Below are 144,179 nucleotides of genomic sequence, written 5' to 3' on the forward strand. Positions count from 1 at the left end.
ATCGAAAGCAGAATATTTTTTAAGAGGTATGAATCTTGTAAATGTTAATGCTCAGAGTCTTAAGTGTACGCATACAAGGAACAAAAAAAGATAGTATGCAGGTACAACAAGCAATTAGGAAAGCACGTTGTCCTTTATTGCAAGGGGATTAGAGTTCAAGAGTAAAGAAGTCTTGCTACAGTTGTACAAGTCTTTGGTGAGACCACAACTGGAATAGTGTGTGCCATTTTGATCTCCATATTTAAGTAAGGATATCCTCGCATTGGAGTATTGCTGAAAAAAGAGACATGCTGTCGAAGCTTTTCATCTTGCATTCATCAGGACAGACACAAGAATGCTAAAATTCAAAGGGAACAACAATTTAAATTGCGTGAGTAAAGGAGTTCTGATTGGTTGGCAAGACAGGTCTGATTGGTCAATGAGTGCAAAACGATAAACTTCAACAGGGTGTCTCTTTTTTGAGCAATACTCAAATTCTGTACTACCAAGGAACGATTTGCATTGGAGGCAGTACAGTGAAGATTCATGAGGTTCGTCCCTGGGATGAGGGAGTTGTTTTATGATGAGAGGCTCAGTAAATTGAGTCCATAATCTCAAGTGTATGATATTGAGAGGTGATTTTTGATCTCTTGGGGACCTAAGGAATATGGGGAGTGGGTGAGAAAGTGGGGTCGAAGACCAAGATCAGCCAGTATCATATTGAATTGAATGGAGCAGGCTCAATGGCTGTATCATCCTCTCCTGCTGCTATTTTTATGTTATTTTAATCCCTCAGACATTGGTAGCCTCTCCATTGGTAGCTTATCTTCACGCCTGTTGCTCTTATGTGAGCCTTGACCAGGAATGTTGGGGGGGCTATCTGACTGTGGAGAACATCACATCCTAGCCCAATTCTATCCTCATCTAATATCCACACACCTCCACTATCAGGTAGAGTCATTAGATGGTGGTCAAGACCAAAAACTTCAGCTTGTTTTCCTTCCTCTTTCCCAGGAGCACTGTATCAGACTGGTAGGATGCTAAGCTATTCTGATTTGGATTAGAAAACTCCGCACAAACTGGAGTCTGAATATGAGATATTCTGATGTTGTATGGTTTAGAGGCAGTGACTTTACCATTTAAAAGGTACGAAATTAATTCTTGATAGCAATGATATTTTTGCAGAAACTGGAGAGAAGAGCCGCAATTGCCAGGAGATGGAAAGGTGTGGAATCTGAGAGCAACACCTTGGCAAGAGGTGTGTCCTCAGATAGTGGATCTGATGTATTTCTTGCTCTATAATGAAAGGCAATGTCATCCTTCACACTGGCAGGGAGGACATTCAAATTCCTTTAAATAGAATTACTTGGAACTCAAATAGTCAGCAAGTAAGAATCAGAAACTATAGCACAGAAGGAACAAAGAACAATACAGCACAGGAACAGGCCCTTCGGCCCTCCAAGCCCGCGCCGCTCCCTGGTCCAAACTAGACCATTCTTTTGTCTCCCTCCATTCCTACTCCGTTCATGTGGCTATCTAGATAAGTCTTAAACGTTCCCAGTGTGTCCGCCTCCACCACCTTGCCCGGCAGCGCATTCCAGGCCCCCACCACCCTCTGTGTAAAATACGTCCTTCTGATATCTGTGTTAAACCTTCCCCCCCCCCCCCCGCCTCACCTTGAACCTATGACCCCTTGTGAACGTCACCACCGACCTGGGAAAAAGCTTCCCACCGTTCACCCTATCTATGCCTTTCATAATTTTATACACCTCTATTAGGTCACCCCTCATCCTCTGTCTTTCCAGTGAGAACAACCCCAGTTTACCCAATCTCTCCTCATAACTAAGCCCTTCCATACCAGGCAACATCCTGGTAAACCTCCTCTGCACTCTCTCTAAAGCCTCCACGTCCTTCTGGTAGTGTGGCGACCAGAACTGGGCGGAGTATTCCAAATGCGGCCGAACCAACGTTCTATACAACTGCAACATCAGACCCCAACTTTTATACTCTATGCCCCGTCCTATAAAGGCAAGCATGCCATATGCCTTCTTCACTACCTTCTCCACCTGTGACGTCGCCTTCAAGGATCTGTGGACTTGCACACCCAGGTCCCTCTGCGTATCTACACCCTTTATGGTTCTGCCATTTATCGTATAGCTCCCCCCTACGTTAGTTCTACCAAAATGCATCACTTTGCATTTATCTGGATTGAACTCCATCTGCCATTTCTTTGCCCAAATTTCCAGCCTATCTATATCCTTCTGTAGCCTCTGACAATGACAAGGAGGTCATTGGGACATCACACCAGTACTGATTCTAGCTCTTCAACTGGAGATATTTGTAGTAATAGTAATTTTGGGGATAGTGTAAAATGGGTGATATCAAATTGGTTGCCAACTATTAGCTCTTCTTCCATTTCAATGGAAAGGAAAATCAGATTTGGTGTACCATTAATTCAATATCACTCGTTTTACATCATTTCTCCCGCAGTTAAAATCGCTCCTATCTAGTCATGTCTCACTCCTCTTTCTCGATCTATGATGCACTAAAAATGTTACCTCTGCATGCATTTTCTTTCTACAAAGTTTTACTTCTAATTGTTTATTTTTTATTAGTGTAGGCTTACATTAACACTGTAATGAAGTTAGTTGCCACACTCCGGCGCTTGTTCGGGTACACGGAGGGAGAATTTAGCTTGGCCAATGCGCCTAACCAGCATGTCTTTCAGACTGTGGGAGGAAACCGGAGCACCCGGAGGAAACCCATGTAGACACGGGGAGAACATGCAGACTCCGCACAGACAGGACCCAAGCTGAGAATTGAACCTGGATCCCTGGCTCTGTGAGGCAGCAGTGCTAACCACTGTGCCACCGTGTCACCAACAATGTCATGTTTTTGTTACATTTTATCATGTCAGTTTATTTAAAAATTATAAATTCTAATGTCCAAGGTCAGATTCCTGTTTTTATTTAGTCACCAAATAGTGAAAACAACTTTTCAATATTTACCTGGAGATTCACGTTAAACGTGAATTTTTGAGCAGCAGTCTACCCTTTCTGTTGTATGAGTGAGACATAAACAATAGAAAAGTGCCATATTGTTTGGTTATAAATTGTTTAGGAATAGTGAATGATAAAGGCATTGAAGTGTCCGATCAGCCATGATCATATTGAATGGCGGAGCAGGCTCGATGGGCTGAATGGCCTACTCCTGTTCCTATGTCCCCATGTTTCAGGCATAGTTGGCCACAATTTGAAATGTCAGTGATTTTCAAAGTATGCACATTGAACCACTTTATCATATCCATCAAATTCTGTCGGCTGCACCTTGAATATTAAAAAACATATTCAGCTCTTGTATTTATTTCTTTTCTACCTTTTAAGACTTATTTACCTCAGAAATAAGGAAAAGATTGATAACCTAAGCAACACTAGTGTTCTTGTGTTTCATAACACCAAGATGTTCATGTAGGAGTACAATAAAACTGCACCTGGATTCTAATGCATTTTCAATGAAAAGCCAACTGAGTTGGTGACTCCAAGTCTTCACACAAATTGTGTATGCCTACTTAATTTGCATTGCATCTTTCACAGATAACTTGTACATGTTGACTGTGCACAGTTCTTAACCTTGATAAATAGATCCTACAATCGTCTTTGATTGTGCTGCACTGAGTTGTGATGTTAAATAGGTAATACTAATGATACATGAATTGAAACCACATTCACAAAAAGAAAGTTGTCAATGCATCAATTGTTTACCTTTAGGCTCCCTAGTGGATAAGGCACTACATGGCCTAGTTACAAGTATACAATCCAGAAGGCCCCAATTTCAAATCTCGGGTCTATTTTCAATTAAGCCAGTCAGTTTGATGTTCTAAGATTTGCTTGATCTAGTTAAGGAAAATGCAGTCAGCCAGGGTTCCTGCTGTTGATCATTATCCAATGACTGACTCCTGGAAATCAGAATGTCTGATGAAGATAGAATCAGGTTTGCGTGTGATGCCCTGTGTGGTTGAATAGCAGGCCAACACTCATGACAATATTCATATTTACAGTGATGTGTTACCAGCTTCACCTTCTGTTCTACTCAAAAATATTCAAAAACTGCCTTTAATATAAGTGACAGACGTTTGTTCTTTAGAACTTATTGCTTCTTTCCACCTTCCAAGTTTTGTTTTACACTTTTAATAACTATTAGTGACATGTGGATTGTATGACCTACAAGATAGTAGTGAATTGGCAGGTGCACTACCTAATGTGGTGTTGAAATATTCAGAACAAGAAAATCCCAGATTTGATCCCTTGACTGTATCAATTTAATTAATTCTAGCTGGGATCCACACTATCCCCTTGACATTGAATAGGAAGAATCAGCCTGAGTTCCCATTGCTGCCCTGTGATTTCCTGCTTGAAGTACAGGTTGTGTTAGATAGTAATGGGCTGAGTCATGACTCATTGTCCTGGACAGCGGCAATTTGGATTTTGGAGCCAAACCCAGCAAGGACAGGATGAATTAGGGAGAAAACTGGAGGAAGAGTTTGGGGGCGGAGGGACAATTCCAAGAAAGGATCAGTAGGAAAATTCTATAGGAATATTCATATATCTTAATGTCGGAAGCATAATTTTTTTCATTGTTAAATAACAATTTAATGTAGGTTGCAGAGAAATATTCCTTTGGAAAATGTATTATACGTTTTACAATATAGTAAATTAACATACTTCAGGCAAGCAATGATCGTTGATCGTCTAGCCTGGGATAGAAGATAATATGCTGGCATTGATTAAGGGTTGGCTAACAAACAAGAAACAGTAGGAATAAATGTGTTAATCTTGCATTGATAGGCTGTGGCTAGTGGGGTACCACAAGGATCAGTATTTGGGGTCCCAGCTGTCCACTGTATATCAATGATTTGGATGTGGGGACCAAATGTAATATTTCCAAGTTTGTGGCTTCTCGGCCTTTTGGCTAAGATCAAGTGTAGTGTCGACATGCTGTACTTGGTTGAAGTCATTAGGTTACATTTTAGCTTCATTTGAAGCAACTTTTAAAAGTGGCATCTCGGCCTTTTGGCTAAGATGCAAATGAGATCAAGCCTTGGAGGAGGTGCAATGCTACTCCAATCAGCTTGGATCATCTAGATCAAGCCCATGACAGGAGGTGAGAGCCCTGTCTTGTCAGCTTGGATCAGGAATATCTCACTTGTTGAGACTCTGAATTGGACTTGATTTGATTGAATTGGATTTTTTTTTTAATTCTAAGTTTGTGACTGATACAAAGCTAGGCGGGAATGTGTGTTGTGAGGAAGATGTAAAGTGGCTAAGGAGGATTTGGACAGACTGAGTGAGTGGGCAAGAACATGGCAGATGGAATATAATGTGGAAAAATTTGAAGTGATCCATTTTGGTAGAAGGAACAGATATGCAGAGTATTTCCTAAATGATAAAAAACTGGAAGGTATGGATGTACAAAGGGTGTCCTTGCCCATCAGTCATTGAAGGCTAACATGTAGGTGCAACAAGCTGTTAGAAAGGCTAATGGAATGTTAACTTTTATCACAACAGGATTTGAGTACAGGAGTAGTGATAACTTGCTTCATGTATAGAAGCTTATTTACACCACACCTGGAGTAGTTTGTGCATTTTTGGTCCCCTTTCCGCAGAAAGGATATTATTGCCATTGAGGGAGTACAGCAAAGGTTAGCCAGACTTGTTCTGGGGATGGCAGGATTGATTATGAAGAGAAATTGAGCAACCTGAACCTGTATTCACCAGAGTTTCAAAGAATGAGAAGTGATCTCACTGAAACTACAAAATACTTAAAGGAATAGACATGAATCATAGAATCCCTACAGTGCAGGAGGAGACCATTTGGCTCATCAAGCCTGCACCGACAACAATCTCACCCAGGCCCTATCCCCATAACCTCACTCATTTACCCTGCTAATCCCCTGACACTAAGGGTCAATTTATCATCACCAATCAGCCTAACCCGCACATTTTTGCAGTGTGGGAGAAAACCAGAACCCCTCGGAGGAAACCCACGCAGACACAGGGAGAATGTGCAAACTCCACACAGTCACCCCGAATTGAACCCAGGTCCCTGGCACTGTAAAGCAGCAATGCTAACCACTGTGCCACTGTGTTGCCCATTGATGCAGGTAAAATGTTTACCTTGGCTGGGGAGTGTAGAAGCAAGGGACGCAATTTCAAAATAAGGGGAATGCCACTTAAGACTGAGATGAAGAGAAATTTCTTTACACACAGGATTGTGAACTTCTGGAATTCTCCATCCCTATGGAGCTCAGTTATTGAGTATGCTTATTAACAGTAAAGCAAAGGGTTATGGGGATTGTGTGTGTAAAAGGCCTCGAAGTGTCCAACCAGCCATAATCGATTGAATGGTAGAGCAGGCTCAAGGAGCTAAATGGCCTACTCCTGTTTCTATGTACCTATAACCGCTTTCTTTCCTGTGAGATTGCTCTGTATCATTTGTAAACATTTACTAACTATGAGTCTAATCAGAGACTAGGACCTTGACTGGTTCTTTATTGACTCTTTGTAAGTTTCCTGTTTGATCTTTTTAATTGGCAGGTTTTTCCTGATGTTGATCATCGTTTTTTTTTAAAAGCAATTCACCATCATTTTGCAAAAGCAACTCAACAGAAATTTCCAGAGTTGGTTCTCCTAATTGGCCATTATAACTTTAGTGGAAGATAGATGAAATCCTTGGGCAGAAGTTTCCAAAATCTGGTAGTATGTTAGGTTCAGGCAGAAAACCAGTGTGCACAGAAAATCTGGGGCATATTTTGCACCATCACTCTGGCAGGCCAGCCACACAGCTCCACAGAGATTGGGGCGCCATCTTTGAAGGGCACCCTGATCTGCACCAAAAATAAACTTCCTCCAGTAGTAATTCAAGCCAGTGTTGCATCACTCTAGCTGGGTGGGAAGCTATGGTGAGGGTGGAAGCAATGGTGTTGAGCATTATAATGGTATCCTAATTTATTATAAAAGAAGCTAATCAGGCTCACAGCCCTTCCTGGGCATGAACCCAATCGCGTTATCATAGGAGGCAGGGAAGACAGCAAACTGAGATCTCGCCAGCACAAATCCTATTTTTGCCCTCTTGCAAGATGTAGTGGCTATTAAAGGATTTGCACTTGTGGCTAGTGTGGCCATTCAATCGCAGCCCTTATTTTTGCATTCATATGGCATTTCTGGTAAAGTTATGAGGACTAATTAGGAGAACACCTCGAAGAAATTCACAGTGTTTGAATGGCATTGATTACACTTGTTTGAATCTATGCTCAATGGTTCTGAATCCCAGTATACATCAGATAAACTCTCTACACTGCTTCATAATTTTAAAATAGCCATCAGAAAATATCAGAGGACACCAGCAGCCCTTTGGTACAGAGCAATCAGGTATCAACCTTGCTGTCCTCCACTGATCTTTCTTCAATTGTATGATATCCTTTTTGATGTGGGGTAACCAAGACTGACATGTATATTGCAAAAAATCTCAAAGATTCAAGAATAACCATTTTGTCTTACTTAAACCTGATCTCCTTCAGTTCAGGGGGAGTTCATTTTTTTTAAGCTATCATAAAAAGGTTTACTTATGTGTTAGCAGTTTTTACATTGTACACCTACTGATGATTATGCTTTTAAGAGAATTGTGCCGTTGATTTCTGCCTAAATAAGATTTGCTGTCTTTCGTAGGTATTACAAGACCTCCGTTTTCATCATGTGTTTCTTCATGCCAACTTTTATCCCCTGGTACTTCTGGGGGGAGACTCTGTGGAATTCATACTTCCTGGCTTCTATCCTTCGATACACGGTATCCCTAAATGTCACATGGTTGGTGAACAGTGCTGCTCACATGTATGGAAACAGACCCTATGACAAGAACATCAGCCCTAGAGAAAATAGATTTGTTACTTTTGGAGCAATTGGTGAGTAGGAAGTTGGCTCAAGCTTTTTCATTATTCTGTGAACTTGCATGTTTTCTCAAACTTATGATATTTGACAGGAGGAAGGTACTGACTCGAACTTGGAGATGCAGCTAATTTTAGTTGATTCGAGTACAGGAATTCCTCGACTTTACAACGTTTGAGTTACAATGAATTACATTTACAACGTTTATAAATCGACACCCTGGACGGGATTTTCCGGCTGCGTTCACCCCGCAACCGGAAAATCCCACTTAAGGTCAACGGATCTTTGCCTGGTCTGCTCCCCACCTGCCATGATTCCCATGGCGGGCAGGTCGGGAAAACTCCCCCCACCCTCCCCTGTTTCAACTTTACAACTCAGGTTTTGACTTTATGACGCCACACCAATGAGCTGTTAGTTGTTACCGGTTGTTATGTAATTTTATGTTCTATTGTTCACAATCACAGGAAGGGCGGTTCTCTGATGCAGTATAGAAATGTTTTTGAAAGTGTAGGTACTATTATATCATGGGAAATACACTACTGTAAGGCAATTATACTGAAGGAAGATCTCAAAGAAGTTTCACTATTCTGTGAAAATGGGGTATTGCGCCTTGGTTCTCCCATTTATAACATTATTCCTATGGGAAAACCGGTTCTGACTTACGATGTTTGACATACAATATGGTTTCCCGGAACCAATTGTGTCTTAAGTCTGAGGACTGTATCTGGGATTTTGATGAAAAAATTGACTCTTTCCATCAAGCCTTCTGAAGAGAACAGCTTCTTTATCCTCAGGAATTCTATTTGTGTTGTTTTAAATGGCCTTTTCAACCTGAGATGCTACCTTTAATGCTTCATCAAGCTCTGTCTCCAATCCTTCTGCTGTTCCACTGCACTGAGCATACTTTCATTACTAACATTGAATTCCATATGCCACACTTTAGCTCATAATGTTCATAATTTATCAATATCCCTTTGCAGATTCCTTTGGTCTTTGAAGAATGTAACAATACCTCCCCTTTGGTGTCATTTATAAATTTTAACAACACTTGTTCTGGTCTGTATCCAAATCGCCTGGTGGAATTCCCTGACTCCCTTCCAAACACTGGCTTTAAGGTTTAACCCCATCACTATCCTCCTCCCAATACCATGCTCCTTAATCTTTTCTAATAAAAATTAGGAGTAGAAATAACGGTAATATCACTGGTCTTGCAATGCAGAGGCCCAAGCTAATGTTCTGGAGACAAAGGTTCAAATCCTACCACAGCAACTGGTGGAATTTAAATTATTAATAATCTGGAATTGAAAAGCTAGTCTCAATAATGGTACGACACTGTTGTCAATTGTCATTTAAAAAATCATCTGGTTCCTTTAGGAAAGGAAGCCTGCTGTCCTTATCTGGCCATGCCTATGTGTGACTCCAGACCCACAGCAACATGGTTGACTCTTAACTGCCTTCTGAAATGGTGTGGCAAGCCACTCAGTTCAAGTGAAATTAGGGATGGGCAACAAATGCTGGCCTTGCCAGTGATGACCACACCCCATGAAAGAATAACTAAAGAAAAGATCTCACATTTATGGCAGACTTTTAAGAGGCTATCAAGAAATACGAAATCATAAATCTTGTTGAAGGCATTCTTACAATCCATGCATATTAGATCCACTATGTTTCCTCTTTGAACCATCTCTGTTACCTCCGCAAAGTGCTTGTGCTTTATTAAATATAACCATTCCAAGATGCATGGTAATTTCATCCTTAATGCTCTCTTCCACAGATTTTAAACCACCTGATCTACAATTCTTCAATTAGTTCTGTCCCCCCTTTTTAAAAGAGGGTGCCAAACTGTCCTCATTTGTCAATTTTATTTCAACTATAATTATCCTCATCTTTCTAAAGTCTATCTTAATAGGAGCGTATGTCAGTAATGGTTTTCCAAAAAGTAGACCTGATGACCTCGTTGTATGGCACTTCATGCCATCCACATCATTTGAAAAAGTAGAAACACTGGTTCAATAGCTATATACTCTGACCCCATTGGAAGACTCGCAGCAACAACATAACCTTCTTGGCATGGGTCCATTAGTATCTGTTTACTGTTCTCCAGCTGCCACCTTCAGTTCAGTTTAGGCATAATGAGAGACTGAAAGGGCATAGGCAATATACAGTGATTATATTAGTGCCACCTAGAATTGTGTCATGATTGATGTGCCACACAAATAAATAGAAGAGCACAGTTATCTTTACATCACTCCCTGTGTTTTCTAAGAGTTTGCCATAATCTTTGCTTTTGTATTTTAAACTTTCATGTATAAAGCTAATTAACTCAAAAAAAGGGGTTGTGGAGTGAGTTTTTTTGGGGGGGGAGGGTTTGCACGGCAAGGGAGAGAAAGTATGGGCTCTGGTGCTTCTCCTGTTTACGAGCCACTTATTCTGCCCCAACCCCACCACATTTTAACCCTCCCTCTCTTTTAGATTCACTATTCAATTCACCAAACACAGAAAGGTCCCAGTAAAATGATAACCTCCATTGTTGACATCTGATTACAAATATCATCCAATATATTTGCAACAAGGGTCATTTAATATTAAGGGCAGCAATGATATAGTTTGTACGTGCCCTATAGGTGATCCACCATGACAATTAAAAAATCAGAAAGTACAGATTTTACTTCAACTGCATCATGCAATGTTGTTAATTTCACAGAAAAGCTATCCTATTATTTATAAGATTGTGCAGACAATAACACTGATTTTGTTGACTGCCTTAGCCCTCATTAATACGTTCTGCACATTGCATCATATGGTAACAGTAAATTCATATTTGAGGTCAAGATTCAGTAATTGCAACCCAGATAAACTGCACAAGATCTTTCTCCATTCTTGCTTAAATGTGCTGTGCTGGAAGAAACAAGCCCCGGAGCTGCAAACAGAATTGCAGACGTCACTGAATGGATCAGGAGTCTCCTCATCCCAAATTCCAGGAAAACTGGGGAAAGCCACACCCCACTGCCCACCTGCTGTGGGGCTCAGGAACTTGAGTGGACGCTTCTAACTGGCACTATGTTGCCTGCAAATGATGACATATCTTGCATGACCATCTTGCATTAACAACAGATTGTTTATTTTATGATATTAAATGTACAATTAAAAAATGTCCTTATGTTCACATTACAACTTTATCAGAATTAACTAATTGATATATAATCAAATAAATCTGGGTGTTATGCATGAATTTCAGAAAATTAGAATGGAGGAAATAAGGAAGGTAAATGGAATCTTGGCATTTATTGCGAAAGGAATAGAATATAGAGTATTGAAATGTAATAAAGCATTAGTGAGACTGCACTTAGAATATTGTGTACAATTTTGGTCCCTTTACTTGCAAAGGGATGTAGTGGCATTGGAGGTGGTTCAGAGGAAGTTCACTAGATTGATTCCAGAGCTGAGGCATTTGACTTACGAACAGAGATTGAACAGTTTTGACCTATACTCCCTGGAGTTCAGGAGAATGAGGAATCAAATTGAGGTGTACAAAATGATCAGGGGGATTTACAAAGTAGACGTGGAGAAGATGTTTCCTCTTGTAGGGCAATCTAGAACAAGATGTCATTATTTTAGGATAGTTTTAAAACGGAGATGTGGAGAAATTACTTCTCTCGAAGGGTCGTGAGTCTGTGGAATTCACTATCTCCAAGTGTGGTGGATGCCAGGAATTTGCGTAAACTTAAGGAAGAAGTGGACAAATTTTTAATTAGTACGTGTTTAAAGGGTTATGGTGAACAGAGAGCTAAGTGGAGTTGAGATCAGCCATGATCGTATTAAATCACAGAGCAGCTCGAGGGGCTGGATTGCCTATTCCTGCTTCTAGTTCTTATGATTTTTATGATACATAATTGAATTGGCACAATGAATAGCTTGCCAATTGTACATTTTGAGAACATAAGAAAAAAGGACCCAGAGTAAGCCATTTGGTCATCCAAGTCTGGTCTGCCATTCAATAAGATCATGAGAGGTCACACAGGATGCCACAGTGGTTAGCGCCCACAGCGCCAGGGACCTGGATTCGATTCCTGACTTGGGTCATTCTGTGTGGAGTCTGCAAGTCCTCCCCATGTTTGCGTGGGTTTCCTCTGGGTGCTCCGGTTTCCTCCCACAGTGCGAAAGATGTGCTAAATTCTTTCTGTGTACCCGAACAAACGCCGGAGTATGGCAACTAGGGAATGTTACACAGTAACTTCATTGCAGTGTTAATATAAGCATACTTGTGTTACTAATAAATAAACTTTTAAAGACACCAGGTTATAGTCCACAGGTTTATTTGAAATCACAAGCTTTTGGAACGCTGCTCCTTCGTCAGGTGAAGGAGCAGCGCTTCACCTGACTGAGGAGCAGTGCTCCGAAAGCCTGTGATTTCAAATAAACCTGTTGGACTGTAACTTGGTGTTGTGTGACCCCTCATCTTGTCCACCCCAGTCCAACACCGGCATCTCCACATCACGGTAAGATTATGGCTGATCTTTTGACTTAACTTTCTGCACTATCCCATATCCCTTAATTCCCTTTGTACCCAAAGATCTTAAATATACTCAATGACTGACAATTCACAGCTCTCAATAGGAGAGGATTCCAAAGATTAACCATTAATCCATTGAGTGAAGAAATTTATTTTCATATCAGTCCAAATGGCTGACCCCTTTTTCTGAGACCGTGGTTCCCCGTTTCTGGTGACCCACATCTACCCTGTCAAATCATTTAAGAATTTTATATTTCAATTTATTCACCCATCTCATTCCAAATTTTAGTGGGTAAAGGCCTAATTTACTCAATTCTTCTTGCAGAGTAATTCTTTCAGACCAGAAATCATCTAGTGAACCTTTGTTGTGTATTCTCTTGAAAGCGAATGCATCTTTCCTTTGTTAAAGAGACCAAAACTATATACAGTACTGCAAGTGTGGTCTTGCCTTATATAATGGTAGTAAGACATCTTTACTCGTATACTCTGTTTCCCTTTATAACAAAAGCAAACTCACCATTTGCCGTCCTAATTACTCACTGCAACAGTGTGTTAACTTTCTGTGATTTGTCTGAAAAGGAAAGAAGATATTTTAAAGAGATTTAGCAAAAAAAAACCCTGAGGATAATAACCTGAGCTAATAATTACAGAAACTGAAATTCTGTTCAACTCTAATCGAATGACTGCTGAAGAGGTTTGAGGGAATCATCTGATAGACAATGGTATCCAAGTCGAACAACATGCTGGTCCTCGTGAGAGCCCCAAATACTGTTACAAGAAATATATTAGATTAATTTTAAATTGCTGTATTTCTTTCAGGGGAAGGATTCCACAACTATCACCACACATTTCCATTCGACTACTCGACAAGTGAGTTTGGCCTCCAGCTGAACCCAACAACATGCTTTATTGATTTCATGTGTTGGCTTGGCCTGGCAAGTGACCGAAAGCGAGCCTCTAAGCAGATGATTCAAGCACGCAAATTGAGGACTGGGGACGGGAGCACTTAAAAGAAACACAAAGAAAATCTCAAAGTCCTTATGAAGATTTCAATCATTTAAATTTGCTGTTATTTTAACTTGGAAATATAGTCATTGCATTTCAAGCTTGTGACAATGACAATGCATCTAGCTTTATCGCCGTTTAATTTTTTTCCCTACTTAACACTTTCTAGTCCATGCAAGTCAAAAGCATCCTTGAGTGCATTCACTATATTTTACAGACTGCAGAAAGGTATACTTAGTCTGCCTGCCATGGTCTGATGTAATAAGTGACAGCAGATGTGCCATACTGTCCTACAGTACCTAATGGTGAAACTGTATATCAATCAAGTTTCCTTTGCCTTCAGGAGACTTTAGATTCAGTTAAGACATCAATATAATGGATTAATGAAACAGGTTTTTGAAATGATTCCTACTCTAGAAAGCCGAATCAGTAGTCTTGCAACATAAATTCAGAATCATGGGCTTGAAAGGGTTAAACTACATGAATTTATTTTAATGTTAATGCCAGTGATGTTGATAATTTCCTACTTTTTCAGTTTATTTGAACCCATGTCAACTTTGTACAAGAAAGTAGTTACTGAGGGGAAAGTGAAGGGTCTTGAAACTTTGATGTCTACATGTATAAATGATTATTAAGAATCTTTGTATAATTTAAAACAAAACAGTTTTATTTATTCTGGTGTGGCGATGGAGTGGAAGATTGCTGTTCTTCTTTAGATGCCTCTGGTGTGAAGAAGAATTGTTGGAGAGGAAAAAAGGAATCTTTTTACAAGGTTTATCAGCTGTGGCACATATTGTGTTTAGGAAATATACTGATGGCTATTCACTTTCTTTTTGAGACCAAATCATTTAAACCTAATTTACAGAAGTGGACCTCATGTACGTATGAACATATGAATCAAGGCCAGCTGAAAACTACTTTTCTTACTGGGAAGGAGTAAACACAGGGTACAAACCACAGGATATTTGGGAAACGCTCAGAAAAACTTTAATATTCAGTTCTTAGACTGTTTCCTGATTCAGTTAACCTTCTGGCTGCTCTATCCCTTGCTGCTTGTTGAAATGATTTTTTTATTTGGTTATGGTTAGGGGCAATTATGTATTAGACATCAAAAAATTTAAAATCAAAATTGTTAACTAACTTTTAAGGGGCATTAGCAGTCTAGATATGCTGGATATTAATTTCAGTAACACATTGAGAATTTTCTCGGCAGGTGATATTGCCCATAGTACATTTATGCCACAGTTGACAGTGAGCTCCAGGCAGTGTTTCATTGGTGCAAATGACTATCATAACTCAGCTTGTGCCTCTACTGTTCAAACTCTGTAAAGGAAGTTGCTCCTGTTTTGTTACCAATGAGATGGCTGCTATACATACTGTGTGTGTGTGTGTACTTGTGTTTGTGGGAGAGGGAGGAGGGAAATGAGCACAAGCATGTGATAATGTGCAATAAATAAGTCATGCAGCAACACTTTAGGATATCACAGCAACACTTTATGATATTATAGCAACTCAATGTCTGTCTGTCCCCATCTCTCTGGTGATCTCACAAACATTGAACTATTTAATTAAGTGTAAAATAATAAATGTAAGATGAGTCTACGTCCTTTCCCGTTGATAGAATCAGTGTGCCATTTCAAAATACCAAGACTGTGTTAATTCTGTTAAACCTTATATAATCCATTTGTCCTATATTTTGTGACAGTATTTCTCAGTAATCAGTTAAATGCCTAATTTGTGGGTTAGATGGTGTATCTATTCTTTTCTATTGTATTCTTTATCAATGATAAAACAGGAGATTACCTGAAATATTTTCTGTTAATATGAATAAACCAAAGTTTGACCTTGCAATTACTTATGGATTTGACCACAGTTCAATAAATTTTAAAAAATACAGTACTGACGAGTAGAGAAAAAGATCAACTCAGATATAAATAATTTTTTTAATGAAATTAATCACATGATTTGTATGAGTCTATATCTGTAACCATCACATGACTAAATTGCCTGACTACCAAGTAGAGACCAAATGTCTTTCCCAGGAGAATATTGGGAAGAGTGTTTACTGGACCATTCTTGTGCATCACCTAGTTGCCTATAAAAGAAAGGTACATTGACTGAGGTATCAACAATCCTGCTTTCCCTTTCATCCACAATTGGTGCCTGATCTGGGAACCTAGTAAAGGGGAAAGGGAGTAGAAAATAATTTGAATGAATAGTGAGTTTATTCAGTGAATAGGTGAACCATTTGGACCAGATGGGTCCCAAGGTTGTAGCCTGTACTAAATTAGCTGATCTCAACCAAAGTGCGTGTAGTGGGAGGATTCCAATGAATTCAGTTGCTGGAATTTTACCACCTGAGGCTCGTAAGATCCCACCTGAGGCCAACAGAGAATGCCGTTCTGTGAGCCGGTAAAATTCCAGCAATTGTCTCCGCAATAGGAAGGAGAAAATTTGACCTTATTTCTGCTCCCAGTTGCTCTCCTATGTCCACCCCTCTACTCTCCCCCACCTGTATTGAAACTGCAATAAGTGCAAATCAGGTAAAAGCAAAATACTGCGGATGCTGGAATCTGAAACAAAAACAGAAAATGCTGGAAAATCTCAGCAGGTCTGACAGTATTTGTGGAAAGAATACAGCCAACGTTTTGAGTCTGGATGACCCTTTGTCAGAGCTAAGAGCAAAGAAATCAGGTGTTGGCTCCACTGTGATGTTTCCCTGGCCAATGCACTGCGGCGGCACTGGTCAGAATCCGGAAGAAAACGATGGGGTTGATGGGTCTTGTTTTGGCCCAGAATCCTCATGAGATGCTGAGAATTTTGTACTCTATAATTCTTACTGTCCTGAATTCATCCCTCAGGATGCAGCCCATAGTAAATACACTGAGCAAACCATCAATGAATGGTTTACCTTGGTAAAATTGGAGCATGGTGTTCAAAAACTAGAAGAAAAAAATCATATGTGGGCCGATAGAAGAAGTCATTTCACAGGCAGGGAATGAATTTTCTCCAGCATGTAAAATGGCCAAGTGGAAACCTTGGGCACCGTTAATAGAGGAAGCCTCTCACAATCAATGGAAATGGCCACTTTAAACTTTATGCAAATTACATCATTTTATTTGGCAAACCATGTTAACTATTCTGTCAATTCTAACCTGTATAGGTATTATTAAAATGAATCTCTTAAAAACAATCCACATGGTGAGGCTAGCACATGGATATATATTTTCAGCAGGAAATTCTCTGTAAATTATTCAAATTGTCAGTCAGCCAATTCAATTCACCTGTAAGACACCAACATTTCCTTTATTTAAAGTCTGACATGCTTTGTCTCATTGAACATTGATATGAACTTCTTTTGCATGTTCTCCATGTCTGGCCACCATCAGCATATTGAACAGTTTAAGTTGACATAGGATGCCAACAAAATATTAGAAAATTAGAAAATACTTAGTCGTTGAAGCACCACATGTTTTTGTTTGCTGGTTTTGCCATTAAGTATGGTTGGTTTCCTTTACTTAACTCCCCAACAAAGTTCTTGGAGTTGAATGCTATTAAACACACTTCAAGTGAATTTGTTAAGAATGCCAAAAGTTGACTTGAATCCAGCCGTCACCTTCCCGTTAGTATATCGATCCTAACACCAACTTGCTGTCGTGCTGGGTAGTCCTATACATGGTGACCAGTGATGGCAGTCATGGAGTAGTATGTATTATTACCTGCTATTGATAGTTAGAAGTACATTTATTCTAGCTGGAGGTAACATAAGAAGTTGAGAAATGACACCAATTACAAAGCACTCTATACCCTAGACCTGGAGATGGTAGGTGTGATGATGTGAGAATGAATTGTGGAAAGGAAGATGTTTTTAAGTGCAAACTTTCTTTCATATGTATTTCTGCAAATCTAACTTCGGCTGATTTATACTGTACAGTCTGATAAATGCCAATTCTATAGCACATTCTTCATTTGCAGTATTTACTAAATGAACTGTAAACATAATTGAATTTTGTGTTGGTTTCATTTTGCTTATAAATGAGGGTACTGTCCTCATGAGAAATGTGCCACATGCATTTGGAAAAGAAGTCTTGTACAAATTCATTCTATGGACTTGTATCCAACTTTAGTTTACAGGAGCCAATAGATAATTAAACATAAATCTGTATATAATTGTGCTTTGCATAATTAATTCAGTAAGGAGACCTACCTATATTAACCTTGGTCAGTGCTTCTAATGTTAGATCTTGGCTATAAACCCATACTTGGGAAGGCTTGGGGTATAAATATATTGATGCATTTCCCACTAAACACCATTTGCCAAAATAACTAAGAGAAGGCAAAGATTGTGGTCGGTGCAGACTCGATGGGCCGAATGGCCTCTTTCTGTACTGTAGGGTTTCTATGATTTCTATGATGAATGGAAACACCCGAGCAAGGTGTGGAACAACTCCAAATGCACCACTGTACTCAACCTCATGGAACATAAATGCACAAGCAATTTTGCAACCCCAAGTAAATATCAGGTTCGATTCACTTAGTTTGGATGAGTTACTATTACTTTATCAGCAATTAAATATCATCTTTTCTGAGGCCCTTGTGGTAGTAAAAAGCCATTAACCTGCCAAATAACAGAATGTTCTGTGAAATAAAACAGAGTTCTTGCAAAATAAGGAAACATCTTGAAAACTATTTCCATTTATTCATTACAGCATTTTGCTTAAAAAATGCTACAGCCTTCACCACCTGCCTTCCCCTCACCTACACCCCAGTACCTGTATTGTTGGGAATGCCAATATACCTGGCTCTCCTGAACTGAATCCTGCGGTGTTGTCATACTGGTGAAATTACCTGTCCAAGCTCCTAGTAAAAACAGAAGTAGCCTTGTCACATGACTGCATAGAATATCAGATCCTGCATTTTTGTATTTATTCATCATTACCATCACTGCATTATGCTCACAAAGCTCATGGAAGGCACACCTGCACTTTTAAAGCAATTTTAAAAAAGAGATTTGGAATTTGGTCTATGAAAATAGAAATTAAATGGGAACAAAGGCCATAAAATAACCTGTCTACCCGGTTGACCAATTTGTTGCAGCAAATATTGTTTGCATACTGCAAAGTTTAATACTCTCTCATTTACTTAAAATGTAGAGTTTGAAAAAGGTTTAAAATAAATACTGCTGAGTTTGCCTTGTCTCTGGTGTTTGTGTTACTTGTAATGGTCAACCTTCTGACCATTGTAACAAAGAGGTTTGCTTCACTCAAAAATTCTCTCCGAGAGTCTGGGAACTGCAGTCTGTTGCTGGAGTTTAGCACTACAGACTACAACAGCCCTCACTTCCTCATCTAAGCAGCTGTCCTATACATGGGCCTGAGCAATATATATTGACAAGAGGTCATTTGGTGATGAAGGACATCAAAGCCAAGTTGATACCCACATGCTTGCTCTGTTCAGTGAAGACCTCAGGATATTGGTGTGAATCTTGGCTGATTCCCCCCCCCCTGCCCCCGGGCCAAGCTCAGGGTAGCAGCCAAACGTAGCAACCCTTCTGCTGCTCCAGCAGAAACAGCCAACTCTCTGTGGGCTGGGAAATAAGCTTGGGCCCTTCCCAGTCTCTACACTTCTGGACGATGGCCTAGTGGTATTGATCCAGAATCTCAGTTAATGTTCTGAGGACCTGGGTTTGAATCCCATCTTGGCAGGTGGTGGAAATTAAATTTAATTTAAAAAATATGGAATTAAGAATTTACTGATGACCATGAAACCATTGTCAATTGTCAGAAAAACTCACCTGGTTCACTGATGTCCTTTAGGGAAGGAAATCTGATCTCCTTACCTGAAGTGGCCTACATGTGACTCTAGAGTCATAGCAATGTGGTTGACTCTTGGGCAACTAGGGATGGGCAATTAATGCTGGCCAGCCAGCAATGCCCATGTCTCTCAAATGAATTTTAAAAATGTACATTATTTGCCTAATTAACAACTAAAGCAGCAGCTACTCTTCTTTCTTTTGCAGGAATAACTCAAGGGAAATGAAAGACAGTAATTTTAAAATCTCTATTTAAAAAAAAGTAAGGAGTCTCACAACACCAGGTTAAAGTCTAACAGCTTTATTTGGTATCATGAGCTTTTGGAGCACTGCTCCTTCATCAGGTGAGTGCCACTAAGCCGCCCAGGTACCTGATGTACCTATGCCTGGTGTGATGCCAGGTGCATAGGCAGCATGTCTGAACAATTGGCTGAATCAGACAGCATGTTCTTTCAGTAGTTTGTAATAGGCTCAAACTGTACTCAACCAGCCTGCACTTGCAAAACCCAAAACAAAATGTCTACAGTTAGATATAGTTTATTTATTAGTATCACAAGTAGGTTTATATTAACACTGCAATGAAGTTACTGTGAAAATTCCCTAGTCACCACACTCCGGCGCTTGTCTGAGGAAGAATTCAGCATGGCCAATGCACTTAACCAGCACATCTTTCGGAGGAAACCGGAGCACCCGGAGGAAACCCATGCAGACACATGAAGAACATGCAGACTCTGCACAGACAGTGACCCAAGTCAGGAATTGAACCTGGGTCCCTGGCACTATGAGGCAGCAGTGCTGCCCTATGATTCTGCAATTGGCAGCACTTGTTGAACAATCCTGAGTGCATTAGTAGCTACACTAACAATCAATTTAAGATGTAATCAGCTGAGCTTATAACATTCATTCATACTAGAAGCAACATCAATGGAAATACTTTGGCCAATCATTGTTGATTTGCCAACCAATCAGCACCTTTTTTCCCTTGTAGTATAAATTGTTGTGATTGTTTTAGAATCATAGAGTCATAGACATTTACAGCATGGTCCAACTTGTTCATGCCGCCCTTTCTTTCAAACCCCTAAGCTAGTCCCAATTGCCCACATTTAGCCCATATCCCTCTTTACCCATCTTACCCATGTAATTGTCCAAACACTTTTTAAAAGACAAAACTGTACCTGCCTCTACTACTACCTCTGGCAGCTTGTTCCACACACTCACCACCCTCTGTGTGAAAAAATTGTCCCTCTGGACCCTTTTGTATCTCTCCCCTCTCACCTTAAACCTAAGCCCTCTAGTTTTAGACTTCTCTACCTTTGGTTTTGAATTTGGTATTCTTGCTTTTGTTCTGATGAAGACAAAAACATGACTCTTTTCAGCAATATTCAGAAATCACATTAATTGCCCGTTAGTCATCAGATACTATTCTCTTGTATTATGAACTTGTATATAGAAAAAACAAAGCCTCTGCTATCTCTTTCCAACTTATTTTAATTTGAATTAATGCAATTAATCTGCACCAAGGATTTGATCCTCTCTAAGTTTAATTAATTTATCCATTATCTCTTCTGTTTCTATGTTAAATGTCATTAGATATTTTTGGATCTCTTCAAATGTCACGTCCATCATGACTTCCTGTTAATAAATTCTGTCATTGCCTGTTAGATTATCATGTGTATCCCTGCACTCCGTGGCCCTAAACCTATTCCTGTTATTTTTAATTAATTGTGATGTTTGTGTATACAGTATACTTTACTGTTTGTTTTTGTATTCCTTGATAATTTAATTTGTAGTTTCTCTTTGACTTCCTAATTATTTTTAACCTTACCTTTTATCCTCATTATCTTCTCCTTTGTTGGCCTCTTTTTAGGTCAAACCAAATAAACAAACTCAGATTAAGTCAGGACAAAGTAAAAGGGGCAGCTCCCCAAAAGGAGGGGGAACAGCCCAAACAGAAATCAAAGTACAAAGGAAACTTAAAAGCATCAAATTAAAATGTGATTGTCAGGGTCAATAACGCCTTTTTTCTTCAGTTTCAATTTGTCCTTATTTTTTTATTCATTTATATTGTGTCAATAACCAAAAGAGAAAATGCTGGAAAATCTCAGCAGATCTGGCAGCAGGAGAGAAAAGAGCTGACGTTTCGAGTCTAGACGATCCCTTTGTGTCAATACTGGCTGGTTTGGCTAGCCAATCGTGCTACGTAGAATCATGAATGGTGGTGGACAAAATAGCAGAAGGACTCCATGAGCATTTCTATGAGCCCGGTATATAAATGCAAAAAAAAGTGGACTGCTTCCAATCATTTTTAGCCAGAAGTGTTGAATGGATGATCCATCTCTGCTTCATCCTGAGATCCCCACCATCACTGGTGCCAATCTTCAGCCAATTCGATTCTACCAGATATCAAAGAAACAGCTTGAGTGCACCGGTTACAAAAAATGATATGATAAAGGCAAAATACTGCGATGCTGGAATCTGAAACAAAAAGAGAAAATGCTGGAGAAACTCAGCAGGTCTGACAGCATTGTGGAAAGAAAATAGTGCCAACGTTTCGAATCTGGATGACCTTTTGTCAGAGTTATGCTGTGATCCTGGCAAACCTCCCTAGCAAGCTCATATCCCGTGAATGAATGAAAGGAAAGATAAATGACACAACTTTGTGATTTCTCATTCACATCATAGCCAATTCTGCTCTTCCTCCCAATACACGGGCAGCTATACAGTATTTTAACTAGGCCAACACACTGCTCTTTCTCCCATTACACTGCCTGCTATACAGAGAGCCTATTTTAACTAGACCTACACTGCCTGCTATACAGAGAGCCTATCTTAACTAAACGAATACACTGCTCTTTCTCCCATTACACTGCCTGCTATACAGAGCCTATTTTAACTAGACGAATACACTGCTCTTTCTCCCATTACACTGCCTGCTATACAGAGAGCCTATTTTAACCAGACCATTACACTGCCTGCTATACAGAGAGCCTATTTTAACTAGACCAATACACTGCCTGCTATACAGAGAGCCTATTTTAACTAGACCATTACACAGCCTGCTGTCCAGACTGGACACTGCAGCGTGCAGGGACTGACTGAGAGCTTCAATGAAGACCCGCCCCGCCCCCAGCGCAGACACTCCAATGGGCTGAGAGTTCTCTGCTGCCAGGCCCCGCCTCCGATTGTTCTGTGATCTGTCAGTCAGGACCGGGCTACCTCCAGGGTTGGCTGCGATTGGCCTGCGGCTCGGCGGGGGCGGGAACTGTTAGTCACCGGTTGCCGGGTGAGGGAGCGGCGCGCGCTCCGGGTGGCACCGCCGGCAGCTGCAGGTAGTGTCTCTGTAGGGCACTGTGGTGTGGAGCAGCATCCTCCTGCCCTCGGAACAGTGACCACCACTAACTGACAGACCCACACTCAAACACTGCCGCTGTTTTCAGTTTGTCAGGACACCGATTAGCTTTATCCGCACAGGTGACTTTATAGTGCGCCTCCGCATTTGAAATTGGTCTGCAACAATAAGTAGAGAGAGTTTGTGTACATTGTGATGTGAGGGCAGGACTTTTTTTTGGTATATGTGAGGAATAGCAGACTAAAGGGGGGGAAGCCTGATTGCAGTAAATAACTTGAGTGGTGTGCCTCACTAATTGGAGTAGTACAGAAACGAACCATTAGCTGTGGTTTATTTAAGTATTATTACTGTTTATCCCTGAGGTTTGTTCCGTTTGGATCCCTGGTCCTCATCAACAGTCAGGCAAGTTTGAAAGTAGAACTTCTGATGACAAAGCCATTGTTTCAAGCTGTGTGTTATTGTCGATAAAAGCAGCCCTGATGAAGGATCACCCTGACTGGAAACGTTGGTCCTATTCTCCCTCCATAGATGCTGTCAGCCCTGCTGAGCTTTTCCAACATTTTCTGTTTTTGTTTAAGGTTGGTGAGTTAATCTGGTTTATGACTGTAAATCATTGTGAGTGAGGATGTTATGAGGCTGGGGAGTTCGGTGATGAATTGATCTGGTTGACTGAGTTGATTTGATTTATTATTGTCACATGCATTAGCATACAGTGAAAAGTATTGTTTCTTGTGCGCCATATAGACAAAGCATACCGTTCAGAGAGAAGGAAAGGAGAGAGTGCAGAATGTAGTGTTACAGCCATAGCTAGAGTGTAGAGAAAGATCAACTTAATGAAAGGTAGCTCCATTCAAAGGTCTGATGGCAGCAGGGAAGAAGCTGTTCTTGAGTCGGTTGGTATGTGACCTCAGACTTTTGTATCTTTTTCTCGACGGAAGAAGGTGGAAGAGAGTATGTCTGGGGTGCATGGGATCGTAATTATGCTGGCTGCTTTTCTGAGGCAGCAGGAAGTGTAGACAAAGTCAATGGATTAGGGGCTGGTTTGCGTGATAGCCTGGGCTTTGTTCATGACCCTTTGTGGGTTTTTTTGCGGTCTTGGTCAGAGCAGGAGCCATACCAAGCTGAACATACAACCAGAATTATCTGGATTTTAACCAGAGAAGAAGAACAAATCCTAAGGCTTTCCCCCTCCCCCACTCCCTATTTTCTACTCCGACAAGCTTAATGAGTTCACTACGGGGAATTTGTTTTACAAGTTTAGAGCCTTGTCTGTCACATCCTATACATTTTCAGTGGTGCCAGTAAACCCTAACTGGTCGGTGTGTCCTCCATTTCGGAGTGTTCCTGAAGTACCTAATCTCTAACTGTACAATAGTACAACTGAAGGGTGTAACAAAAGTATTCTCCTGAAGTCTGAACTGAATATTCATTTTTTTCCATCATGTATTTGTTTGACCTTTGCAAGCAGGTTGAGTAGTACTTTGTGAAACAAAGTCAGATGAGAGCCATTATATTACTTTACTTCCACAGCACATGAACTAGTGACTAGCAAAATTTGAGCTATGTAACAATTCAGTTCGTATAATTTATTGTTGAGTAATAATACAAAATAAAGAAGGCACCACCCTTCCCTACATCAGTGTGCCCTCTGACTTGTTTTAAGTAAAATGGCATCTAACGTCTCCCAACAGTTTGAGCCTCTTGTTCTTGGAAGTTCAGATTATCTTGGACCTATCTGTTTCAAAAATCTGACTGTTTCAGTCTCAGTCTTATGTCTTGTTATCCTACTGAACAAATAGATGTGAGGACTTTTTTAAATTACTGTGCCACTATGAAGAAGTATTCAGTTGTGTTTATGAAGCAGATGTGAATGTTCTTGTTTACTTCTCGATATTTCTCAAAGGGTTAAATATTCCCTCTCTTTTTTAAAATTCATTCATGGGACATGGGCGTTGCTGGCTAAGCCAGCATTTATTGCCCATCCCTGGTTGCCCTGAGAAGGTGGTGGTGAGTTGCTTCTTGAATCACTGCAGTCCAAGTGCTGTGGGTTGACTCACAATGCCATTAGGGAGGGAATTCCAGGATTTTGACCCAGCGACTGTGAAGGAACGGCAATATATTTCCAAGTCAGGATGGTGAGTTGCTTGGAGGGGAACTTGCAGGTGGTGGTGTTCCCATGTATCTGCTGCCCTTGTCCTTCTAGATGGAAGTGGTTATGGGTTTGGAAGGCGCTGTCTAAGGATCTTTGGTGAATTGCTGCAGTGCATTTTGTAGATAGTACACACTGCTGCTACTGAGCGTCAGTGATATTCAAAGTCTAACTCCAGGTTGTATTTCACCAATTTCTCCTTTGAAAGTGTTGTTATTTCTTTCCATTATGATTTTTAAGATTTCTTTAATATGGTAACTCATTAAGCTTATAGTTCTAAAATGACTGCACTCCATTTCTTTAGGTTTTTTTAATAACTTGGGATGTATTATTTGCTATATATTTGATCACAAATTTTTGTTATCACTTCTATTCTTTCTCCAAGGGTATTTAGATGTTCTGTTATTACTTCATTGACAAATATCTAGAAGTGAACAAGAATATTTACATATATTTTTTCATAGCATTCAATTTTGTTATCACCAAAAACTAATAGATATGCTGATGAAATGTGACGTCAAAAGTAAAGATGCAAGATTTATCCAGAGCCTATATTCAGACCAAATAGCAAGCATCAGACTAGAAGAAGGTGAATAGGATATGTTTAAAATGAAGAGAGGAGTGCAACAAGGCTGTGTGCCATCACCAAAATTATTCAATCCGTAGACAGAACAAATATTTGGAGCCAAAAGAGAAAATGCTGGAAAATCTCAGCTTGAGCTTTGACAAAGGGTAATCTGGACTTGAAACGTCAGCTCTTTTCTCTCCAGTATTTTCTATTTTGGTTTCAGATTTTAGCATCCGCTACAAAATATTGTAGACCTACAAAATATTGTAGACCAAGTCAAATCTAGATTGCTTATGAACACCTGAAGCGATAAAAAGAATGGGAATTAGAAGGAATACATTAGAAGAAACTAGAGTGAAGATTAAAGTGAATGGTGTCACACTGCAACAAGTAGATACATCTGTCTATTTAGGACAAATAATATCAGAAGATGATGCATTCGATGCAGAGGTTAGAAGGATAGAAATAGCCAAAAGTGATTTTGTGATGTTAAAGGATGTGTGAACAAGAAAACTCAAACTTGTGACAAGGAACAAATTGACAATCTACATTCTCTCTACTTCCCCGTATGCGTCAGAAACCAGGACAAGAACTAAAAACCTGTGGAAAAAATAAACATCTTTGAAATGTTGGTACTAAGACTTATTCCAAAAATTCCATATATGGACAATAAGGCCAAGTGAAGAGATGCTTGAAATTGCAAGAGCAAACAGAACTCTTTAAGAAGAGACATCCAGAAAAGAAAATGTCAGTGTTTTGGCCAGTTGATCAGAGCTGAGAAGTTGCAAAGACCTCTTCTAGAGAGCAAAGTGGAGGGCAGCAGAAAGAGGGGTCAACCTAGGAGGTTGGATGATGGATGTCACATGCAACTGCAAATGAGCGACAGTGAAAGTGTGAGGATGGCACGAGACAAACAAGGCTGACCCAAAATAATGATGGATCTGCTGGCAGAAGTAGCTACAGCACAGCAGCTGCTAACAAATTGCATATACAATATGGAAAAAGAACATCACAGCTCATTAGCATCTTAATTCTGTATTGTACTCAAAGCCCTATTTTTTCTGGCATGAATTCATGATTTTGTAAAACCACATTTTAAAGTAACATTATCAAAATATCTTTAAATGTGACAATAGAGTTTGCTACATATAGGAAAATTATAAGTCAATTATTTGTACTTGTCTTTACGCTAATACTCTAATCAGCATTAGTTGAGGTTGATAGTGTACATTAAATTGTGGAAAGTTTTGTCCTCTGACTTGCATCCAGTGAGAAATGGTTTCACACCATTAACCTCCCTTGGGACGTATGCAGTCTGTAGTGAAGAAACTTTCATCTCTTGTTCTGGATTTGAAGCTGGCTGTTCAAGATAAAAGGATTATGTGCCTCAATCATAGAAACCCTACAGTACAGAAAGAGGCCATTCGGCCCATCGAGTCTGCACCGATCACAATCCCACCCAGGCCCTACCCCCATATCCCTACATATTTACTCACTAATCCCTCTAACCTACGCAACTCAGGACACTAAGGGCAATTTTTAGCATGGCCAATCAACCTAACCTACACATCTTTGGACTGTGGGAGGAAACCGGAGCACCCGGAGGAAACCCATGCAGACATGAGGAGAATGTGCAAACTCCACACAGACAGTGACCCAAGCCGGAAATCGAACCCAGGTCCCTGGAGCTGTGAAGCAGCAGTGCTAACCACTGTGCTACCATGCCGCCCAGTGTACCATTTGTACCAATCAGTGTACCATTTAATGTCCCATTTTTCTGTAGTTCTAAAACCTGACTGTTATGCTATTATTAATATCACACTTTTTCACTTTGCCTATCTGGTGCACGCATTATATGTTCCTGTTTCATGTATAGCAGCCCACACCTTTCTCTATTCTACTCCAACAATGCCAACTTGTGTTCATATACTATCTTTAATGAAAAAAAAAAGATGGTGCACTCAGCTGAGGGGCAAGATATAAAGGGATTGACAATGTAGTAGGTGCCCTTCAGCGAAAGGAAGTTCAGAAGGCATAATTGAAAGGTTTTTGAAAATGGGGTTTTAAGAAGATTTTTAAAGTGAGAGAAACAGGTGGAGGTATTTAGTGCATGAATTCCAGAGATTAGGGCTGTCACCAGTAATTTTTGCAAAGAATTACACAGGATACATAGCCCAAAAATAGGCCATTCGGCTCAACCAGTGTTTAGGCTCTACCCAGCCTCCTCCCATCTTTCCTCCTTTAAATGCACCATCTAATCCCTTCTCCCTCATTTTCTTGCTTAGCTTCCCCTTAAAAACATTGGGTGGAATTTTCCCATCCCGCCTGCCACGGGAATCGTAGCGGGTGGGACACAGACCGTGCAAAGGTGCGTGGACCTTGGGCGGGATTTTCCAGCCTTGGAGTGAGCACAGCCAGAAAACCCCTCCCAGCTATACAATTCATTTCAGCTGCTCTCTGTGCCAGTGAGTTCCACATTCTCACTACTTTTGGGAAAATAAGTTTCTTCTAAATTCCCTATTAGATTCATTGCTGACCATCTTGTATAGATGGCATCTAGTTGTGCTCTTTCCCACAAAAGAAATCATTCTGCAACTAATCTGTAAATTTCCTGATATGTATATTTACACGGTTTACAAAGATGATACCAGAAACATCTCTTCATCCTCTCTAGTGCCTCTATATCTTTTTTATAATGTAACACCCAGAACTCCATGCAGTACCATGTGTCTTGTCAGGAAATAGAGGTAGCTTTAAGTAATTTATATTTGTTAGCTTTATGTAAGTTTAATTTTGTGTTTCTGTATCTGTGTGTTAAGAAAGGGTTAAGAACTTCAGTTTAATCACTTTAAAAGATGCCTGCATTGTGATGATGGTTTGATGATGAAACAAATAGGGTTTAAAGTAAAAGTCGGCTGTTGCTTAACAACCAGGGGCCACACTGAGACAGCAAAGGCACTTGAGTCAGATGGAACCAGATAACCCAGAAGAATGCAGCTCCCACAGTAACTAGGCTAGAACAAGGAAGACATGAAGAGGAAACTGCAGGTCCCAAGCTAAAGAACAAAAAGTTCTTAAAAAACCCAGGACTGAGACAGGAAGACTGGGGTCAAAGGAACAAAGAACAGGAATCTGAACAATATCCTCTTCAGTGAAGGTAATGAGCAGAAAAGGATTCCCAGTTAAGGACAGGGTTGCAAGGTGCAGATCTGGGGATGTTGGCTTGTGAGAGGCCAGACATCCAAGGTAATTAGAAGGTTGGTGACTCCTTTTGTGAGTTTATGAAACAGTAGTGTTCTGTTGGTGTGGCCGGATATCTGAGAGATTGCATGAAAGCTTGCATGGAATACCAAAAGTAAAGATTAAAATCCTGGAGGTGGATCCAATCTTTTTGGCAAAGCAAGTAAACTATCTTAAATTAACGAGGGGATAAATTAAAATGGGCAGCTCCCAAAAAGGAGGGGAACCGCCTGAAACAAAAGACAAAGTGGAAAGGAAACTTAAACCATCAAATCAAAATGTGATTAAAGGGGTCAATAATGCATCCCAGTCCCTGCAGTGCCCAGCAGGCACAGAAGGCGTTAACGGTACCCTCGGTCACCGCATGCTCCTTTTCCAGGGACACCCGGCCATGAATATAGCCGTGGGGCAGACAGTTGGATCGGACGATCCCCTCGGCCACCGGCTGCCTAGACCTGTAGATGGCACGCTTTGCCAGGCCTAGGAGCAGATTCATGAGAAGGTCCCCCGCCTTCCCCATCCCCGTCCATACTGGGTGTCCATAGATCAGGAGCGTGGGACTGAAGTGCAAACAAAGCATCAGCAAAAGGTTTTTGAGGAAACTAAAGAAGGAGTGCACTCTATAACATTCAACTTAGGCATAGTTCACAGACTCCACAAGGTTGCAAAAAGGGCAGGTCACTTGGGAGGCTGTGAACCAATTTAACTTTTTGTTGTACAGAACTGCTGAATGCACCACCCTCCACCCCAGGTCCCCAAGATAGTGGGGGAGGATCCCTCCATAGAGGGACCTCCACTGGGGTCCTCTGCTATCCGGCGGTGACAGGGCTCATCTGGAGGTGGATCCTTGATGATGGAATCCAAAAGAAAATATTGTTTGGGCCAAGATTCCAAAGTGTGTTCTTCAAGAGGAGAGGTTGGGAGCCCTCCTTTGGAAGACAGAGTTCCAATGAGACCAGTTGGCTCACAGTGTGATAAGCATCTAGGGGGCAATTGAGGAGAGATGTCAGCAAATGTTGTATTGGGCAGCATCTATCACTTGGTTTCAATCTGACCACATTTCACCTATTGATTTACATAGTCCGTGTGCTACTGAGAACATTAGAGTGTGAGATAGAATTTGTAATTTGTATTATCCTTACATATCAGTAAAGGTATAGTTGAGGTGAAGGTCTTTTCTTGTTTAATAACTGTTTTAATCTTTTCGTGCAAGTTCATGTATATATCTGTAAAGGAAGAGCTGGGGTGAATGAGTCGTGTATTGTATTTAATCTTGCTTAAGAACACGTTATTGTACTTAAGTACAAGTTTATTGACAGTCCTCTGACCCGTTGATGACTCTGTTCATCCATGTATCTAAACAAAAAAAACAAGCGTTAGGATTTATCAAGCAAGGTTATATCCTGGGATTTGACTTGTCCAGTAGTAACATCAGCTGGGATCTTGACAGTCTTCTAATTAAGGTTCGATATGCATTTGACTTAACTTCCCTACTTTCCAATTCTGTCCCTCCAGAAACAAAGCCACAGCTACTCCAGCTCCCAGTCCTGATTTTGCTGCAGTCATACCTCAGTAATCCCTTCTGTGTCTATTTCTTCCCAACATATGACCTCCAGTTCCCCTGTTTCATTACGGGCAGTGGATGCATTATTGTACAGGCAAGTTAGCTAATTTTTAATAGGATTTCCTCTCACTTTATGATGAACCACTTGAGTAGAGAATTAAATGTTGCACAATAGATCAAGAGTTGGAAGGGCATGGGCTGTAATAGGTTGCAAAGATTGGTTGTGATGAGGCAAATGATGGAATCTGAGATGAAGATTTTAGTTTTAAAATATTGAGAGAATGGGAGCCACTAACACAATGAGGATAAGAAGGAGGATGAAATGCAGGATGGCATACTGGCAGCTGAGTTTTAGAGAATTGGAGTTTATGATTAGGGTGGACATGGAAGATTTTGAAAAAAAATCTTTGATTTGATTTATTATTGTCACGTGTATTAGTAAATAGTATAAAGTATTGTTTCTTGCGCACTATACAAACAAAACTTACCATTCATAGAGAAGGAAAGGAGACGGTGCAGAATGTAGTGTTACAGTCATAGCCAGGGTGTAGAGAAAGGTCAACTAAATATAAGGTAGGTCCACTCTCAAGTCTGATGACAGCAGGAAAGAAGCTGTTCTTGAGTCGGTTGGTACGTGACCTCAGACCTTTGTATCTTTTTCCCGATGGAAGAAAATGGAAGAGAGCATGTCCGGGGTGCGTGGGGTCCTTAATTATGCTGGCTGCTTTTCCGAAGCAGCAGGAAGTGTAGACAGAGTCAATGGATGGGAGGCTGGCTTGCGTGATGGACTGGGCTTTGTTCATGACCTTTTGTAGTTTTTTCTTGCTGATACTTTCAATGTCACTGGTTTAGTAAGTTTCTAAATGATTTTCCTTCCATTGTTACTTTTTCCCTTCACGGTAATAATTTTATCTGGCATCCTTACAACTTTCTCATCCATTCTGAGATGGATTTAAACCAATGTTCTCTGAGCTAAAAGAGTGTCCTAAAACTTTTGCACCATCCAATATTGAAAGTTTTATCCGTTGTGGATAATGTGACTTGTCTGCAGTTAAATATGGTGAGATGAATAGATTTTTTTAAAATTACCTTTTTAATAATATTATCATCTTTGTTTCAGAAGGAAGGAAAAACATAAGCTAAGAATGTCTAAGTTTCGTCGCTGGATGTTTATACCCATTCTAGTTAGTGTTTTTACATCAATTGGACTCTGGATTGTGTAAGTTCACTATATCAACATTTTTTGGAAAAATAGGTACTGATTACAATTGAAATTGATTTGACTTTTCTGACCTTTCATCTTCTTTCTACTGTCTTAATTTTGCTTCAATATTTGACCGATCAACAAGTATTTTGCTGGCACTGAATAGCCACTTAAACCTTCAACATAACAATCAGGAAACATGCATTCAATGCAAGACACAAGTACTCTGGTGTAGGGAACAAAATTGACATCGAAGGCTCACCTCAACCTGCATTTGTCCCTTTCAAGTAAGGGGTCTAACACGTGTCTGAGCTCACCTACAAGATTAACTTCCCTGAGGCAGTCAATATTGACACTAGCTGCCCTCAGCGCAACCAAATCTGGATGAGATCTAATTGATTCTTGAGGGGGCTGCTGCATGCTCAATAATGTGAAGTCTAGAGTGCACCTGACCCCACCTATAAACAAGTGGGTTGCTGCTGGCCACAGCTTCCCCAGCTTGCTTTAAGTACCCTTCCCACCCACCCTCCCCATTGCCCTCGCGACTCTCTTCTCCACCTTCCCACAGCTGCAGCTTCACCCCACCCCCGACCAGATTGCCTTGATGCCTCTCTCCAAGGTACAGAGCTTGTAGCACATATTTATAGCTCTTATCTGCCTCCTTTTCATTATGATGTTTCTCATTAATTTCTTAACTTATCACACTATTCTATAAGCAGATGTTCCCAGTATCTCAGCGCTCAGCCTTGGGTAAGGCCTTCACTTCTCCTTTTCTCCTCCTTATCCTGTTCAACAATCAATGTCTGTGAGAGCTGTTATTATTATAACTGCTCGGCTAGCTGCCCCTGGAAGTATCCTTGGTCATGGATCCCATCATGCCTGTAGTATTGGCTAAATTTCCCATCATGCTGAGAAAGGGGTCTCATAACCACTCTTGTCCACTTTTAAAAGTTGTTAATGCTCATAACTACATTTGTCCACTTCAAAGATGTTAATACTCATCTTAATATCAATTTTAATATTGAATTATTATTTCAATTATCTCATTTTGACATGAACCTGACATGAGACTGAACTTTTCCAGTTTGCAACCAGACATCGCCTAGTGGTGTCCCATCAAAAGCTGCATAATTTTTCCCATTAATTCTGATGACTTATTTGGCAGTGGCAAATAAAAGTGGGTGGGCTAGGAAAGGTAGATGGTCTTTGCCCACTTAAGTTGCCTGCATTGAATGAAAGGTTTGGGAATCACTGCTTTACTGTAGTAAAATGTCTCAAGGCACTTCTTATGAGCTTTATAAAACAAAATGTGACCCAGCCACAAAAATAAATATTTGGACAATTAGTCATAAAGATAAGTTTTAAGGATTGTCTTAAAGGATGAAAGAGAGATGGGAGAGTTTAGTGAGGGAAGTTCAGAGTTTGGTCTAGGCAGATGAAAGCATGGCTACTAATCTTGGAGTAGTTAAAATTAGGGATGCTGAAGAGGCCAGAATAGATAAACATGGGAAGATTGTGAGGCTGATAGGGAAACTGAACTGGACTCGTTATATAAATACTGTGACTATAAGAGCAGATCAAAGGTTGGGAGTTTTTCTGTGAGTAATTCATATCCTGGCTCCCCAAGGCCTGTCTACCATCTACAAGGCATAACTCAGGAGTATGATGGAATACTTTTGCCTGGATGAGTGCAGGTCCAACAATGAAGAAGCTTGATACCATCTAGGAGAGAGCAGCTTACTTGATTGACACCCCATTAACCACGCTAACCATTCAATTCCTTCACCACCGATGCACAGTGGCAGCAGTGTGAACCATCTACTACATGCACTGCAGTAACTCCCCAAGGCTCCTTTGACAGCACCTTCCAAACCTGCAGCCTCCGCCCTCTGAAAGGACAAAGACAGTAAATGCATGGGAACACCAGCACCTGCAAGCCCCTCCCCAAGACACACACACTGTACTGATTTGGAACTAAATCACCATTCCTTCATTGTCACTGGGTCAAAATTCTGGAACTCCCTAACAGCACTGGGTGTACTTGCACCATATGGACTGCAGTGGTTCAAGAAGGCGGCTTGCCACTACCTTCACTGGAGAATACCGATAGGCAGGAGTTGCTGGCTTAGCTAGCAATGCCCACATACTGTGAAAGAAATTTTTGAAAAGGCATATAGCCAATTTCTAACAGCTGACTACTTTTATTTTACCGTGGAATATGAACATAAAGAATACCATTTGTAATTTATGGCTATAAATGGACTTACTCCGATTTTTCGGCACAGCAGGGGTCAGGATTTGTGATCTGCCCAGGTTGGTTCCATCGATGGGCAGCATATAAATTTAGTACTACTACTTTTCGTTACCAATATTGTGGCGTGGGCCTGAGACTCTGTCCCCCTGCTGGCGTCCATTGTATCCCGTAGGGGCTGGGAAGCATTGTGTTAATAGTGCATGGTCTAGCCATCCTGTTCCTTTGAAAGGGAAGCTATAATGAACAATATTTCTGCAATTTAAAACATGGAAAATTGAACACCTGGACAGAGGGAGGGTTTCATGCTGACGGATGCAGCACTGGCGGTATTACTGGTGGAGGTAGGCAGGAGGAGGAGGAATGCATCTTCAGATGACATTGCCTACCCACCACACCACCAACCTCTGTCATTGCTCAATTCACCATACCCGCATCATTTACCTCACAGCGTTAAATGGCATTCTAGGCTTGCACCTAACATTCAGATACACCACCTTTCCCACATTTACTGATACCCTCAGCCTCTCGCCTACCTCTCACTGCCTCCACATTCCTCCAGCTAATCAGTCATATCACCCAAACACAATTAGTCCATTTTGCCCTCTCTCTCTCTTGCAAAACAGGGTGGCACAGTGGTTAGCACCATTGCTTCACAGCGCCAGAGACCCAGGTTCAGTTCTGGCTTGGGTCACTGTCTGTGTGGAGTTAGCACATTCTCTCTGTGTCTGTGTAGGTTTCCTCCGGGTGCTCCGGTTTCCTCCCACAGTCCAAAGATGTGTGGGTTAGGTTGATTGGCCATGCTAAATTGACCCTAGTGTCAGGGAGATTAACAGGGTAAATGTATGGGGTTATGGGAATAGGGCCTTGGTGGGATTGTGGTCGTTACAGACTCAATGGGCCGAATGGCCCTCTTTTGTACTGTCGGAACTCTATGATTCCATGAACAAGATGCACAATAGACTGGGAGCAAAACAGAAATAGTGGAGCAGTATGGTTCCTTATTCTCTGGGAGTTGGTTCTTTTCACTATGGGACTGACTGTGACAGAGCCTGTATCGTCCAGCATTGCTGAGAACATTGAGGACAATGGACTGTATGTTGCTGCCTTGTGCTCCATCTCATGGTGTGACCATGAATGTCTTGTTTCCCCACGGCAACCCTGCCTCCCTCACACAAACCTTCTTCTGATTGTTCTGCTTTCAGGCACCCAAGAACTGTGCCTACTCTGTCACAGCAGTCCCGGGGCAAAGAGACAGAACAACAGCACAGCACTGAAGAAATCCTGTCACTTGGCCTGGCACTTACCAGCTTCAATACTGACACTGGCTTCCCTGGGGATGGGATCAGCAAATGGTGAATCTCTGGACATGAATGGGCTGCAGCCAGACCAGGGATTAAGAATAGGTCATTTGCCAGCTCTCAGGATTGCAAAATTGCGGGTAAAGTTTGCTGCAGAATTCACAAAAGAGGGCCTTAATGGGGCAGCATGCAGATGAATGCTGATGGGCATGCACACCGAGCTTCTGGTTGCACTGGCTAACTTGTCAGACAGCTTCTAGTCCCTGTCAAGGAGGATAAGAATTTCCCAGCAATCAATGGAAGTAATCATATGACAAGATTTCAGACTTTAAGACTTTTACTGAAACAAACAAACTAAAATTAACATTGATTAAACATTACTTAGTAGGCAACTAATGCACTAAAATACAGAAAAGTAACGTCCCCCATTAACTAATTAGCACAACTGAAAACCCCAAGCCGCATTTATTCTTGCCGCATAGGGACAGCACAGTGGATAGCACTGCTGCTTCTCAGTAGCAGGGATCCGGGTTTGATTCCTGGCTTGGGTCGCTGTCTGTGTGGAGTTTGCACGTTCTCCCCGTGTCTGCGTGAGTTTCCTCCGGGTGCTCCGGTTTCCTCCCACAGTCCAAAAGATGTGCTGGTTAGGTGCATCAGCTATGCTAAATTCTCCCTAAGTGTACCCGAACAGGCGCTGGAGTGTGGCGACTAGGGGATTTTCACAATAACCTCATTGCAGTGTTAATGCAAGCCTACTTGTGATACCAATAAATCAATATTAAATTTGATGCCACATTTTCAGAAGGTATATAGCTTTGTAGATAAAGTCACAAACTCCTCCTAGCTTTCCAACAGGATTCCTTCTTGGTGTCACACCAGGGCAAGTCTCCCAGTGCCCCATCAAAAGTCCCTTCACTCAATCTCCTGAGTGCCATCAATTAGTCTTCCAGTGGCAAGGCATCCTCTGGCAGCTCTTTGGTCTTTAAATCTCTACAGCAGCAGCCTTTTTTTTTTGTCTTTCTGGCAGGTCTTTCTGAGTCTGAGATTCTATATCCGGTAAGACCAGCTGCCCCTCTTTTGTGTTAAGGTGTGAAAACTGGTACTTGAGTTTTGAGTTTCTATCCTCATGACAGCCAAATCACATGGGCCTGTCTCCAGACAGAATTCAATATGATCACCATTCCCTTTCTAGGACATTCTGTTTTAGCACAAAAGTGACTATTTAAAACATAACAGCCTTAAAGTAGTGCATTCATACCATGTGCTTCCTAACAGTGACGCTCACTACCAGGAGTGCTAATCACAGAATTACTCCACTGGAATACAGTAATCTAAACTCTGCACAAACATCAAAAGAGCACTTCAATTGCATTGAATTACATTTTCTTTTTAAAGACAGCAATCCTTTGACTTATAATTAAAATTGCTTATTAGTGCTGTGATGAAATTATTTTAAAACCTATATTTTGTCTTTTGATGAGACTGTCCCTATCCCTAACTGAAACAGAAAACCACATGTCCAGGTTTATGGGAATGGGAACAGTTTATTGAATTTCCTGGCTATGACATCAGACTTCTGAGAAATGAACCTCTTCCTTTAGCTGCTAAGGAAACAGGAGCTAATTGGGAAGATTGGAAAGGCTGGAAGATCAGGTTTATATCTGAGATCAGAATAGGCAGGCTCTAAAAGTTCAGTTCTTTTATAGTAGAAAGGGAACAGGAGTGTAGCTGGGAGGCAGTGTGTGAGAGCCAGCAAGGACTGAAACCTAAAAAAAACTGTGAGCTGTCCAGGCATGCTGAGGAGCTGGGTTATTTTTACCAGAGTCAACCATGTACAGGGTTATTGAATGGTTGAATGAAGGTGTCTCTAGGAAAGCTACACAATCAGGTCTGTTGTGACCAAGAGCTAGAGGTTCCACAGATTTAATTTGATTTGATTTGTTATTGTCACATGTATTAGTATACAGTGAAAAGTATTGTTTCTTGCGTGGTATACAAAGCATACCATACATAGAGCAGGAAAGGAGTGCAGGAAGTTGTGTTACAGTCATAGCTAAGGTGTAGAGAAAGATCAACTTAATGCGAGGTAGGTCCATTCAAAAGTCTGATGGCAGCAAGGAAGAAGCTCCTCTTCTATTGGTTGGCATGTGTCCTTAGACCTTTGTATTTTTTTCCCAACAGAAGAAGGTGGAAGAGAGTATGTCTGGAGTGCATGGGGTCCTTAATTATGCTGGCTGCTTTTCCGAGGCAGCGGGAAGTGTAGACAGAGTCAATGGGTAGGAGGCTGGTTTGCGTGATGGTTTGGGCTTTGTTCACAACCCTTTGTAGTTTCTTGTGGTCTTGGACACAGCAGGAGTCATACAAAGCTGTGATATAACCAGAAAAATGCTTTCTATGGTGCATCTGTGCACTTTGTTGGTGATAATCGTACCCATGGAACTCCAGTGGAATAAAGTGGTTGTCAATGGCTACTTGTGGATCAGATCCTGGGTAATGAAGAGCGGTTGAACTCTACTGGAGAAAGATAGATATGTGAGAGACATTGAGACTCACCATGGTGCCACATTTGTGCTCTGAGTGCTGCCTAAGAAATTGTTTACGGTTTCTATTGATTACACATTGCATGTTTAATTAATCTTGTTACTGATTTCATTATTACAGTAAAAGTGAAATCTTGTCCATCAGTTTCTTCCTTTGTGGTTGTTTTGGATATTATTGATATTGATCTCCATGGGGATCGTAATGGCGTTTAATTAGGGGAAATTTTGTGTTGATGGCCTCAGTTGAGTTGAACTGAGACTGCTCAAACTTAGTTCATGAAGAAGCTTTGTAATTGTCAGGGAGACTTCCATCCCACCAATCAGAGCTGGCTTCAAACCCACATCACAAATTCAATGACTAATTTTTAACTCGTTGCACCACCCAGTCCCTAAAACTGTAAGCTATTTATTGGGGAGCTATTATCTTTGTGTTTTGAAATGTTATATTTGGGTTTTTTTGGATGTCTGCTAAATAATTGTTTTATTTTAAACAGGTACATTCTTGCACTTCAGCACAAAAGGATTTGTTGGCTTAGTCTCCCAGAAGGGTCAGAAACTTTATTTTGATTTCATAATTTAATATTTATGCCTGAACATGGACTTGAAATGGTACTTGTCCCTTGAGTAAGGCAAATTGCACTGTTCGTGCACAGGCATAGAACAGGTATAAACATTTGAGAGGGCTACCAGCATTCCCATGTTATTTTGAAGTTATGGATCCCCCGTTTATCTATTGTATTCTGACCTGACCTTTGCATAGTTTTGAAATGGATGACAGTGAATGCTAGCTTCACTGCATCTTATTGTAGAGAATTAATTTAAAAGAGATGAACTTCTGAACTTGTTTGATACTGTGCAGGTAACAACAGTATAGAAAGACAGCTCCACTCCCAACATATACATTTCATTAGTGATTTGCAGCCACTAATGAAATGTGCAATTATTTTCAAAAGTTATCACTTAATATTGACTCACTTAATGTTGTTTGATTTTAAACGGATGTGTAACTACTACTTCAATATCAGTGTTAAAGTTGCCAGTTTCATTTTAAGGTCATTTGCCACAAATGTCATTTTCTGTGGCCTGCCTATGCACAAAACCTTTCCTGTAGCTCTTCTGCTGTCGCCTTCAGTCCCCCTTCCTCTGCGCTGCCACACTTGCCTTGTGATCTTACTCTCCAGTCTGTATTCACTGCCACCAGCACCTGCAACTCCCCCACCCCCAACGGTCCTTGCTGGTGGTAGATGGTGGACAGGTTTTTGGGAGTCAGGACATGAGTTATTACCTCTAGCATTAACTCCCTCCACCACTGATGCACAGTGACAGCAATGTGTACCCTCTACAAGATGCACTGCGGCAACTCACCAAGGCTCCTTCAATAGCACCATCTAAACCTGCGATCTCTACTAAAGGATAAGGGCAGTAAAAGCATGAAAACAACACCACCTGCAAATTCCCCTCCAAGCCACACACCATCCTAACATGGAAATGTATCACCTTTCGGTCCTTCGCTGTTGCTCGTTTAAAATCTTGCAAGAAAAGCTTTGGTGAGTCAGGAGGCAAATTACTCACTGCAGGATTCCATGCTCTGATCTGCTCTAGAAGTCACAGTATTTATATGGCTAGTTCAGATCAGTTTCTGGTCAATGGAAACCCCCAAGATGTTTATTGTGGGAGATTTGACAATATCACTGAATGTCAAGGGGAGATGGTTAGTTTATCTCTTGTTAGAAATGGTCATTGCCTGGCACTTGTGTGGTGCAAATGTTACTTGTCACTTATCAGCCCAAGCCTGAATGTTGCCCAGATCTTGCTGCATATGGACATGGACCGCTTCAGTATCTGAAAAGTTGTAAATGGTGCTGAAGATTGAAGGAGCTGAAGATGCTTGGGCCTCAGACATCACTCTGAGGAACTCCTGCAGAGATGTCCTGCAACTGAGATGATTGTCCTCCATCTTCCTTTGTGCTAAATATGACTCCAACCAGTGGAGAGTTCCCCCAAGAAAACTATCCTGAACACACTTCAGAAACTCTTTCTCCCTCTCTGCTTTTTGCATTATTCCTATCCCAGTCTACATTAGGATCATTAAAACCCCCCATTATAACTGTTTTCAGTCATTTGATTGTGCAGAACTTGAATATTGCTGGAAATAGAGACATGTTGCTGAAGCTTTTCATCTTGTGCTCCTTAGGACAAATTCAAGAATGCCAAATTTCAAACAATCTCAATGATTTATACCACAGGTGAAATGGGGTGCTGATTGGTTGGCAAGTCAATTCTCATTGTCCAAGGCATTGCCATCCAGAAAGCAGAGAAAGCAACAGGGAACCGTAGACTGCCCATGCGCGAGTAATTCAAAAAAGGCACAAGGCTTGAACATATTCTATTTGTTGGCATTTCAGTGTCAGTACAATGCCAGGTACGTAGCCTGTATGTCCCACCAAGGTTGATTGAATCAAATAGCATGTCATAGGCAGAGGACTCCCCATATTCAATTAGTCTGCCCTTGCAAAACCTGAAACCAACTGTCTATTAGATGTAATTCCATGATGGAGCAGCACTTGCTGAGCAATCCTGAGTGTGCTAATAGCTACACTAACAACTAATTTAAGATAATCAGTCAAGCTCAGTGTGGCTAATTTACATTTGCCAGAAGTGACATACATTCATTTGCTGGGGACCCATTCTCTGCAATCTTTTCCACGAAAAGATGGAATATGGAATGTGCGCCCAGTAGTGTAATGGTACCTCTATTGTTTCTTAACTCTACCCAAAATAGATTTGGTCCCTCTAGGTCGTCTTTTTTCCTCAGAACTGTAACATTCTCCTAAATTAATACAGCCATCTGACCTCCTTTCTTTCCTTCCTTATGTTTCCTGAATACCTTGTGTTCAGGAATATTTGGTACCCAGTCTTGTGCTTTCTGAACTCTGTTATCATCACAATATTATTACTGCTGCAAAACTTCCTTTGCCGAGCACCAATACTTAAACTTGGTCAAAATCTTTTTCACATATCTCATCCTCATCTCATATCTCACCATGCCATTTTTTTTTTGTAGTTTCTGGGGCTTTAATTTTTTTTGGAGTTACACACAGTAACCTCCAAAGAAACAACTGTGGGCAGCCTGCCAGGGAACTTTCTGAACATTGCCTGCTACTAACTCCCACTAGCCAATCACCCATGTCTTCTGTGACCATATTCTTCCATGAGCTTGCAGCATTCTATCTGTGCAATCTCTTCAAGCCCGACATTTTGAATATGCCAAAATTCCTCTGCCTATGACAGTGAGTGGACCATGCTATTTGATTCAATCAACCTTTGGTGGGACATACAGGCTACATACCTGGCATTGTACTGACACTGAAATGCCAACAAATAGAATATGTTCAAGCCTTGTGCCTTTTTTGAATTACTCAGCACACAGGGAGACTACGGTTCCCTGTTGCTTTCTCTGCTTTTTGGATGGCAATGCCTTGGACAATGAGAATTGACTCGCCAACCAATCAGCACCCCATTTCATCTGTGCTATAAATCATTGAGCTTGTTTTAAATTTGGCATTTATTTTGAAATGTCCTGTTACACTGACTCCAGCCTTTTGAGTAGTTTTTAAACACCCCTCTCCTTCAGGCCCCCTTTTACTCCAAGCAAGCGTTCAGCCACCCACACTTTAGAGCTTCTACCCTAAATCTCTCTGCCTCTTTCTCCATCTTTAAAATTCTATTAAGAACCCACTCTTTAATCAAGTTTTCAGCTACACCACCTAATCATTCTCTCCATAACTCTGTTACTAGCTTGCTTCACACCAATTTCTGCAACAGTAAAAAGCATTGCTGAACAATGTGGAGGTACAGGCAGGAATTTTCCGGCTTGTTCACACTGGCGGGATCTTCTAGTTCTGCCGACGACAGCCCCCTACCACTGTTTTCCCAGCAGCATGGGGTGCAGTCAATGGGAAATCCTGTGAGGAACACACCATGGGGAGATCAGAAACACACCCCCGCCCCCCAATCTCAATTTCACTCGGTCTACCCTTCATTAGTTGAAAAAAACAGAACCTATCTTTTCTCTTTACATATGCTGACTGCATTGATAGGCATTGCCAACATTTTCTCCCATTTCAGATTTCCATTTGTTGGATCAGATTCATGCCTGAGAACTAAAATTAATCCATTTTAAGTGCTTGTGATTATTAAATCTCATTCCACACATCCCTATTTCCACAAGTGTTTGGAAGGTGTAGTAGAATATCAAAAGTACAGAAGTATAAAGGCAAGGTAAAGTCACCATAGTCCCAGATGACCATAGGCTGCTCTCCCCTTTGAGAGGGAGAGCTGGCAGGTGGTGATATTAACCTGAGGATCACCACACCTTGGGCGAGGGACAAGGTTGAGAAGGTAAACAGCGATGATACAAAAACTCCAGTCTAGCATCTGACTCCCACTCTGGATGTTACAAGCTCAGGAATGGGATAACCTGGCATATGATGTCACTTACCTTGGAGCCAAGTTGGATGTTGTGGACATAGGACATAAATGGCACAGAAGTGGGCAATTCGGCCCATCCAGTCCCTGTCATTGTTTATTCTCCACTAGAACCTCTGTACTTTTTTCATCTAAATTTATCATCCTATCCATATATTACCTTCTCTCGCTTATGCTTGTCTAGACAAGGTAAAGTCACCATAGTCCCAGGTCACCATACGCTGCTGTCCCTTTTGAAGGGGAGACCTGACTGGTGGTGATTTTAACTTGAGGATCACCACACCTCGGGTGAGAAGGCATGGCCTTCATGAATAACCTCAGCCAGTATGGGAATTGAAGTTGCGATTTGTGCACTGGTGGTTCAGTAGTAGAATTCTCGCTGCCATGCGGGAGGCCAGGGTTCGATTCTCGGCCAGTGCAAAGCTGCTGCTTTTGGGGAGGTGATGGCATAGTGGTTATGTCACTGGACTAGTAATCCAGATACCCACAGTAATGCTCTGGGGAACCAGATTCGAATCCCACCATGGCAGATAGTGGAATTTGAATTCAATAAAAATCTGGAGTTAAAAGTCTAATGATGGCCATGAAACCATCATCAATTGTCATAAAAATCCATTTGGTTCACTAATGCCCTTTAGAGAAGGAAATCTGCCACCCCCTTACCTGGTCTGACCTACATGTGACTCCAGACCCACAACAATGTGGTTGACTCTTAACTGCCCTCTGAAATGGCCAAGCAAACCACTCAGTCTTAGGGCATTTGGGGATGGGCAATAAATGCTGGCTCAGCCAGTGACCCACATCCCCTGAATGAATAAAAAAAATGTTGGGATCACTCTGCATTACAAACCAGCTGTCCAGCCAACGGAGCTAACCGACCCTTGTATGCTTGTCTAGCTCCCCCTTAAATGCTCCTATACTGTTCACCACCAAGCCCCTATGGTAGAATGTTGCACATTCTTACCACTCGCCACATTACAGGAAGACATAATTGCTCTGGAGAAAGTACAGAGGAGATATACAAGAATGTTACCAAGGCCTTAAAATTATAGTTGTGAGGAAAGATTGGATAGGCTGGGGTTGTTTTTCTTAAAACAGAGATGGCTGAGTGGTGACACATTTGAGGTGTAAAACGTTATAAGAGGCCTCGATAGAGTAAATAGGAATTCCCTGTTTTCCCTAGCCAAGAGGTTATTTATTTACCAGGGGGCACAGATTTAAGGTGATTGGTTGAAAGAGGGAGCATGAAGAAAATCTTCTTTGACTAAAGGGTGTTGGGTGACACACTACCTGTAACCTCCACGACTTGTCTGGGCTTGCAAAATCTCACTAACTGTCCTGGCTTGAGACAATTCACACCTCTTTAACCTGTATTTAAACCTCTCTCCACTTGCACTGTCTGCACCTGTAAAGACTTGATTACCTGTTAAGACTCACATTCCAACCATTATCTTGTAAATTGAGTCTGTCTATATATGCCCTGTTTGTGAACCCAATCCTCCACTCACCTGATGAAGGAGCAGCGCTCCGAAAGCTCGTGCCACCAAATAAACCTGTTGGACATCCAAAGATGTGCGGGTTAGGTTGATTGGCCATGCTAAAATTGCCCCTTAGTGTCCTGAGATGTGTAGGTTAGAGGGATTAGCGGGTAAATATGTAGGGATATGGGCATAGGGCCTGGGTGGGATTGTGGTCGGTGCAGACTCGATGGGCCGAATGGCCTCCTTCTGCACTGTAGGGTTTCTATGATTTCTATGACTTTAACCTGGTGTTGTGAGACTTCTTACTGTGCCTACCCCAGTCCAATGTTGGCATTGCCATATCATGGCTACCACTGACACCGTAAAATGCCGGCTCAAAGTGGAAAGGATCTCCAAGAAGATCGTGCATATCGACACAGACATCAATTTTCTACAAAGATGCAAAAAAACAGACAAGAAACCAAAAGGACTACAGATCACGAACCCACTCAGTTCAGCTTATAACACAGACTACGCTGAGAGACTTTGCTATTGCACTTCTCTCACACTCCTCAACCACCTCATACACCAGCTCTACAGCAGACGCCGCAACCTGGAAATCAAGATGGAGTCCATATTCTCAGCTTGCACTCAGGACGCAGACCAGCTCCAAAACACTGCCAAGCAGACGAGACAACGGAACTACACCAAGAACAGGAAAGTTGAGAAACTTGGGGGCCAATTTTACCAAATCGGGACTAAGTGCCGGGTCCAGTCGTCAAACGGATCTGCACCCGGCAGCCGCGCTCCAGCGCGCCCATACGCCTTTTTTTGGCGCCGGTCTATTGGGCGGGGCTTAGCGCTGTTGGAGCGGCTGGAGCTGTTGGAACAGACCGCAGGCAGCGCGCCCGGGCGCGAAAGGCAAAGCAGCACAGACAGCAGAGAGGATGAAAGGAATTCCGTTTGGAGGATAATGTCCAAATCACAGGAACTAAAAACCTGACAGTCCAAAATCTGGGATTATATTACAGGACAGGGATGGGGGGATATACATTTTGAAATATTATCCCAGATTTGTTGGAGTTCCTGTGATTGTTTGGACATTATCCCCCAAAGGGAATTAATTCCTTTCATCCTCTCTGCTGTCTGTGCTGCTTTGCCTTTCCGGGGGGGGGGGGGGGGGGGGGGGGGGAATGGAGAAGGGGAGTGACGTGTCTGCCCCTGGAGGCGGGATCCCTCCTTCGATCCCTCCTCCAGTGGGGAGGAGGGATCTGCCGCAGACTAGCAGCGCCCTCCCCACCCCCAGGGGCAGACACGTCACTCCCCTTCTCCATCCCCCCCATATCTCCATCTGCCATGAATCCGGTGCAGATCGCGTTTTAGGCCCAACGCCCGAAAACGGGCGTGAAATTTTGGTAAAATCGGGCCCTTGGTATCACCACCAGCAGGAACCAAGCCTCCCCCAGTACACAGTGGAAAACAGTACCGCTGCAGGGAAGTCCATTGTCAACTTGTCGGACTACACATTTCAACCAGACGAAATCGAAGTTCTCAGCCGAGGGCTCAATTTCTGCCCTACCACCAAAATGGACCGTATCAGTCTTGCAGCGGACACAGAGGAATTCATCAGGTGAATGAGGCTTCGGGAATTCTTCCACAAACCCCAAGAGGCCAACAGCAAACCCAATGAGACAGCCAATGAACCAGAACAGCCGACAAAAAGATCCGTGGTGCAGCAACCGAAGAGGAAAGAGTCGAATTGGACTCCTCCGGAAGGCCGCTGCCCTCGACTCAACATGTATGGCCAAGCCGTCAGGAGGTGCGTCAATGCTAGATTCATCAGCTGCACTCACGAGACAGCCCCGAACGTCACCCAAGCACAACGCAATGCCATCCGCGCTCTTAAGACCAACTGCAACATTGTCATTAAACCAGCAGACAAAGGAGGGGGCATTGTCATACTGAACAGAACGGATTACTGCAAAGAAGTGTACCGACAACTGAACAATGAGGAACACTACAGACAGTTACCTGCAGATCCGACCAAAGAACACACTCATCAACTCAACAGACTGATCAAGCCTTTGATCCGGACCTTCAGAGCACCCTCCGTGCCCTCATCCCATGTACTCACCGCATTGGAGATCTCTACTGCCTCCTGAAGATACACAAAGCTAACACACCCGGCCATTCCATCGTATCAGGCAATGGGACCCTGTGTGAGAACCTCTCCGGCTACGTCGAGGGCATCCTGAAACCCATCATACAAGGAACCCCCAGCTTCTGTCGTGATACTATGGACTTCTTACAGAAACTCAGCACCCATGGAGCAGTTGAACCAGGAACACTCCTCGTCACAATGGGGGTCTCTGCACTCTACACCAGCATCCCCCACGACAACAGCATTGTTGCAACTGCCTCAGTACTCAATGCCGACAACTACTAATCTCCAGACTCAATTCTACAACTCATCCTCTTCTTCTTGGACCACAGCGTCTTCACCTTCAACAACCAGTTCTTCATCAAGACACATGGAGCAGCCATGTGGACCAAATTCGCACCTCAATATGCCAGCACCTTCAGGCACAGGTTAGAACAAGATGCCTTCACTGCACAGGACCTTCAACCGACACTATACACTAGATATATCGATGGCATTTTCTTCCTTTGGACTTCAGCGAACAATCACTGAAACAACTATATGATGATATCAACAAGTTCCATCCCACCATCAGACTCATCATGGACTGCTCTCCGGAATCGGTTGCATTCTTGGACACACGCATCTACATCAAGGACGGTCACCTCAGCACTTCACTGTACCACAAGCCCACGGATAACCTCACAATGCTCCACTTCTCCAGCTTCCACCCTAAACATGTTAAAGAAGCCATCCCCTACGGACAAGCCCTCCGTATACACAGGATCTGCTCAGATGAGGAGGATTGCAACAGATACCTACAGACGCTGAAAGATGCCCTTGTAAGAACAGGATATGGCGTTTGACTCATCGATCGACAGTTCCGACACGCCACAGCGAAAAACCGCACCGACCTCCTCAGAAGACAAACATAGGACACGGCGGACAAAGTACCCTTCATCATCCAGTACTTCCCCAGAGCGGAGAAGCACAACATCTACTCTGGAGCCTTCAGCATATCATCAATGAAGACGAACATCTCGCCAAGGCCATCCCCACACCCCCACTACTTGCCTTCAAATAACCGCGCAACCTCAAACAGACCATTGTCTGCAGTAAAATACACAGCCTTCAGGAGAACAGTGAGCATGACACCACACAACTCTGCCACAGCAACCTCTGTGAGATGTGTCGTATCATCGACATGGATGCCATCATCTCACGTGAGAACACCATCCACCAGGTACACGGTACATACTCTTGCGACTTGACCAATGTTGTCTGCCTGATACGCTGCAGGAAAGGATGTCCCGAGGCATGGTGCATTGGCGAGACCATGCAGACGCTATGACAACGGATGAATGGACACTGCTCAACAATCACCAGGCAGGAGTGTTCCCTTCCTGTCGGGGAACACTTCAGCAGTCAAGGGCATTCAGCCTCTGATCTTCGGGTAAGCATTCTCCAAGGCAACCTTCAAGACACACGACAACGCAGAATCACTGAGCAGAGACTGATAGCCAAGTTCTGCACACATGAGGACGGCCTCAACTGGGATCTTGGGTTCATGTCACAATATCTGTAACCCCCACGACTTGCCTGGGCTTGCATAATCTCACTAACTGTCCTGGCTTGAGACAATTTACACCTCTTTAACCTGTACTTAACCCTCTCTCCACTCACATTGTCTGTACCTTTAAGATTTGATTACCTGTAAAGACTTGCATTCCAACCATTATCTTGTAAATTGAGTCTGTGTTTCTTTATGCCCTGTTTGTGAACCTAATCCTTCACTCACCTGATGAAGGGGCAGCGCTCCAGAAGCTCGTGCTAGCAAATAAACCTGTTGGACTTTAACCTGATGTTGTGAGACTTCTTACTGTGCCTACCCCAGTCCAACGCCGGCATCTCCACATCATAAGACCATAAGACATATGAGCAGAATTAGGCCACTCGGCCCATCGAGTCTGCTCCGGCATTCAATCATGGCTGATATTTTTTTCATCCCTATTCTCCTGCCTTTTCCCCATAACCCCTGATCCTCTTATTAATCAAGAACCTATCTATCTCTGTCTTAAAGACACTCAATGACCTGGCCTCCACAGCCTTCTGTGGCAAAGAGTTCCACAGATTCACCACTCTCTGGCTGAATAAATTCCTCCTCATCTCTGTTTTAAAGGATCGTCCCTTTAGCCTGAGGTTGTGCCCTCTGGTTCAAGTTTTTCCTACTAGTGGAAACATCCTCTCCACATTCACTCTATCCAGGCCTCGCAGTATCCTGTAAGTTTCAATAAGATCCCCCCTCATCCTTCTAAACGGCAATGAGTACAGACCCAGAGTCCTCAACCGTTCCTCATATGACAAGCTCTTCATTCCAGGGATCATTCTTGTGAACCTCCTCTGGGCCCTTTTCAAGGCCAGCACATTCTTCCTTAGATACAGGGCCCAGAACTGCTCACAATACTCCAAATGGGATCTGGCCAGAGCCTTATACAGCTTCAGAAGTATATCCCTGTTCTTGTATTCTAGCCCTCTCGACATAGAATTTTTATAGAAACCCTACAGTGTAGGAGGAGGCCATTCGGCCCATCGAGTCTGCACCAACCACAATCCCACCCAGGCCCTACCCCCACATATTTACCCGCTAATCCCTTTAACCTACGCATCTTAGGATTCTAAGGGGCAATTTTTAACCTGGCCAATCAACCTAACCTGCACATCTTTGGACTGTGGGAGGAAACCGGAGCAACCGGAGGAAACCCACGCAGACATGAGGAGAATGTGCAAACTCCACACAGACAGTGACTCGAGCCGGGAATCGAACTCGGGACCCTGGAGCTGTGAAGCAGCAGTGCTAACCACTGCGCTACCGTGCCGCCGTCATGAATGCTAACATTGCATTTGCCTTCCTAATTGCTGACTGAACGTGCACGTTAACCTTAGTCCTGAACAAGGACTCCGTAGTCCCTTTGTGTTTCTGATTTCCTAAGCATTACCCCATTTAGAAAATAGTCTATGCCTCCATTCCTCCTTCCAAAGTGCATAACCTCTCACTTTTCCACATTGTATTCCATCTGCCACTTCTTTGCCCACTCTCTATCCTGTCCAAGTCCTTCTGAACCGCGCCCCCCCCCCCCCCCCCCCCGCTTCCTTAATACTACCTGTCCCTCTACATATCTTTGTATCATCGGCAAACTTAGCAACAGTGCCTTCAATTCCTTCTTCCAAATTGTTAATGTATATTGTGAAAAGTTGTGGTCCCAGCATCGACCTCTGAAGCACACCACTAGTCACCGGCTGCCATCCTGAAAAAGACCCTTTTATCCCCACTCTCTGCCTTCTGTCTGTCAGCCAACCCTCTATCCATGCCAGGATCTTACCCTTAACACCATGGGCTCTTAACTTATTTAACAGTCTCCTATGCGGCACCTTGTCAAAGGCCTTCTGGAAATCTAAATAAATCACGTCCACTGGTTCTCCATTATCTATCTTCCTTGTTACCTCCTCAAAGAACTCTAACAGATTTGTCAGACATGACCTCCCCTTGACGAAGCCGTGCTGACTCCGTTCTATTTTATCATGCACTTCCAAGTACTCTGCGATCTCATCTTTAATAATGGATTCTATCTAATATCTTGCCAATGACCGAAATCAGGCTAACCGGCCTATAATTTCCCGTCTGCTGCCTCCCTCCTTTCTTAAGCAGCGGTGTTACATTAGCTACTTTCCAGTCCACTGGGACCCTCCCTGCCTCCAGTGATTCCTGAAAGATCACCACCAATGCTTCCACAATTTCCTCAGCTATCTCTTTTAGAACTCTGGGGTGTAGTCCATCCGGTCCAGGTGATTTATCCACCTTCAGACCTTTCAGTTTCCCCAGAACCTTCTGTGCCCCCTGATTCTCCTGGCGCTCTGGCATCCCACTGGTGTCTTACACCATGAAGACTGATGCAAAGTAACTATTCAGTTCCTCTGCCATTTCTTTGTTTCCTATTATTTCTCCAGCCGCATTTTCCAGTGATCCAATGTCTATTTTTGCCTCTCTCTTACCTTTTATATACTGAAAAAAACTCTTCCTATCTTCTTTTATATTACTAGCTAGCTTACACTCACTTTTCATCTTTTCCCCCCTTAGTTGTCCTCTGCTCGCTTTTAAAGGTTTCCCAATCCTCTGGCTTCCCACTAATCCTCGCCACTTTGTATGTTTTTTCTTTTGCTTATATGCTGTCCTTGACTTCCTTCTTCAGCCATGGATGCCTCATCCTCCCCTTAGCATGTTTCCTCCAATTTCTGTTGTGCCTCCTGAATAACACGCAAAGCTCCTGCCATTGCTGTTCCACTGTCTTCCCTGCTAGGCTCCCTTGCCAATCAACTCTGGCCAGCTCCTCCCTTATGTCTTTGTAGTTACCTTTATTTAATTGTAATACTGTTACATCTGATTCCAGCTTCTCCCTCTCAAACTGCAGGGTAAATTCTATCATATTGTGATCACCACTCCCTAAGGGTTTCTTCACCTTAATTTCCCTAATCAAGTCTGCTTCATTACACATCACCAAATCCAGAACGGCCTGTTCCCTGGTAGGTTCTGTCACAAGCTGCTTCAAAAAAACATCTCTCAGACATTCCACAAATTCCTTTTCTTGGGATCCACTACCTCCCTGATTTTCCCAGTCCACCTGCATATTGAAGTCCCCCATGATTATTGTAATACTGTCTTCTTTAGATGCCTTTTCTATCTCCTGATTTATTTTCTGCCCCACATTCTGACTATTGCTAGGGGACCTGTACATAATCCCATCAGGGTCTTTTTACCTTAGCGATTCCTCAACTATACCCACAGAGATTCTATACCTTCTGATCCTATATCGCTTCTTGCTATCGATTTAATTTCATTCCTTACTAACAATGCAACACTGCCCCCTTTGCCCATCTGTCTATCCTTTCGATAGACAAACATCCTTGGATATTTAGATCCCAGCCCTGATGCCCTTGCAGCCATGTATCTGTGATGCCTACAACATCGTACCGGCCAATTTCAATGTGCACAATGTTCCGTATACTGCGCGCATTTAGATACAACAGCCTCAGTCCTATATTGACCACCTCCCTTCTCATGCTTGTCACCCTTTTTGCTCTGCCTGAGGTTAGATTCCTGCCACCTTCTATACTCTGTTTTATTACGTGGACTGGAAACTTTACTAACCTCTCATGAGCCCTCGGCTCCTTTAATTACTTGAAAGTCTTCATCATTAACCTACACTTCTACCCTCTCCTTTAACTTTGGTTTTCTAATTCTCCATACAATTGAACCCTCCCCCCCTACTATTTAGTTTAAAGCCCTATCTATGGCACTAGTTATATGATTTACCAGGACTCTGGTCCCAGCACGATTCGGATGAAGACCGTCCCATCGGGACAGGTCCCCTCTTCCCCAGTACTGTTGCCAATGTCCCATGAATTCAACCCATTCCTCCCACACCAATCTTTGAGCCACGCATTTACCTCCTTAATCTTATTGACCCTGTGCCAATTAGCTCATGGCTCAGGCAGTAATCCAGAGATTATTACCTTTTTGGTTCTGCTTTTTAATTTGGCTCCTAGCTGTTCATACTCCCTTAGCAGAACCTTTGTTCCTGTTCTACCTATGTCATTGGTATCTACGTGGACCATGACAACGGAATCTTTACCCTCCCACTCAAAGTTCCTCTGCAGTCCAGATGAGATATCCTGAACCCGAGCACCAGGCAGGCAACACAACCTTTGGGATTTTCGATCCTGGTCACGGAGAACAGTGCCAATGCCCCTAACTATACTATCCCCAATTACGACTACATTTCTTTTTCTCCCCCCCCCAACTTGAACGGCTGCCTGTACCACGGTGCCGTGTTTGCTCATTCTCCTTGCAGTACTCATTCCCATCCACACAGGGAGCAAGAATCTCGAACCTGTTGGACAAGTTCAGGGACTGAGGCTCCTGCAACCCTACCTCCTGGATCCCTCTACCTGCCTCATACATTGTTAAGCCACATGTGTCTGGAATTCGCTGCCTGGTTTGGTGTTGGAGGTAGAAATCCTCAAGATCTGCACCTAAAATGCTGTAACCTGCAAGGCTACAGGCCAGGTGCTGGAAGGTGGGATTAGATTGGACAGCTAGTCTTTTTATTCTTCATTTTTGGCTGGTGCAGACATGATGGGCTGAATTATTCAGGCCTCTTTGTGTGCTGTAACTTTTCTAAGGTTCTATAGTTCTTTGAATAAGGAAGTGACTTCTGAATTCCCTATTTGATTGCTTGTTGACTATCTTGTATTGATGGCCTTTAATTAAGCTGCGCTGACACCAATAGTAGAAAATGATGTAAAACGTAAATTTATAACACAAAAAATGTAAATAATTACTTTAAAATCTTCTTTCTCTCTGGTTTGTGTTGAATCTAGGCAAAAGACCTGTAAGTTACATCCTCCTTTCATAAGGTATAGTAGATCTTCCTCTATTCAATGCACCCCTGCTTTTCCCATTAGCCTATACACATTTATGTACACTATTTGCTGCTGGGATGAAAATTCACTGACATTTTTCTTTTAAAGTAATGCAGCTGACAAGCCACCAGCAAGCTGTGTTTTTGGCCTAGTCATGAATGTGACAGCGTCTCTAGGTAGGAATGAAACCTTATGATATGTTTGGCATTCGTTCTGCTGTGCAACTCCCATTTGTATCAGTCTCCTTTTATTTTAATAATTGTACCCTCTTTAAAATTTCTAACATTTTTCTTCAGAAGGAAAGAAGTGACAGAAAGTTGGCTTTGGTTAAGTTTATTGTAAAGTGGCCTAACAATGTATGAGGTCTGTTCTGTGCTATATCGCTCATTTCAAAAGCTGTATTTATAAATAGGCAACAGCATGACCTTTTAAGTAACTTCAGAGGCAATAGTTACAAAATAGACTGAGACCACCTATATGTTGGCAGAGAGTTATTTGGTGCATTTCCTGTGCAAGATGTGGAGATGCCGGCGTTGGACTGGGGTGGGCACAGTAAGAAGTCTCACAACACCAGGTTAAAGTCCAACAGGTTTATTTGGAATCATGAGCTTTCGGAGCTCTGCTCCTTCATTAGGTCAGTGGAGAGATAGGTTCACAAACACGGCATATATAGGCAAAGACACAATTGCAAGATAGTTCCAGATCGAACTGGGCAAATTCCGAGATTGAAAGCCAAAATTCATGTTGATCCATAAAGTCAGACCTATGGCTTATTGCATGAGAAGGTGGAGACCGAACTAAGACAATTAGAAGATTTGGGCATCATAAAGCCTGTGTAATTTGTGGAGTGGGCAGCTCCCATTGTGCCAGTATTCAAACCAGATAAGGTCAGATGAATATGCAGAGTAAACAGTAAACTGGGCAGCGAAATTAATTAGGTACCCAATACCTGAAATAGAGGACTTGTATGCAAGTTTGGCTGGGGGTCTAACATACACCAAGCTTAAAATGAGTCATGAATAGCAGCAGTTGGAAATGGATGATTCTTCCAGGGAATTCATCATTATTAACACACATACGGGCCTGTACCAGTACACCAGATTGCCACTTGGAGTCTTGTCTGCTTGTGTAATTTTTCAACGCACAATGGAGAGCCTATTGCAAGATTTGCCTAAAGTGGTTGTTTACTTGGATGATATGCTAATCACAGGAACCATTCTGATTTGATTTGATTTATTATTGTCACATTTATTAGCATACAGTGAAAAGTATTGTTTCTTGTGCACTATACAGACAAAGCATACCGTACATAGAGAAGGAAAGGAGTGCAGAACGTAGTGTTACAGTCATAACTAGGGTGTAGAGAAAGATCAACTTAATGTGAGGTAGGTCCATTCAAAAGTCTAATGGCAGAAGCTGTTCTTGAGTCAGTTGGCACATGTCCTCAGACTTTTGTATCTTTTTCCTGATGGAAGAAGGTGAAAAATAGTATGTCCAGGGTGCGTGGGGTCCTTAATTATGCTGGCTGCTTTTTGGAGGCAGCGGGAAGTGTGGACGGAGTCAATAGATGGGAGGCTGTTTTGAGTGATGGACTGGGCTTCATCCATGATCCTTTGTAGTATCTTGCATTCTTGGACGGAGCAGGTGCCATACCAAGCTGTGATTCAACCAGAAAGGATGCTTTCTATGGTGCATCTATAAAAGCTGGTGAGAATTGTAGCAGACATGCCAAATTGCTTTAGTCATCTGAGAAAGTAGAGGCGTTGGTGGGCTTTCTTAATTATAGTGTTGGCATAGAGGGACCAGGACACCTAAATTGTTGGTGATCTGGGCACCTAAAAACCTGAAGCTCCTCAACCATTTCTACTTTGTCCCCATTGATATAGATAGGGAATGTCTTCCGCTACACTTCATGAAGTCGATGACTATCTCCTTTGTTTTGTCGACATTGAGGGAGAAATTATTGTCGTCGCATCAGTTCACCAAACTCTCTGTCTCTTTCCTGTACTCCGTCTCATCATTGTTTGAGATCCGACCCATTCCGGTGGTGTCATCAGCAAACTTGAAAATCAAGTTGGAGGGAGATTTGGCCTCACAGTCATAGCTGTATAAGGAGTATACTAGGGGGCTGAAGCCTTGTGAGACACCAGTGTTGAGGATGATCGTGGAGGAGGTGTTGCTGCCTACCCTTACTGACTGCGGTCTGTGGGTTAGGAAGTTCAGGATCGAGTCGCAGAGGGAGGAGCCGAGCCCCAGGCCATGGAGTTTGAAGATGAGTTTCGTAGGAATAATGGTATTGAAGGCTGAGCTGTAGTCAATAAATAGGAGTCTAGCATAGGTGTCTGTTATCTAGGTGTTCCAGGGTTGAGTGCAGGGTTAGGGATATGGTGTCTGCTGTGGACCTGTTGTGGCGGTAGGCAAGCTGTAGTAGATACAGGCAATCTGGGAGGCTGGAATTGATGCATGCCATGACTAACCTTTCAAAGCACTTCATAATGATGGATGTCAGAGCCACCGAAAGATAGTTATTAAGGCACGCTGCCTGGCTTTCCTTTGGTACTGGGATGATGGCTGTCTTCTTGAAGCAGATAGGGACCTCAAATTATTGTAATGAGAGGTTGAAAATGTCTGCGAATACCCCCGCCAGCTGGTCTGCGCAGGGTCTGAGTGTTCATCTGGGTACCCCATCTGGGCCAGTTGCTTTCCTTGGGTGAGGAGTACATAACCAACCTGAAAGAGGTTTCAAAAAGGTTCTAAAAAGCTGGAGTAAGGCTCAAGGGAGAGAAGTGTACTTTTCAGGTGAGTGAGATGAATTATGTGGGCGTTAGAATGGATGCGCAAGGATTGAATCCAACGGTAGATAAAATTAGGACCATGAAAGAAGCACCAGCCCCAAAGAATACATCCAAGCTAATATCCTTCCTTGGAATGGTAAATTATCATTGGAGATTCCTTCCAAACTTGTCTACAATTTTGACACCTCTACATGCATTATTAAAAACACCAAAGATTCAGTTGGAGCCAGGGAGGAGAGAGTAGACCTGTACATACATTATGTCGGACTTTAATCTTGTATATGTTGCATTAGTTTGATAAATTTTTGTTGTTGGAGCTAGATTAAGTTGCCTCTAAATTACTACACTGGCAACGAGGAAAAAGTACACTTGTTAGGAGATCGCAGTGCGCAGTTAAAGGGGGAGGAAAGTGATAATCAAAGGAATAGACGCCTTTAAGATGATAGCATGTTATTGTGGAGGGCTTGTGTTATAGTGCCATCCCAGGGGTGGTGGCTTTTACTACAGGATGCGTATCTTGCACAAAGTAGGATCAAGCCATTAGCCCAAAGCTATGTCTGGTGCCCTGGTATCGACAGAGCTTGAAAGAATGGACAGCCGGTGCCCAAGTTGTCAAACCCAGCATTCATTGCCGCCACGAGCAAATATGCATCCGTGGGACTGGCCACACCGGCCAGTCACGTTTTGCACATAGACTTTGCTGGACTGTTCATAGGACATATGTTCCTCGTCTTGGTTCTTGCACATTCAGAATGGGTAGATATTCAGCTAATGAAGTCTACAATGGCCACAGCCGTTATCGACAGCTTGCAGCAGATTTTTGCCATTCATGGCATCCCTGAGGTCTTAATGTCTGACAATGACACAGTATTTACAGCTGAGGAGTTCTGCCCATTTGTCAAGCCAAATGGGATACACCTCCTTCGTTCAGCCCCTTACTAACCAGCCTCGAAAGGCTTAGCAGAGCAAGCCATACAAACATTTAAAGCTTCCATGAAAAAGCAAGCTGAGAGACCCTGACTTTACGTTTGACTGGTTTCTTGTAATCGTATAATACCAGGCCAAACACTACTACTGGGGTTACGCCAGCTGAATTATTAAGGGGATGATGCCTGTGATCCCACTTTGTTGGGGAGGGTGGAGGCTAGGCAAGCCTTGCAGAAAGAACACCACAATTCAAAATAAAAGGGACAGAACGTCTGAGGTCGATGACTGGGTCGATGACCTAGTCATGGCGAGAAGCTTTGGCAGTGGTCCAGCCTGAGTGTCAGGAAGAATTGTAGAGAGAACGGGACCAGTTTCATACATGTTGCAGTACAAGGTCACTGTATGCAAAAACATGTGGATCATTTGAGGAAGAGAACTGGATCTGATCTAGAGAACCAACTGGTGTGCCCTGCTGTGGAACCAGGTATACCTGTGTCCATTGTGGAACCAAGGCAGCCTCAGGCTTCTGCAGCCGAGGAGGAAGAAACCACCATTGAAAGCATCAACTCTGAGCTGATGAGTTTGCCTTTTTCTACTGCCGGACTGAATTATTGTTTGCTGAGGGACCTTGTATTGAATTGTGGCCTCCAAGAAGAGTCCGGAAGTCTCCAGACCAATGGACTTTGTGAATGGACTTTGCTTTGGTGTCCCTAATGTGATATTGTGTCTGTGGGACTATGTATAATGTTTCTCTTTTGTCTTTGCTCATAGATGGATTCAAGAGATGGGAGGGGGGGGGGGGGGGGGGGGGCGGTGGAGAGGTGTGTGGTAACATGGCCAATTTAAGGGGTGATCCTATGCAGACACATGATCGGGCCAGACCCTATGGAACAGCCACTATTGCACCTATTGGGAGCGAAGGCGCACGTCCTGGGATGTGGAGAACCTTCAGTTGGAGCCAGGGAGGAAAAGAGAGTCGACCTGGGTATATGTTCTGTCAGACCTTTTATCTTGTATAAATTCGTTTAATAAATTCTTTGTTGCTGGAGCCACATCAAATCGCCTCCAAGTTACTAAAGTACTGGAAGCAGCAAAAAGAAGCCTTTGGACATGTGAAACCATCCCTATAGTCAACTTGTCTTAGTCCACTTCAAGCCTACTGCAGAAATCATACTCACTCGTGATGTATCTCCTTATGGAATTGGAGCTGTGCTGTCACATAAAATGAATGACGGGTCAGAAAGGCCCATTGGTTATGCTTCATGGACCCTAACTGATGTGGAGAAGGCATACTCATAGATCAAGAAATGGGGTTTGGCCATCATCTTCTGGATAAAAAATTCCACCAATATGTTCATGGGTGACATTTTACTGTAATCACTGATCATAAACATTTATTAGGGCCGTTTAGAAAAGATAAGGCAAGGTACAGTATACTGGGAGATCGGTGCATGCGCGCTGGCCCCCTCAACACTCTGATGCCGGCCTTTCAGGTGGGATTAGGCTGCGCCGCGCTCCCCCCCACCAGTGTAAAATCCCCTGATGGCTTCTTTGGGGCACAGAGTGCTGTAACCCCCATATTCCAGCCCATTGGGCACTTAGTTGTTTGGGGCGAAAATCACACCTCACATGTTTTGGTGCCTGGCTTCTCGGGTTGCACTAAACTTTGAAGGAGATTAAACATTTTCCTGCCCCATCACTCTGGAAAGTGGGCACCCTAGTTCTTCAGCTAATTTGCCTGTGCAAAATAGTTAAAACATTCAGTATAGGAACTCCATTGCTCCACATTTTCATCAAAGGTCCCACGACGCTGAAAACTCCTGCCATTGTCTTTACTAATGGAGGTTCCCCATATGTGCACTTTGCAACGTGTTTCCACCAGCTACCTGACTTTTTTTTAAAATAAGGCAACCACCTGAGCTTCAGACTTTTTAAACTCACTGAGCTCTATAACTGCTCAATGGAGAGTTGTTACTCACGACCAGCTCGCCCATTGGGTTTCAGGAGTATGTGCAAAAGGTTCATTTTCTACTTTTCCTTCCTGGACCTTTCTTGGCAAATTCTTTTGTCCCGGGTGGTTGGCAAATGCCATTCGATGCCCTTGTCGCCAGTTTTTATGTTGTATATTGGAGATATGCTGTACTCGGGACACAGAGAGTTAAAATAACAGAGCTCTATTCACAGAGATGTGTTCACTTACATGGCTGCTTCTTCTCTGACAGTTTCCTACACTAGTGACCTATGATGTCACTTCTGATGGATACATAAATACATGAATACAACAAATGCTCAGTGTAGAATCAATACAAATACATAGCAAAGAATTTTAGTCATTGCTTTCAAACTGCTCTTTTGTATACAATAACACTATATGCAGCTCTGTTTAAAAATACATACAGCAATAATTTAATGTGACAATTAGTGGTCACTTTCTAGTGTAGTAATGAACAGTTTTCTAATTTGTACGCATGATTATTCAATTATATTTTATTCAAAAAGTTTACAGAGTTCAGAATAACTTGCTGTCTCTTTGCTAACAGGTAGCACAGAAATGAGCAGATGTTTGTTCTTATCACTGAAACCATTTTATCACACTTCTGTTTGTCACTCTTTCCTCCCGGCAACAGTGCTTTTTATTGCTATCCTCCGTTATTCGCAGCTTAAGCCACTACTGAAAAAACCATGGCTGAATATTCTGGGGGTGGTAGCACAAAGCTTCGCATCTCTTGGAATGACTCTAGTGGCCAATTTTCAGGTATAATGTCAAATTTGATTATCATTAATATACTGTCTTTCACTGAATAACGCCTGTTGCAGTAAAGCGTTTCACAGTACAAACCATATATGTGTGTGCGTGTGTGTGCGCGTGTGTGCGTGTGTGCGTGTGTGTGCGTGTGCGTGTGCGTGTAAGGCACATCTCGGACTTGGTGATTACCCCATATGGAGGAGTTCTAGAAATTTACTATGTCATTCAAGGAAATGTAGTTTGAACAGGGTGGCACGGTGGCACTGCGGTTAGCATTGCTGCCTCACAGCGCCACGGACCAATTTTGATTCTAGCCTTGACTATCTGTGGAGTTTGTACGTTCTCCTCGTGTCTACGTGGATTTCCTCTGGGTGCTCTGGTTTCTTCTCACAGTTCAGAGATGTGCAGGTTGGGTGGATTAGTCATGGTATAAACACGGGGTCACAGGGATAGGGCAGGGGGAGAGTGGGCCTGGGTAAGATGCTCCGTTCAAAGAGTCGGTGCAAACTTGATGGGCCGAATGGCTTCCTTCTGCACTGTAGGAATTCTATGGATCTATGCTCAGCAACTTAAGTGAACTACATGAGACCATGCACTTATGTCACCTAGTAGACAGATACATGTGTTGCCCATATTGTTGGAGGGTGACCCTCCACATGTTGTGGCAAATGGGCTCAAAGGTTATGGGGAGAAAGAGGATTAGGCTATTGAGTTGGATGATCAGCCATGATTGTGATGAATGGTGGAGCAGGCTCGACCGGCCGATTGGCCTCCTCCTTCTCCTATCTTCTATGTTTCTAAGGGAGTTATTAAAATCAAAAAAAAAGGAAGAAAAATTAATTAGAAAAGGGGGTAAAGTGTCATATTTGAAATTTCACTCCTTCAGTGGTCTGTTGTACATTTGCTGGGAGATTGGGAGAAAGCCTGGAGCAAGAGTGGGAAAGGCTATTCCTGTAGGATTTCCACTGATCTTCCTCCAAAGTAATCTCAACTGATCAGGGAGGCCCAGCATCCTGCTGTCATTAGCTTATCAAACTAATCGGCAGAAAACGTATGTCTGCAATTTTCAAGAGTCCCGTGAAATCCAGGTTCTTTGTCTTTGGCACCTCAAACAGACAGTTTTTTTCATTTCTATTTCTTTGACTCCTATAAATCAATGGAGATGAAGCTGGCCATTCTTCTCATTATAGCTACTCCTTCTAAAAAGAAGTGAATCCAGATACTTTTGGGGGCCCCTCGTTCTCCCTCTTTGTGAGCCTCTCCCCCCACCCCCCCAAGCATGATGCCATGTCCCGCCCACCAGTGAGGGCCTGGGCCTCGCCCTCATCTGCCCAGCCCTCCTCAGCCCTTGTCTTGCAATCGAGTCACCCCTGCTGCAGCTGCTCCCTTTGACAACCGAAGCGTGCTGGTGGCTCACTGGCTGCTGGCTATCTGGCCTGGCCTCTGCTGATGTGGAGATGCCGGCGTTGGACTGGGGTAAACACAGTAAGAAGTTTAACAACACCAGGTTAAAGTCCAACAGGTTTATTTGGTAGCAAATGCCTCTGCTCTCAGTCCTGACCTCTGATCAAGTCACTCCCGCTGCTGCCTGAAAAAACTGCCTGCCTGGCCCTCATACCTCCCGATTGCTCAGTGTTCAACTCTCGCTCAGGTGGTCAGGCCTCGGGCCTCGACGACCGTGTGTGCTCCTGGATAGCTGCCTGGCTGCTGTTGCTGGCTTTACCTGGCCTGTTCTGGCCTCTGCCCTCAAGCCCGGGCGGCAGCCTTGCCCTCACCAATCCGGGTACAGCCCAGCCCAACCCTCTCACTCTCAGCCCTGGCCTCTGGTCAAGTTACCCACTACTCCCCACCGGTGCCTTCCAGGCTCTGATTGGTGTCCCCACAGCCACCTCTTAGTATGGCCTCCCCCCACTGGACGGGACCTCCTGCTGTAACGCTGTGTGTTTCATTGTAAGCCTACCTCTGAGTGAACCTCAGATGAGTATCATCCAAATAAATCTTAAATGACTCCTTGGTTTCTTTTTGCTTCTTCTACCTTATTTGGGCATCTTTTTAAATATTGATAAAAGCAAATTACTGTGGATGCTGGAATCTGAAACAAAAACCAAAAATGCTGGAAAATCTCAGGAGGTCTGACAGCATCTGTGGAATACCTGACTCGAAACGTTGGCTCTATTCTCTCTGCACAGATGCTGTCAGAATTGCAGAGATTTTCCAGCATTTTCTGTATTTAAATTCTGACGATAAAATGTTTTGAAGATTTCCACACTGGCAGCAAGTAGGTTTGTTTGCAAAGAGTAAGAACAGTGTTAGCAAACTCTGACTGTAGTCGATCAGGAAGCATTATTTTCAGGCACAGTTCTGTCCAGTAAGTAGCTGTGACTTAATAGCTTTTAAGCTTAAACATCTGTAACAATTGAGCATCTAACATGAGGATCTTGAACAAAAATAAATCTGAATGCTCTCAAGGTTAGTCCCAATTTACTTGGTGGTGCATTTCACTCAGAAGTAAGGAAGTTTATATGACCATTTTCATTAAATAATGGCCGGAATTTTACCGGAACGCCAGCCCCGATTCCGAGGGCGGGCAAGGCTTGTAGAACGGCATTCTCCATTGGCCTTGGATGGGATTGTACGAACCTTGGCCGGACGTGCCGGTAAAATTCCACCCAATATCTTTAATCTTACCATAGACTTTACTAGTCTCTGCATTGATGACATTGTACTTGCAGCAATTGAAGTGTGTTTTGCGTTTAAATAATAACTTGATTTTTGATGTTCCCAGCTCTCTAATGACGCAATTACACATAATACTGGCACAGTTTTGATCCTTGGTTTTGGAGCTTTAGTCTGCTGGGTCCAGGTTATTCTGACTTTCCAGACAAATATAAACAATGAAGGACTTAAAGCTGGACTATTCCGTGGATTGCTCGCAACTGCAGTATCTCTAATCATCATCCTGTGTATCTTTTGGCCCATGTGAATGTTGAGTAGAAATTGGAATAATGAATCAGAGCAATCAAACTGTTTATTGTTGAAGGTTCCCTGGCCGCCTGACACTCTGAATCATAGAACTTTTCTGGGTGAGTTTGATTAGATGCCAGATAGCTGGTTCAATAGGTAAATGCTCTGCATGCTGTGGCCATTTATAATCGTCCAGAACAGGGTGATCCAAGTTTTGGTCTGATGAGTATGCAGAGTTAGTTAGTGATACCTGAGAGGAGAATATGAGTTTTACAGCTGTCTTCAATATCCTTTCTTTGCACGTGCTGCCTGATCAGATATTCATTTCCAGCATTTGTTTTAAATGTAAAGATCTTTCAATTTTTCTTTCACACTCTTTCCAGTTCAGTTGTATTTTGTACCCTTGTACAGGGCCACTGCCAACTTTGTCTGCATACAATTTGTAATGAATACAGACTTTTAAATTTGTATGTGGTTAGATTTGAACCTGATTATTAGGGATGATAGTCCATAATTTTAGAAACATGGAAATTCAGCCTCTCAAGCCTCCTCCACCATTCAACATGATATTAGCTGATCCTGTATCTCAACACCGAGGGTTCCTGCCCTCGCCCCATACCCCTTGATGCCTATACTATCTATTCCTTTCTTAGATATAATCAGTGACTTTGTCTCGACAGCCTCCTGTGGTAGAGAATTCCACAGGTTTACCACCCTCTTGAGTGAAGAAATTTCCCCTCCTCTCAGGCTTACTCTGTATCCGGAAACTGTGACACCTTGTTCTAGTCCTCCCAGCCAGAGGAAACAATAAGGTAAAAGCAAAATACTGCAGATGCTGGAATCTGAAACAAATGCTGAAAAATCTCAGCAGATCTAACAGCATCTGTGGAGAGAGGATAGAACTCTATTCTGTCAGAGATGCTGTCAGACCTGCTGAGATTTTCCAGCATTTTCTGATTTTGTTTCAGAGGAAGTAAGATCCCTGCATCGAGTCTGTCCAGCCCTGTCAGAATTTAATATGTTTCAATGAGATCCCCTCTCGTTCTTTTAAATTCCAGTGAATGCAGGCTTATTAGACTCAAATTCCCTCATACGACAACCCTGCCACCCCAGGAATCAGTTTGGTGAACCTTCACTGCACTTCCTCTATGGCAAATATATCCTTTCTTGGGTAAGGAGACCAAAACTGCACACAATGGGCCCGATTTTACCAAAGCTTCGCGCCCGAATCGCGGTAAAGTCGAGCGTCGGGCCTAAAACGCGATCCGCACCAGAGTTTTTGCAAATCGCGCCTTTACCGACAGCCGATTTTGGTGCGGTTCCGATGTGCGCCCGAATCGACCAGCGCGACGATTTAAATGTATTTGCATGCATTTAAATCGACTTAATGAAGCTCCCGCCAAACTCTACCGCCGATTTCCACTCTACCACCGTGCGGCCCAATTCGCATCCGTGCATTAAGCGACCTGTTGTATAAAAGTCCGATTTGGACTTTTATTCAGCAGGGGAATCGCCGAGGCTCACCCTTCGCGGATCCCCCCCCCCCCCCCCGCTAATCACCCCGGCAGACTCCCCCCCCCCCCCCCCCCCCCCCCCCGACCCCGGGATCGGACCCCTTTGGGAGGCAGGCGCCCCCGGCAGAGCACACCCCTAACTATATCGGTCGTGGTCTCCCTCCACCATCCTTCCCGCTCACCTTCAGTCCTTTGACAGCCTGCAGCACGTTGCTCGAAACTGACCGAGCTGAAGGGACCGGGCTTCACACAGGTCCGCTGGTGTCTGCCAGAGGGGGGGGTGGGAGATGAGGAGAGGGGCAGGCCCAGTTGGAACTCTGGTGGGGGGGATGAGGAGGGGGGGATGAGGAGGGGGGAGATGAGGAGAGGGGCGGGCCCACATCGCCCTCTTGGGGGGTGGGAGTAGGGGAGGGGGTGCGACTTATCATCCCCTGAAGGCGGGGGGGAGAGGGAGTGTGATGTATCATCCCATGTTGGGGGGAGAGGGGGTGTGATGTATCATCCCCTGGGGGGGGAGAGGGGGTGTGATGTATCATCCCCTGGCGGGGGGGGGGAGAGGGGGTGTGATGTATCTTCCCATGGGGGGGGGGGGCAGAGAGGGGGTGTGATTCTCATCTTGTGGTCGGGGGGGTTCCGCTGTGTCTGCGGCCAGAGGATGAGAGTCACACCCCTTCTCCCCCCGCCCCCATGGGATGATACATCACACCCCCTCCCCTCCACCCCTCCCCGCCCACCCCCCCCTCCCGACCAGAGGATGAACGACAGAGAGGCTCTCTCCGCTCTCTGCTTTTTTTTTCGCGCCCGGGCGTGTTCTGTCAGATTGTTTCCGAGCTGCGCATGCGCAGTTTGGAGCTCCTATCGTTCCGGCGGCGCTAAGCCCCGCCCACTGGACCGGCACTGGAAAAAAGCATACGGGCGCGCTGGAGCGCGGCCTCCAGGCTCTGATCTATTTGGCGCCCGCACCTGGCACTTAGTCTCGAACTGGTAAAATCGGGCCCCATGGGTGTGAGGTCACGCTGGTCAAAATCCGGAGACTTGGAAAGCGCGATTTGTGCTGGTGAGTTTCCGAGTTCCGATCTTCCAGCCCCCTCGCCAGCTGAGTCGCGTGAAACATGCCACGTCCTCTTCTGGATAGCACTTGACATTTATTTATTAGTGTCACAAGTAGGCTTGCATTAACACGGCAATGAAGTTACTGTGAAAATCCCCTAGTGGCCACACTCCGGCACCTGTTTGGGTACACTGAGGGAGAACTTAGCATGACCAATGCACCTAACCAGCACATCTTTCAGACTATGGGAGGAAAGCGGAGCACCCGAAGGAAACTCGTGCAGACTCTGCACAGACAGTGACACAAGCCGGGAATCGAACCTGAGTTCGTGGTACTGTGAGGCAGCAGTACTAATCACTGTGCCACCATGCCACCCACTTGCACTGACCAGGGCTGCCAGGGATGGCGACCCTGCTGGAAGGCCATCTCCTGGAGCACGGTAGAGTGTGTCCCATCACTACTCCACTCATCCAGCATTCTGATGAGGGCCCCCTCTGAGAAGCGAGGTGCAGACTTATTGGCTGCCATCCCCTGCAGCTGTTGTGTAACAAGTGCTGGGGAGCCATTTATATTGAGCTCTCCAGTGCTTGGAGCAGTTAAGTTGTAAGTTGTTGAGGGATGGGCGAATCAGATGGAACACGCCGCAAGTGCGACATAATATAACTAATGAGGTATAAGATTCGGCCTGCAAATGCGCCGTAGGTGGGGAAAACTCTGTTTTTCATGCCGGAACCAACTCTGCCATTTTTTGGTAAGCTTTCACCCAATACTCCAACTGTGGTCTCATCCACGACCCTGTACAACTGCAGTAAGATATTCCTGCTCCTGTACTCAAATCCTCTTATTTTTGTGATGTTGCATGTTCACAAATTAACGCTATTGGTCTGTTTTTGTTTCTCATTTTAAAATTAATAATTTATGCCAAACGCAATGCTTTAAAATTATTTGCTGAATTCCTTAACTATATTGTAAATAGATTTTTTTCAGGTGGCTCATCATGAAGTTTTTCAAGGAGCAAGAAGCCAATGGCTGTTGGCCATGGTTTTAAACCTCTTCATAGCAACATTTTCCATTGAATTTCGACTTTCTGAATTTACGATCCGCTGTGGTGATGGCCGAAATCCAATTTCCTCGACCATCATCGCTGAGCACCACTCTGATTACTTCCAATGAAAAGTAATAATGACACTCATTTCAACAGTCCAGAATATTAATGGATATATTCTTAACTTTTACTTTGAACATTAAATTGAATATTTTAAAACTTGTGCAATATTTCTACAAGATTATTTCTTTCGACATTTAAACTGCGTTCTAGGGTGAGACTCTCCTTTGGTACGTTTTTAATCACTGATAAACTTTCTCAGCAGGTAGGTGAAAGTGACTTGCTGCCACCTTCTCAAAGATAATTGGAGATGGGCAACAAATACTGACCTAGTCTGAGGTGCCATCATCCTGTGAAGGAGTGAAAAAAGAAGTTTCAGCTGATAGAACAGGGAAGGTAGTGCATGAGCTGGTTGGCAGTGTTGGGCAAAGACTAGGGCGCAATAACCCACGGCCAGAGGCATGATGTGGGCTGTGGGGAACTAGCCTTAATTTAAACATGGACAATGGGCCTGCAGAGGTGACGTGAGAATGATTGTCTTTGACATCAAGGCTGCATTTGACCAGATATTGATTTTATTTGATTTGATTTATTATTCTCACATGTATTGGGATACATGTGAGAATAATATTGTTTCTTGCGCGCTATACAGACAAAACATACCGTTCATAGAGTACATAGGGAAGAAGGAAAGGAGAGGGTGCAGAATATAGTGTTACAGTCATAGCCAGGTGTAGAGAATGAAAAGCTTAATATAAGGTAGGTCCATTCAAAAGTCTGATGGCAGCAGGAAAGAAACTGTTCTTGAATCAGTTGGTATGTGATCTCAGACTTTTTCTATAGTGCATCTGTAAAAATTGATGAGTCGTAGTGGACATGCCAAACTTCTATTTCCAAGCTGGACCTCAATGGGCGTTCCCCCAATGGGCCGCATGGTTAGGGTCCTCCTGCATCATTCTGGGGACTGCAGAGATGGGTCCGCTGATGGTCAAAGGCTGTTGCTCCCACCGAGAGTTCGGGCATTATTTTCCAAGGCATGGAAGTGCGCAAAATATTCTTTTATTTCTGGCGGCCCATAGCTTTCCACCACCAATCAGAAGTTACAGGCCATTATTTATATAGCTAGTCTAGTTCAGTTTCTTGTCAATGGCAACCCCTCAGGATGTTGATGGTGGGGAAATTCAGTGATAGTAATGTCATTGTATGTCAAAGGGCAATGGTTAGATCCTCTCTTGTTGGAGATGGTCATTGCCTGACACTTTGTGTGGTGCGAATGTTACTTGCCACTTGTCAACCCAAGCCTGCATCTTGGCCAGGTCCTGCTACATTTGGACATGGACTGCTTCAGTACGTGAGGAGTCCTGAATTGTGTTGAACATTGTACAATCATCAGCGAACATCCCCACTTATGATGGAAGGAAGGTCATCGAATGAAGCAGCTGAAGATGGTTGGACCTAGGACACTATTTTGAGGAACTCTGGGGAACTCCTCCAGTGATATCCTGGAGCTGAGATGATTGACTTCTAACCACCACAACCATCTTCCTTTTGTGCCAGCAGAGGGGTTTCTGCCAAGATTCCCACTGACTCCAGTTTTTCTAGGGCTCCTTCTCTCCCTCAATGTCAGTAAAATTAAGGAGATAGTCATCAACTTCAGGAAGGTAGTGGAGGACATGCCCTTGTCTACATCAATGGTGATGAAGTGGAAATTTCTAGATATCCAGATCACAAACAACCTGGTCCCTCCATGCCAATGCTATAATTAAGAAAGCCCGCCACTTCTACTTTCTCGGAAGTCTAAGGAAATTTGGCATGTCCGCTACAACTCACCAATTTTTACAGATGCACCATAGAAAGCATCCTTTCCGGAAGTATCACAGCTTGGTATGGCTCCTGCTCTGACCACGACTGCAAGAAACTACAGAGGGTTGAGAACGTAGCCCAGTCCATCACGCAAACTAACCTCCCATCCATTGACTCCATCTGCACTTTTCGCTGCCTTGGAAAAGCAGCCAGCATAATCAAGAATTCCACGCATCCTGGACATACTCCCTTTCACCTTCTTCTGTCGGGAAAAAGATACAAAAGTCTGAGAACACGTACCAACTCAGAACAGCATTCACCCTGCTGCTATCAGACATTTGAATGGACCTACCATATATTGAGTTGATCTTTCTCTCTGCCCTATCTGTAACTGCAACATTACATTCTGCACTCTCCCCTCTTCTTCTCCCCTATGCACTTTATGAATGGTATGTTTTGTCTATATAGCATGCAAGAAACAATACTTTTCACTATATTCCAATATATGTGACAATAATAAATCAAATCAAATGTATTCCATGTTTTGGGAGCATTGTAGGTGCAGAGTTTTGATTGTGTTCGAGAGTCAGTCAGTTAGTTCGAGTTTTATGTTCAAGAGTCAGTCAGGACCAGCAATTAGGGTGCCAATATTTTCTACTGTATCCAGAGGGACAAGACACACGAACAATGCACAGGATAACCTAATTAAGAAATGGGGAAGGCCTTGGTGATATGGTCTGATGGTCCCATACTCCAGAGATACGATACCAAGTCTCTACATTGCAATTACTGTACAGGAACACAATTATCAGCCCACAACCTCAAGCCTTCCTACAGAAAATCATAGGCATAAAGCAAGGCTCCACAAACAGCAATAGGAACATAGTAACAGGAATAGGCATTTCAACCCATCGAGGTTGCTCCATCATTCAATACGATTATGGTTGATCAGACACTTCAATGCCTTTTACACACACCATCCCCATATCCCTTTACATTATTATTAATCAGTGATCTCTCGATCTCTGCTTTTAACATACTCAATGACTGAGCTTCCACAGCCTTCTGGGGTAGAGAATTTCGAAGATTCACAACACCTGTATGAAGAAATTACTCATCTCAGTCCCAAGTGGCATTCTCCTTGTTTTGAAATTGTGTCCCCTGGTTCTAGACTCCCCAAGCAAGAGAAACATCTAACCTGCATCTATATAAAGGAATATGTCTATTCCTTTAAGTATTTTGTAGGTTTCAATGAGATCATCTCTCATTCTTCAAATGTCTCTTCATAACACTGTCCTGCCATCTTTGCAACAAGTCTGGTGAACCTTCGTTGCACTCCCCTTATTGCACTACTATCCTTTCTGAGGTAAGGGGACCAAAATTGCACATACTAATCCAGATCTGGTCTAGCTAAGTTTCTATGCAATTGAAGCAAGACGTCACTGCTCCTGTACTCAAATCCTCTTGTGATAAATGCTGAGAGAAACCTGTTTTAGTGAGGAGCTGAAGGAAATCAGCATTAGTAGAGAAATGGTTTTGAGGAAATTAATGGGATTGAAGGTGGATAAATCTCCAGGTCCTGATAATCTTCATCCCAGAGTACTTAAGGAAGTGGCCCTGGAAATAGTAGATCCATTGGTGGTTATTTTCCAAAATTCTTTGAACTCTGGAATAGTTCCTACAGACTGGAGGGTAGCTAATGTTAAGTCGGCTATTCAAATAGCGGGCTTAGAAGTAGAGAGAAAACAGGGAACTATAGACTAGTGAGCCTAATGTCAGTACGGGGGAAGTTGCTAGAGTGTATTATCAAAGATTTCATAACTTGTCATTTGGAAGGCAGTGGTATAATCAGACAAAGTTCAGCATGGATTTACAAAAGGGAAATCATGCTTGACAAATCTATTGGAATTCTTTGAGGATGTAACTAGTAGAGTTGACCGAGGAGAACCAGTGGATGTGGTTTATTTAGACTTTCAGAAGGCTTTCGACAACATCTCACATAACAGACTGCTATGTAAAGTTAAAGCACATGAGATTGCAGATAATGTCTTGAGATGGATAGACAGCTGGTTAGCAGATAGGAAGCAAAGAGTTGGCATAAATGGGTCTTTTTCTGATTGGCAGTCAGTGACTAGTGGGGTTCCACAGGGATCTGTGCTAGGACTCTAACTGTTCACGTTATATATTAATGATTTGGAAGAGGGAATTGAATGTATTATCTCCAAATTTGCGAATGATACAAAGTTGGGTCGGAGGGTGAGCTATGAGGAGAATGCAGAGATGCTTCAGTGTGATTTGGACAGGCTGAGCGTGTGGGCATGTGCATAGCAGATGCAGTATAATGTGGACAAATGTGAGGTTATCCATTTTGGTCGCAATAATAGGGAGACATTGTTACTTGAATGGGTGTAAATTGAGAGAGGTGGATACTCAACAAGACCTTGGAGTCCTTGTGCATTAGTCACTGAAAATAAGCGCGCAGATACAGCTAGCAGCAAAGAAGGCAAATGGTATTTTGGCCTTCATAGCAAGAGGATTTGAGTATCGGGATAGGGATGTTTTGCTGCAACTGTATAGGACATTGGTGAGGCCACATCTGGAGAGGGGGTACAGCGAAGGTTTACCAGACTGATTCCTGGGATGGCAGGTCTAAGTCAGTTAGGATTTTATTCACTGGGGTTTAGAAGAGTGAGAGGGGATCTCTTGGCAACTTATAAAATTCTAACAGGGTTAGATAGGGTAGATTCAGAAAGAATGTTCCTAATGGTGGAGCAGTCCAGAACTAGGGGTCATAGTTTGAGGATAAGGGGTAAACCATTTTGAAGTGAGGTGAGGAGAAATTTCTTCACCCAGAGGGTGGGAAATGTGTGAAATTCACTACTACAGAAAGTAGTTGAGGCCAAAACGTTGTCTGATTTCAAGAATAAATTAGATAAGAGCTCTAGGGGCTAAAGAGATCAAGGAAAATTGAATTTGATGATCAGCCATAGGTTCGAAGGGCCAATGGCCTACTCCTACTTCTAGTTTCTATAAAGGTTAACATTCCATTAGCCTTCCTAATAGTTTGTTGCACCTGAATGTTAGCCTTCAGTGACTTATGGACAAGGATACCCAGGGTCCCTTCGTACATCTACACTTTCTAATTTCTTACTATTTAGAAAATACTCTGCACATCTGTTCCTACTACTAAAGTGGATTACCTCAAGTACTGATCCTTGTGGTACCCCACTAGCCACATCCTCCCAACGCGAGAATGACCCGTTTATTCCTACTCATTGTTTTCTGCCTGTTAGCCAATCCTTAATCCATGAAACAAATAACCAGGTAGTGTACTTTTAGTGATATAATGGTTGATGGATAAATATTCTCCTGGATAGAACTCTCATGCTCTACTTTAATGTAGAAACATGGAATCTTTTACCTCCTCCTGAGAAGGCATGTTTAATACTTTTATGGAAAAAGAGGCAGTGCAAACAGTGCACACGCTCATTCCTGACTAAAGTGTCAGCCTAGTATGTGCTCAAGTCATGGAAGTGGTGTTTAAACCCACAACCTCCTAATTTTGAGATGAGTGTGTTACCACAGGCTGAAACTAATAAACTAAGTAAGATTATCCTGGCTTGCACTACAAAGATGTCCTATGTTATTCAATATAAAAAGGTGAATTCAGGGAAGAGAATGTTGGGAAAAGGATTTTAGTTAAAAAAGAAAAGCTGAAATAAGCCCTACATTATTAAAATTGGTTAAATGAGCTTTGTTAAAGAGTTTAATGAAACATACTTTTCTTTCTTTTTCTGTTGTTGTTGGGATTGCTTGGTGTATTTTTACTAAAATACTACAGGGACAAGTGTCATACTCATAATTCAGTATTTAAACCCATGATGCAAAGACTCGTACCAGTAAAACTTATCTGAACTGGTCTTCTTTACCTGAAAATGGAACTCTAATAATACTGTATATTGACTATTTTGAACTGGTATGTACTGATTTGAATGTAGGAATAGGGATTGTGTTACTGCAATTGTATAGGGCATTGGTGAAGCCACATCTGGAGTATTGTGTGCAGTTTTGGTGTCCTTATCTGAGGAAGGATGTCCTTGCTATAAAGGGGGTACAGCGAAGCTTTACCAGGCTGATTCCTGGGATGGCAGGTCTGTCATATGAGGAGAGACTAAGGCCGGAATTTTATTGCCTCACCCACCCCGATTCTGGGGGGGAGGGGAGAGGCTCGCAGGACAGAAATTTCCTGAGTGAGGTCGTAAAATTCTGCCCTAAGTCATTTAGGATCATATTCACTGGAGTTCAGAAGAGTGAGAGGGGATCTCATGGCAACTTATAAAATTCTAACAGGGTTAGACAGGGTAGATTCAGAAAGAATGTTCCCGATGGTGAGGGAGTCCAGAACTAGGGGTCATAGTTTGAGGATAAGGGGTAAACATTTCAGAACTGCGGTGAGGAGAGATTTTTTCACTTAGAGAATGTGTGGAATTCACTACCACAGAAAGTAGTTGAGGCCAAACCGTTGTCTGATTTCAAGAAGAAATTAGATATAGCTCTTGGGGCTAAAGGGATCAAGGGATATGGGGGAAGGAGGAGATCAGGATATTGAATTTGATGATCGGCCATGATCATAATGAATAGGCTTGAAGGGCAGAATGGCCTACTCCTGCTCTAGTTTCTATGATTATTCCTCCTAGGTACCAATTCCATTAAAATCATGACTAATAACTGCTGCAGGTTCACTATTATACAGCTCAAAATGCTTTCTCCAGCCACATCAATGCAAAAGTACATCAAACTGTACAACTATGGATTTTTCACATTTCAGGTGGATATACGAATTTCACACTCCCACATTGCCATTTAACACAAATCCTTGAACTGCACCATGTTTGGCCAGAAGAGTTGCTGATCCAGTTCCATATCACACAAACCACAACCCAGCCTCAAAAAAGCTGTGTGCTAGAAGCCTGGAATGACTTCTCATTTGAATGTTCTTGTTCACCTCATGAGATAATGACTTCTCCTTGTGGTCAATACCTTTCCACAGCAGCAGTATTGAGATTGTGAACTCAACATACAAAGGGAAAGTTAATTACAAATCCACGTCTCACTGCTCCTTGTAAAACGTGTGTAACACAACTTGCTGTGAATGCCTGCTCATGATCAGAACATATTTATTGAAAATGCTTGCAGAGAAATTATTTTAGCAAATCCCGCTGCAGAAGAAGGGTTTTGAAATGCAGTTTTCATTGACCAGATAATGCCAGTTCAGCGAAGGTGGTGATAATAGAACGAGACATTTCTTCCTCTGTCAGCTCTGCATTTCCAGGCCTCACCACAAGAGTCACTTGTACTCCTGCTTGTTCTGCAGCCCTTGCCTCTGATAAAATGAAAATAAAATAAATAGAATTAAAATGTTATACATTTGTAAATGATTGCACATAATTTCAACGAGCCACAGGGCACAAAATGAAGCAATGAGATGAGAATGAGGTAAAAGTTACACAATTAGCATTTTCTTTGCAACTCTAAGAGAAGTGACAGTTTTCGATGAAATTAATATCCTTTAATCTCTAAGTGTGCTAATTCCCTAATGAATAATTTACCGTGAGGCTCTGACAAGTCCAAGAAAATAGTGAAATTAAATCATAATGATCATCATCACTCACTAAATACGACTGTATTTAAGATAATGAGTGGTCTGTTAATGTATACTTAGGGACAAATGGGGCCCTATTTTACCATTTTGATTCTAAGTGCTGGGCGGACTTGAAACTGGGAGTGTTTCAGATGCGACTTTTAGACCCATTCTGAGGGGCCCCCATATACACTCTGCCTGCAAAAATATCAGCCAGTTCGAATCACGCTGCACAAGCCTGCGGCGAGGCTAAACACGCCCAAAACCCTGCAGCTCCAATCGGCGCCTCCAACTGCGCATGCGCAGAAAAAAAGTGATAGAATGCTGCTCCCCTGCCACATCCCTCCCGGGCCAGATAGTGCCTTCCCCTGGCCCCCATAGACATTGTCCCACCCCCACAACATTACTGTCCCGATGCTAAAAACGGGCCCATGATCTTTCTTGCAAGTGAAAAGAAAGGCTTGTACTTATCGCCTCATCACATCTCTCAAAATCATCCTGGCTACATCACACTCAAGGACTCAGAAGTGCAGTAAACTGTGAAGTAAGCAACCACGTTGCACACAAATATTGCATTAACAGCAATAAAATAAATGATTGGTTAATCTGTTTTTAGTGGTAATCGATGAGGGAGAAATGTTGGTCAAGAAACTGGGAGAATTCCTTGTACTTCTTCAAATACTGCCAATGAGATAGTTCACCAGACATTTGGCCACCTCTTTATTAAAGTCACTACCACAATCTATCGTTACAAAATAATAGGTACTCTTGTAAGTTTTAGGGCAAATCCTCCATGGGATAAGGAAAATGGCCGACTGGTTGTCAGGAACCTTCACAGCCACATGAATATGCAAGAGGCTGGGAATAACGAGAAGGTCGAGACAGGGATAATCTAATCAACCGGAAACAAAGGAGTAAATAGTCCAGCAGCAAGACAATGAGAACAGAGATCATTCCATCCACAGACAACATCAATGACTCAGCTCGCTGATGGGATTCCAATCAGGATGACTCAGAGAACATTTAAAAGACATTAAAATGTCAATTAAGGGCGGTCCCGACAGTTCCGGCCTTTTGTCCCAGTCAATCGAAACTATCAATGATCAGAAACTGTTTTGTGTGAGAGAATCACTGCTTCAGGTTTTAAAAAGGGACAAGCAAGCTCTGGTCTCTCTCTTTTCTCTTCGGACCAGCATAGCAGCTCTCTCCGCTCTCTTCTCCTGTTCCTGCCTTTCGTTCGTCTCCAGCACGCAGCCCGAAGCCCACTGAGCAATTTAAACTAGGATTGTGAGTATCCCCTGGTAATTCGCGAAGTTCCCGAGATCATCATAGTGGATGAGGCTTTGGGGAAAGGGGGGGGCTTTTGCATGCACCTTTCATAGTTTAAGACACTGGTAAACTTGTGTAAAATAAGCATTCCGTTGTGTCCGTTTTAGTATTCCTTCCATAGCTATAGTCTTATAGAGCATAAGGCATGGTGTGTTGTTTTCCTGGTGTTTGGTGATTGACCTTGATGTTTTAACAAATATATATATATATATCTTTGACTTCCATTGGAGTCCGTTTTGATCTTTTCAATTTCTCACCAACGATCTCTGACCAAGTCACAATATTAAATATCCCTTACCATAATTCCGGAGTCTAGAACTGAGGGTACCCTGGGCGCTTCGAAACCGCCCATTCAGGAAAGGCTGCCAGGTAGTGGATAGGCAGCAGTTTCCTTTTCTCTCTCTTGGGAGCGCTACTCTAGTGAAGTAGACGCAAGGTGGCCGTTGTTCCATTGGCGAGAGAGAGAATCACTCGAGCATTGGTGGGGTTTGGGTAACGGAGAACCAAACCTAAAATAAGCCCAGTAGAGTTAAAAAGGGGATCCCGCTACACTCTTGACTGCGTACAAGGTGACCATTAAGCACTGTTAACATTCGAGATCTATCAGCATGGGTTTCCTCCAGGTGTTCCGGCTTCCTCCCACAGTCCAAAGATTAGGTGCAGGTTAGGTGGATTGGCCATGCTAACTTGTCCTTTAGTGTCCCAAGATGTGTAAATTAAAATGGATCAGTGGAGTAAATGTGTGGGGTTACAGGGATAGGGTAGGGGAGAGGGTCTGGGTAAGATGCTCTGTCAGAGAGTCAGTGCAAACTTAATGGGCTGAATGGCATCTTCTGCACTGTAGGAATTCTATATGCTTTGGCAGTCCCTTGCCAAGATCCTTACACTCTCCTCACTCCAATGCATTTCTTATCCACTTGTTTCTTTTCCTCCCACAGAAATACTGTGGAACCCACAAGTTGTAAAAACATTCAATAAATCTTTAAATAAATGTGTACCTTTAATTACATCTGTTAGAAAAAGTATGTTGTCTGTGGAGCAACCAATGTCTTGAGCAATCCTTCTGTAGCTTTCCATTTCTACTTTGGATCCAATCTTGGTGTCAAAATGGCCATCAAAAAGCTGAGAGGATGAAACAAGTGACTATATGATACAGATTTCATCTTCAGATATGGCACAGAACACGCACTTAGTCAAAACTTCAAATCCATCACCACTTTACGTCATTTAGTGAGGCAGCTGGTTGTATTGCCAAGCTATATATATTGCAGTTGTGTTGATTTACATTTAACTTATGAACCTACTCCCACTATCCAGCATTATTGATTTTATTTCACTCCTTTGCAGACGCTGATCCAGTCCTCAGTTGTCAGATAGAAAATTTCCAGTAGAAGGTGATGGTTAATGTTCAGGAATAAAAACCCTGGACAATTTTCTCCTTCCTAAACCCAACACGCCAGACATGGGGCAGCACAGTGGTTACCACTGCTGCCTCAGTGACCCGGGTTCAATTCCCGGCTTGGGTCACTGTCTGTGTGGGGTCTGCACATTCTCCCCATGTCTGCTTGGGTTTCCTCCGGGTGCTCTGGTTTCCTTTCACAGTCTGAAAGGCGTGCTGGTTAGGTGCATTGGCCATGCTAAATTCTCCCTCAGTGTACTCGAACAGGCGCCGGAGTGTGATGACTAGGGAATTTTCACAGTAACTTCATGGCAGTGTTAATGTAAGCCTACTTGTGACACTAATAAATGATCTTTATGAAGATTGTCTATAGAAACCTCAATATCAGTTATGGGCTGGCAAAACAAACAATGGCTTCCTACCTTCAACAGGTCTCCTTCAACCGAATATCCAAACAGAAGTTTCTGAGCCTCCACGCTGCCTGAGGAATAGATGTACACCTTCTTGCCGGCTTTCTTCCATTCCTTAATAGCTGGAACAACATCTTCATACACTCTGACTCACATTAAAACAAAAGGTTATTCACCGCAATTATCATTTGGTTGCCACTTGTGTAAAAAATAGTCATTGCTTCACCCTGATTCTTTTCCTATTCAATTTTCTTACACCCAAAGATACTGACCCTCTCAAGGGTTCGGTTTCATGGGTGCTTGCAGCCCTCTGGTATCTTACCCAAATGGCCACTTCAATATCCTCAAGACAGCAAGAGCTGCAAGGTTATCACAGCCAAGTATGATCCAATACTCAGCAGATACATAGGGGAGGCAATGGCCTAGTTGTATTATCACTAGACTATTAATCCAGAAACTCAGCTAATGTTCTGGGGGCCGGGGTTCGAATCCCAATATGGCAGATGTTGGAATTTGAATTCAATAAAATAAAATCTGGAATTAAGAATCTACTGAAACCATTGTCGATTGTTGGAAAAACCCATCTGCTTCACTAATGTCCTTTAGGAAAGGAAATCTGCTGTCCTTACCTGGTCTGGCAGACATGTGAGTCCAGACCCACAACAATGGGGTTGACTCTCAACTGCCCTGTCAAGGGCAACTAGGGATGGGCAATAAATGCTGGCCAGCCAGCGATGTCAGCCATGAATTAATTTAAAAAAACATACATGCACACACCATTATCCTTCTGGAATCACTAGACAGCAAAGGTCCTAGTCATGCTTCCCTTCCTTTGCCCAAATTACTAGTTGTAATACCATTGCCTGAGCTGAAATTAGCCCAAGTGGAACCTGGGACTTCCTTATTCCATGTCACTTTCCTTCATAGCAGAAGAACTCAAGACATTCTGAATCTACTACAATTGCTGGATCAAATGCATTTTGCTCTGTAATATATGCACATTTAAAATCACTTACTCTCCTTTCACTTCTCCGCGTACATAGGCTTCTTTCCACATGTGACCCTGTAGCTGCTTCAAAGCTGTTGTCTTCCTGTCCTGGGACATCTGCCACAAGATGTTGTTTATCACAGTTTTGATAGCTTGTTCCTTGTCAGCATTCTCCCCTGAGCACAATTCTGGAATTAGCACTGCTCCGTCTAATTGCTTGTCATCTTTAGCCTTAATGAAGGAATGGATCAGATTAAAAACTCTCCTAATTTCACAAGTGATCAATGATCAAATGCAATCCACTTCATCGAATATGTTTTATTTCATTATTTTTAGTCATTTGTGAAGAATATTATTGCTTGGAAGTGGAATGGTTGTCATCTCCCCTCCTGTAAATTCAAAATGTGCAGACTTGAATGGATATAACTGATAACTGGTTTAGCTCTGCCCCACTAGAACTGGCTGGATAACATAAAGCAGTCTTAGGTCCTTCTCTCAACATGTTTAGGATAACCCTGGAACGCAAAGATAACCCCTGGGAATTTTTTTTTCCATAAGGCCGGTAAAATCCGGTTGCCAGACATACTGAATATTTCCACCACCTTCTGTTTCGATGACTGGAGAAGCTGGCGTTGTTTTACTTACAGCAGAGAATGCTAAGGGATTTGATGGAGATGCTAAAAATCATGAATAGCATCAATGAATAAATAAGAAAGAACTATTTCCAGTAGCAGAAACATCAGTCATCAGAGGACACAGATTTAAAGTAAATGGCAAAAAAAAGTGAGGAAAGAAAAGTGCAGTGAGTTTTTAATGATCTAGAAAGATGCTGGAAGCAGGTTCAATAGCAACTTTGAAATGTGGATTGGTTCAAAACTTGAAGGAGAAAACTATGCAGGGAAATAGGGAAAGAGGCGTGTGGGACTAATTAAATAGCTATGAAACCAGCAGAGATCTTCTGTATTGTATCATTTTCTGATTCTAGTACGCAGCATTAAAAACTGGATAAGTGGAGGTTGTTTCTAGATAGTCTCACAAAATGTCCAAACTTCATAAACATAGGGCAGAATCTTGCCAGATTTTATCCAAGTGTCAGACTCTGTTTGAAAACTGGCATGTAGCCCTCCAGCTGCACAAACCAGTTTTCACTCCAGATCTTGAGTCTCTTGGAATGAAAAAAAAAATGAGTGGACAAGGTTCACGCCATCAGGCGGGGCCGGATCAGGGCATCACTTTTAAAGACACAACTCCTCCCCCCACCCCCCCAGAGGAAATAGGAGTCCCCCGTACACAAACTTTGGGGGCTCTCTCTACCCCACCACTGGAAAAGTATCACTGCTGTCCACTCCCCTGTGCCTGCAAGCTCCCCCCTCACTACCCACTCCCCTCCCCCACCACACATAATTGCTAACCCCCTCCCCCGGCACAGCCCCCTCACATGGGCTGATACTATCAGATTGGCACAGTGCAGGGGATTGTGCCAGGGCACTGCCCTGACATGCCCCCCCCCCCTCCCCCTGGCGAGCTATACTTAGCTTTGTGCCTCCAGGGGGATCTCCTCAACTGAATCTAATTTTCAAAAAGCTGTTGTAAACCTCGCCGACGTGATGTGATGTTGGTAAGGTTTGAATATTCAGTGAGGGGGGATGATCTGGCAGGGTGGCTGGATAATAATATTAAAATGTATTTAAATCTATTGAAATCAGGTTCTTGTCCTTTGTATGAGTGAACCTCGTAACATCACCAGCGAGCGGCAGGGAAAATTGAGAAACATAATCGCTCCGGAGAGAATCACGTTTTCTGATTCTCTCTGGATTTTCCACCCTCATTGCCGTTCTCTCTGACGGCTAAGGTGGGCTGAATGTCTCCCAGTAATCCATTGTAACATCTAATCCCCGAGTGGAGATTACTACTTTGTAATCACTGCAATATCTATTTGTTCATTACACAAACAGATTATTGAATTCACAAGGTCTGTTAGTTCATACTGTTCCCACTGGAATGACAGAGGTTGACCTGAAAGAAGTCATAGAATCATAGAAACCCTACAGTGCAGAAAGAGGCCATCTGGCCCATCGAGTCTGCACTGACCACAATCCCACCCAGACCCTACCCCCATATCCCTACATATTTACCCACTGATCCCTCTAACCTACGCATCTCAGAACACTAAGGGGCAATTTTAGCATGGCCAATCAACCTAACCCGCACATCTTTAGACATCTACAAAATTAGAAGTCTACAAAATTAGAAAGTTAAATTAAAAATTTAAAGTTAATTAAAAATTAGAAATTAGAAGTCTACAAAATTATGAGGGGCATGAACAGAGTGGATAGTCAGAAGCTTTTTCCCAGGGTGGAAGATTTAATTACGAGGGGGCACAGGTTTAAGGCGATGGAGAAGGTTTAAAGGAGATGTTCAAGGCAAGTTCTTTTTTACACAGAGGGTGCCTGGAACTCGCTTCCAGGGGAGGTAGTGGAAGCAGATACGATAGTGACTTTTAAGGGGCATCTGAACAAATACGTGAATAGGATGGGAATAGAAGGATATGGTCCCCTTAAGGGTAGGGGTTTTTAGTTCACATGGGCAGCATGGTCGATGCAGGCTTGGAGGGCCGAAGGGCCTTTTCCTGTGCTGTAATTTTCTTTGTTCTTTGATATAGTGCTGAAAATTTCAAGCAGTCATTTCAGTTAGTGCATAGATCAAGCATTATTTTAAATGTTAAAAATAGGCATTCTTGTAAATACCTCCACCAGGTGCTCAGCACATTTCCCCACTGTCACATTCAGTTCAACAAAACCTTTTCTAAAGGCAACAAGTGTGTAGGAGTAATGTTCTGACTGGTCAGATTTACCTGTTTTCTCAAAAGCTCTACATCTTCCTGACATTCCTTCTCATGCCAGTGTGCATGGAGGTATCCTTTCACATGTTCTTTGACGTAAGAAAACAAAACATCCTAATTTAAAAATACATACAATGCATATTAGTTTAGACAGCATAAGCAACAGCAATTTACAGAGAAATACATTTCTGAGTCATTTGATGCCTCACAAAGTAATTTTGTTACAAATTGCTGAACATAACTGAAATTCGGGCCTTTAAAAGTTTTTATGGGCGGCACAGTGGTTAGCGCTGCTGCCTCACAGCACCAGGGACCCGGGTAAAATTCCAACCTCGTTTGACTGTCAGTGTGGAGTTTGTGTGGTTTTCATCCGGGTGCTCCAGTTTCATCCCACAGTCCAAAGATGTGCGGGTTAGATTAATTGGACATGCTAAACTGCCCCTTAGTGTCAGGGTTATGGATACAGGCCTGGGTGGGATTGTTGTTGGTGTAGGCTTGATGGGCTGAATGACCTCCTTCAGCACTGTAGGGATTCTGTGATTTAAATAATTTGATGTGCAATTCCCACATTCTTTAATCTTCAGTGGTGCTTCCTACTCCAGATGTGGTTTAGCACCGACCCAAATGGAAAAATCTCTGTCATTAAGCGATTTTGACATTTGAGAACAGAGTCAAGTGCCTTCAGGACATGTGAGCATGCTGCATGTCCTGAACGTCACAAGAGAGACAACATCAACCTAGACTGTAATTTTTTTTACATACTGAACACCCATTCATTGAATCAATGGGAAAATCCATCATCCCTTTATCCATTTCCAGATCATTGTTTGCTTCCATCCTTAATTCCCCCTATTTTGCCCTATGTTTTTTGCCACTTACTAACCACTAAAAACTTCAAATAGTTTCAGAACTTTGTCATTAATGGTTACCAATTACTGTGCCCCAGCAAACTGACTGGAATAGCCTTGTCTCCTTTATCAACCCTCTATATAGCCTTGCACTCTGTCATATATACAAGTGATGTGGAGATGCCGGCGTTGGACTGGGGTAAACACAGTAAGAAGTTTAACAACACCAGGTTAAAGTCAAACAGGTTTATTTGGTAGCAAAAGCCACACAAGCTTTCGGAGCTGCAAGCCCCTTCTTCAGGTGAGTGGGAATTCTGTTCACAAACAGAGCATATATATCTCGCCAAGGCCATCCCCACACCCCCACTTCTTGCCTTCAAACAACCGCACAACCTCAAACAGACCATTGTCCGCAGCAAACTACCCAGCCTTCAGGAGAACAGTGACCATGACACCACACAACCCTGCCACAGCAACCTCTGCAAGACGTGCCGGATCATCGACACAGATGCCATCATCTCACGTGAAAACACAATCTACCAGGTACACGGTACATACTCTTGCAATTCGGCCAACGTTGTCTACCTGATACGCTGCAAGAAAGGATGTCCCGAGGCATAGTACATTGGGGAAACTATGCAGACGCTGCGACAACGGATGAATGAACACCGCTCGACAATCACCAGGCAAGACTGTTCTCTTCCTGTTGGGGAGCACTTCAGCGGTCACGGGCATTCGGCCTCTGATATTCGGGTAAGCGTTCTCCAAGGCGGCCTTCGCGACACACGACGGCGCAGAGTCGCTGAGCAGAAACTGATAGCCAAGTTCCGCACACACGAGGACGGCCTCAACCGGGATATTGGGTTCATGGCACACTATTTGTAACCCCCACAGAGTTTCACTGGCTGTCTTGTCTGCAGACAATACACATCTTTTTAGCCTGTCTTGATGCTCTCTCCACTCACATTGTTTTGTTTCTTAAAGACTTGATTAGTTGTAAGTATTCGCATTCCAACCATTATTCATGTAAATTGAGTTTGTGGCTTTATATGCTCTGTTTGTGAACAGAATTCCCACTCACCTGAAGAAGGGGCTTGCAGCTCCGAAAGCTTGTGTGGCTTTTGCTACCAAATAAACCTGTTGGACTTTAACCTGGTGTTGTTAAACTTCTTACTATATATACAAGTCTCAGCTCAAACCCTTCAATCCAATCCCCTAACTCCAGGCTACTGTTAGCTCCAGGCTACTGGGGTGGCACAGTGGTTAGCACTGCTGCCTCACAGCGCCAGGGACCCAGGTTCGATTCCCGACCTCTGGTCACTGTGCGGAGTCTGCACGTTCCCCCCGTGGGTTTCCTCCGGGTGCTCCGGTTTCCTTCTTTTTGATCTACAAGGCAGTCAAAACTTAGCGGTGAAAGACTGCGAAGTAGAGTTGAGACCACAATCAGATCAACCATGATCTGACTGAATGGGGGAGCAGGCTCGAGGGGCTGAATGTTCTACTGCTCCTGTTTCTTATGTTCTTATCCCTAGTCTCTTCATCACAAAAGTAGATGATCTGGTCACTACCACATTTCTGCCTCTGGGAGCTTGCTGTGAATAAACTGGCTGCATGTTTACTACATTACACTTCAAAAGTAAAATACTGGTTATGATGTCTTCATAGAAATCATAGAAACCCTACAGTACGGAAAGAGGCCATTCGGCCCATCGAGTCTGCACTGATCACAATCCCACCCAGGCCCTACCCCCATATCCCTACATATTTTACGCACTAATCCCTCTAATCTACACATCCCAGGACACTAAGGGGCAATTTTAGCATGGCCAATCAACCTAACCCGCACATCTTTGGACTGTGGGAGGAAACCGGAGCACCCGGAGGAAACCCACGCAGACACGAGGAGAATGTGCAAACTCCACACAGACAGTGACCCAAGCCGGGAATCGAACCCAGGTTCCTGGAGCTGTGAAGCAGCAGTGCTAACCACTGTGCTACCGTGCCACCCTGTCTTCTGGCAGTGAAAGGCACTACATAATTGCAAGGATTTCTTTCCTTGTTCTTTTGAGACTCATAAAAACCCTCTCTTTGACCGAGTTTCTGACCACTTGCCTTAATACCTCTGCATGTGGATCGGTGTCAAATTATGCTCTATGAATTCAACTCCTGTTAATTATTTTGCACCTTTATTATGTCAAAGATGCTATATGGATGCATGTATAGAATCAGAGTACAGAAGGAGGCCTTTCAGCCCACCAACCACAATCTCACCCAGGCCCTAACCCCAAAACCCCATGCATTTACCATAGCTAGTCCCCCTGACACTAAGGGGCAATTTAGCATGGCCAATGGACCTAACCTGCACATCTTTGGAGTATGGGAGGAAACCGGAACACCCGGAGGAAACCCACACAGAAACGGGGAGAACGTGCAGACTCCGGACAGGCAGTGAGCCAAGCCAGGAATCGAACCTGGATCCCCGGCGCCGTGAGGCAGCAATGCCGTGTTGTTGAGAAAAATGTAGAACTATGCACCAGCAAAACCTGAACAATAACTAGATTCAGAAACTTGGAAAACAAAGATGCATGAATCTGTAATAAAATCTGTGCCGATCGAGAGTGCAACTGCAGGAGGGTTTCTCTAAGTTCTCTGTTAAACTGTAGCAGTGCATTACATGGGCTATGGACATTCTAGGATTATTGCCCCATAACCTCGCTTTCAGGGATATTTTAAAGATAACTGTTCGCTGCCATGGAGCAGCAATTCCTTTTCTTACTGTGGGAAATGCCAATATTAAATATGGTGCTGTAACTGCCTACAGGAACAACAACAGGAACAGCAGCAAGCGGAAGCAGTTCCGAGTTGAAGAGTCCTCGTGTGTTCCTCTTTGCACTGGGATACGAGCACCCTTAGCTACTCCATCCTCTAAAATAGACGCCTTGCGCTGTAAAGTTACCGCTCGCTGCCTTCCCTTTACCTTTACAAAGGAGATTGGTGTTGTGGTCCCCTCGATATCCAGCAGAAACACTTTGATTGCCGGAGGAACAGCAGTTGGCACCATGACTGTATAGCTATAGCTCTTTCTTACAACTGCAATCCGGTGTCTCAGCGCAAGGCGGCAGCTATCTCACCATAAGGGAACTGGCGAGCTCTTAGCCGGCAGAAACTCTCAGAGGAATCAAGCGCCTACTCAGTAGCGATACTTTTCTTCTTCAGTCACTGGAATTGTTGATCTTATTTTTAAAATAATGTTAAAACAGCTCTACATCGGAGTATATTTGCCATCAGCACTTCCTTGGTACATTTCGAACCAGCCTGAATGCCAGTTGTTGACAAGAACCTATTTCCTTGACCCAATTAAGGATTGTTGTGTTCCACTTCACTTGTCAGTGATCTGTCCCACATTTCATTAAAGAAATTTCTCCTACACTTCCTATTTCCTTAGTTTCTAAACTTGACCCAATGAGTTTACATTATGTACAAGGCCAGTGAGCTAATTTGGATCCAATTTGTCCCAACCTTTTATCATTTTTAACACCACTATCATAGCCCCTTTCCATGTTCTTTTTTTCAGGAGGGAACCATTGAAAAGGTTGTCAGTCTTGCCTAATAAACTGTTCCCTTGTTTTCTGGGTTCAACTGTGCAGCCCTTGTGTATATATCCTCTCCAATCTCACTGAGGTGTACAAAATTCTTACAGGGCTTGACAGGGTAGATACAGGAACGTATGTTTCCCCTGGTTGGGGACGCAGTCTCAGAATAAGAAGTAGGCCATTTAGGATTGAGATTGGGAGGATTTTCTTCAGTCAGAGGGTAGTAAATCTTTAAAATTCTCTACCTAGTCAGAGGGCTTTGGAGGCTCAGTCATTGAGTATGTTTAAAGTTGAGATTGATAGATTTCTAGATACCAATTGCATCAAGGGGTACTGAGGAAAGATGGTGCTGAGGTAAAAGATCAGCCATGATCTAGTAGTTCTGGTTCTTTGTAGTGGGCTTGAGGGGCTAAATGGCCTGCTCCTATGTTTCTATCCCCTCATTTTTCAATAGAGAACAAAATTGCATCAATAACCCCTGAGAATATTGTGCTGATGACTTTAGTGACCTACCAACTAAAACAGCCAAATGTTTCTCCTACACCTCAGGCATATTCCCAGTTCAGAAGATAACCCATATCAATCCCCCTGCTTCCAAAGTTCACCATTTTTATCTTCCTATATTAAATTACTATTTCTCCAACCACTGATGGAGCTTGTCAATATCCTTTTGAATTTTGAGGCTTGTACTCTCCATAAACTTGAGCTTTCCAAAACTTTGCTGCCCGTCTCCTATTTTGCATGCAATTCTGTTCAGGCTTGCCAACCTATACTGGCACCTCGTCTGGCAGCTTCTCCATTTTAAAATTCTCATCCTTGTTTTGAAATCCCTCTAAGAATCCCTCCCTCCTTATCTCTTCTGAGACATCTGCACTACTTCAATTCCAGCCTCTTGTGAATCCCCATTGTCATGGTTCGACCATTGGCAACTATCAGACATCAATAATCTGATATTTGCATGCACTTCCAATTATCCATTCTAAAATCCTATGTCAAGATTTTTAAAGAAACTGGCTAAGTGAACTTGTCACACAAAGTATCTTGACCCCAACCTTCCCATTAACATTATCACTGGCAGATAACATCACAACTATACATGAAAAGTTATATTCCTGTGGAAATAGGTAGGTAATTAACCTTAGATACACAAAGAACCATAGACATTTCTGTCCATTAGAGAGAGAGAGACAATTGGTTATGTATCTTGAGGGGCACTACCTTAAGCACGGGGCAAACTAAGAAGGCAGGCCTACATGAGCTACCATAACTGGCCTGGGAATTGTTGTCATGATGTGGAGATGCCAGCGTTGGACTGGGGTAAACACAATAAGAAGTCTCACAACACCAGGTTAAAGTCCAACAGGTTAATTTGGTAGCAAAAGCCTCTAGCTTTCGGAGCGCTGCCCCTTCGTCAGGTGAGTGGGAGTTCTGTTCACAAACAGGGCATATAAAGACACAAACTCAATTTACAAAATAATGATTGGAATGCGAGTCTTTGCAGGTAATCAAGTCTTAAAGGTACAGACAATGTGAGTGGAGAGAACGTTAAGCACAGGTTAAAGAGATGTGTATTGTCTCCAGACAGGACAGTTAGGGAGATTTTGCAAGCCCAGGCAAGTCGTGGGGGTTACAGATAGTGTGACATGAACCCAAGATCCCGGTTGAGGCTGTCCTCATGTGTGCGGAACTTGGCTATCAGTTTCTGCTCAGTGACTCTGCGTTGTCGCGTGTCGTGAAGGCCGCCTTTGGAGCGTTCTCCAAGGCAGCCTTCACGACACATGACAACGCAGAGTTACTGAGCAGAGACTCATAGCCAAGTTCCGCACACATGAGGACGGCCTCAACCAGGATCTTGGGTTCATGTCACACTATCTGTAACCCCCACGACTTGTCTGGGCTTGCAAAATCTCACTAACTGTCCTGTCTGGAGACAATACACATCTCTCTAACCTGTGCTTAACGTCCTCTCCACTCACATTGTCTGTACTTTTAAGACTTGATTACCTGTAAAGACTCGCATTCCAATCATTATTTTGTGTCTTTGTGTCTTTGTGTCACAAAATTGATTTGTGTCTTTATATGTCCTGTTTGTGAACAGAACTCCCACTCACCTGACGAAGGGGCAGCACTCCGAAAGCTAGTGGCTTTTGCTACCAATTAAACCTGTTGGACTTTAACCTGGTGTTGTGAGACTTCTTACTGGGAATTGTTGGCATTATATTCTACTCCAGCCATCCAGCTAACTGAGCTAACTAATCCCCACCCTGTGCCTATAGGAACTTGAAATTTAAATATAAAATAACATAGAACTTTAAAACAGATCAATTACTCAAGTTCACATTTTTAATGTTTTTCTACTCATTTGCAGAATGTGGCATTTATTGCCCATTCCAAATTGTCCTTGAGAAAATGATACACCATTTTTTTGAATTGATGCAGTCTAAGTGGTGAATATACTATCACAGTGCTGTTAAGTAGAATTTGATTCAGTGATGAAGAAACGGTGATGTACTTCCAAGTTAGGACAGTGTGCTACTTTGAGGGGAACTTTCAGGTGGTGGTGCTCCTATTTGCTTGATAGCCTTGTTCTTCGAGGTGATGAGGTTGTAAGTTGGGAAGGTGCTGTCAAAGAAACCTTGGCAAGTTACTGCAGAGTATTTTGTAGATGGTATATGCTGCAACCACATTGTTCTCATGATGGAGGGAATGAGGCTGGTGGATGGGGTACTCATCAGGCTGCTTTTGTTCTTGATGGTGTCAAGCTTCTTCTGTGTTGTTGGAGCTTCACTCATTCAGACAAGTGGAGAATATTCCATCACACTCCTGACTTGTGCCTTATATAAGGTAGAAAAGCTTTGCAGAATCAGGAGTTGAGTTACCCACTCCAGAATACCCAGCCATTGACCTGCTCTTGTTGCTGATGTATTTATATGGCTGGTCCAGTTAATTTTCTGGACAATGGTGACCCACAGGATGTTGATAGTGGGTGATTTCATGATGGCAATGCTATTTAATGTCCAAGAAAAATGGCTAGATACTCCCTTGTTGGAAATAATCTGAATGTTATTCTGGTCTTGCTGCAGTCAAGGCACTGTTTCATTATTTGAGTAATTGTGAATGGTGCCAAACATTGTGCAATCATCAACAAATATTCCCATTTCAGACCTTATGATGGAGGGAAGGTAATTAATGAAACAGCTGAAGATGTTTGCAACTAGAGGCCAACCCTAACAAACTCCGACAGTAATGTTCTGGAATTGAGATGATTGGCTGCAGCAACCACAATCCTCTCCCTTTATACTCGGTATGACTCCAACCAGTGGAGAGATTCCTTCAATTACCATTGATTTCAATTTTACTATGCTTCTTTTGTTCCACACTTGGTCAAATGCTGCCTTGATGTCAAGGGTATGTCACTCTCACACACATCTAGAATTCAGCCATTTTGTTAATGTTTGTACCAAGGATGTAATAAGGGCCGGCGTTTTCCAGACCCCTCGTACTGGGTTTCCCCATAGCAGATACAGTGAGTCATTGGCTACAGGTGAGATCTTCTGGTCCTGCTAAAATCTATTGGCTTTTGCGTGGCTTGCCTGCCTCACTGCTGGAGAACCCATCACGAGTGGTCAACTCCAGCAGGACCAGAAGATCCTGCTGGCTGGAGGGACTGGAAAAACCCACCCAAAATCATGGAGCCTTTAATTTCACACTACCATTCATGGCTGGATGTGATAGCTTTTGACTTGATTACATAATCACTTAGCTGAAAGGAAAAAGTCTTGCATTTCTACAGCACCTTTCACAATCTCGGCATGCCCCAAATGACTTTAGCCATTTAAGTACCTTTTGAAGTATTGCCATTGTTGTAGTGTCCATAGCATTCTGCACCTGCTGTTTAGCATGCATGTAATCCTGAATTGCGGTTTCACCAAGTTGGCAGCTTATTTTCAGGAAGGCATGGTGCTGTTCATAACATACATACACTTTTATACTCCTCACTGAAGTAGGCTCGGCCAGCTGGCTGAATGATAAACAACAACTTTTATTTATCTAGCACCTTTAACATAGTAAAATGTTCTAAGGCACTTCACAAGAGTGTTGAAAAGCAAAACTTGACACCAAGCCACATAACACCATATTCAGTCAGAAGACCAAAACCATAGATTAAGAGGTAGTTTTAAAGCAGCCCCTTAAGGGAGAAAGGAGAGGTAGGCAGGGCGATTCATAGAGTGAATCGCAGAGCTTGGGGCTTTGGCAACTGAAGACACGGCCTCAATGGTGCAGCAATTAACCTCAGATATGCTCAAGAAGCCAGAATTAGATGAGCACTGACTTCTCAGAGAGTTGCGGGTTGGAAGAGATTACAGAGATGGGGAGGGGTAAGGGGGGGCCATTGAGGAACTTGAAAACAAGGATTTCAAATATGTTGCTTACCTGGGAGCCAGTGTAGGTCAGCGAGCACGGTTAAGTAATAGTAGAGTGAGAGATATGTCAGGCCATGTGGTTACAGATTGTAGTGGAATACAATTCTCAGATAACCATTTTGAGTTGATGGAACTGTTCTGAATCTATTCCATTTAGCATGACCTGATGGTGTAGCACGATTGCAAAGGTTTGACACCTGCTAAGGACAGCAGATTTCCTTCCCTTCACAGTAACTTCATTGGAGTGTTAATGTAAGGCTATTTGTGACATTAATAAATAAACCTTAAACTTTAAACATCAGTGAACCAATTGGGTTTTTAAGACGATCTATTAACTTCATGGTCACCATTATATTACCAGCCTTTTACTGCAGTGTTATTTAATTAACTGCATTCAAATTCACAAGCTTGAACTCGCATCTCCAGATTAGTAGTCCAAACATCTGGATCTCTGGTCCGGCAACATAGCCACTAGTGCACCATCTGATGCTTTATTCAGATAATGATTAAGAATAAGGTTGTCATTTGGCCCATGCCATAGCATATAAGGCTACAGACCAAATGCTGGAAAATGGGATTAGAACAGATAGGTGCTTGATGGCTGGTGCAGACATGTTGGGCAAAAGAGCCTGTTTTTGTGCTGTACGACTCTATGGCTAGTCTATGATCTGGTTACTTACATCCAAAAAAACGTACAATTTTGCACCGGCATGCCCTTCACCCACCCTGCCATTGATGCATTCAGGCCAGCGTAGAATTTTAATAAACCGTTTGCTACTGGCCCTTTACACAAAGGACGAGTCAAACTTGTTTGTCTTTGTGGAGCCCTCAATATTTACCCAATAGTTGCCAGCATGCAAACAAAGTGTCCTCCTAATGAACCCACAAACCCTAATAGGATTAGCTCCAGTGGATGTTGGCAGTTACACTAGAAATATATCCTGCAAGTTTTCAAAGCCATTGTATTCATACGCGTTCAAAAGATGGAGACCACAGTTGGTTAAAATGCAGATAAGCTGATTTTAATTTTGTTTCTCTAATGACTGAAAATAAGCAATTTGTTAACCAGTCTAAGCAGTTGCTAAACAGCTCACATCCATTGTTCAAGGAAGTCTCGACTTTTGACTACCAACAGGTAAATATTAAAATGCCAGTCATTTTTCTAATAGTGTTGCAAAGACAACTAAGTTATGCAAAAGCTTTGAGGTGGTTTAAATGCAGGGAAGTACAATCGTTAGACATTACTTTAGACGTTGCATTGGCTCCATGGTCACATTTGAGTCAAAGGTTGTGAATTCAAGCCTCATTCCAGAGACTGCAGACTGACAGAACTGTACTGAGGGAGATGCTGCACAGTGACATTTTGCGATGTTAAACCAAGGCTCCACCCACTCGCGTCATGCAAAACGCAGCAGGGCGGTTCTCCCAGTATCCTGGCCGATATTTAGTTCTCAATCAACACTTCTAAACCAGATTATTTTATCAGTAATTTCCTTGCTGTTGTGGGACTTTGCTGTGCAGGAAATAACTGCTGCATGCCGTTACCTGACAGTAATGACTACAATTCAAATTACCTTAGTGGCAGTGAAGCTCTTTGGGATACCTGGTGAAAGGCACTACATAAATGTACGTTGTTCACTCACTTTGGTTGAGCAAAACAACCTACGTGCGTGCAGATATATGGTATCTTCATTATTTACTACATAGCGAGGCAACATTGATAAAGTGCACTTGATGATTAAAATGGTTATATATGAAATGAGGCAGTCTAGTAATTCATATCATAAATTGTTGATCAGCTTGCAAAATAACTGAACAAACAAGCGTGCAAGACACAGTTATCCAGGTTCAGATCACAAGGGGGTGATATTACAGCCCTGGATGGTTAGATGTTGGGGAGACTATGGCCAATCCCAAGGGGGTGACATTACAGCCCGGGATGGTTAAATGTTGGGGAGACTCGGGTCACTCTGGGTGGTTAGATGTTGGGGAACTCTGGTCATTCTGTGGGATTAGTTGTTGGGGGGACTCTGGCCAGTCTGGGTGGTTAGATGTTGGGGGGATTCTGGGTGGTTAGACATTGGGGAGACTCTGGGTGGTTAGATGTTGGGGAGACTCTGGGTGGTTAGGTGTTGGGGAGACTCTGGTCACTCTGGGTGGTTAGATATTGGGGAGACTCTGGGTGGTTAGATGTTGGGGAGACTCTGGGTGGTTAGATGTTGGGGAGACTCTGGGTGGTTAGATGTTGGGGAGACTCTGGGTGGTTAGATGTTGGGGAGACTCTGGGTGGTTAGATGTTGGGGAGACTCTGGGTGGTTAGATGTTGGCGGGATTTTGGGTGGTTGGATGTTGGGGAGACTCTGCATGGTTCGATGTTGGGGAAACTCTGGATGGTTAGATGTTGGGGAGACTCTAGTCACTCTGGGTGGTTAGATATTGAGGAGACTCTGGGTAGATGTTGAGGGGTCTCTGGGTGATCAGATGTTGGGGGACTCTGGGTGGTTAGATGTTGGGGGGACTCTGGGTGGTCAGATGTTGGGGTGACTCTGGTCACTCTTGTCGTTAGGTGTTGGGGGGACTCTGGTCATTCTATGTGGTTAGGTGTTGGGGGTCTCTGGTCACTCTGGGTGGTTAGGTGTTGGGGAGACTCTGGGTGGTTAGATGTTGGGGGGACCCTGTGTAGTTAGATGTTGGGGGGACCACAGGGTGCTTAGATGTTGGGGGAACTCTGGGTGCTTAGATGTTGGGGGGACTCTGGGTGGTTAGATGTAGGGGAGACTCTCGCCACTCTGGATGGTTAGATGTTGGGGGGACTCTGGGTGGTTAGATGTTGGGAAGACTCTGGATGGTTAGATGTTGGGGAGACTCTGGGTGGTTAGATGTTGGGGAGTCTCTGGGTGGTTAGATGTTGGGGAGACTCTGGGTGGTTCGATGTTTGGCAGACTCTGGCTGGTTAGATTTCGGGAGCCTCTGGTCACTCTGGGTGGTTAGATGTTGGGCAAAGACTGGGTGGTTAGATGTTGGGGAGACTCTGGTCACTCTGGGTGGTTAGATGTTGGGGGGTCTCTGGTCACTCTAGCCGCTTAGATGTTGGGGGGGTCTCTGGTCACTCAGGGTAGTTAGATGTTGGTGGGTCTCTGGTCACTTTGGGCGGTCAGATGTTGGGGTTCTCTGGTCACTCAGGGTGGTTAGATGTTGGGGGCATCCCTGGTCACTCTGGGTGGTTAGATGTTGGGGGGTCTCTGGGAGGTTAGATGTTGGGGGGTCTCTGGTCACTCCGGGTGGTTAGATGTTGGGGGTCTCTGGTCACTCTGGGTGGGTAGATGTTGGGGGGGCCTCTGGTCACTCTAGGTGCTTAGATGTTGTGGGCTCTCTGGACACTCTGGGTGGTTAGATGTTGGGGAGTCTCTGGTCACTCTGGGTGGTTAGATGTTCGGGGCGTCCCTGGTCACTATGGATGGTTAGATGTTGTGGGCTCTCTGGTCACTCAGGGTGGTCAGATGTTGGGGTTCTCTGGTCACTCAGGGTGGTTAGATGTTGGGGGGACTCTGGGAGGTTAGATGTTGGGGAGTCTCTGGTCACTCTGGGTGGTTAGATGTTCGGGAGCGTCCCTGGTCACTATGGATGGTTAGATGTTGTGGGCTCTCTGGTCACTCAGGGTGGTCAGATGTTGGGGTTCTCTGGTCACTCAGGGTGGTTAGATGTTGGGGGGACTCTGGGAGGTTAGATGTTGGGGGGTCTCTGGTCACTCCGGGTGGTTAGATGTTGGGGGTCTCTGGTCACTCTGGGTGGTTAGGTGTTGGGGGTCTCTGGTTACTCTGAGTGGTTAGATGTTGGGGTCTCTGGTCACTCTGGGTGGTTAGATGTTGGGGGGTCTCTGGTCACTCTGGGTGGTTAGATGTTGGGGGGTCGATGGTCACTCAGGGTGGTTAGATGTTGGGGGGGTCTCTGGTCACTCTGGGTGGTTAGATGTTGGGGGGGGTCTCTGTCACTCTGGGTGGTTAGATGTTGGGGGGTCTCTGGTCACTCTGGGTGGTTAGGTGTTGGGGGGGTCGCTGGTCACTCTGGGTAATTTGGTGTTGGGGGGTCTCTGGTCACTCTGGGTGGTTAGATGTTGGGGAGACTCTGGGTGGTTAGATGTTGGGGAGACTCTGGGTGGTTAGATGTTGGCGGGATTTTGGGTGGTTGGATGTTGGGGAGAATCTGCATGGTTCGATGTTGGGGAAACTCTGGATGGTTAGATGTTGGGGAGACTCTAGTCACTCTGGGTGGTTAGATGTTGAGGAGACTCTGGGTGGTTAGATGTTGGGGGGATCCTGGGTAGATATTGAGGGGACTCTGGTGATCAGATGTTGGGGGGACTCTGGATGGTTAGATTTTGGGGAGACTCTAGTCACTCTGGGTGGTTAGATGTTGGGGGGACTCTGGGTGGTTAGATGTTGTGGAGATTCTGGATGGTTAGATGTTGTGGAGATTCTGGATGGTTAGATGTTGGGGAGACTCTGGGTGGTTAGATGTTGGCGGGATTTTGGGTGGTTGGAAGTTGGGGGGACTCTGCATGGTTCGATGTTGGGGAATCTCTGGATGGTTAGATGTTGGGGAGACTCTGGTCACTCTGGGTGGTTAGATGTTGGGCAAACTCTGGGTGGTTAGGTGTTGGGGAGACTCTAGTCACTCTGGGTGGTTAGATGTTGAGGAGACTCTGGGTGGTTAGATGTTGGGGGGATCCTGGGTAGATATTGAGGGGACTCTGGTGATCAGATGTTCGGGGGCGTCCCTGGTCACTATGGATGGTTAGATGTTGTGGGCTCTCTGGTCACTCAGGGTGGTCAGATGTTGGGGTTCTCTGGTCACTCAGGGTGGTTAGATGTTGGGGGGACTCTGGGAGGTTAGATGTTGGGGAGTCTCTGGTCACTCTGGGTGGTTAGATGTTCGGGGGCGTCCCTGGTCACTATGGATGGTTAGATGTTGTGGGCTCTCTGGTCACTCAGGGTGGTCAGATGTTGGGGTTCTCTGGTCACTCAGGGTGGTTAGATGTTGGGGGGACTCTGGGAGGTTAGATGTTGGGGGGTCTCTGGGTGGTTAGATGTTGTGGAGATTCTGGATGGTTAGATGTTGTGGAGATTCTGGATGGTTAGATGTTGGGGAGACTCTGGGTGGTTAGATGTTGGCGGGATTTTGGGTGGTTGGAAGTTGGGGGGACTCTGCATGGTTCGATGTTGGGGAATCTCTGGATGGTTAGATGTTGGGGAGACTCTGGTCACTCTGGGTGGTTAGATGTTGGGCAAACTCTGAGTGGTTAGGTGTTGGGGAGACTCTGGTCACTCTGAGTGGTTAGATTTTGGGGAGACTCTGGGTGGTTAGATGTTGGGGGTCTCTGGTCACTATGGGTGGTTAGATGTTGGGGGGACTCTGGTCACTATGGGTGGTTACGTGTTGGGGGGACTCTGGGTGGTTAGATGTTGGGGGACTCTGATCACTCTCGTTGGTCACTCTGGGTGGTTAGGTGTTGGGGGTCTCTGGTCATTCTGGGTGGTTAGATGTTGGGGGTCTCTGGTCACTCTGGGTGGTTAGATGTTGGGGAGTCTTTGGTCACTCTGGGTGGTTAGATGTTGCGTGGTCTCTGGTCACTCTGGGTGGTTAGATGTTGGGGGTCTCTGGTCACTCTCGGTGCTTAGATGTTGGGGGGTCTCTGGACACTGTGGGTGGTTAGATGTTGGGGGGTCTCTGGTCACTCAGGGTGGTTAGATGTTGGGGAGACTCTGGTCATTCTGTGGGGTTAGTTGTTGGGGGGACTCTGGCCAGTCTGAGTGGTTAGATGTTGGGGGGATTCTGGGTGGCTAGATATTGGGGAGACTTTGGGTGGTTAATGTTGGGGAGACTCTGGGTGGTTAGATGTTGGGGAGACTCTGGGTGGTTAGATGTTGGGGAGACTCTGGGTGGTTAGATGTTGGGGAGACTCTGGGTGGTTAGATGTTTGGGAGCCTCTGGTCACTCTGAGTGGTTACATGTTGGGGAGACTCTGGGTGGTTAGATGTTGGGGGTCTCTGGTCACTCTGGGTGGTTAGATGTTGGGGGGTCTCTGGTCACTCTGGGTGGTTAGATGTTGAGGCGTCTCTGGTCACTCTGGGTGGCTAGATGTTGGGGGCGTCTCTGGTCACTCTGGGTGGTTAGATGTTGGGGGTCTCTGGTCACTCTGGGCGGTCAGATGTTGGGGCTCTCTGGTCACTCTGGGCGGGTAGATGTTGGGGGTCTCTGGTCACTTTGGGTGGTTAGATGTTGCGGTGTCTCTGGTCACTCTGGGTGGTTAGGTGTTGGGGGGGTCTCTGGTCACTGTGGGTGGTTCGATGTTGGGGGTCTCTGGTCACTCTGGGTGGTTAGATGTTGGGGAGTCTCTGGTCACTCTGGGTGGTTAGATGTTGGGGGGTCTCTGGTCACTCTGGGTGTTTAGATGTTGGGGGTCTCTGGTCACTCTGGGTGGTTAGATGTTGGGGTTCTCTGGTCACTCTGGGAGGTTAGGTGTTGGAGGGTCTCTGGTCACTCTGGGTGGTTAGATGTTGGGGTTCTCTGGTCACTCTGGGTGGTTAGATGTTGGGGGGGTCTCTGGTCACTCTGGGTGGTTAGATGTTGGTGGGTCTCTGGTCACTCTGGGTGGTTAGATGTTGGGGGGGTCTCTGGTCACTCTGGGTGGTTAGATGTTGGGGGGGGTCTCTGGTCACTCTGGGTGGTTAGATGTTGGGGGGGTCTCTGGTCACTCTGGGTGGTTAGATGTTGGGGGGGTCTCTGGTCACTCTGGGTGGTTTGATGTTGGGGGGGTCTCTGGTCACTCTGGGTGGTTTGATGTTGGGGGGTCTCTGGTCACTCTGGGTGGTTAGATGTTGGGGGGTCTCTGGTCACTCTGGGTGGTTAGATGTTGGGGGGTCTCTGGTCACTCTGGGTGGTTAGATGTTGGGGGGTCTCTGGTCACTCTCACCCCTCCCGTTGCGTTCCATCTGAGGAACGTTTCATTGTTTGGAACCTTGCCCCTGGTTCGGAGTCTGCGCACTGGCTGCTGATCCGCCCCATCCCCCGCCCTGAGTCCCGGAGAGAGTGAGTGACTGAGTGAGTGAGGCCGAGCCGGGCGGACTGAGCACTGGGCGCCCAGGACAACCACACAAAGAGTTGAGCCAGGCCCGGCGGCGCGGGCCCTCGTGCGATTGGGCGGCTCGCGGTCACGCGGCGGCCGGACTCCCCCCTCCCCCCCGTCCTGCGCCCACCGCCATTTTGTAGCCAAGGAGGAGCAGCAGCCGCCGCGGTGCCAGCTTGGCCGGGTGGTTCCAGGCAGCAGCATCTTTCTAGGTCCGCGTGTCCCACCCGCCGCCCTTCCCCTCCCAACAGCCCGCCGGGGGAAGAGGAACCCGATGGACCCTCAGTACGGTTACAACCCGCCGTCCGCTGGTCTGATGGAGCAGAGCATGGCGGCGCCCGAGGAGTTCCCCGAAGGAGCCAAAATCAACGCCAGCAAAAACGAGGAGGACGAGGGGTGAGTGCGCAGGAGACGGTGCCAACTTCTCCTCACCGTGAAGACAAAGAGCGGTTAGCTCCCGGCCTGGAGGGAGGCTTTCCCCCCGGGGCGCGAGCTCCGGATACCGGACCCGGAGCGCGTGTGAGCGTCAAGCTCCGCCCACTCCGGCTTACTGTGAACAGCACTGAGCCACTCTGGCATTGCCCAGTCTGGGTTACTGAGTGTGAACAGCACTGAGTCACCCTGGCATTGCCCAGTCTGGGTTACTGAGTGTGAACAGCACTGAGCCACCCTGGCATTGCCCAGTCTGGGTTACTGAGTGTGAACAGCACTGAGTCACCCTGGCATTGCCCAGTCTGGGTTACTGAGTGTGAACAGCACTGAGTCACCCTGGCATTGCCCAGTCTGGGTTACTGAGTGTGAACAGCACTGAGTCACCCTGGCATTGCCCAGTCTGGGTTACTGAGTGTGAACAGCACTGAGTCACCCTGGCATTGCCCAGTCCGCGTTACTGTGAATGCACTGAGCCACCCTGGCATTGCCCAGTCTGGCTTACTGAGTGTGAACAGCACTGAGTCACCCTGGCATTGCCCAGTCCGCGTTACTGTGAATGCACTGAGCCACCCTGGCATTGCCCAGTCTGGGTTACTGAGTGTGAACAGCACTGAGTCACCCTGGCATTGCCCAGTCTGGGTTACTGAGTGTGAACAGCACTGAGTCACCCTGGCATTGCCCAGTCCGCGTTACTGTGAATGCACTGAGCCACCCTGGCATTGCCCAGTCTGGCTTACTGAGTGTGAACAGCACTGAGTCACCCTGGCATTGCCCAGTCTGGGTTACTGAGTGTGAACAGCACTGAGTCACCCTGGCATTGCCCAGTCCGCGTTACTGTGAATGCACTGAGCCACCCTGGCATTGCCCAGTCTGGGTTACTGAGTGTGAACAGCACTGAGCCACCCTGGCATTGCCCAGTCTGGGTTACTGAGTGTGAACAGCACTGAGTCACCCTGGCGTTGCCCAGTCTGGGTTACTGTGAATGCACTGAGCCACCCTGGCATTGCCCAGTCTGGCTTACTGAGTGTGAACAGCACTGAGTCACCCTGGCATTGCCCAGTCTGGGTTACTGAGTGTGAACAGCACTGAGTCACCCTGGCATTGCCCAGTCCGCGTTACTGTGAATGCACTGAGCCACCCTGGCATTGCCCAGTCTGGGTTACTGAGTGTGAACAGCACTGAGCCACCCTGGCATTGCCCAGTCTGGGTTACTGAGTGTGAACAGCACTGAGTCACCCTGGCGTTGCCCAGTCTGGGTTACTGTATGTGGACTGCACTGAGTCACCCTGGCGTTGCCCAGTCTGGGTTACTGTATGTGGACTGCACTGAGTCACCCTGGCGTTGCCCAGTCTGGGTTACTGTGTGTGGACTGCACTGAGCTCCCCTGGCATTGCCCAGTCTGGGTTACTGTGTGTGAACAGCGCTGAACCACCCTGGCATTGCCCACCTGGGTTACTGTGTGTGAACAGCACTGAACCACCCTAGCATTGCACATCCCAGTTTATTCTCTGCTTTACTGTTTGTGTGTGTTCCCTGTTTTACTGTGTGTGTGAATAGCACTGAGCATTGCCCAACCACCCTAGCTCTTCCAGTATACCTGTTTAAACTCCCTGTTATTCTGGGTTTTCCCTTTCTCTTTGTTTTTGTTTGGTTCGGTAACGTGGCACAATGACTTGATTCCAGGCTGTGTGTGTGTGTGTTTGTGACCTAGTTTCAGCATTTCTGTCTCTCTCTCCCTCTACTTCTCCATCTCAACCTGCAGTCAGGTTTACCCATTAGTTTTTTTCACCCTCCCTCTTTCTGATGCTGCAAGAAGAATATCAAAAAGCCAATGTGGCTTCGAAAGTTCATTATACAAGATCAGGTGCACCTATTTAATTAAAAAAAATATTGCAAATGCTCAGCGGGTCAGGCAACATCTGGGCAGGGAAAAACAATTAACGTTCCAGATCTGTGGCCTTTCATCAGAATTGGGAATAGATAGAAATGTAATAGGTTTTGGGGAAGGGGGAGAAGAACAAAAGGGAAATTGTGGTAAGGTGGAGGGCAAGGGAGATTGAATGACAAGATTGAATGGTGCAAGTTGAAAGGAAGTGTTAATGGAACAAGTAAAGAAGCAATCTATATGTCTAGAGGAGGTGTAGGTATAGGATAGCTGCCGCAAACTAAAGGAAGTGGAGAGAAATCTAGCAGAGACAAAACAATATGGGCGCAGTGGTTGTGATCTAAAGTTGTTGAAATCATTGGTAAAAGGCTGTAAAGTGCCCACTCGAAAGATGAGGTGCTGTTCGTCAAGTTTACATTGAACTTCACTGGAATGGATGGGAACTAATTGGGCCTCCGTTCAAAGAAAATGCAGTGAGCTCTGAGACTGTCTTGGTGGGTGGGAGGACAGGAAAGAGGCAATTGGGGCTAAGAAACACATACATTTTAAAGTGAAGGAAGCCATCCAAAAAGTCACTGGTGTAAGTGGCAAGAGACTGGACAAGGGAAGAATAAAATAGAACTGAGATGGGCTAAAATCAGTTCATTGGGACAGGAACGTGCTGAAACGATGGGTCTACTCGGGCAGTCTATGATGAATTATTACACTGTATTGATGCATTTAAGTTGGCTGTAAAAAAAGCTCCATCCTCAATACTTAATTTTAGGGAAAATGTTTGGCAGCAAAACCCAACAGATATATTGCGTTTTGTAATGAAATATTAATATTTGCATTTAAAATGGAAAAAAATATGCATCCAAAGGACATGGTAACAACCTATCCACAAGATATTACTACCTGTTGAAATACCATGGACAACTTGTTTTGAACTTTTATTACGTATTGCTATTTTAAACATTATAAACAGTACATTACAATATACCAGAATTGACAGGATCACTTTATAAATATTATTCTTCACAGAAAAATGTTCATTGGGGGTCTTAGCTGGGATACAAGCAAGAAGGATTTGACAGATTACTTGTCCAGGTTCGGTGAAGTAGTGGATTGTACCATAAAGATGGATGCAGTGACAGGGCGGTCAAGAGGATTTGGTTTTGTACTATTCAGAGAACCTGCAAGCGTGGACAGGGTAAATCAACTCTCAATGTCATTACAAATTACATCAAAATATGTGTATACTCTTGCACGTGTGTCTTTGGATAAAAGTTGTTTTGAGAAATGTTAACAATAGCTTGTTACAAATTGGTATCAACTATTTAAAAATGTAAATATCCAATTGTGACATTCAGAAACACAAGCATAACAAAGCTGTGGAACTTTGTTTTCCTCCTTTGGTTCCAATGTTTCGTGAAATCAGTAGTTTATTTTCATTAAGTGTTTTGGTGGCCTAGTTCAGATGTGCTACTAGTCTGTTATTTGATTCAAACACTTGTATATGTAACCTCAATAATGTTAATCCATTCTGTGGGGGGGGGGGGGGGGGAGCTTATCTGTTTCCTGGGGTTAGTCCATAATGATGGGGGATGTTCATGGACAACTTTACATATTAGAACTCACTTTATAATGAGATTTTAGTGGTGGCTATGCAAGAATTATCTTGCAGAAAGCTGTCTCTGGATATTCATTTGGATAATGCTACTTCAAATGAGTTCCACAATGCAGTGATTTATACCTAAATTCTTTCCATTATATGCATTATGAATTATAGATTACTTGTGAGAATTTTGTACAAAACCCAATCCATTTTTGAAGATTTTGTTGTCAGCAGGGAATGATACCAAGAAGCGTGCAGTTTGTGTTCTTGTGGCACTGACCTCTGCTTTTCACCCCAGGTCATGACTCTAATTGGCAGGAAGCTAGGTGAGTAAAGAGCGGATGTGATCATTTTAAGTACACAAATGTGCTTTTTGTTATTGATCCCCGCTGGGAAAAATATATTGGATTGAGGTAGGAACTTCTCCTGTGCATCTAAATTAGACCTTTGCTGCAGAAGTTTGTATATCTTTATGGTACCAGAAATTGAATTAAACAAGGGGGTTATTTTGGTGGCTTTCTGATGTGATTGGATACAATTTTAACTAAGTGTGAATTTACCAGCAAGTATAATTTGGTCAAGAGCTAGTAAAATGTAAAATTTCAAAGCAGCCTTGATTATTATAGAAATGCTTTTGGAGCCAGGAGGAGTAGCACAGGCAGTATTTCTGCTTGTGTTGCTGTAGAGAAGTGAGCACTGAACTCAGAACTGGGACTTAAACAGAATGGTTGAACTTCAGAGGTCACAAATTCATTTTCCCCCCCTCTACTTCTTACTTTGTTATCGCAAATACGAGTAAATGTTCTCTGAAAGTTTTTAAATAAGGTTCAGAGTCGGTTATTATTTTGATATTGCACAAGTATGTATTGTCTCTGAAAATTGTAGTTTTAGTGCAGAAACTGTTCTTAAATTCTTGTAGGTCTTGGAACTGAAGGAGCACAAGCTGGATGGAAGGCTGATTGACCCTAAAAGAGCAAAGGCAATAAAAGGCAAAGAACCAGCTAAGAAAGTTTTTGTTGGTGGCCTAAGTCCTGATGTACCAGAAGAAATGGTTAAGGACTATTTTGGAGCGTACGGAGAGGCAAGTTATACTTCATAACCTCAGTGGCAGAAAGATTTTGATGTAAACAGCCACCATTAGCTCTAAATATAGCTAATTTCTATTTTTATGACCTGCCATAAACCTACACTAACTTAGAGAGACACTACTTTGCTGACATTCACAGATATACTACGCTTCTTTGCACGTGTATTAATGCATTGGGAAGATAATTACCCAAGTTTTTATATATAAATGTTGAAGCTTTACTCAAAAATCAGGGCAGCAAGTAAAAGTAATATGGATAAGAAATACATGCTCTGCATAGGACTATTATATTACAGATCTATTCTGTTTTGTATGAGTAATGTTACTGGCCTGCATTAAAAAATTGCCAGTAGGTCAGCATTTAAAAACAGCACATACATACTGTTCCATTTAAGTTTGAAAGCATAATTCAAAAGGATACCCAATATTATTGTGGAGTTGGGAGGAAATGGTCCCCAATAAAGTCACAGTTAAAATTATTTGATCATTCAACTATTTTGAGCACTAAATTACCACCTTATGGTGCTTAATTAGAACTTTCGTATTAGCAAAAACATAAAATATTTGGTAGATTATAGTTCTTTTAAATAGTGATATGAGCAAGACAGCACAAAAATTATACCTGAACTGTTTTTTTGTAGATCGAAGGCATCGAACTTCCGATTGACAACAAGACGAATGAACGGAGAGGTTTTTGCTTCATCACGTTTAAGGAGGAAGAACCAGTAAAAAGGCTATTAGAAAACAAGTATCACAACATAGGATCTAGCAAGGTACGTCTAGTAAAGTTGTCAATACAATTCAAGATTTAGCGCGTTTGGGGATAGAAGTTTTTTTTTCCAATTAATGTCCTGCATTTATAGAGAGCAATGGATTTTGAGACATGAGACAAAATGTTAGAAGAGTGCCCAAAAATTGGTCAGAGATTTATTTTAAGGAGGGTGTTGGGAAAGATAGGAAGATGAAAAGAAAAAGGGCTTTAGACAGGAAGTTGCAGAGGTTGTGGTGGCTAGATGCACAGCTGCCAATAGTAGAGTGAAGGGAACAGGATGTGCAACATAATCTAGAGTCAGGAACTGACCTCTTTATTTTTTCATGGGATGTGAGTGTCACTGACAAAGCCAGCATTTATTGCCCATCCCTAAATTGGCCTGGAATTGAGTAGCTTGCTAGACCATTGCAGAGGGTAGCTAAGAGTCAACCACATTGCTGTGGATCTGGAGTCATGTGTCGGTGAGACTGGGTAGGGATGGCAGATTTCCTTCCTTAAAAAACATTAGTGAACCAGGTAGCTTTTATGGCAGAAGTCATCACTACTGAGACGCATTAATTGAATTTAAATTCCACAAATTGGTGAGGCGAATTTGAACTCATGTGCCCAGAACATTAATCTGGGCCTCTGGATTATTAGGATTTTATAACTTCACCACTATCTCTGCTAAAGTTTGGGTGAACACTGGAGGAGGTTAGAAAAATGAGGATGGATGAGACAGTGGGAGGATTTAAATACAGGGTGATTATTTTAAGTAGTTAAAGGGGAAATGGAGTCTTTAGTGTAAATAAGACTCCTTTTGTTAGCTTTCTTACAAAATGGGTAAGCAAGAAGGAATCAATGCTGGATCTAATAATGGGAAAAGAACCATTGCAAATGAGGAAAATATCTAGACAATAACAATCACAACAAAACAAGGTTTAAGCTCAACATTGGGAAGGACATCAGATAAGATAAAGACCAAAGTAATAGATTGGAAAAAAGCCGATCTTAAAAGAATAAGAATGGCACTCGGGAAATAAACCGGAAAATAATATTGACAGAATAAAAAAGGCAAAAATATGATCATTAAAGGATGAACACAGTAAACCCACACGTAATGGCAGCATAGTCTCCTGGTAAATAACTAGGCTAACAAATGACATTCAAGGAAATCCAAAAAAACTATTTAAGATAGAACTAGGAAAGACCAAACCTATAAAAAAATAAAATCCTGGGTCTGAGTGAATTGTGTATATTAAAAGAAGCTAGGAAAGAGATGACCGGGGCACTATTACACGTATTTCAAAAAATGATTAGGAAAAAGTGCCTGGAGGATAGATAGGTGAACACATGGTATTCATTATTTAAGACAGGCTATAGAACAAGTCCAGGAACGTATAGATCAGTTAGCTTAACACTGATGGTATATAATTGGAAAACAACGAGAAATTGAAATTAAAGAATAGTCAGTACCTGAACAAAATGCTGTTCAAACAAAAATGTTGTGCTTGATCAACCTTACTGAATTCTTGAAGTAAAAGTGAGAGTAGATGGGATAAAACAGTAGATGATCTTCAAAAGGCCTTCAGTAGAGTACCTCATAGTGAGCCTATTGCTAAGAAGTGGGACAGGCAGCACAAAGGATGGCCAGTTGGCTTAAAACAGTGGAGGCTAGAGGTAGTTCCTCAGCCTGACAAAGGTAGAAAGTGGTGTTCTGTAGAGATCAGTGCTAAAACCAATTTCCGCTGTTGACAAAGAATTTGGACTTGGAAATCAGAAATCAAATTTCAAAATTTGGAATAACATCAAATTAAGAGGTATAGTCAACACTGACAAATTACAAGATGATAAACTTGCAGAATGGGAGTGTAATTAACAAATTAATGTCAATATAGATCAGTGTGAGGTCATTGAGGTGGTGCATTTTGCCAGCAGGAATGTGGAAGTCATCTTTTTAGAAAATAAGTATAAATTGGTTAGAGGAGCAAAGAGAGCTAGGGGATATACATATAAACATCAATTTTGTAAGGCCATATAAATTGTAAACTGTCGGCAGTACCAGGGTGCAGGGTGCTGCAGCAACGGAGAAATCAAAGAGAAATGTAGTAGTAATTGGGGATAGTGTAGTTAAGGGCATAGACACTGTTCTCTGTGACCAGGATAAGGAATACCGTAGGTTGTGTTGCCTGCCTGGTGCTCGGGTCCAGGATGTATCATCTGGGCTGCAGAGGAATTTGGAGTGGGAGGGTGAAAATCCAGTTGTCGTGGTCCATGTCGTGCCAATGACATGGACAAAACAGGAACTAAGGATCTGCAGAGGGAGTACGAAGAGCGAGGGAACAAATTGAAAAGCAGAACCAACAAGGTGGTAATCTCTGGATTACTACCTGAGCCACGTGCGAATTGGCGCAGGGTTAATAGGATTAAGGAGACGAATGCGTGGCTCAAGGATTGGTGTGGGAGGAATGGGTTCGAATTCATGGGGCATTGGCACCAGTATTTGGGCAGATGGGACCTGTATAGATGGGATGGTCTCCGTTTGAACCGTGCTGGGACCAGAGTCCTAGCGAATCGTATCACTAGGGCTGTAGATTGGGCTTTAAACTAATTTATGGGGGGGGGAGGGTGCAGAGGTAAGAGGAATTACGAAATCAATGGTAGAGGAGAGGGAGCGAGTGCAAGTGAATGAGGGCATTCAAGTAGTTAAAGGAGTAGAGGGCAAGGGAGAGGTTGATAGCGTTTCATCAAATCGGGTCCAGATAAAAGCTGGAATAAAGACACTTTGCCTGAATGCACGAAGCATTCGGAACAAAGTTAAGGAGTTGATGGTGCAAATCAGCACAAATGGGTATGATCTAGTGGCCATTACAGAAACGTGGCTGCAGGGAGACCAGGACTGGGAGATGAATATCCAGGGGTATCAGGCATTTAGGAAGAATAGACAGGAAGGAAAAGGTGGTGGGGTAGCTCTGTTAATAAAAGATATCAGGGTAGTAGTGAGGGATGACATAGGCTCTAAGGAACAAAACGTGGAATCGTTATGGGTAGAGATAAGGAATAGTAAGGGGAGAAAGACACTAATAGGTGTGGTCTATAGGCCCCCAAATAATAACTTTGAGGTGGGGAGGGCTATAAACAAGCAAATAATAGATGCGTGCAAAAACGGAACGGCAATAATCATGGGAGACTTCAACCTGCATATTGATTGGCTGACTCAAGTTGGAAGGGGTGGGATGGAGGAAGAGTTCTTAGAATGCTGTTGGGATAGTTACCTTGAACAGTATGTTACAGAACCGACGAGGGAACGGGTTATCTTAGATCTGGTAATGTGTAACGAGGTAGGTAGAATTAAGGATGTTCTTGTGAAGGACCCTCTTGGGTCAAGTGATCACAATATGGTCGAATTTCTGATACAAATGGAAGAGGAGAAAGTAGGGTCCCATACCAGTGTCCTCTGTTTGAACAGAGGGAAGTATAATAGGATGAGGGCTGAATTGGCTAAGGTGGACTGGGAGAGCAGACTGGTAGGTAGGACAGCTGAGGAACAGTGGAGGATTTTTAAGGAGATCCTTTTCAGTACTCAGCAACAATATATTCCGGTGATAAAGAAGGACTGTAAGAAAAGGGATAACCAGCTGTGGATAACGAAGGAAATTAAGGAGAGTATTAAATTAAAGACCGATGCGTACAGAGTGGCCAAAAATAGTGGAGAATCGGAAGATTGGGAAAACTTTAAGAAACAACAAAGAACGACTAAGAAAGCGATAAAGAAAGGAAAGATAGGTTATGAAGCTAGGCTAGCTCAAAATATAAAAAATGATAGTAAGGAATAGAGTGGCAAGAGTGAATGTTGGACCCTTGGAGGACGAGAGGGGGGATTTAATAGTGGGAAATAAGGAAATGGCTGAAACTTTAAATAAGTTTTTTGTGTCGGTCTTCATGGTGGAAGACACAGTTTACCGAATATTAACGATAGAGGGTTGGTAGGAGGAGAGGTACTCAATACAATTAATGTTACCAAGGAGGCAGTGCTTGGTAGACTAACGGGACTGAAGGTGGACAAGTCCCCGGGCCCGGATGGAATGCATCCCAGGGTACTGAAAGAAATGTCAGAGGTAATAGCGGATGCGTTAGTGGTTATTTATCAAAATTCACTGGACTCTGGGGGTAGTGCCGGCGGTTTGGAAAACGGCTAATGTTACGCCACTGTTTAAAAAAAGAAATAGACACAAGGCGGGTAACTACAGGCCGGTTAGCTTAATGTCTGTAGTTGGGAAAATGCTGGAATCCATCATTAAAGAAGAAATAGCAGGCCATCTGGATAAGAATGGTTCGATTAAGCAGACGCAGCATGGATTCACGAGGGGAAAGTCATGCTTGACGAACTTGTTGGATTTTTATGAAGATGTGACTAGTGCGGTTGATGGAGGGGAACCGGTGGATGCGGTGTTTTTGGATTTCCAAAAGGCGTTTGATAAGGTGCCTCACAAAAGGTTGCTGAAGAAGATTGGGTCACACGGAGTTGGGGGTAGGGTGTTAGCGTGGATTGAGGATTGGCTATCCGACAGGAAGCAGAGAGTCAGAATAAATGGGTGCTTTTCTGGTTGGCAGATGGTAACTAGTGGCGTGCCGCAGGGATCGGTACTGGGGCCTCAACTATTTACCATTTATATAGACGATCTGGAGGAGGGGACTGAGTGTAGGGTAACAAAGTTTGCAGACGACACAAAGATAAGTGGAAAAGTGAATTGTGTGGAGGGCATAGAAGGTCTGCAGAGAGATTTGGACAGGCTGAGTGAGTGGGCGAGGATCTGGCAGATGGAGTATAACATTGACAAATGCGAGGTTATTCACTTTGGAGGAAATAATAGCAAATTGGATTATTATCTAAATGGAAAACAATTACAACATGCTACTGTGCAAAGGGACCTGGGGGTCCTTGTGCATGAGATGCAAAAACCCAGTCTGCAGGTGCAACAGGTGATCAAGAAGGCAAATGGGATGTTGGCCTATATCGCAAGGGGGATAGAATATAAAAGCAGAGATGTCTTGCTGCATCTGTACAGGGCATTGGTGAGGCCGCAGCTGGAATACTGTGTGCAGTATTGGTCCCCTTATTTGCGGAAGGATATATTGGCCTTGGAGGGAGTGCAGAGAAGGTTCACCAGGTTGATACCAGAGATGAGGGGTGTTGATTATGAGGAGAGACTGAGCAGATTGGGTTTGTACTCGTTGGAATTAGAAGGCTGAGGGGGGATCTTATAGAGACCTATAAGATAATGAAGGGGCTGGATAGGGTAGAGATGGAGAGATTCTTTCCACTTAGAAAGGAAGCTAGAACTAGAGGGCACAGCCTCAAAATAAAGGGGGGTCAGTTTAAATCATAGAAACCCTACAGTGCAGAAGGAGGCCATTCGGCCCATTTAGGACAGAGGCTCTGTTTAGGACAGAGTTGAGGAGGAACTTCTTCTCTGAGGGTGGTGAATCTCTGGAATTCTCTGCCCATTGAAATGGTGGAGGCTACCTCGTTGAATATGTTTAAATCACGGATAGATGGATTCCTGATCGGTAAGGGAACTAGGGGTTATAGGGATCAGGCAGGTAAGTGGAACTCATAGAAATCATAGAAATCCTACAGTACAGAAAGAGGCCATTCGGCCCATCGAGTCTGCACCGACCACAATCCCACCCAGGGCCTACCCCCATATCCCTACATATTTTACCCGTTAATCCCTCTAATCTACGCATCCCAGGACACTAAGGGGCAATTTTAGCATGGCCAATCAACCTAACCCGCACATCTTTGGACTGTGAGAGGAAACCGGAGCACCCGGAGAAAACCCACGCAGACACAAGGAGAATGTGCAAACTCCACACAGACAGTGACCCAAGCCGGGAATTGAACCCAGGTCCCTGGAGCTGTGAAGCAGCAGTGCTAACCACTGTGCTACCGTGCCGCCCCTGATCCACTTCAGATCATCCATGATCTTATTGAATGGCGGGGCAGGCTCGAAGGGCTAGATGGCCTACTCCTGCTCCTATTTCTTATGTTCCTATGTAAACAAAACACGGACTCTTTTCTACCGGGATAGAATCTTAAAAACTGAAGTTATGTCGGACCGTGGCGGACTGTACATAGATCTTGACTCTTGTTTAAAAAAGAACATGCAGGTGGTAAAGAGGGCAAATGGTATGTTGGCCTTCACGGTGAGAGGATTTGAGTACAGGAGCAGGATGTCTTGCTCCAATTATACATGGCCTAGGTGAGACCACACCTGGAATATTGTGTGCAGTTTTGGTCACCTTATCTGAGGAAGGATGTTCTTGCTTTAGAGGGAGTGTAGCGAAGGTTTACCAGATAGATTCCTGGGATTGGGGGACTGATGTACGAGGAGAGATTGAGTGGATTAAGATTATGTTTCATTGGAGTTCAGAGAAATGAACACTATAATGATTTCCTTGGGTATGTATGCTGATCCTTTGACTATAATAGTCCTGCATTTTATTTGTTGGTGCTGTTCTATAGTGGCTGGATAGATCATCATCTACATTTGCATCTGTTTTAACTTCATCTATAACTGTTGGCACCTCCAGCATTCAGTAACACCCTTATCATGTCTGTTAATGTTTCCTAACTTCTTTAGAGGTTTTGGGATAAACTCTAGCTTTCCTTGGTGGTTTGTACTGAGCTCACTGAGCATGTAAAAGCTTTCCATTTCATTAATTCTATTTGGATAATTTATATTTTGGCGAGTACGTTGCTTGCTATCTTGCTGTGAATACTTGAGTTAAATCATACTGTCTTATTAGCCATCTTCTGTTTGCAAACATTTATGATCCTTCCCATTTCTCAAGCTGCCCTTTTACAGAGAATTGAGAGATTTATTTTCTGTGCTACAATGAGTTGTCAGGTTTCTGCTTCTCTAATCACCTGTTTAACTTGTGTCTGTGTATTCCTATACTTATCTCAGTTGACTCTATCTCCTTTGCAAATGCAGGATTTCTGGAGTTTTTTTCCTGCTTCATTTGTCTTTAATTTCTAAATTAATTTAGGATCTCACCTGTTTAGTCCACACTTGCTGATTATAATTGTTTCTTATGCAAGCTCAGCATCTTGACTTTAGTGATGCTCAGATCATCATCTACTCCAGTGTTGGACAAAACCCTTAAATAATTTGCCTAAACAGTTCTTTCATTATACTGTAGCTGACTCCTGGTCCTTGCTGTTTTTGAATCCCATGAAATGTAAGACTTGATCCATTATGTTGGCACTGCGCCTGTGGCTTTTCCCATATGTTGTCTGGGTCACTGAACAGTAACCAAATCAAGATCTGCTCATGGCTTCCCTGACACTAAATCCGAAATGCAAACTATTTGGGTATACCCAATTTATATTTGGTTGGTTAAAATTGTTCATCAAAATAACTTTCCTGTTACCATGTATCCTTCTAAATTTCAATCTCTAAATCTAGATCATAAAGCAAATAGTTATCATTTCTGGATCTGTGGTGTGAACTAAATGTTTTGTCTTTTTTGCATTAAACATACTTCTTAGTTAATTTTGTAATTCTTAACATCCCACAGCATCCATCATCATTAATCTACTAGTTGTCTCTGCATAGATACACCATCTTCCTTCCTATTTTCTGATCCCACTATATAAATGTATGCTATGTTCATTGCCATCAGGCATGTTTCTGGCATTGCTGCTACATCATAGTTCCCCACAGTGCCCAATTTTAACATTTTATTCCTAATGCTTTGTGTTTCTGTGTATACACCTGGTTCCAATGAGCCTCCCTGTTCTGCGTCTGGTTCCGGTATGCCTGAGTTAAAGACTAAAATTTCAGCAGCAGATTGCCAGCGAGTTATTTCCATCCTCAGTTTTCTTGGTGAACTCCCCTTCTTTCACAAACAAGTATATTAGAGAGTATCATTTTGCATCCATTATCTCTGAGGTAGTTCTTACATGTATGACTTCCAGGACTTCTATATTCTTTCCATGTTGTTTTATCCAATGGACTCCTAACACTGGGTCTTTGTATTCTCTTCTAACCTTTCATACATGCTACTCCAACTGCAGATAGGCAATGCTATTCTAAAGATATTATCAGTACAGTGCATTCCACTTTCCTGAAGAGCTCTGACTAATTTGCTTTTCGATCTGCAGATTTATACGAGGTATATTTTCTTTTTGCTACCTCCTAAAACTTTGGGGGCGATTCTCTGGCCCTGTGCATCCAGATGCAAATTGGGAGAGGGGCTATATTAAAATCTTAATTTAGTTATGCAATTTCAGGTTTTAGCTGGCTCCCAGTATTCCCTGGTGCAACAAGAAGTTGGCAGAAATCACCACTGGTCTCCACAAGCAGACACCATGGGGTTTCGCACAATTTGGGAGGGGGTGAGTGGAACCTGTGGTGTTGTCCTTTAAACAAGGTGCTCCAATCTCTGAGGAGCTAGACTGTAGGTCCCACACATCTCTTTGCCAGCGAGAGTCTCCTCAAGCTCAAAAGAAATGACTGAAGTGTATGGGTGGATTGTGATGTGTATCATACCATTCCTACCGGAGACAACATTAGAATTTTTTTGGGAGAATTGCGCCCATTTTTCCATTAGCATTTATGATGTTGCCTGGTATCTGTATTTGGAATCTGAATATCTTGACAGGTTTCCTTGCCTTTCCTGCTACTTATGACATTCAGCTGTCTAATATCCAATTTCCTACGTTTTCTTGTGATTTGTTTCTCTTTCTTGGCACCCTAGTTGTAGTGGTAGTCTTTGGTTCTGATTCCTGATGCCTTACTTCTGAGGTCAACTTCCAGCTCAGCCATTCCAGCTGTTGCCACGCTGATGATCAAAAAATTGGTTGTTTTAAGGATCCAATCTGCTTACAGCTGTATATTCGGATAGCTTTGTGCAATTTTTGAGAGGTTTGCAGTGCTCTCTGTCCTGAGTTTTCATGAAATTTGTATCTGTCCTCTTGTCGTGATTTTCCTCCAGGAACTAGTCCTGCTATTTCATTCCTCTGCTATGTTGGCAGTGGAATTCTTGTGCAACTTTGCATTAAGCAAAAAGTCGTTTGGAGAAATGATATTAAAGTTCTTTTTCATTTTTTCTCTCCTCTTGAAGTAATTGACTGGGATCCAAATGATCAGTTTTCAAGCACAGTCTAGATTCTGTCTGTTGGCAAGCTTTTTGATTCTAGATGGCATCATGTATGAAACCAGTTCAGTTTTGAATTCTTGTCGAGATTTGTCTAGAGAACTGCAGCGAGAAACTGCCACCTCAGCAGAGACTGCGAATTGATTTGGGACATCTGTATTCTGTAAATATGTTTGTCTCCATTTACAGTTGTGCTGCAGGTTGACAGTCCTGTAGATCTTCTTCCAGCATTGTTGGAAGTGATGTTTTTCAGTAAGTTGTTGAACCTGTGGTCCGGTGCTGCATATAAGCTTTGACAACTTGGCCTAGAAACCCAAGACAGTCAGTCATTTTTGCATTTAGAATTCTTGTGTTGCCTTGCCTTGGGTTTATTTTCTGGACCTGGTGATTTGCCAGCAACTTGAGGTGCAAATGACTGGCTTCTGAGACTGTAGAGTATTGATCCATATGTTTCTAAGCTTTTAAGAAAGTGAATATTTCTTGAAAATTATTAACCATCAGAGATCTTTTTATTAATCTACTCGGGTGAGATTGGTGAGTAAGTATTGTCATAGGTCTATTGAGGGGTATTGTCATAGTGAGCCTGTTAATTCATCACAGCACTAACAAAGGCCCGAAATCAATGAGAAGCTATGATCCATCAGCAACAGCAGAGCTGCATCCCACCACAACCTGTAATGAGGTTTTAGTTCTCAGATGTCAGCCCTGACTGAGCACTCATGCCACTTGAGTTAGGGAATTGACAGCTGAACACACAATCTAGACTGACACTGAGAGAGCACTGGTGTGTTGGAGTTGGTGTCTTTTGGGTGAGAAGCTAAACCAGAGCTTCCGCTGGCTCTGCAAGTTACTATCGCCATCCAAGCAGGAAGTGTCCTGGCCAAAGCCCATTGCCACCGATGTAATTTGGATATATTGTCTTCATGAATAGCCTGACACAAATGCAAGTTTGTAATTTCCTACCTCCCGCTGACTCTTATTGATGTCTTCCTGGTTGTTTTCTCCAGTTAGAAAACACAGAAGATAATACCATCCTGGGTACTTTTATAGGCCAAGAAGTCATTGCCATTTACCTAGCAGAGTGAAACTATCATCACCTGACTGGGGTGCACTTCTCGGCCTTTTGGTTAAGCCAAGCGTCAGATCAAGCCCCAGATCAGGTGCAATGCCATTTCTTGTCAGCTTGGATCTTATATGTCTCTCTTGTGGAGACCATGAATTGGATTCAATTTGAATTGGCTTTTGGAGCAAACAAGGCGATGAATTAAGGGCTCATCCAATCTGCTTTGCGCAGTGGTTTTGTAATAAGATTGGAGTTTTTTTTTAAATTAAAAATCTATTGCTCAGGGGAGATGTCACAGATGAGCCTGAACATCACCCTGTTTCCTCACGTGCAATAACACCAAGGTTAATTGTGGTGGCTCTTTTGCTGGCCCAGTTTGTTTATTAGCTAACTCATTACAGATATAGTCTATTTGTTGTGGCTGCTCACTGATTAGGCAGCAAAATGGGTGATTGGATGGATGTTGCAGTGAGTTAGATGCAGGAGTTTTCAGCACTGGGCCCTAGGTTGCAATCAAGTGTTCAGTTCTGTAGCTTCTTTATGTTTATGATGTATATCAATCTCTATATAATCCTAGAGGGCATGTGGAAATTTGCAGGTGATACCAATATAAAATTGTGTACACGCACAATTTTGGGGAGGTTAATTCTTTAGGAGACCAAAGGAAATTGCAAAAGGATCTTGATACCTTGAAGAAAATGGATTTAAAAAGCGACAGAATTTAATACCGATGTGAGGGGATGCATTCAACAGTAATTGTATTCTGAATAGAAGTTGGTTTGGTGTTATGGAAAAACAGCAACTTGCAATACAAGTTCACAGAGCACTGAAAGAAAATTATCAATCCTAAAGTGTTGCCTTTAGAGCGTCAATAGAACATTTAAAACTTCAGTAAAGTCTTATTAAAACTTAGTATTGTGTGCGAATTCACCTGACAGGAAGGATATTGAAGTTTTTAGAGGGGTTATCGTACAGATTCACTAGGATGCTGCCTGGTATGAGGAAACAAATATTAAAAGCTTGAAAAATTGTGGGAGGGGGACGTCTTCTTTCAACTGATAACAGATTATGGGATTATTAGAAGTATTTCCAATTGTACAGGAATAGGACAGGTTAAATCGAAGCAGGGTGGGTAAATAAAAGCAGACTGTTTCCAGTAGTTGAAGGACTATAGATATAGGATTAAATACAATAGGGTTTAGAACAAAGTACAGTTGAGGCAATTTGAACTCTTTGTACTTGTGGCAAGTGCTGATGCAAACAGATTGGGTTGAAAAGTTGGTTTCAGTGAGTTTCTATGTAGTAACTGTCACCCAGTCTTAACTATATTTAGTAAATAGTAATTTTTGTTTTCGCTGTTATACGTAATAGGTAAACAATAAGAAGCACACCATTTTTGTATTCTTCTGCATTCAACTGAACTGTTTTAGGAACATCTGCTTTTCAGATTATTTTAACCAAATACTTCTGTACTTTTAACAGTGTGAAATTAAAGTGGCACAACCCAAGGAGGTCTACAGGCAACAACAGCAACGAGGAGGCAGAGGTGGAGGTGGGTTTGGTGGAAGAGGTCGTGGTAGAGGGGGTAAGTTAATTTCCTGACGAGTGGGTTTTGAACATGAAATGGTTTCTTTACTGGAAAGTAAAGGAATGCATAGCTAGGTAATTATCGGTTTATCCGGTTAACCTTTTCCCACTTGTTCAATGGGGGATTCAGTCTGGTTCTGACTGTTGGGTGGGAAAGAGTTAAAATGCATGGTTCTGAAGAATGAAATCACATTACTTTGTTGAATGACGCAGTTGTGAAGAGGTATTTACCGTATATCTGTTAATCTATATAGGATTTTGTTTGCAACTTTTTAGTTAGTGGAAGAGTATGCTAAGAGGTGTTGCCTGTACACTAAACCCATCCTGCAAGGCCTGTTTACAAGGAATGGGAGAAATAAAAGGCCAGCACATTGAGATTTCCATCTTCCCACCTTGGTGTAAAAAGAGTAGTGATACCTCAGGTAATTGTAATGCCTATTAACCTGACTGACAGCAATGATTCTCCCAGTTTTTCTGTACACGATATGAGGTTGTCTCTGCTCTTTACTTATCTACATTATACTCTTATGATTTGGGGTTTTGGGTTAGTTGGGGATGAAAAATACTAAGTATAATTGTAGTTATCTTGAACCTGTATTGTATCCTAGTGGGGTTATTTTTGTGTAACATACAGTAAAATTACTTCAGGAGTAATGTATTGTAAAGCTCATTTTCAGAAAACTTCATTCTTTTAATAATTAGTCAAACAAGCATTTTCCACAACTGTCAAATTATAATTAAACTTTTATCGGTCACTCTGCAATTTTCAAATACATATACAGAAAGTATTACTGGAATTTAATTTTTTTTCTCATCTAGATATTTGTAGCTTATCCTTTGTATTTTCCTTAAATCTCAGCTCAGTATATAGTTAAGTAAATATTTGTGAGGCCCTTGTTCTGCTTTGGGGAATATCCTTTCATATCCAAACATTTTAGGATTGATAAATGACACATTACATGCACACAATTTCTCTTGTGCAGACTTTCCATTTCTTCATATATGGAAGGTTCCTACAAATTTTCTGGGATTTCGCATAGGATACATTGAGTACTGTGTTTGCAGGCTTCATCACGTGATGGTTTTAGGTCACAGGTTTCCTCTTGTAGACGTTCTGGGTTGTTCCGTGTCTTCGAACAAACTCCAAATTGTTTGTATTGCTATCTTTTCCTAGGACAAAATCAGAACTGGAACCAGGGATACAACAGCTACTGGAATCAAGGTTATAGTAGTTACAACAATGGCTATAGCAATCCAGGTTACAATGGCTATGGAGGTTATGATTACTCTGGGTATAACTACAACAACTACGGATATGCTCCAGAATATGATACCTACAATAGTAAGTTACAGCATTTGGCTAAATGGCTGGTAACAGTTTTTGTGAAGTGGTAAGATTTTGGAGACATGTTAATAAACTGTTGAAAGGCCTCCAAAATTATATTTATTTTCTGAAAGTGTTTTAACAAAGTAATTGAACATTTTGAACAACAAAACTTTTATGGGAGAGGTGTTAAAGCTTTGTAGCCCCTCTGATATCTCTTCTATTTCTTAGTGCTGTTGGTTAAGCACCATTTTAGCTTTGCTGTTTATTTAACTACCTGAAGTCTGCATGTTATTTCTGATGACGCCACATTGGTGTCCTTCAAGGTGCTTCATCTATAGATAGATTGAATTGGCCAGAAAACTTTTGGACCTAAACTTCTGTAAAGGATTAAGGTAGTGGAACCAGCTTGTTTTATGTTTGGAAGCTTTTTGTTATTACCCATGATAAGTGGAGTGTTTAGCCAGCTTTTGTCCAGGTAACAGCATTTCCATCTTGGAGAGGAGGAAAAACTAACATTACTCATATCTCCTCGTAGCAAATGTGCCTCCTGATGGTCAATCAAGGAGCGGCATTGATGGTCGTGGAGAAGTCTGCGGCCTGGACTGCCTCACCCTCTCTGCTGAAGGAGGCTGTTTAGAGGCAAGTGGCCAGGTGGGTAAAATTATAGGGGTGAAAGAAGAGAATAGGATACGCCGTAAATCAAAATGAGCTTTTACCCATTTTCTGCAACCTGCAGAAAATCAAACTTTGGTACTGAAATTCATATTTCTGTCCAGGTATATTACTAAGTTAGGCCAAAGATGTTATAATGATTTAAATTAGTAAATGGGCCACTTTGTTATGTTTTGTAATTTTGTGTATATGTAGATATACAAATTGCATGTTAAACTTGTAAAATCCAATCGCTTTGACAGGTCAGCAGAGCAGCTATGGAAAGGCATCTAGAGGTGCAGGCAGTCACCAGAATAACTACCAACCATACTAAAGAAAAATTGATATAGTTATTTCACTGCAGGTATGTAACAGATCTTGTTGCAGCTAATGGAGGAAAAAAGAACATTTAAATAATTTGTTTTTAATAATGTAAAATGTCAGATTTTGTAAAATAAATTTTGGTTTAAGTACTGAACATCAGGTATCCTTAGAGTTTTCACTTGAAGTGATTTGCAGCTTTTTATAACAGGAGGTGTTAAAAGGTCTGAGGGATTAACACTTTTTAACAAGTCTGTAAATTTAACAGGTAAAGTACTGCTAATGGGTGCAAATAAAGGACCCAGCAAGACGAAAGAAAAAGTTGCCTTCTAACTCTGACATTATACCTTGTTTGTACCCGCCAGCGGGAACTTCATTGCAGGACACGTGTCACCCTGACCACACGATTCTCTTGGGGCCGCGCATTGCGGACAGAACGTGAGGTGTGCTCGTGAAAATGCTGCCCTGTGGTATGGTCTCTTCAAACATCATGTATCAACGTTAAAGATAAACTGGAAAACTTCAGCCTTTGTCTTCAGTCATCTTTGCATATATATATATACATATATATATAACATTGGCTAAACATTTCTTACAGGCATATTTTAAATGTATAATGACTTACTGCATAATTAATTCAGTACTCTTTATTTGGTAACATCTTGTATTTCAGTTATGGATCTGCAGTGTGGTAATTTTTTTTATTTAAAAAGTTAAATGTTAATGCTGTTTTATTTTTCTTTGTAGCTCAGTAGTGAAAACTACAAATGATAACCAAACAACATCAAGCAAGCTGTAGTATATTTTGGTTTGACTGGGTTAAATGTGTCAGACTTGATAAAACCAGGTCTGATGTCATTAGATCTGCTGCAGTAAAATGCTTTCCAGTGCAGCACCTTGAAGTATTGGCCAGTGTGTGTTATAATCTTGTGTGAAAGTTTGTGAACTTCTTTCCTGTTCTAAAATGTTTTTATTCTCTCCTAGGTGGAGAAACGGAGGTATAAACATCAGTGTAGCAGAACAGCATGTCAAGAGGAAATGTTAAATCTGAAAGCATCTTTGTTTCCCTTTTGGGACTTTTTTTGTACCACATTAGATCTGAAATCAACATCTTTTGTGTCCCAAATGTATATAGCATCTAAACATTTTTTTTATGTTGTAGTTACTTTGCTTTGTACAACTTAAGCTCATTCCTTAACTTGTGTACTGTGATAGTATATAATAAAATTGCTACTAACTGGTGATGCAGCACTTGTTTGTTGGTGTACCCTGTTGTATGTGATACACTGCATCTGTTGCTGAAATAAAATTGGGTATGAATGCTCAAATGTTAATTGTGGTTTTCTATACAGCCATGTATTTATCTGATTGAATGTTGAGGAAAATAGGCTGTTGGTTTGCATTACAATATGAAATAGGGGTGCAGTGTGTCCTTCATTATAGATAAAAGTAAATACAGATTTCCTATTTAAATTTGGTTGCTCCGATCTTCATCTATTTAGCCTAATGCTTGTGAAAAAATCTTTAATTATGGGATTCTGTGCTGCAATTTAGTTGACATTATTTATGTGTTCTCTAAAATGCAAACATCGCCCAAATGTACAAGAGATCTGAAAGTTAGTTTATTGGGATAGGCTCACCCTCCTCTATCCTTTCCTTCTCTGCCACCCTCCTGGAGTACGTCCTAATTCCATTTCATAATTTGAAGCCCTTTGCAAGGGCTATCTTGGAGTTAAGTTTGTTGAAAAATGTGTTCTTATCTAAATTCATATAGTGAGTAAATGAGGGCTGCCAACTTCTCATCTGTTGAAATGTTTGCTTAGCAACCTCTTTGGAGCGTAATAAGACTAAAACTATGCTATATATATTCAAAATCAAGCTTTAAACTGTATAGCCAGTTATAGTGGATGTCATTTAATTTATGTCCAAACTTGAACTTAATTTCTGTTTTTGAAATAAACAACTTAGGTAGATTTGAATTTTAAAATGATGGTATAATCGTTTGTTCTGATGAATTACAAACTCTGTTTTAAGACAATCATTGGAAGTTGATTGAAATAACTCGCATACTGCAAATTTCAAGTTGATATTAGACATATCAAAGCTTTTATTCTTGCATTTATCAGGATCTTTCACAAGAATGCCAGTGTAAGAGGAAACAATTTATACTGTATGAGAAAAGAGCACTGGTTGGCAAATGGACTCTGGCACAGCTGTTGCCATGGAGAATGCACTAGTTGAAGACTGACAGATAACTGCAAAGTATTTTTCAAAATTTAAACCAGGCAGCTTGACCCTGGATTGGGAATGATTTGGCAATTGGTTTACAAATCAGAGCCAGGGAAATGCAGGCTCATTAGTTTGAAATGCTTATGGGGATCTTATGAGATGCTTTTTATGATTACTGGGAAAGAAGGTATTAGAGGTACTCAAAGCTGGAAATGATGTCATATGAACTTATTCGATATTTTCTAGGTCAGTGGATGAAGTGAACCTGGTTGACATTGTCTAGCTATTACAAAGCCTTTGATATGGTGCCTCACAGTAGGGTATTTCATAAGAATGAGTGAAGTGCATTGTATTCAGTTCAAATCAGAGAACACCTATCTGTCCTTGCGTCTCTGGTTAGACCACATCTAATGTAGTGGTTTTACTTCCGGTCCCCTCGTGATTGGTAATATGTTGTGGAAACTGTTTAAAAGTGAACCCCTTTTTTAATTCATTCATGGGATGTGAGAACGTAATGCAGTAAAAGACACTGGAACTCACCTTGAAGTGCACGGTGGTTAGCACTGCTGCCTCACAGCAACAGGGATCCGGGTTCAATTCTGGCTCTCGGATCACTGTGTAGAGTTTGCACATTCTCCCTGTGTTTGTGTGGGTTTCCTCCGGGTGCTCCGGTTTCCTCCCACAGTCCAAAGATGTGTGGGTTAGGTAGATTGGCTGTGCTAAATTGGCCTTAGTGTCAGGAGGATTGGCAGGGTAAATGTGGGGGTTTAGGGCCTGGGTGGGATTGTAGTCACTGCACACTCAATGGGCCGAATGGCCTCCTTTTGCAACGTAGGGATTCTATGACACTTTTTAAAAAATGTGGTCTGCACTAGTTATTGCTACACCGGGCGGTAACTTTGCCCTCATGGCTATCATAAGCTTTAGATAACAAGTAAATTCTTAAGTAAAAAAAAAAGAATTTAACATTTTAGATTTAACTTGAGTCCTTGGTATTTGAACATTTCACCTTAAGAACAGTTTGGATGGATCAAGTTTACTCTTTGCAACAAACCTCAGATCCTCAAAATAATTTCTTTGTAAAGAAAATGAACTCAACGTTATGTACCTTTTCTGACCCTTTAAATGCTTACATTGAATAGGGTAATTTTTATGGTTATACTATGTAAAATTTGCTCTGAAAAGACCAGTTCCTTAAAATAGTTTCTTGGCAGAACTGATCAGGTTTGATCTTTCAGGCAACATATTCTGTCCATTGTCTGGAGGAGTGACTGATACAGGTGAGAGAGGTAGTTTTATATAGTGGAGGATGGGAAAATGGATAGGATCTTACTGCTGATTTGCATTTGCACTAAATTAATACATGTTATTCTTATTGCTGATTGGATACTGTGCAGAATGGATATTAATGTGTTTCTTGAGTAAGGGTAACTAGATGTCACTGATGAGAAGGCCGCAGGCTTGGGGGAACAATGTAGTTTGGTAGATCTCCACAGCCTCCCTGACACCTCTTGTATGCTTGTGCATGATGGATAAGATAGTCTCGAGTTGGACCATTGAATGTGGTGGTGGTGAAGTTCAAGCAGCTTTCAATTTAAATGCTTCAGTACGCTTCCAGGCAGTAAGACAATGATTAGCTGGTCAGGATGGAACACAGTACGGCAGATGGGGAGAGATCATGTGATACAATAGATCTTTTTTATTTGCTTAAGAATCCCTTGTCCAAGTCAGTGCTGTTAAAGAGAAGAGTCCAAAGATTTATCTTCTTCCATTCTAAGATTTCTTTCATAATCATACTATGTCAGTGTTCCATTGATTCATTGCTCCTATATTAATTTAATGCCTGAAAGTTTTGTTAATACTTTAAATATATTCTTGACAGAAGTCTGCTCCAGGATGAAGTGCTCTATTTTTTAAATTCCATCCTTTTCTGACGATTTCCTCTCTGGTAGGAGAGGATGGCAGTAAAGAAAGAGGCAAAGAACTCTATAGTTTGATGGGACATGCACAGAAGTACTGCTGCAGGCTGTGACAAGGTGCACATCAAGCAAACAAAGCATTGCACCTCTTGCAGGAGTACTGCATTCTGCTTCTAGGTGTGTTAAGACAGTATAGTGATGTTGGAAAACATTCACTGACTCCATTAGAAGGGCCAATAGAATCATCAAAGGGTTACAGCAAAGGAGGAGGCTATTTGGCCTGTTATGTCCATACTGGCTCTCTGCAAGAGCAATTAAGCTAATCCTATTTCTCCACCCACCCCTTTCCTCATAGCCCTGCAAACTTTCTTCAAGAACTGATCCAAGCCCATTTTGAAAACCCCGTTTGAATCTGCCTCCACCACAGCTTCAGGCAGTGCATTCCAGATCCAAACCACTTGCTACATAAAATGTTTAATGCACAAAATTGCTTCTTTTGCTGACCACTTTAAATCCATGTCCTCTGGTTCTCGACCCCTTTTGCCAGTGAAAAGATTCCCCCTATCTGTCTAGACTCTTCATAATGTTGAACACTTTTATCAAATCCCCTCTCAACTTTCTCTTCCTCCAGAAGTCCGAGATTCTCCCACAAGAGGAAACATCCTCTTCATATTGACCCTGTCAATACCTCTCAGGATCTTGTATGTTTCAATCAAGTTGCTTCTTACTCTTCTAAACTCCAATGGATACAGACCTAGCTTGGACACCTTTTCTTCACAAGACAACAAGCCCATTCCAGGCATTAGTCTGGTAAACCTTCTCTGACCTGCTTCCAACACATCCTTCCTTAAATAAAGAGATTGCACACAAACGTGGTCTCAGTTGCATAGGTCAACGGCCTGTACTATTGAAGCAGAATGTCACTACTATTGTATTCAATTTCCCTCGTAATAAACTACAACATTCTATTAGCTTTCCTAATTACTTGCTGTACCTGCACACTAACCTTTTGTGATTAATGTACTAGGGCACCCAGATATCTCTGCTTCTTGGTGCTCTGCAATCTCTCGCCATTTAGATTATGCTTTTTTTTTATTCTTCCTGCTAACATGGACAATTTGACATTTGCCAGATCTTTGCTCATTCACTTAACATATCTATGTCCCTTTGTAGCCTCCTTACGTCCTCTTCTCAACTTACTTTCATACCCTAACTTTACTACCATATTTTTGGGTCATCAGCAAATTTAGAAACAATACCTTTGGTTCCTTTATCCAAGTCATTTATATAAAATGTAAAAGTTGAAGCCCGAGCATTGATCCCTGTAACACACCATGCATTACATCTTGACAAACAGAAAATTATCAATTTATGCCTCTATTTCCTGTTGGCTGGCTAATCTTCTCTCCATATCAATATTCCACCCCCATACCATGAGCTTTTATTTTTCACAATTACCTTTGATGTGGTACCTTATCAAATGTCTTCTGGAAATCTAAATACAGTACATCCACCGGTTCCCCTTCATTCAAACATGTTACTTCGTCACAGAACTCCAATAAGTTGATTAAACGTGATTTCCCTTTCACATAACCATGTTGACTTTGCTGATTACCTTAAGTATTTCCAACTGCCCTGCTATAAAGCCTTTCGTAACAGTTCCTAACATTTTTCCTATGACATGTTAAACTAACTGGCCTGTGGTTTCCTTGCTTTCTGTCTCCCTCCCTTTTTGAATAGGGAAGTTACATTCGCTCTTTTCCAATCTAATGGAACGTCCCTAAAATTAAGGAATTTTAGAAGATTAAAATTAACATATCTATCTCACCATCCACTTCTTTTAAGACCCTAGGATGAAGTCCATCAGAACCCAGGAACTATTAGCCCACAGTTCCAACAATTTGTTCAGTACCACTTCCCTGATAATTGTAATTTTTCAGAGTTCCTCCCTCACATCCATTTCCTGATTTGCAGTTTGTTTCTGGGATGTTATTTATATCCTTTATAGTGAAAAGTGATACAAAATACTTGTTCAATTCATCTGCCATCTCATTTTCTATTATTAGTTTTCCAAGCTAACATTCTAAAGGACAAATGCTAACTTTGTTAACTATTTCCTTTTTAAAATATCTATAGAAACTCTTTTCTGACTGTGTCTAGCTATCATTCTCTTGTACTCGAATTTCTCCGTTCATTTTTATTGTCACTTTTTTAATATTCTGTCCAATCCTCTCACCAGCTGCACACTCTCCTGATCTGCCACCTACCTTACTATCTTTAACTTTAGTTAACCACAGATGGTGGGTCCTCCTCTTGGAATTCTCTCATTGGAATGAATCTATTCTGTGTATTCCAAAATATCTCCTTAAATGTTCGCCAATGCATCTATACTGACCTATCCCCTAATCTAATTTGCCAATTCACTTTAGCTAGCCCTATCTTCAATTCCTCATGATTGCTTTTATTTAAGTTTAAAATAATAGTCTTAAACCAATTCTTCTCTCCTCAAACTGAATGTAAAATTCAATCATATTTTGAACCCTACTACCTAGGGATGCCTTCACTGAGGTAATTAATTACTCCTATCTCGTTGCACAATACCCAGCTCTTTGGCTCAAGAACATGCTGTTCTAAGAAACTATCCCAAAAATCCAATTCCTTTTTGAAAGTCACAGTTGAATTCCAGCAACTGGGAAACAGATTCCCTCTATTTAGACCAGTGCTTCCTAAACTTTTCCCCAGTGTAACCCCATTTTAATACCTCAGATTTTGTGTGACTGCAAAGTAAAAATCAGGGGGCGCGTATGACAATTGTTGAACAGGGGTGGGTGTATGGTCTTCAGTTGTTGAGTTTTGGGTGGGGGGGTGGGGGAGGGCACCAAAATGAAGCAGAACAGCATGATAGTAATTTTTTGTATTATTAAAGTGAACACTAACTTTTAAATCTACAAAAATGTGTTTTAAATGATTTTCTGAAAAAATTATCTTATTCACTGGAGTATGGGCATGACAGTTGTGATAGTCTCAACGTCTGGCAGTGTATCATCTGCCATCTAATCTCTGATGTGACACCCAGGTTTGATCAGTATAGAGATTTGATGCAGAGTGGTGCACTAAAAATAAAATTGGGCGTGCTCAAGGTAGACACCGAGGCTATTTGTGTGAAACATGTTCATTCCCTACCCCTCCCAGTGAATTGCAAGCCAGAAAAAAACATCTGCTAAACAAGTTTTCCTGATTATAATGGCCTGAATTTTCATAAAACTGGAATGCTCCACACCCCAGCCAAAATGGGATTGGAGACATGATTTTGGAAGTCACGCCATGTTTCTGACCCTGGGGGTGGAGGGCGGGGTTGGGGTAGGGAATAAGAGACATTTCACATCTGTGGTTCATATTCAGAAGTGCAGCTGCCATCAAACAGAAGCAATTTTCATCAGCCAACTTGCTGAAACATGGGTTTTTACACGTACGAAGAAAAGGTCTAAATCTACCAGTGTTCTTTGGCAATGTGAGGTACCCTCTTGGAGAGATAAGGTACCCCTTTGGGAGAGGCCATGTACTCTTTGTGATTGTTAACAGTAGACATGAATGTGCATAAAAAGTGGATAAGATTTGTGGAACTGACAAACTGTAAAGTCATTTAAATTCCCACTCTTTGCATTTTTGGAAAAAATAAAATCATGCTTACACGAAGTTGACATAAGTCTGAGTGTGATCATTTGTGGGATTAGTGCTGTTCGACCACTTCCACAACCTATCATTAATATAGTGGGGCCTGTAAATTCAGTTTGTTTCACAGCTCCAAATGGCCATAAAGTGATTAGCTGTCTTTAATCTGGCATGGGACTGTGAAGGACCATGAGGTTGGTATAGGTTGCCATGGAGGATATGAGGGACAATAGGGCTGGACAGGTATGAGATAGCATAGATGGGTCATAGGTGGGGGGGTGAGGGCTAATGTGTTGCTTTTGGTTTTGCTGTTTTAACTGTATCTGGGACAAATTCCCAGAGTACTGAGGTAGGTCTTTAGAACAACCCACCTCAGCATTTGGTAATCCCTGTGACTGTGTCTGCAAATTTTCCAGGATTGACAGGCCCAACTCCAGTTAGCACCCACCCACCAAAAATGAAAATAAGACTAGTTGGGTAAGTTTCTCCCTAGTCGAATTTGCAAAGCCGGGCAATTTCCTGACCATCAGGAGCAAACACTCTGCCCAATGTTTATGCCTGTGAAACAATAAAACACTCAAAGAGACTGATACATTCTAACCCTCTCCAGCTTCCATCCCAAACCTTTAAAACAAAAAACTACAGGTACTGGAAATCTGAAATTAAAACAGAAAATGCTGAAAATCATCAGCAGTTTTGACAGTTTCTGCTGCAGAAAAATAGAATTGAGGGGAAAACTCATTTCACCTCACCCTCACTTGTTGCGGTGCATTTGTCCATGACAGTATTAGGAGGAGTGACCACCACACAGTCCTTATTAAGATGAGGTTCCATCTTCACATTGAGCACACCCTCCATCATGTTGCATAGCACTGCCGCCGTGCTAAATGGGACAGATTCAGAATAAATCCAGCAGCTCAAAACTGGGCATCCACAAGTTGCTGTGGGCCATCAGCAGCAGAAGAATTGTATTCAACCACACCCTGTAACCCCTTGGCCTGGCATATCCCCCCCCCCCCCCCCCCCCCGCTATCATTACCATCAAGCTAGGCAACCAACCCTGGTTCAATAAGGGCATGCCAAGAGCAGCACCAGGCATAGCTAAAAGTGAGGTATCAACCCGGTGAGGCTACAATACAGGATTACTAACTTGCGTGCCAAACAGCATAAGCAACATGTATTGATAGAGCTAAACAGTCCCAAAACCAACAGATCTAAGCTCTGCAGTCGTGCCACACAGTCATCAATAGTGGTGAACAATGAAATGACAGTTGGCAGAGGAGGCTCTACAAATATCCCCATCCTCAATGAGCATTCACAACAATCTTCAGCCAAAAGTGCTGAGTTAATGATCCATCTCAGCCTCCTCCTGAGGTCCCCAGCATCATTGATGCTAGACTTTGCCCAATTTGATTCACTCCACGTGATATCAAGGAGGAGCGAAGGGCACTGGCTATTGCAAAAGCTATGGGCTTTGACAACATTCTGGAGGCAGTACTGAAGTTTGTGCTCCAAAACTAGCTACACCCCTGGTCAAGCTATTCTAATAAAGTTACAACACTGGCATATACCAAAGAATTTGGAAAATTGCCCAGGTACTCCTGTAGAGAAAAAGCAGGACAAATACAATTTGGCCAATTACCATCCAATTAATCTCCTCTTGATCACCAGCAAGGTGATGCAAAGTGTCATCAAGAGTAGGGGAGACGGTGAAGTAGTGTCACTGGACAATAATTCAGAGGCCATGCTAAGGCTGTGGGGAAACATGTTCAAATCCCACCACAGCAGCCTGTGAAATTTAAATTCATTTTTAAAATGAATCTGGAACTGAAATCTAGATTCATTTTGAAAATAGTTATGAAACCACTATTATCATAAAAACCCATCTGGTTCACCAATGTCCCTTTCAGGAAGGAAATCTGTCATCCTTACCTGGACTGGCCTATATGTGACTCCAGACCCACAGCAATGTGGTTGACTCTTAACTGCCCTCAAATAGCATTCAGGGGGCAATTAGGAAGGAGCAAATGCTGGCCCATCAGCAACATCCACATCTCATGAGAGAATTAAAAAGAAACTTACAAGGCAATAAACTGCTCACTGATACTCAGTTTGGATTATTGAACTCACTGCAGCCTTGGTCCAATGATGAGATGAGAGCAACTGTCCTTGACATCAGGGCACCAAGTGTGACATTAAAAACCCTCACAAAATTGAATTCAGTGGGGATCTCTCCACTCCATAATTGGAGGCATGTCGTCGGCCCACTGGGCTCCACACTTTGGAATCCTCTTCCTAAATCCCTTTTACCTCTCCACTTCTCCCTTCTTAATTAAGGCCCTGTTTAAAATCCAACCCCTTTCACCAAACCTTTAGTCAATCCTAGTAGTTTCTCCTTTGGCTTGGTGTCCAGTTGTATCTGATTATGCCTCTGTGAAGATCCTTTAGAATGTTCAAGGTTAAAGTTGTGATATAAATGAAAAGTTGTTATAAATTAGTCAGTGTTAATCAGGATAGACTAGCCTTGAAGGTTAATTTCTTAACCGGTGTTTTACTGCATTGTAACACTCAAAGATGCTACAGCTAAAGGCGGAAGCTAATAAATATTTGAGATACTGAATTATCCACATAGTAACCGAATTTAGACTGGAACATAGTATACTGATTGGAGAGGGAGGCTTAATCTGAGTTAACCACTAAATATTGTTTTCCATGAAAGTCGCTTTGCCCATGTCAAACTTTGTGGGACACTATTGGGGTTTTTAACTTGGTGATGGGTTGCAGAGATCAGATGGATTTCCTTAATTTCTGCAGCAGCACAATACATGGAGGTTCAAACCGATGTATAATATCCCAAGGCAATGTTTATAAAAGGAGCAGGAGTTTCCACTGATGTCCTGGCCAATACTTATTCTACTAGCAGACTGGTGTCAAGTTTCAGGGTCTTTTGTCCATTTTTCCACAAAGAATTGGAGGATTGAGGATGTGGTTCCTATTTTCAAGAAGGGGAATAGGGATAGCCCAGGAAATTACCGACTGGTGAGTCTAACCACAGTGGTTGGTAAGCTGATGGAGAAGATCCTGAGGGACAAGATTTATGAGCATTTAGAGAGGTTTAGTATGCTCAAGAATACTCAGCATGGCTTTGTCAAAGGCAGATCGTGCCTTATGAGCCTGGTGGATTTCTTCGAAAATGTGACTAAACACATTGACGAAGGGAACGCAGTAGATGTGGTTTATATGGATTTTAGCAAGGCGTTCGATAAGGTCCCCCATGCAAGGCTTCTAGAAAAAGTGAGAGGGCATGGGATCCAAGGGCTGCTGCCCTGTAGATCCAGAACTGGCTTGCCCAAAGGATAGTCATGATATGGAGATGCCGGCGTTGTCACCCTTGCCCAAAGGAGGCAGAGTGGGTATAGATGGGCCTTTTTCTAAATGGAGGTCGGTCACCAGTGGTGTGCCCCAGGGATCTGTTCTGGGACCCTTGCTGTTTGTCATTTTCATAAATGACCTGGATGAGGAAGTGGAGGGATGGGTTGGTAAGTTTGCCGACGATACGAAGGTTGGTGGCGTTGTGGATAGTCTGGAGGGATGTCAGAAGTTACAGAAGGACATAGATAGGATGCAAGACTGGGTGGAGAAGTGGCAGATGGACTTCAACCCAGATAAATGCGAAGTGCTCCATTTTGGCAGGTCAAATGGGATGAAGGAGTACAATATAAAGAGAAAGACTCTTAGTACTGTGGAGGATCAGAAGGACCTTGGGGTCCGGGTCCATAGGACTCTAAAATCGGCCCCGCAGGTGGAGGAGGTGGTTAAGAAGGCGTATGGTGTGTTGGCCTTTATCAATCGAGGGACTGAGTTTAGGAGTCCGGGGATAATGATGCAGCTATATAAGACCCTCGTCAGACCCCACTTGGAGTACTGTGCTCAGTTCTGGTCGCCTCATTACAGGAAGGATGTGGAAAAGATTGAAAGGGTGCAGAGGCGATTTACAAGGATGTTGCCTGGATTGAGTGGCATGCCTTATGAGGATAGGCTGAGGGAGCTCAGTCTTTTCTCCTTGGAGAGACGTAGGATGAGAGGAGACCTAATCGAGGTATATAAGATGTTGAGAGGCATAGATCGGGTGGACTCTCAGAGGCTTTTTCCCAGGGTGGAAATGTCTGCTACGAGAGGACACAGGTTTAAGGTGCTGGGGTGTAGGTACAGGGGAAATGTTAGGGGGGAGTTTTTCACACAGAGGGTGGTGGGCGAGTGGAATCGGCTGCCGTCAGTGGTGGTGGAGGCAAACTCAATAGGGTCTTTTAAGAGACTCCTGGATGAGTACATGGGACTTAAAAGGATGGAGGGTTATAGGTAGGCCTACGTTCGGCACAACTTGTGGGGCTGAAGGGCCTGTTTTGCGCTGTAGTTTTCTATGAATTTGAAAAAAAAATGGTTTTAAATCTTTCATTTGAACCAGGAAGTGGTTAACATTCTAATGAGCTAGCCTGGATGGTATTTCCAATTGAACTGTAAACAATAAAGACTTCACCAATTTATCTCCATTACTACACATCTTACTCCCAAAGTTGGAATGATTCTTGAATCTCAGATATAGAAAGAGCTGTCTAGCTTTTGCAACTGAAGCTACAGTCAAGGCAGCAAATCCCAGGAAATGCAACTTCATAAAAATCAGGGTGCAGTGGAGTTACTGTCCATAAACCAAAGTGAATTTGATTTGTCACATGTATTGGCATGCAGGAAAAAGTATTGTTTCTTGCGTACAATACAGACAAAGCATACTGTTCATAGAGAAGGAAAGGAGACGGTGTTTTCCTTATTTAATCATTACATGGAAGGTACATTTTCTCAACTGTCCCAAAGGAAATCAGATCAGAACTGTTTTCCATATGTTCATTTTAGTGCAAGGAAAAATCAGTTTAACCATTCAAATTAAGCCTGGCCTCATCTGATGTTAATCTGATCACCACTTAGGGCAGAGGTTTGTCCAGGCTTTTCATTTGGCAAGGGGCGCATTTCCATTTCCTTCTCACTCAAGGGGTTGATGAGCAAGTTTCAGAAAGGCAAGGTTTGGCATACATTAAATGTTGATTTCAAAATAAAATTGAGGTATTAAGAAAAGAAACAACTTTCTGAACAAGAATAATGTCAAAGCAATAAATGGATAAATAATAAGAGTAATTAACAAAGATCACCAGTAGAGTGCAAGAGGGACAGAAGCTGCTTGTCTGGCTCACTCCCAATCTCTTTATGCTCACTCACTCTCACAAACGCATACTCCTCCGCCAAACACACATTCTCCACCCCCCCCACTCTCACGTTCCAACCATCACACTCAATAATGACAGCCATCTTGATTTCACTGCTACTTCTTCCAACGCCTCCACTGTTGCTAAACTATCATCCTGCTTATTCGACTCGGTGAGCAGAAATTTCCCCAATTAAATATTGGGAAGACTGAAGCCATTGTTTTTGGCTCCCACTTGAATCCCCATTCTGTAGCTACTGACTCTATCGCTTGCCCTGTCAATAGGTCGAGATTAAGCTAATTTGCAACCTTGGTGCCATGTTTGATCCCAAGATAAGCTTCTAACCTCATATTTGCATCATCACTAAGACTGTCTCTGTAATCACACTTGGTTTCACCCCGTCTCAGCTCGTCTGTTGCAGAAACCTTTATGCCTTCGTCATCTCTAAATACGACTCCCCCATATGCATTTACATGGTCTCCCACATTCTAGCCTTGTAAAACTTGAGGCCATCCAAAGCTATTGTCCTTATCTCAACTCACATCAAGTCCTATTTCCCCATCATTCCAGTGCTGGCTATTCTGCACTGGCTCCTGGTAAAGCAATGTCTTGATTTTTAAATTCTCCTCCTGTTTTTTCAAACATTATGGGGGAGAGGTTAACCAGGGAAAGAGTACAGCCCCTTCTCGACCAAGGGGGAAATCTGTATGTGAAGGCACAGGACATTTGAAGAGTGTTAAATGAATACTTCTCATCGATCTTCACGAAGAAAAAGGAGAACATAGAAACAGAATTCAGGAAAAGGGACTGAGGGGTCATTGAACAGTTTGACATAGGAAATCAGGAGGTATTGGAGGCACTGACCGGCTTTAAAATGAACAAATCCCCAGGTTGCTGTAGGAGGCAAAGCAGGAATTTGCAGGGGCTCTGACACAAATGTTTAATTCCTCACTGGCCATGGGGAAGTGTCAGCAGACGGCTAACGTGGTTCCCAGGGAATTCCCATGCAGTTCTTACTGGAGGACTTCTTTGGGCGGGGGGGGGGTTTTCTGAGGTACCTTTGGGGTACAACCCCCTAGGGAAACAGAAGTTCTGAGCCATTGTTTAATACATATGTCAGATTAGTTCGATTGGAAGCACACTTCCCATTGAGTCAGAAGGTTGAGAGTTCAAATTCAACTCCAAGCATATAATTGAGCTTTAGATTCCAGTGCAGTACTGAGGGGGCACTGCATTGTTCGAGGTTATCCCTCAGATGAGATCATAGAATCATAGAAACCCTACAGTGCAGAAGGAGGCCATTCGGCCCATCGAGTCTGCACCGACCATAATCCCACCCAGGCCCTACCCCCACATATTTACCCACTAATCCCTCTAACCTACGCATCCCAGGACTCTAAGGGGCAATTTTTAACCTGGCCAATCAACCTAACCCGCACATCTTTGGACTGTGGGAGGAAACCGGAGCACCCGGAGGAAACCCACGCAGACACGAGGAGAATGTGCAAACTCCACACAGACAGTGACCCGAGCCGGGAATCGAACCCGGGACCCTGGAGCTGTGAAGCAGCAGTGCTAACCACTGTGCTACCGTGCCGCCCGATGTTAAACTAAAGTTACCATTTCCCTTCCCAAGCATTCAATTGAATGTTTAAGTTCCAATTATATTATTAGAATTCAAGGAGTTTTTTTTGGTGTCCTGGCCAACATTCCTCCCTCAATAACACCAAAACAGATGAATTACTTGTTGAAATAAGAACAAATTTTTGGAAACACCTGGAGAGTGGGAGTAAACATTTCAAATCCAATGTTGACTCAAAATGTTAACTCTCTCTCTCTCCACAGAGAAACACCTATATACATAACAGAGAAAGAGTTAACATTTTGAGTCAACATTGGACTTGAAATATTAACTCCCACTCTCCCTCCACAGGTGATGTCAGACCTGCTGAGTTTTTGAAGTAGTTTGTTCTTATTTCAAATTTCCAGTATCTGATTTGTCACATGTATACAGTGAAAAGTATAGTTTCTTGTGCACTATACAAAAAATACAGTTCATAGAGTACATAGGGGAGAAGGAAAGGAGAGTGTAACACTATATTTTGCACAGTCATAGCCAGGGTGTAGAGAAAGTTCAGCTTAACATATGGCAGTTCCATTCAAAAGTCTGATGGCAGCAGGGAAGAAGCTGTTCTTGAGTCAGTTGGTGTGTGACCTCAGACTTTTCTGCAGTATTTTGCTGTTAATTACTCATTGATCTAATTGTTATTGAATTTACTTACACAGCAACAGGCACTGGATCTCAAAGTACCTTTCATTAAAAGTAAAGCACTTTTGAGGTATTTGTAAATAAATAAGGCACAAGTCAAAAACTTTATTTTGAATGTTTTAGTTGATGCAAAAATACTAATAAAGAAGATATTTAAAAATATGCACAAGTTATTATAAAAACTTATTTTCAGTTACATTATTGCAACTTTTAGACAAATAAATAATTTTGAAGACATAATCTTAGTTTGGTGAAAAAAGTTGTTATATCACTTAGTTATAAATAACATATAGAAGCACCCATCAGTGTGAACTTGAAACTGTATCGGTACTCCTGGAGCTGTTCAGTTCTGATTTCCTATTCCACTGAGTTTCTAATAAGTGCTCCTGTAGTGAGATGGAAAGAGGCTGCCAGTCACTCCCTTGCAAAACTGATGATGGAAGTAAGTGGAGACAAGAATAAATACAGATGGGACACTTTCATACTTCCACTTAGAGGTTCAGCAAAAACACCACTATTTTCCTCAGAGTAGGTTAGTCGATAGACAGTAGGGCAGTGCTGTGATAGAATGAAAATGTGTGTGTGGCGGGCGGGAGGAGGGGGGGGGGGGTGGAGGAGGAAGCGAGAGAGACTAGATAAACAAGTAACAAATCTTTATTTTGGTTGTGTTGCAAGACATTTAAAAACACATTTCAGTTCTGAGCATAGCCAAATCTCAATTTACTGTTGCGATGGAGAATTTTCAGTAACTTCCACAATATCAAAAAGGACAAAGTTAAAAGGGACAATGTTAAAAAGGAAGAAAAGTTAGAAAAATATTCAAGATGGCAGAGATTAAGCATCACGCAAACTAACTGCAGATTTAAGCCAACAATATACAGAAAAGTAACCAGTGGCTAATATTTATTTGCAATGCAAAACTAATAATCAAATGTTTTGCAGTCAGAGCAATCAAACTTAATTGTTTGGAAACCTTGCTGAGGGATGATGATAGTAATCTCTGACCCACCACCTGAGCCACATGCAAATTGGCATTGGGTCGAGCAGATTAGACAATTAACAGTGTGGTTCAAAGAGTGGTTTGGGAAGAAATGTTTTCAATCCATGGGTCATTTGTCACCAGTACTGTCTTACATCAGCAACCCCTTATTTTTGAACAGTGATCCCCTGGTTCTAGATTCTCCCACACGAGGGAACATCCTTTCCATATACATCATAGAACTAGGACAGGGCAGTGGATGGCAATTTAACCCAAAAGGCAGGCTGGGCTGGGTTGAGTCAGGTTTAAAAATTCAAGGCAGCAGAACAATGTATTGATTTGGGTAAAGACAAGCAAACTGGGACAATGTGGCACAGAGTAATATTGAATAAAGTCCATGCAACGAATTTTGGTTAAAAACAAATTAAAGGCTCTTTATTTGTATGCACAAAGCATTCATAGTGCGAAATGCAAACTAACAGCACAAATAGATACAATTGGTCTGTTTCTATTTGTCATATAGGCAGTTGGTTACATGGTAACCAAGGTTCAAACATAAATATTCCAGGATTCACTAAGTTTTGAAAAGACAGTCAGAATGGAAAAAGAGTAGTGGCCTGATGATGAAGGATGGCATAAGGACAGTGATAAGAAAGGTGTTTGGCTCAGATTAGGCAGTAAAATTAGCATGGCGTGCAGATTAGGAATAACAAAAGTCAGGAACTGTTAGTGAAGGTAGTTTAAAGGTCCCTTAATGGCACACGCATCATTGGATAGTGTATTAAGCAAGAAATAATCGAAGCTTGTCACAAAGGTAATGTAATAAGTGTGGAAAAATTCAAACATCTCAGTCTGAACAAATCAAATTGGCTGGAAAATGAGTTTGAAGAATGCTTTTTAACAGCCACTTAACACATTATGGAACAAACTAGAAATAAGGCAGAGTTAATTAGTAATCTCATAGTAAAATATCCTCTGGTGAAAAAGTGATAATACAATTGAATTCCATATTAAATTTGAGTGCGACAGATTTCAGTCAAAAACTAGAATCCTAAACTTCAACAAAATCAGTTACATCGCGATGAGTGGACAGCTGGGCAAGGTTTATTGGGTCAATAAACTAAGATATGGCAGTAAATAAAAAGTGGGAAACATTTCAAGAAACTATTCAAATGCTTAACAATACCATGTTCTATTTTTAAAAATTGAAAGATCCACCCGTGCCTAACTAAGGGAGCTAAGGATAGTATTGTATTAAAGGAGGAGGCTTATAATATTGCAAAGAATAGCAGTAAGCCTGACAATTGGGGGAATTTTAGAAAGCTTCAAAGTATGACCAATAAAAAAAATACAATGAGAGTAAAATAGCCAGGATGTGGAGATGGATGTGGAAAGGATACTTCCTCTGGCAAGTGAGTCCAGAACTACGGGGCACTATTTGTAAATTAGAGATCACCCTTTTAGAACAGAAGTGAGGAGAATTTATTTCTCTCAAGAGGGTTAGACAACTTTGAAACTTTGCACCAGAAGGTGTGTATACTGAACATTTTCAAGGTGGAGGTAGTTAGATTCTTGTTAGGTCAGGGAATCAAAAGTAATAGGGGGTAGATGGGAGTGTGGAATTCAAAACTCAAACAAATCAGCCATGACCATTTTAAATGGTAGAGCAGGCTCAGTGGGCCAAATGGCTTACTTGTGCTCCTATTTCTATGTTCACACAGACATTCTTGAAGTTCACATCACTCAAAAGAAGATTACAGAGAGGGGAAAGATAGATTGTCAAACTAGAGTCCATTAAATTGAGAGAGAGTATGTATAGTCTAGTTTGCGGACTCAGCTGGCTTCAAACTTAATATGAACTATCTTGATGCTTCCAATTTAAAGATGTAAACAACCAAGTTGGTTGTTCTTCAGGTAACAGTACAGACAGATTGGATTCTTTAAAGAAATCTCTATCTGCAGTAGTGTGTCCCTGGAAAATCAGAGTCAGCTAACAGGGCTTGGAACTTATCAAGTGGGTTGGAGTAAAAAAATTACTATTGGCATAAAGCACATCTTCATGACAGTATATAAAAAGGAGAATAGCAAAAGTAAACATTGGTCTTTTAAAGGCAGACAGGAGAAATTGGGAATGAGTAAATGCCAGAGACGTTGAACAAATATTTTGTTCCAGCCTTGACAATAGAAGACAGAAATTACATATCTGAAATAAAGGACAACTAAGGGCGAAGAGTGAGGAACTTAATTAATATCAGGAGAGAAAAGAAAACTATGGAACTAAAAGCTGATAAATCCCAAGGGCTTAATGGCAAACACCTAGGGTCTAAACGAAGTAGCTTCAGAGATAGTGTATACACAGGTTGTAATTTTCCAAAACTCCCATGTCTCAGCAGATTGGAAGTTAGCAAATCTAACATCCTATCCAAAGAAGGAAGAGACAGGAAACAGGAAAGTACAGGCCAGTCAATCTAACATGAGTCATTGGGAATCCAATTTATCAAGAGTTTTTTGAGGATATAACTGATGGGATAAGTAATGGAGAGCCAAAAAAAAATTAATATACTTGGCTTTCCAAAAGACATTTGATAGGATGTCACACAAAAGGTTTATATGCAACATAAGGGCTTGTGGATTAGTAGTAGTACATTAATATGGATGCTGGGTAGGGTAACAGGGAGTTAACAGTGAATTAGGATAGCTGGGCATTTTCAAGTTGACAGACTGTACCTAGTAGAGTGTTGCAAGGATCATTAGAGTCATAGAGGTTTACAGCATGGAAACAGGCCCTTTGGCCCAACTTGTCCATGCCGCCCTTTTTTTAAAAAAACCCCTAAGCTAATCCCAATTGCCCGCATTTGGCCCATATCCCTCTATACCCATCGTACCCATGTAACTATCTAAATGCTTTCTAAAAGATAAAATTGTACCCGCCTCTATTACCTCTGGCAGCTTGTTCCAGACACTCACCACCCTCTGTGAAAAGATTGTCCCTCTCAACACTTTTGTATTACTCCCCTCTCATCTTAAACCTATGCCCTCTAGTTTTAGACTCCCCTACCTTTGGGAAAAGATATTGACTGTCGACCTTGTCTATGCCCTTCATTATTTTATAGACCTCTATAAGGTCACCCCTCAGCCTCCAAAACTCCAGAGAAAAAAGTCCCAGTCTATTCAGCCTCTCCTTATAACTCAATCCATTAAGTCCCGGTAGCATCCTAGTAAATCTTTTCTGCACTCTTTCTAGTTTAATAATATCCTTTCTATAATAGGGTGACCAGAATTGCACACAGTATTCTAAGTGTGGCCTTACCAATGTCTTGTACAATTTCAACAAGACATCCCAACTCCTGTATTCAATGTTCTGACCGATGAAAGCAAGCATGCCGAATGCCTTCTTCACCACTCTCCACCTGTGACTCCACTCAAGGAGCTATGAACATGTACCCCTAGATCTCTTTGTTCTGTAACTCTCCCCAACGCCCCACCATTAACTAAGTCCTGCCCCTGGTTCAATCTACCAAAATGCATCACCTCGCATTTGTCTAAATTAAACTCCATCTGCCATTCGTCAGCCCACTGGCCCAATTGATCAAGATCCTGTTGCAATTGGAGATAACTTTCTTCACTGTCCACTATGCCACCAATCCTGGTGTCATCTGCAAACCATGCCCCCTATATTCTCATCCAAATCATTAATATAAATGACAAATAACAGTGAGCCCAGCACTGATCTCTGAGGCACACCGCTGGTCACAGGCCTCCAGTTTGAAAAACAACTCTCTACAACCACCCTCTGGCTTCTGTCAAGAAGTCAATTTTGTATCCATTTAGATAAATCTCACAGGATCCCGTGAGATTTAACTTTATGCAACAACCTACCTTGTCAAAGGCTTGCTAAAGTCCACGTAGACAACATCAACTGCACTGCCCTCTTGGTTACCCCTTCAAAAAACTCAATCAAATTTGTGAGACATGATTTTCCACTCACAAAGCTATGATGACTGTCCCTAATCAGTCCTTGCATCTCTAAATGCCTGTAGATCCTGTCTCTCAAAATACCTTCCAACAATTTACCCACCACAGATGTGAGGTTCACTGGCCTGTAGTTCCCAGGCTTTTCCCTGCAGCCCTTTTTAAACAAAGGCACAACATTTGCCACTCTCCAATCTTCAGGCACCTCACCCGTGACTATCGATGATTCAAATATCTTGGCTAGGGGACCCCCAATTTCCTCCCTCGGCTCCCACAACGTCCTGGGATATACTTCATCAGGTCCCGGGCATTTATCTACCTTGATGCGCTTCTCTGTAATATGCACACTCCTCAAGATTCCCCAAGTTCCCTAACATCCATGCTTTTCTCAACAGTAAATACTGATGAGAAATATTCATTTAGGATCTCACCCATCTCTTGTGGATCCGCACATAGATGACCTTGTTGATCCTTAAGAGGCCCTACTCTCTCCCTTGTTACTCTTTTGCCTTTTATGTATTTGTAGAAGCTCTTTGGATTCTTCTTTGCCTTATCTGCCAAAACAATTTTGTGTCCCCTTTTTGCCCTCCTGATTTCTCTCTTAATTCTACTCCTACACCCCCTATACTCTTCAAGAAATTCACTTGATCCCAGCTGCCTATGCATGTCATGCGCCTCTTTCTTCTTCTTGACCAGGGTCTCAATATCCCAAGTTATCCAGGGTTCCCGACTTCTAACAATAGGCCGGTGCATTTCAATGGGGTGCAATGATCTCCTGCTAAGTATCAGTAGAGTGCAACGACCTTTGATGGGTGATTGATGGGTCAAGCCCAGACATGTTTGTGTATTTGTACAATTGGCCTGCCCGAGGTTTGACTGTTTGATTTTAATATGCCCAATTCTTTAATTTAGGATATCCAATTTAATCAGCCTTAAAACTAGGCCCTGGTTATATTACCACATTCCCTCCTCTTGATCCAGTGAGCGTCAGCGAACCGGATTACATAATTCTTACCAAACCATCTCAACAAGCAAGTACCCGAATCTGGGGTTGATAGCATCATCCCTAACCCACAATAGTACCAACAAATTTAAATGAAGTAAAATAATTTTTTAAAAAACAATAAGATGCTGAGGACTCTGCTATTTACAAGCTATATTAATAGCTTAGACAAAGAGATCAAAAGTAATGGGTCTGGTTGGCTAATTACACAAGTTAGGTAGGAATGTAAACTGAGGAGAACACAAAGAGGCTGCAAAGAGAGGTAAGTAGATGGACAAAAAGATGTCATATAATGGGGGGATGTTTAGGTCATTTGCTAATAAGAATAGAAAACCAGATTTTTTTTTAAAAAGGTGTGGAACTTTTAAATGCTGATGTTCAGAGAGACTTGGATATGCAAGGAACGAAGTTAGCATACAGAAAAAGCAAACAAGTGGCATGTTGGCCTTTATTGCAAGTGGATTGGAGTACATGAATATGGAAGTCTTGCGACAATTGCACAGGGCTTTGGTGAGACCCACATCTATAGTAGTGTGTGCTGTTTTGGTCTCCACACCCAAGGATGAATATACTTGCAACTGTCCAGCAAAGATTCACTAAGGTTCACAAAGGTTTCCGGGATGAAACGCTGAGTAAAGTGGAAATTAGAAGAGTAGATGATCTCATTGAAACATAAAAGATTCTGAAAGGGCTTGATAAGGTATATATGAAAAGATTGGTTCCGCTGGCTGAGGAATCTAAAACCCAGGGGCAGAACCCCAGGATAAGAGTTAGGACTGAAATGAGAGGTAATTTCTTCACTCAAAAGGTTGTGAATTCCCTAGCCAAGCCGTTCCAGTACAGCTACAACACTGGAATCTACCTGGCAATGAGGAAAATTGTCCAGGTTTGTCCTTGCACAAGAAACGGGACAAATCTAACCCGGCCAATTATTGCCCCATCAGTCTACTCTTAATCATCAGTAAAGTGATGGAAGGGGTCATCAACAGTGCTATCAAGCGGCACTTACTCAACAATAACCTGCTCACTGACACTCAGTTCAGGTTTCACCAGGATCACTCAGCTCCTGACCTCATTACAAACATGGATAAATGAGCTGAGGTGAGAGTGACTGCCCTTGACATCAAGGCAGCACTTGACTGAGTATGGTATCAAGGAGCCCTAACAAACTGGAGTCAATGGGAATCAAGGGAAAACCCACTGCTGGTTGGAGTCATGCCTAGCACAAAGGAACATGGTTTTGGTGGTTGGAGTTCAAGCATCTCAGTTCCAGTTAATCACTGCAGGCGTTTCTCAGGCTAGTGCCTTAAGCCCAACCATCTTCAGCTGCTTCATCAATGACCTTCTTTCCATCATGAGATCAGAGGTGGGGATGTTCGTTGATGACTGTATAATGTTTAACACCATTCACGACTCCTAAGATACTGATGCAGTCCAAGTCCAAATGCAACAAGACCTGGACAATATCCAGGCTTGGGCTGACAAGTGCCAAGCAAAATTTGCACCATGCAATGGCCAGGCATTGACCATCTCCAATGAGAGAATCTAACCACCACCCCATGACATTCAATGGCATTATCATCACTGAATCCCCCACCAACAACATTCTGAAGGGGTTACCATTGACCAGCAACTGAACTGGACGAGCCACGTATATAGTTTGGCTACAAGAGCAGGTCAATGCCAGGAATCCTGCAGCAATAACTCGCCTCCTGACTCCCCAAAGCCTGTCCACCATTTACAAGGCATAAATCATGGAATACTCTCCCTTTGCCTGGATGAATGCAGTTCCAAAAACACTTGAGGCTGGACACATCCAGGACAAATCAGCCTTCTTGATTGGTACCCCTTCCACAAACATCCCCCACTGATGCAGAGTAGTAGCATTTTGTATCATCTACAATGTGCACTGCAGGAACTCACCAAGTCTCCTTAGGCAGCATCTTCCAAAACCATGACTGCTACCATCTAGAAGGACAAGGGCAGCAGATATACCTGGGAACACCACCATAGAAATCATAGAAACCCTACAGTGCAGAAGGAGGCCATTCGGCCCATCGAGTCTGCACCGACCACAATCCCACCCAGGCCCTACCCCCACATATTTTACCCGCTAATCCCTCTAACCTACACATCCCAGGACTCTAAGGGGCAATTTTTAAACCTGGCCAATCAACCTAACCCGCACATCTTTGGACTGTGGGAGGAAACCGGAGCACCCGGAGGAAACCCACGCAGACACGAGGAGAATGTGCAAACTCCACACAGACAGTGACCCGAGCCGGGAATCGAACCCAGGACCCTGGAGCTGTGAAGCAGCAGTGCTAACCACTGTGCTACCGTGCCACCTGGAGGTTCCCCTCCAAGTCACTCACATCCTAACTTGGAAATATATCGCTGTTCCTTCACTGTCACTTGGTCAAAACCCTGGAACTCCTGCCTAACAGCATGGTGGGTGCACCTATAGCTCTGTGACTGCAGCTGTTCAAGGCAGCAGCTCACCATCACCTTCTCAAGGGCAATTAGGGGCAGGCAATAAATGTTGGCCTCGCCAACGATGCCTGCATCCTGCAGATGGATAAAAGACCCCGTTCAAAGGGCCTGGTCAAAAATTAGATGTGGAGATGCCGGCGTTGGACTGGGGTAAACACAGTAAGAAGTTTAACAACACCAGGTTAAAGTCCAACAGGTTTATTTGGTAGCAAAAGCCACACAAGCTTTCGGAGCTCTAAGCCCCTTCTTCAGGTGAGTGGGAATTCCCACTCACCTGAAGAAGGGGCTTAGAGCTCCGAAAGCTTGTGTGGCTTTTGCTACCAAATAAACCTGTTGGACTTTAACCTGGTGTTGTTAAACTTCTTACAAAAATTAGAGCCAGGCCTTTCAGGAGTGAAATTAAGAAACCTTTATAAAGCTTTTTCCATGAGCAAACAATAGCAAATGCAGGGATTAGAAAGTGGAGTTTAGTTGTTCTTGAAGCTGAACATCTTCCTCAAGACTTTTACCATCTTCATTTGGTGACTGTTGAAATTATAGCACCATTGTTTTTACAAGCAACCGTGACAGTACTGGAGGGATTAATCACCTGAGCATTTGCCTGCAAACAGATCATAGCCTAGTACATGCAAAGGATTGTAGAAGTTTGGGATACTTTTCCACAAACAGCAATTGATAATCAGTCATTAAGATTAAATTGGAGATTGACACTTAGGTGAGCCACATTCTTACAGCACCTTTCAAAGGAGAAAAGACTTGCATTTAGATGGTGCCTTTCAATGTTGATTGAAGGATAAATGTTGGCCAGAACTGTAGGAATAACACTCATAGGCATCTTTGAAATAGTGTCAATGGATCTTTTAAGTCCACCTGAGAGGGGTCAATTCTAACGTCTCATCCGAAAGACGGCACCTCCGACACTTGCAGCATTACACTGACGCCTTGATTGGAGTGAGAGTTGAACCCAAAACCTTCTTATGGGAAACTTATGTGGACTTGCCAACATTATTGCATCCCAGGAACAAAAACATAACCACTGCGTTTCTCTAATCGTGATGTGGAGATGCCGGCGTTGGACTGGGGTAAGCACAGCTGAAAGATGCCCTCATAAGAACAGGATATGGTGCTCGACTCATCGATCAACAGTTCCGACGCGCCACAGCGAAAAACCGCACCGGCCTCCTCAGAAGACAAACACGGGACACGCTGGACAGAGTACCCTTCGTCGTCCAGTACTTACCCGGAGCGGAGAAGCTACGGCATCTCCTCCGGAGCCTTCAACATGTCATTGATGAAGACGAACATCTCGCCAAGGCCATCCCCACACCCCCACTTCTTGCCTTCAAACAACCACGCAACCTCAAACAGACCATTGTCCGCAGCAAACTACCCAGCCTTCAGGAGAACAGTGACCACGACACCACACAACCCTGCCACAGCAACCTCTGCAAGACGTGCCGGATCATCGACACGGATGCCATCACCTCACGTGAGAACACCATCTACCAGGTACACGGTTCCTACTCTTGCAACTCGGCCAACGTTGTCTACCTGATACGCTGCAAGAAAGGATGTCCCGAGGCATGGTACATTGGGGAAACCATGCAGATGCTACGACAACGGATGAATGAACACCGCTCGACAATCACCAGGCAAGACTGTTCTCTTCCTGTGGGGGAGCACTTCAGCAGTCACGGGCATTCAGCCTTGGATCTTCAGGTAAGCGTTCTCCAAGGCGGCCTTCACGACACACGACAGCGCAGAGTCACTGAGCAGAAACTGATAGCCAAGTTCCGCACACATGAGGACGGCCTAAACCGGGATGTTGGATTTATGTCACATTATCAGTAACCCCCACAGCTTGCCTCCTGGACTTGCAGAATTCCACAAGCTGTTCTGTCTGGAGACAATACACATCTCTTTAACCTGTGTTGAATGCTCCCTCCACCCACATTGTCTGTACATTTAAGACCTGGCTGGCTGTAGAGATTTGCATTCTAATCAGTATTCTGTAATTTGATTTCTGTGTCTGTGCCCTGTTTGAGAACAGATATCCACTCCATCTGACGAAGGAGCTCTGCTCCGAAAGCTTATGGTATTTGCTACCAAATAAACCTGTTGGACTTTAACCTGGTGTTGTGAGACTTCTTACTGTTTCTCTAATCGAACAGCTATTATAGTGCGAGGCTTGGGCACCGCACATAACTAGGCAGTGATCCGGTTATACTGAACAGGGGTGAAATATCTTTCTACATTGTAACAACTGGCAACACCCAAGGGTTACAAAGTAGCAGCAATCAGCTGCGTGCCATGAACGACAAGACAGGATGAATGCACTTACCAGGCAGTGTTGTTGTTGCATTCTAAGGTGGGAGGAGCTAGGCAAGAGACAACAACAAAAATAAATAGCATTTTCTTGTAATCCGAAAAAAAACAATTCCAGTCCAAGCAATTCCCCATTTTATATCTGGTTAAAGACATTTTGAGATGTGTGGGCAATGCACGAAGTGGATTGCTCAACACTGCACTGCACCCGATTGAATGGACACAGCCAGCAGCAGCGCAGACCCCGCCCTATCCAGGAAAACCCCTCTCCTCCAGCACCTGACATCACAATGGCCACTCTATTCCTCCCGCTGTTCACTTCCGGCAGCGCGGTTATCTCTTGCCCGCCGCGCCGGCTCACTGCACTCTCTTTGGTAACATTCCAGTTCTCCCCTCCCCCTCCCCGCACGGCGCCTGCGCCGGCTGTTCCTGAGCCGCGGTTGGTTGCCGCCCCGGGATCACGTGACCGATGCTGGGCCTTGGTCCCGGCCGCGGCGGCCATTTTGTGAGGACACCATTATTTAAAGAGAACAGCGTGCGCGGCCGCTCTTCCTGACTGGCCCTGTGTGTAAGGCGCGGGCAAAGAAACTTCACTCGCCACCCGGGGCTCAGGGTTTTTTTTTAAAACAAACGATATAAAAGAGCCCGGTTGAATTTTTTTTTAAATAAAGAAGCGGCAGGTTATACCGCGCGCGGGCGGGGCTCCTTTACTTGGTGAGTCGGCGCTGTCTTCTTTTCCTTTAGACCAGGGCGGTGCAGCGGCTTCCCGGCCCTTTTTTGTGTGTGTGCGTCCGGAGCGATATGTCGGAGGCGGTGCAGTTCTCCGAGGTGGAGGCCGAGGCTGCCGGGCAAGGCCTACAGGAGATGGCGGCGGCGGCGGCCGCCGAGACGGGGGCGGCAGGTTTAACCGATCCGGCGATGGAGGCCAAAGCAAGCGAGGGCGGCGACGGGCCGGGCGCAGCCACCGAGACCGAAGGGGCCAAGATCGACGCCAGTAAGACGGAGGAGGACGAAGGGTGAGGAGAGCCGCGGGGGCTTGTTGTCTCGGTAGAGGCCCGGGTTGGCGATGTCTCTGTGCGGGGTGGTGGGCAGTGCGGGTGGGCATTTCCAAGGGACCCGAGTCCCGTCTATCCGCGGGAAGGCGGGATGTCGAAGGGCTGCAACGTCCTTGAGGCAGTTTATTGGGGCTTAAATTTCCATTCTTCTTTTCCCCTTTTTTATGGCGGCTAGTAATCGATGGGAGTGAAGAGGTTGTAAAAATTTGCAAATTATTTGGATTGGATATTTTTTAAAAGGACGCAAATCGACTATAGTCCCCTTTTTTAAAAAAAATAAAACTTTGAAAAATTAAAATTTCGATGCCTTTTTTTTTGTCTCGGCGCTGAAAGCTGGTACTGGTGCCGGAAGGCAAGTAGTTCATTGTACAGAGGTGCCGCATGTTGGAGGGAGGCTGATTGAGCTAGTGGCGGGAGGATGGGGGAAGGGGAAGGAAGGAGGGAGGTGTAGAACCGCCGCTTTTCCAGCCCCTGCTCTCCCATTCATCCTCATCCCCCCCCCCTTTTTTTTGTTTAACAGTCCAGGGGTCAGTGTGTTCGCGTCTGTTCGGTAGCGGGCCCAGGGCAGATTAAAATTACTCCACGTATGATGGTGCAGATTTCCGGTTGAGATTCCCCTCCCATGTGGTTGGTCTCCCTTTCCCGCGGTTAGGCATTTTTTTAATGGCTCGTTACAAGGTAGGAGCGGATCCAGCTTTTGTATATTTTGTATTGTTTCATTTGCCGTCTCAAACTGGTCATGTAAATCGTCGTCGAGGAATGTTTAATTTCATTTAATTTTAATTTCATTTTTGTAATTGTAAAAGCGGGTGGAGATTTAACGTGGTTAATTTTCGGGACTTAAGCGTTCTGTGAACAAACTTGGGGTGATGCTATGTTTTTTTTTCGTTTTAATTTGTTCAGTTACTGTAGTTTTATTTTGGGGTACAGGACATAATGGACCATTTGATTCCTGTTAGTGATTATGTCATTGAGAGAACTTGTTTTGATTTTTTTGTTCAGTATTAACTCTTTTCTGGTTTTAATACTTAGCAATTTGTGGTAGCGTGGCCATTTAGCAGCAGACCCATTTATAGATTGAAAATATTCAGGCTACAGACATAAATTAATTTGTAATATTGTCCTGTAATCCCCAGGAATCGTTACCTGTAACTAATAAAATGTTGCAGTTTAATTTGATAAACCATTGACTTTTGAGCTAGTGACTTGTTTTTCTTGATCTTTTATGCATAAATATGAATGATTTCCATAAATATTCAAACGGGTCAATTTTTTTGGACAGTTGTAATCCTTGGAGAAAGAGACATGGTCTGCTTTTTTGGGTGGTCCCTTAAGGTAATCTTTATTGATCTGATGCACATCTATCAACAATGACATCCTTTTGGCCTGCCTGCTGTTCCCATTATCCTGAAACTCTGCATTAGTTTCTTTTAAATGTGGTTTTTTTCAATTAGAATTTCTTTAGTTTTGTATTTGGGACCACCCAATTCAGTGTCTCCATGGTAAAGAAATCTCTGATCCCTCGCCTTTTAATGCTACATTCAAGCCTCTGAATGAGCTACTAGGAAAGTATGAGCCACATTGGTGCATACGGATCAGAAGTGTCACTTCCCTGGTACTTGGCAAGTTATTTTTGCTCAGACATGATGGCATG

The 144,179-nt window shown here is 43.1% G+C and overlaps 5 protein-coding genes, 1 non-coding gene and 1 pseudogene across 17 annotated transcripts in view; 6 read left to right on the forward strand and 1 right to left on the reverse strand.

The window, feature by feature from the left end:
• The window catches only part of LOC144495887 (stearoyl-CoA desaturase 5-like), a 48,486-nt gene extending 35,044 nt beyond the window's left edge, over positions 1-13,442 (forward strand). Inside the window, exons 4-5 of the mRNA XM_078216683.1 lie at positions 7,704-7,936; positions 13,252-13,442. Of these exons, the coding sequence (XP_078072809.1) occupies positions 7,704-7,936; positions 13,252-13,442 (424 nt within the window). The remainder of the gene's footprint in view (positions 1-7,703; positions 7,937-13,251) is intronic.
• On the forward strand, positions 4,928-5,118 carry LOC144501710 (U2 spliceosomal RNA). The gene has a single exon (XR_013499178.1). It is a non-coding gene; the product is annotated as a U2 spliceosomal RNA (small nuclear RNA).
• Positions 13,443-16,164: 2,722 nt separating the features above from the next.
• On the forward strand, positions 16,165-16,530 carry LOC144508456 (NADH dehydrogenase [ubiquinone] 1 alpha subcomplex subunit 5 pseudogene; annotated as a pseudogene).
• Positions 16,531-54,694: 38,164 nt separating this feature from the next.
• On the reverse strand, positions 54,695-83,726 carry enoph1 (enolase-phosphatase 1). 5 transcript variants are annotated; one of them, XR_013498191.1, is made up of 7 exons: positions 83,320-83,726; positions 79,507-79,608; positions 76,681-76,883; positions 75,677-75,809; positions 74,854-74,977; positions 67,046-72,268; positions 54,695-54,710 (listed from the first exon to the last, which is right to left on the reverse strand). XR_013498191.1 is itself a non-coding variant. In XM_078214714.1 (6 exons), the coding sequence occupies exons 1-6, from the start codon at positions 83,401-83,403 to the stop codon at positions 72,135-72,137; spliced, it is 780 nt and encodes a 259-aa protein (XP_078070840.1). In that variant the 5' UTR covers positions 83,404-83,726; the 3' UTR covers positions 65,277-72,134. The 5 variants fall into 5 exon arrangements, 3 of the variants coding, with proteins under 3 accessions (XP_078070840.1, XP_078070868.1, XP_078070857.1); XR_013498192.1 differs by lacking the exon at positions 54,695-54,710 and having other exon boundaries at positions 67,046-67,147; positions 71,891-72,268; XM_078214714.1 differs by lacking the exon at positions 54,695-54,710 and having other exon boundaries at positions 65,277-72,268.
• Positions 58,086-65,150, forward strand: LOC144501349 (transmembrane protein 150C-like). Its single transcript, XM_078224992.1, has 3 exons — positions 58,086-58,457; positions 61,234-61,411; positions 64,954-65,150. Exons 1-3 carry the CDS (start codon positions 58,254-58,256, stop codon positions 65,148-65,150), a joined length of 579 nt encoding a protein of 192 aa, XP_078081118.1. The 5' UTR covers positions 58,086-58,253.
• An 11,679-nt stretch (positions 83,727-95,405) lies between the features above and the next one.
• hnrnpdl (heterogeneous nuclear ribonucleoprotein D-like) lies at positions 95,406-116,676 on the forward strand. 6 transcript variants are annotated; one of them, XR_013498194.1, is made up of 9 exons: positions 95,435-95,881; positions 98,826-98,994; positions 100,319-100,480; positions 101,128-101,259; positions 112,951-113,020; positions 114,230-114,397; positions 115,297-115,397; positions 115,720-115,824; positions 116,339-116,676. XR_013498194.1 is itself a non-coding variant. In XM_078214769.1 (8 exons), exons 1-7 carry the CDS (start codon positions 95,760-95,762, stop codon positions 115,365-115,367), a joined length of 894 nt encoding a protein of 297 aa, XP_078070895.1. In that variant the 5' UTR covers positions 95,406-95,759; the 3' UTR covers positions 115,368-115,397; positions 116,339-116,676. The 6 variants fall into 6 exon arrangements, 4 of the variants coding, with proteins under 4 accessions (XP_078070895.1, XP_078070918.1, XP_078070883.1 ...); XR_013498193.1 differs by having other exon boundaries at positions 95,437-95,881; positions 112,951-113,053; XM_078214769.1 differs by lacking the exon at positions 115,720-115,824 and having other exon boundaries at positions 95,406-95,881.
• Positions 116,677-141,951: 25,275 nt separating this feature from the next.
• Positions 141,952-144,179, forward strand: part of hnrnpd (heterogeneous nuclear ribonucleoprotein D) — a 7,753-nt gene continuing 5,525 nt past the window's right edge. Inside the window, exon 1 of one of the 3 annotated variants that reach the window (XM_078214805.1) lies at positions 141,952-142,486. In XM_078214805.1, the coding sequence (XP_078070931.1) occupies positions 142,272-142,486 (215 nt within the window). In that variant the 5' untranslated portion in view covers positions 141,952-142,271. The remainder of the gene's footprint in view (positions 142,487-144,179) is intronic. The other 2 variants (XM_078214819.1, XR_013498198.1) reach the window with 2 other exon arrangements.

Source organism: Mustelus asterias, chromosome 1 (genome assembly GCF_964213995.1).
Source record: "Mustelus asterias chromosome 1, sMusAst1.hap1.1, whole genome shotgun sequence".
In the NCBI taxonomy this organism is placed as follows: domain Eukaryota; kingdom Metazoa; phylum Chordata; class Chondrichthyes; order Carcharhiniformes; family Triakidae; genus Mustelus; species Mustelus asterias.

Bases quoted from the DNA above. Each gene is read 5' to 3' on its own strand.
- LOC144501349 (XM_078224992.1), top strand. From the start codon at position 58,254: ATGAGCAGATGTTTGTTCTTATCACTGAAACCATTTTATCACACTTCT. The intron at 58,458-61,233 runs GTATAATGTCAA...TGATGTTCCCAG, and splicing joins CTCTAGTGGCCAATTTTCAG to CTCTCTAATGACGCAATTAC. The intron at 61,412-64,953 runs GTATCTTTTGGC...TATTGTAAATAG, and splicing joins ATCTCTAATCATCATCCTGT to ATTTTTTTCAGGTGGCTCAT.
- hnrnpdl (XM_078214757.1), top strand. From the start codon at position 95,760: ATGGACCCTCAGTACGGTTACAACCCGCCGTCCGCTGGTCTGATGGAG. The intron at 95,882-98,825 runs GTGAGTGCGCAG...TATTCTTCACAG, and splicing joins AAAAACGAGGAGGACGAGGG to AAAAATGTTCATTGGGGGTC. The intron at 101,260-112,950 runs GTACGTCTAGTA...TACTTTTAACAG, and splicing joins ACAACATAGGATCTAGCAAG to TGTGAAATTAAAGTGGCACA.
- enoph1 (XM_078214714.1), bottom strand. From the start codon at position 83,403: ATGGTGCCAACTGCTGTTCCTCCGGCAATCAAAGTGTTTCTGCTGGAT. The intron at 79,609-83,319 runs GTAAAGGGAAGG...TTTTTAAATTAG, and splicing joins CACCAATCTCCTTTGTAAAG to GATGTTTTGTTTTCTTACGT. The intron at 72,269-74,853 runs GTACACATTTAT...TCATTTTATCAG, and splicing joins TCTAACAGATGTAATTAAAG to AGGCAAGGGCTGCAGAACAA.